The 121896-nt window shown below is 43.7% G+C and overlaps 1 protein-coding gene across 1 annotated transcript; it reads left to right on the top strand.

Annotated features, from left to right (window-relative positions):
- Window positions 1–7254: 7254 nt before the first annotated feature.
- Window positions 7255–66299, top strand: AP1S3 (adaptor related protein complex 1 subunit sigma 3). The gene is made up of 5 exons (XM_011285654.3): window positions 7255–7426; window positions 50385–50563; window positions 52751–52859; window positions 60389–60526; window positions 65942–66299. The coding sequence occupies exons 1-5, from the start codon at window positions 7424–7426 to the stop codon at window positions 65975–65977; spliced, it is 465 nt and encodes a 154-aa protein (XP_011283956.1). The 5' UTR covers window positions 7255–7423; the 3' UTR covers window positions 65978–66299.
- Window positions 66300–121896: the final 55597 nt, after the last annotated feature.

The following is a 121896-nucleotide window of genomic DNA, read 5'->3' as shown; positions in this document are numbered from 1 at the left end:
ACTTATGGATGGACCAAAAAGGCTTGGCACTCCAGAGCTTTCCCCAAAAGAGGGCGGGACCTACTCAAGGTATCTGCCGAGAAGAACACGGAGGAGTGACGATAAGCCTGCGGCATTTGACTTGGTGGCTTTCCTACCCTCTCAAGGCTCTGTCCCGACCCTGCCACATCTCTGGGTCTGGGGTTCGCACCCCTCTTTCCATAAATCCCCACTGCACGAAAACCACGCCGGAAATACGTTCATGTGGAGATGGAAACAATTTGACAGTTCCCATACTGCCTTTCCTGGTGATTCAGTAAGTGATAAAGCCCGTAACGTAAAGGAACTGCATCCTTGTGGAGTTTCTGCCTTAACAGCAACGTGTGGGCGTGTCTGTGCGCGTGCACACGTGTCCACGTGCGCGTCTGTGAATCAAGCGACACGCACACTCTGAATTTCTTGGCCAGATTACTAGCTTCTTCTCAAATCTCCAGAAGTACATTTGAAGTCCCCCCTGATTGAGCATGTTTGAACAGTTCCTTCGGACATCGTGCCCTTATGCCCTGTGCCCAAACACCTTCTCAGGTGAATCTCCTTCAAGCACAGCTGTGTTCCAGCCACACGCTAACCCTTTCCGCTACACTTCCCGCCCCCAACATCCTCACCCTGCCGGAAAAAAAACCCAATAGCACCTCACTGTGTCTAAAAGTAAAACAAGTTTTAACCGACGGGCACCGGTGCCCTTCAAAACTTGGTCCAAACCTCCATCAGCAGCTTTAAAACACCCACTATCCTAACTCATGCCACTTCTCGGCCACCCCGGGGACTGAGTGTGAACACTGACCCTGGGTGGGCCAATGCTGAGAGCACTGGAGGGTGAGGGGGATTTAGCAAAGGCAGAAGGACACGGCCAAGGAAGTAAGAGAGCAGAGCCGATGGTGTCCCGGAGGCCAAGTAAACAGAGTCCGGGAGGGGGTCATGAACAGTTTGATTCCACGTTGCTAATGGATGGACCTGAGTGAAGATCAGAGCTACCCCAGTGGGTTGGACACTCTGAGCTCACTGGCGATCTGGATCAAAGCCGCTAATGGAAGTCAGTTCAAAAGAATGTGGGATGAGTAGCTATGAAGACAGAGTAGGGGTGAACTGTTTGAGGCATGACTGCACAGAGGAGCAGAGACACAGGTGGAGGCTAGCAGGGCATGTGGGGCCAAAGGAAGTTTGGGCTTATTTTCAAAAGATGGAGTATATTACCGCATGTTTAAACATTGCGTGGGAGTGCGTCCGTGGAAAGGGGGGATGTGTGACACAGAAGAGGGTGGCCGTTGCAGAACCGCATCCTTGCTCTGTTGGGTGGGGGGGTGGGGACCTCGCGTCCCAGTGGACGCCCCCGGGGGCCAGCCAGCCAGGTAGTCACAGAGGGATGAGCAGGTGGCGGAGGTGGGGGCAGGCGGGAAGCCTGGGACATTTGGTGTTTGAAGGATGAGGAAGTTCTCTTTTGATTGCTTCCGTTTTCTCAGCACAGTAGGAGGCTGAGAGGGAGGCAGGAGGAGAGGGTGGAAAACATTCCTTCAGGAAAGGGCAGCCGGGTGACAGGGGAGCCTTCTCTGGACCCCAAAGGCCTATTTACATTTGTGAGCAAGAATCTGAGGTGAGACCAGCCAGCCAAGTTGCGAGTTTTCTCCAGCTAAATTCAGCTGGAACTTTGCTTACACTGAAATTTATTCTTCATTCAAGAGTTACACTGGGTATTTATTATTGCCAGGAGTGCATATCAGTGTAAATTGATACAATCTTTCTTGATGTATGTATATATACATCCTGCATGTGTGTGTGTGTGTGTGTGTGTGTGTATACATACTCTTTCAACCAGTAATTTGAATTTTATGGATTTATCCGGATGTGACCAGAAGCTTGGACCAAATTTGTATGTGCAAGATTTCCATTGTGATATAAAAACCAGAAACAATGTCAGTATTTAGTTGTAAGGACTTAGATTCCGAATATCAGTATGTATCAGTGATAAGGAAATAGAATATAACTAGTCCAAGAATGGACTCTTTATATGTCCTCTAAGTATCGTTGAAAAAGATTAAAAATTGGTTTTGAGAAATTCTCACAAAATAACACGAAGTAAAAAAAAAAAAACACCATCCTGGTAGGAGTCACAATATCATCTCTCACCTGAAATATTGCAAAGGCTCTTAAACAAGCCTCCCTGTGTCCTCTCTCATCTGCCTCCAGTGCTGTTCTCTACACCGTCACTGTAGCAAATGGGACTATTCATAAACATCTATTATTTTATTTTATTTTATTTTATTTTATTTTATTTTATTTTATTTTACTTTTGAGAGAGAGCGTGCACACGCATATGCATATGGGAGGGATAGAGGAAGACAGAGAAAGAATCTCAAGCAGCCTCCGCACCTAACACAGAGCCCGACGCGGGGCTCCCTCTTAAGACCATGAGATCGTGACCTCAGCCGAAATCAAGAGTCAGATGCTTAACCGACTGAGCCAGTCAGGTGCCCCCAAAACATCTTTAAAAGGCAATCTGGACAGTTCTCTGCTTGTAAGCCTTAAATGGTTTCTCATTTCTTGGTCTCATATTCTGAGCCCCTAAAGTGACCTCCAGGGCTCTATGTGATCTGCCCCTCCCCACACTCAAGCTTTCTTGCTCCAATATCATCCAGCTTCACCTGCTCCAGACCCCTTGGCCAGCCACATGCTATCCTATCTGCTTCAATTGCACTCCTAACCTCCCTCCAGGCTTCGGCCTGCTTAACTCCCATTCGGTCTTTAGGTTACACCTTACACCTCCTGGCCTCAGGAAAACCTTTATACCCCTAATCACCTTAATTACCCAAAACCCTGATAATCCAAACTAGCTCAGATAACTATAAAACCCAAGGTCAGTTTCAGGCTTGATTCAGGTCAGAAAAAGTCACCAGCACCTGGTTATCTCCCTACCTCTAGGCCCCATTTCCTTAGCGTTGCCTTCATGGAGAAGCTCAACCTTCATGGTGGCAAGATGGCTGTAGCTGGTCCAGCCTCCTCATTCACCTTCAAACCCAGTAGGAAAAGCTAATATACTGCTCCGAGAGGATTCCAAACAGTGTCCCAGAATTCAGTCTCATTGGCTTGGGTTACTTGATCCCAGGTATTTGCTTATATTAAAATTAAACATTGTCACTGTGACAATGTAATGCTCTGATTGGCTAGGACTAGGTCATGTGTCACCTCTAGGGCTACCAGCTCGTGTGTGTGGGAGTACAGAAGCAGAGGCATGGATCCAGAAGAGGCAAACAATATACGTCCGACAGGAATTTTTTTTACTACAGGTTTGCATAGCACCTTATCCTTTCCTTTCACAGGATTTGTGATAACGGTATATTTACTTATGGTATTATTTGTTCAGTATTTGTCTTTACTATGACCCTCTGCACTTGCTTTGAGAGGGACTGTGTCTCCTGTTCTAACTCTCTTATGCCTGGGAGCCAGCATAGTTCTTGGCACAGAGCAAATGCTCAATTAACATTTGTTTAATAACAATGTTACTAAACAACCCCCCAAACAGCAGACTATAAAACAGTATATATGCTAGGATTCCATTTTTCGTTTTAGCAACTACGCCTTTCCCCTCCTCTGTCTCTACAGATTGCAAACCTGAAATACACCAGATATAATAGGAGTTATTTCTTGATACAAGAATGGGATTTTAAAACAACGCTTTTCTTGATGTCCCTAATCTACAATGAACCTACATTATTTTTAGCTGAAAATTTTCCTGAAAATATTCTTTAGAAATACATTGGGTAAGGTTCTTCCTCTTGGAATAAAAAATGTCCTGTTTTGACAAGAAAAGGGATTTTCCAAAGAACATAAGGCCTTAAACCAACTGTTTCCCCATGACAAGGTGAATTCCTGTACACTGCAGAAGGGATTATTGGAGATGTTGATTACTTAGGACATTAATAGGAGGGCACTGGGGACCAACAGGGCCAGGCTCCAATCAAGTTTGTGTGCTGCAGTGGAATTATTACATAAGGTGGCTTTGAAGTTGGCCTGTCTTTTATTGCTTCCTTTATTTTTTAACCTTGTAGCTTGACCCCTCCCAGTTTCTGGAAAGTTAGTATTTTGGCTTATGGACTATCATGGTTTTACTTTTATTTTCATGTCCCTAATTTCTCCCCCTCCCCCACCTCCCTGGTTGGTGGTGGCTTTTACTGCTTTCTCTCCATCTTCTGTCACCCTGTAGTTCCGGAGCGATCTGAGAAGTGAAACTCATAAATCGAGTCGATCTCTTGCCAGGGCATTGTGTTGTGAATAAACGTGGACGTACAGAATTGCGTTCGCCTGCTCTCAACCTCATCCGAAACACGTTAGCGCACTGTGCACGCTGGTCTCTTTCTTAACAGTAAATTTCGAATCTAAAGACCCCATCTGGATTGCAGCAGGGGCCTCTTTCTACAGTGGAACGTCTTGAGCTACAGGCCTCTGGGTCGTCCTTGGGGTCAGTCTCATTGTTGGCAGACCTGATGTGGAGTTCGAAAGGGAGCAAAGATGGGATAGAGAAGCAAGACCCCCAAACACAAGTTATTCCTCAGGGGCGCCTGGATGGCTCAGTTGGTTGAGTGTCTGACTCTCGGCTTCGGCTCAGGTCGTGATCTCACGGTTCATGGGTTCCAGCCCCACGTAGGGTCTGTGATGGCAGCGCAGAGCCTGCTTGAGGTTCTCTCTCCCCCTCTTTCCGTCGCTCCCCCACTCGCATGCACTCTCTTTCTCTTTCTCAAAATAAATAAGTCAGCCTGAAAAGATGCAAGTTATTCCTCTGAGACACGTGGGCGTTCTGAATAAACATCGCTTACCACCCACTGCTGTGTCGCACTGTCATGTATGAGGCTTCGGGGGGAACCAGCTTGAGGCTTGGTGCCGTGAGACCAGCCTTAGCTCTCCCTCTTCTTTGCCGCCTGTGCCTGCTTCGGTCTCACCACCTCTGTGTTCAGGCTCTCATCTGGACAATGGGCACAGTACCCCCCAAGCCCAAGCAGCATCAGCGCCTGACATGGGGCTCGATCTCAGGAACTGTGAGATCATGACCTGAGCCAAAATCAAGAGGCAGACACTCAACCAACTGAGCCACCCAGGCGCCCCAGGATGAGTTTTGAAGTCAAACTCCCCTCATTTTCTAATCAAACGTTCCCTAACACAGGCTACTCTGCGAGGGAGCTTTCTCTCGCTCTAATCTTTTACCTCACCCTCTCGGCAGGAGCACGGGGATTTATCTTTCATGTACACCATTGATACTCCAGCTCTTTCTACTAGCAACAAAACCCTCAAAGCAGAGGGCGCTGGGTGCTTTTCATAGGCTCAGCAAGGCAAGTGGGGCAGGGCTGTGCGCCGCCCTGAAGTCAGTGGAAGGAAAAAGACCCGCAAAGGTTACGGTTGAACTGGGTGAAGTCGAAAGGCCAAAGACAGGCAGAAAGCACACCCCGGGGTGACAATCAGAAGTTCGAAAGCAGCTCTCCTGAATTCACAGTAAATCGTGGAGCATCTGTCAGAAGGCACACTCACCCCATTGGGATGGGGCATAAACTGTTACATATCCTCTTTCAGAATCCTCTGGAAGATGCCACAACACCAGGGAAGGAAGCCAACAGGAGGCGTGAAGTGTGACGGAGGTGAGCTTTCTGAGAACTTGGCGGTTGCCGTCTTGGGGGCTGTAAGCCCTGTACGTGATGCCCTAAAGCAGAGAAGGCCCACAGGCTTCTGGTTCCTGACATCTCTCTGACGTCCTATCACTTAAGTCCAGCCACCGAGGTCCCCTTTGGGGACTTTTGAAAAGGACAACTCTCTTCTTTTCCTTCTGAGCACTGGCTTTTCACCTCCAGGTCTTATGTCACTGCCTCAGGGGCATCCTTCACCTGCCCCCCCTAGGCTCAAGGTACGTAGCCTTCCCTGAGCCCATCCCAGCCACCTGCATCCACCTTCCTTAGAATCCTTTCACCCACTTAACACTCATCTTACTTTATAATTATTATCTTGAGTCATCATTATTTATTTACCAGTTTATTATCTGTTGTCCCACAAGAGACTATAAGCTTCCAAAGACTGGCTGGCTCAGTCAAAAGAGCAGGTGATTCTTGATCTTGAGGTCGTTGAGTACGAGCCCCACATTGGGTGTAGAATTTACTTAAATAAATAAAAATAAAAATAAAAAGCTTCATGAGTTCACGAGCCCCACATTGGGTGTAGAGATTCCTTACATAAATAAACATTAAAAAATAAAAGCTTCAGAAGAAAGACAGCTTGTTTCTTCTCAGCTGGCCCCCCATGCCCCTTCTGTAGGACCCGGCACAGAGTTAGCACTGATAAATGTGTCACCAGTGCATGGACGGATGGAGCATGCCTTCTAACCCATCTTCTCAGCCCACACCCCGTGGAAATTACACAGTAACTCCTAGGAAGGTCTTTCAGCAATTTTGGCCTCCAGGGAGCACCCGGGCAAAGGTTTTTAACCTTTCCGCACGGATCTCTTCAGGTATTTGATAAAACCAACAGCCTCTCCCAAAAGAACATAGACACACACTAAAAACTCTGCTTACAACGTGGGGGTCTGGAGACTCCTACCGCCCCAGGTAAAAACTCCAGGCTTAAGAAACATCAAGCGGAGAAGGGACGAGACTGGACATTCGACGCCACCAAGTCTTAGGAGAGACGTCCTAAAACCAGGCTTGTATAAAATGACCTATGTCCTTGCATTGCAGCATTAAAAAAATACACAAAGACGGGAAGAAATCGGGAATGGGTGGGGGGGGGGGGTGGTGGTGGCAAGGGATCGCTTCTAGTTCCGGCTCTGCCAGCCGCTCCCTCCCTTCTCGGTTTAGGACAAGCCAGCAGCGTCTGCCACGTTCCCTAAGTGCTGGGGGCAGATGCACATTTCTGGAATACAGGAATAACATATTCCCCGGGGCAGAATCAGGAAAGCAGCCCCCTCGGGGGTCCCTGCTCAGGGGTTCCCAGTGGCCCAGGGTGCAGAGGCGGGGGCAGGTGCTTCTGCACCTGCCGAAGCCTGCGCGCCGGGCTGGGAGGGCTGGGGGGGGGGGTGTGGGGAGGAGGGAGAGGAGGTGGAGGAGGTAGGGGAGGAAGTAGTGGAGAGACGGAAGGAGGGGAGGGAGAAAGCAGGGGAGGAGGGAGTGGAGGAGGGAGAGGGGAGGGGAGGAGGGAGAGGGGAGGGGCGGAGGGAGGGAGGGGAGCCGCGCGGGGAGGAGTCTGCAAACTTTCAGTTCGAGGGCATTGTGGGAAGCAGCCATGGTCTGAGGCGGGCGCCTCACCTGTCAGCCTCCGGCTCCTGCGCTCGCCTTGCGCCCTGGTGACCCCCGCTCCACGCTCGCCGCTCGCTCCTGGGCGGCCGGGGGGAGGGGGCGGCGGAGGCCCGGCCACCATGGTGAGTGACCCGGGGGCGCGCGCCGGCGGGAGGCACCTGCGGCGGCCGCCGAGGGGACCCCGGGGTCCCGGTCCGCCGCCCGACGGTGCGGACGCGCGGGCCACCGGGACGCCGGTCCGGGACCCTCGGGGCCACAGGCGCGCTCCTTCATTCATTGACTCGTTCGCTGAGCGCGGGGTCAGTGCCAGGCGCGCGCGGCCAGGTGCAGGGTGTCGCGGGGGACGCGGGGGACCTTCGCTGGCAGGGGGGTTACCTTCTGGGAGGAGGGTGTGGAGACGAGATGGGGAGCCGGGTGGCAGACCGGGGAAGTAAAGGTAACCGCCGCGAGTGAGTGCTCCCCAAGTCTCCAGTACCACCGGATGGCGGAGGGGAGAGGCCACTCGGGAGGAGATCGCGGAGAAGGCCCTTTGCGGGAGGTGACATCTCAGATGCCGGAGATCCCACAGGGGCCATGCAGGTGGTGGGAGCCGAGAGAGAGCAAAGAGGAGCGAGAAGAAATCCTTGCTTGTGGCAAAAAGAGAGAGAGAGGGGCCAGGTCCAGTTGAGGCGGGTCGTTAGAAGCCCAAGTTAAGGAGTTTGGGTTTTATTCTAACTTAGTTGAGCCCTGGGAGCCTTTTAGCGAGATTACTGGTCTCATCTCATCCTTTCTACACGCAAAAAAAAAAAAAAAAAAAAAAAAAAAAAATGCCTGTGGCTGTTGGCGGAGAGTCGCCTGAAGGACACGTGTTCGAGGAGGGGTTTCCATCAAAGTAGAAACAAGGAGACCAGTTCCAGCGCCCCAGGTGAGAGGTCGTGACCTGCCCTCGGGTGGAAGCAAGAGCTTCAGGCGCCTCTTCCGTTGCCTTCTGTCCAGGGCTAGCGTTTTGACAGTGAGGTGGCCTGAACTGTGCCAGTCGCACTTCCCCAGGTGAGCTCAGGTCCCACATTTAAGTAGGAACAGAAGCGACCCGCAGTCTGAGGGCTTGAGGGCCCGCTGCGGGCTGGGCAGGAGATAGTCAAGGACAGTGTGGAATGCTAAGCCCCTGGACACAAAGACCACAGATCCTGGCCCCAGGGAGAGGCCTGGCCGCACAGGCCGGAGATGCCTTTTGTTGTTTGTTGAGGATTCCTTGTAAATACAGCACGGTGTAAAAAGGAGGCTGTAAATAATGGAGCAGCTCTGTTCGTTTGCTCGGGTTTCCCAAGGAACAAGGTGACAGTGTGCGGAGCTCGCCAGCATCACTTGCCTGCTGGAGGGGTGGAAGTGGGAATGAACTGGGGCAGGGTCCTCACTCTAGACAGCACTTGCCGTGGAGTTTTGTTTTTTTTCTTGCTGGTATCGTATGATCAGGTAGTCAGAAATGTGTGCAGAAATGTGTGGCTTTACCACCAGGCCTCGCCCACCAGAAATGCTCATGTGATTGAGCACTTCGGATAGGCCCAGTGGGATGCTCAACCCTACCATGCACCATCTCGGGCAAATCCTGATGAAAGTGAGTGTTCTCTTTGCACTTTACCTGCTCCGACCTGTTTTTAGCAATGTGGCCCTGGACGGTCTCTTGACCTCTCTATGCCACTTGGCTTATTTGTAAAGTGAAGATTGTAAGTGTTCCCAACTTGTTAGAAGGGGTTCTTCACGTGCAGTCTGGGGACCCTAAGGAGTCCCTGAAACTTTTCAGAGATCCACAAGACCCGAGGAATTTCATAATAGTTTATAACAGCACCATGATGTTATGTGCCTTTTTCACATTCATTCCTATATGACCGTGGGTGGAGTTTGCTTGAGACTAACATGTCCCGGGATTATGTGACAGATTGAATACGGACACAGCTGGGAGAGTCCAGCTGTCTTCTACTGAGCCAGACATTGAGAAGATTCGGAAAAAATATAAAATAGGGGCACCTGGGTGGCTCTGTCACCTGGGCTCAGGTCATGATCTTAGGTTCGTGAGTCTGAGCCCCACATCAGGCTGTCAGCACAGAGCCCGCTCTGGATCCTCTGTCTCCCTTTCTTTGCCCACCCCCCCCCAACCATGCTCTCGCTCTCAAAAATAAAGAGAAAACGTTTAAATTTTACAAAAAGAAAAACTATAAGCATACAAAACCTACATAAATAAAAGGTCTTTGGAGCTACCTATTTTTTAAGAGTGTGAAGGAGTCACAGGCAGGTTCTGTGAGTCAGTGCAAGTGAATGCATTTAGGGCAGTAGCTTTGCCCCCATCCGAGCTCGGGGACTATAACGTCTCCTCCGATATTACTGCCATGTGCTGGGAAGAACCTTCTTGGTGAGGGCCACTTTGTGACCCTCTGTCTTTCTCCTGCTCCGTTCTTGACTCCTGCCAACTCTTCCCTTAGGCAACTGAAAGGTGCTTACGCTATCCTACTTGCTCCCTCCGCACAGGAGATGGTTCTTCATCCCTGTGCCCGTGGGCCAGGTTTCTAGCACAGGGATTCTATACCTCCTGAATCTGGGGACTGTTTTTTTATCCGAATTGTCTTATTTGAATCAACTTTGTACCTCTGCACCCTGTCTTTGTTTTAGAAACCTCTGCTCTGGGAAGCAATGAGAAGGTTATTGTGTTTCAGGGATCCCCGTGGCTTCTGAGCACAGTGTATTTAAACATCTTAGTGGGAAGCCTTTACTGTTGGATGGTTGACAATGTTGGTGGAGGAAGGAGGATTTTCTTTTATTTGTTTGTTTATTTATTTTTTCCCTGTAAGAAGATAGCAGTGAGGATTTAGAGGGTGAAGTTTGGGGGCGCCTGGGTGGCTCAGTCGGTTGAGCCTCCGACTTCAGCTCAGGTCACGATCTCGCGGTCCGTGGGTTTGAGCCCCACGTCTGGCTCTGGGCTGATGGCTCAGAGCCTGATGCCTGCTTCCGATTCTGTGTCTCCCTCTCTCTCTGCCCCTCCCCCGTTCTTGCTCTGTCTCTCTCTGTCTCAACAATAAATAAACGTAAAAAAAAAAAAAATTTAGAGGGTGAAGTTTGAAGGGCTGTGGGGACGCCTTTACTAAAAATGCAAGCGGACCTTGCTTTATGCAGTCCACATGCTTCGGATAAGTTGAAATGGCTTTTAAAACCACGTTGCAAACAAAATAGAGGAATTACCCATTGAAAGAAACTCCAGGGGTGACCCATTTTTGAAATATGAAGAATCATCTTCTTGCGATGCAAATGATCATAATGGACGCTGCTTATATCTAAAGTGAGGTCCGCTTACGCTAAAAACAAAAAGATCGAAGATTCTTTGGTGTGATTTTAAATCTTAGTTTAGAGAGAGACTTTCCTGAGCTGAACTGGGAAGCCAGTTCTTGATCAGCGTTGACGTCAGTCAGTTTGAAACAGCACGAGGGCACCTTCTCCTAAATCAAGTACATCCGAGTTCCCCGTGTTCGTCCTAATCTCACTGTATCGCCTGGAAACAGGAAGGATGAAGAGGGTTGCAGAGGGCTGAGGAGGGAGAAATCTAACTATGAACCTGTAGATCCTGCTACGATCCCGCCTCCCTCCCCAGTATATCAATTTAATCGTCCAAGGCTTAAGTGAACTGTAATAAGCACGTAGTTATTTAGGCAGTTTAAGTTCTAGTTCCAGGGTGAAGTAGTTTATTACAGCAAGGAGCACTTTCCTGCTCCAAAGCCTCCTGTGAGCTGCTGGGCAGCCATTAGTGTGGGGGGGGAGGGGGTTGGGAAGAAAGGAGGGAGGGCAACGTGGCCTCGGTGGTGGCCAGTTATCCCCAGAGGCGAGACCACAGACAGCCCTTCCCCCAGGTCTCCCAACAACACCAGTGAGACTTGTGTTTACCCGACCCCAGGATTGTGATTCCTGAGTTCCCATTCCTGGTTTCTGTGGCCAATAATGTCAACAGCTTATGATTTTTGTGTGACATTTTACAAACAGCTGGAAGGAAATGGTCAGCAGATTGTGTACTCGCCACAGGGTATTTTCGATGTGTGTCTGTTTGGGTCCCATGAGTGATTTCATTATTGACTAAGACGTAACAGATAAAGCGAAGCCTATCCCCCAACACAAAGGATGAAAACTCCTTGAAGAGCCCCCAGAGATAAGCATTTTGGGATCTCCCCATGACCCATTCCTTTGATGATATTTTGTTGTTACTATGGCCAGGCCAGAGGTTCTTGCAGTGATCGGAGACTTCACTGGGGTTACTTCTTCCCTGGGGCCTGCCCGTGCCTATCCTAGCCATTTACCTGGGAGAAACTCCCTTTGGACCATCTGGAGCCCCCAGATCCTGTGCTGTGAGAGAATGCACTGAGAAACCAGAAGCCAAGCCCCTCAGGCCTCCCAGGGCAGCTCTGACCTGTCTCGCCAGCACCCTGACCGGCCAGAGGAACTGTGCTGATTACGTGGCTGCTGATAGCAGGATAAATGGTGACTTTTAACAATGAAAAGGAAGCGCTACAAATCATTTAAGTTAGAAACGAAATGCCGTTGAATGTTATGAGGAAGCTGGCCTTCGAAAAAGCTCCGACCACGTCCCGAGCCCGGGAACTTTCCGACAGGTAGAAGTGAGTTCTGAAAAAGCTCTGACTAGTTTCTGCAAAGCGCCCGGGGGAAAATGATCAAGTGTCCGGGAGTCTGTCAGTGCGATGGGCCACTGACCTGCAGTACAAGAATAAGGGCACTCAGGATTTCCTATGTTCATGTCCTTGTCGGATCCTCTCTTAGTAGGGCTTCTGGGCTGGTGAGAAAGGATGGGTGTGAGGTGGGATTCGCTGCATACTTAAATGCTGCAGGAGGCTCCTGGCCGCCCTGGGTTATTAAAGAGGAGAAACTTACGGCCATGGTTTGCAAGCTGGGGCGCCTTGTACTTGGTCTTGTAGAGAGCGGATGTCAAGGGATAGTTGTGACTTGCACAGATCGTTTTAGATTTAAAACTTCTTTGCACTAAAACACGAATGGGGGTGCCTGGGTGGCTCATTGGTTAAGCGTCCGACTATTGATTTCGGGTCAGGTCACCCTCTCACGGTGTGTGGGATGGAGCAACCCATGTCGTGCTCCGTGCTGACAGCACGGACCTGCCTCGGATTCTCTCCTCTCTCTGCCTCTCCCCCACTTGTGCGCATGCGTGTGTACGTTATCTCTGTCAAGAATAAATAAACATTAAAAAAACTCACAAATGCGTTTGAGTCCACGCTGCAGAATTCATACACACTTTAAAGATAAAAAAGAAAACCTAAGAAGTAGCTTGTGTATGGCTAGTTGCTTAAGACTAGCACTCTACATCTCACAAGGCTACCTGCCTTTTTTGCTGTTTCGGTGATTTGGGTCAAAAAGGTTGAGATGGTGTTCGAAGACGGGGTCAGAAAAATTTTTCTGTAAAGGGCTGGATCATAAGTATTTTAGGCTCTGTGGGCCCTAAAGTCTCTGTCACTGTCACTTAACTCTTCTATTATAGAGTGAAAGCAGCCATGGACGAGATGCAAATGGGTGTGGCTATGTTTTAATAAAACTTTATTTATAAACACAGGGGGCGGGCCAGAATCGGGCTATCGGCTGTAGTTTGTTGACTTATGTTCTAAAGTAACTTCCATTCATTCACTATATATTTGACAAGTGTATTGGGCACGTGCCCCAGGACAGGCAGTGCACCAGGTAGGACTGGCTATATAATTTGTCACACGTAATACAAAATGAAAATGTAAGGTCCCTTGCTCAAAAAACTGTTGAGAATTTCAAGATGACTGCAGAGCATTAAACTAAGGACTTGCTCTAGGCAAGAACCCTGTGTCCACGGAAACCAGCCCTGGGTCTAGGCCTCAGGGCTTGTGTTAAATAAACCAGAAGCTCCTTGCTGTCCTGGAGCCCATGTTCTTGGTAGAAAGTTCTCGAAACTTTCTAAATATTTTGTACCAATGACACAGAAGAGGATATTATAAAGCATTCATAAATCATCCTCTCATTTTTTTTTACTTGATGGAAGTTGCAGGTGTTTCTGATGTGGGCAATGTGGGACCCTGTGGGCGCATGTGGAATTGGGGGCAGTCCTGGTGTAGGTGGCCACTTCAGGCCCTGCAGTTTCACCCCTTCTCAGCCTGAGGAGGTGGGTCCATTCATCGGGCCAACTCAGCTGGCCCTTGGTCACTTCCTGAAGCAGTTGTGACTGGACAGAGAGTTCAGGAACCATGTCCTTCTCCCATATCCCCTTGGGTACAGGATATCGAGGCTTCCCCAGACCGTTCCAGGTTTGCCCTAAAAGTCCAGGTGTGGTGTAGTTTGTCAGTGTAAATCCTGTACGTTAGTTCCCCATTTGTGGAAAATGAGACCGATACGCCCATGTATAAACTGGAGACTTCCAGGAGGATATGAAAGAAACAGTGATTATTCCTGGGAAGGGCTCTAAGCATCCAGTGTGATACATTTTCACTTCGTATTGTATGTTCTATTAGACACTTCAGTTCTCTCTGTTTGAATGCTAATTATCTTCTAAATTATATGAAAAATCACTTTTAAAAATTCTTCCTTTACATTAGTCCTCCAGCAAGACTCTTTGGTTTTTCCCTGTGTTTTGTAACTTTTTCTAAAAGAAACAGTGATTATTCCTGGGAAGGGCTCTAAGCATCCAGTGTGATACATTTTCACTTCGTATTGTATGTTCTATTAGACACTTCAGTTCTCTCTGTTTGAATGTTAATTATCTTCTAAATTATATGAAAAATCACTTTTAAAAATTCTCCATTTACATTAGTCCTCCAGCAAGACTCTGTTTGGTTTTTCCCTGTGTTTTGTAACTTTTTCTTAAAGTTTATTTATTTTGAGAGAGAGAGAGAGAGCACAAGCAGGTGAGGGGCAGAGAGGAGGGGAGACAGAATCCTAAGCAGTCTCCGTGCCTAATGGCACAGAGCCTGATGCGGGGCTTGAACTCATGAATAGTGAGATCATGACCTGAACTGGAGATCAAGAGTCAGACACTTAATTGACTGAGCCACCCAGGTGCCCTGCGTGTTTTGGAACTTCTTAAGGTTGGATGTGTCTGGAATTGGGATGTAGGCAGAAGTTTCCTGAAATCTCTCTCTCTCTCTCTCTCTCTCTCTCTCTCTCTCTCTCTCTCACACACACACACACACACACACAGGCTTGCTCTCTGACTTGAGCTCTTGGCCAGCCTTCTGAGACTCCTATTAGTACCTGTTTTCATATGAGAACTGAGAAAACCTGAGGGGAAAAATGTGAACCATCTTTCTCACTTCAGTAACTCTGAAAACTTTTGGTAACGACGTAGAATAATGTTTCTAGTCACTTCAGAGAGGACTGAACCATTCAAGTACAGAGATGGTTGGCAGATCACTTAGGGTTGGCCTTCCTGCATTCAGTAAAGAACTGAACATTCCAACAAGATTAAGAAGTCACGTCCCTGAAAAAGTCAGGAAGGCCCCATCAAATGTGGCATCAGATGACGACTGTCACTGATTTGTTCTGCCCCTGATTTCAGTGTCTGCTGCATATCCCCAGCTTCCCAAGCCTTCCTTAAAAAAAAAAAAAAAAAGGACAAAAAAAAAAAGGCAGCAACTTTTCGTTATATGGAGGTGAAGCTGTAAAAGGCTTGAAAAAAAGGTTTCTTTGAAGAGAAATGTCCGAATTTCATCAGGTGACAGAACGTGTTATTGGAAGACACATCTCTGTTGTGAAAACGTTCAGCTACTGGTTCCCTGTAGAAGTGACACGCGGGGCATTTTGCCCAGCTTCCCCCCACCCCCTAAAGCCTTCATGTGTTCATTTCCAGAGGCAGGTGTCAGATGTCAGTGCAATGTGTCCAGGAGGAGCACATGATGAGGCCGACAGCCCCAAGCCCTGCATGTGTGCCCTGTGACCTTGACCACTTGGTTTATCCCTTTCACACGCGGCCCACTTCCTCGGTTTACCTGCAGATTGGATGAGATAATCCAGTTCAAGCCCTTTGCATGCGGTCTGGCACCTGGAACACATTCCATAAACGTTAGCTAGGCTATTTTTAAGAGAAACAGGAAAAAACCCTAACAAAATGTTTAAAAAGGGTTATAAGTTGATTCCCGCCTCCCCCCCACCCCCCCAGGAAACTTATCTGAACCAATGAAATAGAGAAACAAAATATCATAGACTGTAAACACTGGGGAGATAGGAGAAGGTGAGGGTTTTTGTAGTATCATAGTGTTTTTCCAATGTGATTCAAAACCCAGTGTATTTGTAGGACATTTTTCTTTTATTTCCTAAACAAGTACTTTCAGTTTCTTACTAAGAAGCCGAAACCTCAATTCTAAGTGCACTGCACGTGCATCCAACCTTTTAAAGTTTATTCGGCCTCATGACTTTTATACTTTAAGGATTCAGATAATCTAGTCTATATCAACAGTCTTGGTAAAAAAATAAATAAATAAATAAATAAGTGGGAGAGGGAAGACTTGACTCTATAGCAAGCCAGGTCTTTCTCTCAGATTGAACCTGAGCTTTGAAAGAGGATGATGGATGTGCCATTGCCCACCTCCTAACAAATTTTGTTCGCCGGTGTAGACCTTGTTGTCAAGGTATAAAGGCGCGAGGGACAGATTTTTATTGAGTTCTGAGTAGTCTCCAGTGGGAGGAAAATGGACGTTCTTAATAAACATTGAAGTGGTCATTACCATCGAGGTTAGCATATTAAGCATAGCCTCTTAAACAAGTTCCTGATCACAAAAAAATTCACATTAAGAATGATTGAATGAGCATCACTATGAAATACGAATAGGGTCCCAAGTTATTCATGTTTCGTTGGACTTCACAGTCATACTGAATGTTGCCTGGAATTTCTACCCACTATTTCCAGTTATCTTTTTGGTCCTTAAATGATTTGAAACAGAACCAAAGGCCGGTCTGCCTCTCAAAAGACTCTAGAAGAAAATCTAATTGGAGTTATCGTTACTCTAAGACAAAAATGAAGCAATTAACAGGTATTGTTGGTATGTTCTAAATTGATTACTCTGCCCAGAGGAAGTAATGAATGGAGAAATCATACGTGAATCACTTCTCAGGCTTTTTTTTTTTTTTTTTCTCCTCACTTGTGAACCCTTGAGCTCTTTTAACTGGGTTGGTTATTAGAAAAGAAAACCTAGGGGCTCCTCAGTGGCTCAGTTGGTTGAGTGTCTGACTTTGGCTCAGGTCATGATCTCACAGTTCACAAGTTTGAGCCCCGCATCGGGCTCTGTGCTGACAGCTCAGAGCCTGGAGCCTCTTCGGATTCTGTGTCTCCCTCTCTCTCTGCCCCTCCCCTTCCCCCCGCCTCGCTTGTGCTCTGTCTCTCTGCCTCTCTCTCTCTCTCAAAAGTAAGTAAACATTAAAAAAATAAATACAAAAAAAGAAAAGAAAAACCCACAAGTGTAGATCTGTTTCTTGATTGCAAGATATGTGTGTTGTGGGGAAGAAATTTCTCACATGCACAGGAGTGGATGATTAAGCACTGAAGTATATTGTTCAGATTATATAATTGCTGCAGAAGCAGGACACGGTATGAGCTCATGGGAGAGATGGGCACTGGGCTGAGACCAGAAGGGCAGGACGATCCTGCCTGCAACTTTTCAGAAGAGCACGTACTGTAGATATGCTGGATGTGCATGTGAGTGGGAAGGGTTCGTAAGCAGACCGTAGAGACAGGCAGTTTGAGGGAAATGCAAGTCCTGGAGGAGAGCCTGGTTTCTCATCGACTCCACCTTCTCCAACTTTGCTCGTCCATCAGCCCCAGTGGGACAGGATTCATCCAGTATCATCTGGGAATGACACTTCTCCCAAGTGGATTTTCCAGAGAGCAAAATGGACAAACTTTTTTTTTTTTTTTTTTTTTTTAGTTTTAGAGTTCAAAAAGTGTTAATACCCTCCTCAAGCATTTGGGGAAGTTCACCAGAAGTAGTTTGAAGCAGCCTCACTTCCCTGCTTGGTTCTGGGGATGAGTTAGTTGCCTTCTAAGCAGCCAAAGTACAATGGTACAGAAATTGCAGGTGTATTTAGGATGCGTGTGTGTGCGTGTGTGTGTGCGTGCGCGTGTGTGTTTTATCTTCGAGTGGGTTAGTTCCTTTAAAATACTGGGGTGCCTGGGTGGCTCAGTCGGTTAAGCGTCTGACCGGCTCAGGGCATGATCTCTCGGTTTGTGAGTTCGAGCCCCGTGTTGGGCTCTTGTGCTGACAGCTTACAGCCTGGAGCCTGCTTCGGATTCTGTGTCCCCTTGTCTCTCGGCTCCTGCCCCATTCATACTCTGACTCTCTCTTTCTCAAAAATAAATAAACATTAACATACCAGCTGCTGTTCCTTCCCTCCACTACCCTGTATGTCTGCCCCCAAACTCTCTTCCTCCAATCACTTTCATGTATGTTTCAAGAAGGAAAGCTCATTTTTAAAAAAAGTTTGTTTATTTTGAGAGAGGGGAGGGGCGGAGGAGAGAATCCCAGGCAGGTTCTGCACTGTCAGCATAGAGCCCAACGTGGGGTTCTGTCCCATGAGCCAAATCATGAGATCATGACCTGAGCCGAAATCAAGAGTCGGTCGCTTAACTGACCAGGCCACCCAGGCACCCCCAAGACAAGGGAAGCTCATTATAATAGCAGCTTAAGACAGACATCACTAGGAAGACAGAAGAACATAGCACTGGTAGGGGTTGCCGCATTGGGAATGAGAGAACTCAGGGCCGTCACCCGGCTATACCAATGACTGTGACCTTCACTGCTCTCCTGCCTTCCTGGCTCTGTTCTTGCTGTCACGTGAAGCAAGCTTGGACCTGAGGCATGATCTTACAAACTCTTTCTGGCTCTCACAGTCTGTTACCTGCTGCAAGAAAATCCCATGTCTCTCTAAACCTAACGTACATGTTTTCTGAATGTGTCAGAACCAGAAGCAGGGCGGGGTGTGATGTTGAGTTGTTGATCCGTGTGTCTTTACGTTGCTGTTGATGCCTGACATGTCCTAGGTGCAACTTGCAGGTGCAGTTTCCATGTCTGCAGCTGGCCTGAAGGTCTGATGGCCATCCCAACACTGAGGGTACATAAGTAGATGGTGAGTCATTGCATTCCTCACACATCTGTCTGTTTACAGCGCGTAAACGTCACGAGTGCATCGTTAAGTGCACGATCGTAAGTGCAATTTTGGCTTCAGTCAGCATAAGTGTAAAAGAAGCACAGCGTTATTATTCTGCTTTAGGTACAAATTTACTGAATACCTACTGTGGTCTAACCCCGGAAATGGAGATTATTAAGCGCTATAAGGGAAACAGAACTGATGATGCTTCGGATCCCACGGGGAGGGAAACCTATAAATAGAGCAGTTTGTACTGCTAAACCGTGGGTTTCTTCAAAGAACGTTGAAAAATGAAGATGTGGTCAGGAGGCACTAGGGTTCAGAGGGAAGTATGAATCTGGAGAGAGGTTTTGAAAGGATGTTACAGATGTGCTTTGGTGATGAGTGTATTTCAGACACGGGGCTCGAAGGAGGAGCCAGCTGCTGAGGTGGGTCCCAGTAACACATGTTCTAGGGCCTGTAAGCAGATTGGCATGACTGCATGGGGGAATGGGTTGGAAAACACACACACACACACACACACACACACACACACACACCCCAAATACTTGGGAGCTAGATATCTCCCAAGAAAAAGTAGAGTACTTTGGTGCTTTGGTGGAGGGCATTGAAAAACAGGAGATTTTCTCTGTGCCATTCTGGAGGACAGTCCCGAAAGGTCTGTCTTTTCTGTTTTCTGTTCAGAACCATCATTTCACAGATGTGGAGTGTGAACAGTGGACAGGCACTGCTTGAGACAAACACCTAAATGAAATCTCCGTCCCTCTGTAGTATTTTTAGATGGTAGAGGGTAGCGTGTGCACATATAGGTGTAACTGATTTGAAGTTTTAAAGTGAAACAAAGTTTTTTGTTCATCTTGTTTGTATTGGTAACCACACCCATTTCTCGGAAGAATTTGAGCCTATCTTTGCCAATGATCATTTAAAAAAATTGTTTTAATATGAAATTTATTGTCAAATTGGTTTCCATACAACAATCAGTTTAAAAGAAAATTCAGGCAATAAATATTTATTGAGCAGCTGTTTGTCCATACCTATTAAAATTCAAGCCATTACACTTGCTCAAAAGTAAAAAAAAAATGTAATTTTATTTATTTTTATTTATTTTGAGAGAAAGAGGGGGAGAGAGAGAGTGAATAGGGGAGGGGCAGAGAGAGAGAGGGAGAGAGAGAATCCCAAGCAGGTTCTGCAAGGTCCACGCAGAGCCTGACATGAGGCTCAAACTCATGAAACCATGAGATCATGAGATCATGACCTGAGCCCAAGTTAAGAGCTGGATGCTTAACTGACTGAGCCACCCAGGTGCCCAGGCACATAAGGGACTGAAAGTGAAAACTTCAATTCTGGCTCCTTGTGTAAAGCTTTGGAAAGGACTTTTATTCTTTGTCAGTTGCAAGATAAGTAACTATTGGTCTGAGAAAAAAAGTTTTTTAAAGTGTCCTTCTTTAAAATAATGCGCTTGTCTGATTAAGTGATGTTTATCCATATTTATCAGTTTCAGGGTCAAAATGCTGATACTCTAAAGACCACGCAACTAAATCTTTCCAACACAGTAATGGTGAGACTTTTTTTTTTTAAATAAAACTACCCTTTCAATCCCATTTTCCTGAGCTCCTTCTTATAACCAGTGAGTATAATCATATTTTATCAGTAAGAGTTCAAAGAACAGAAAATTTAAGATCAATAGGTTTGCAATAATTATGATATTTTTAGCAAATATTTACAACGTGAATGTTTCTAAAATATACTTCCAATTTAGAATTATATTCTGTACTACAGTCTTGACTATGGAAGCTAAAAATTTTAGACCTTGAGCAAAAGTGACCAAAAAAAAGGTCTAAACTTCTTTTTTGTTAACTGTGAAATAAGATAGTCATAAACACAGTAGGATTTCCTTTTTCTTACAAAGCATCTTTTTTTTCTCCGCAGTTTTATTGAGATATAATTGACCAAAGCATCTTGGGATGGTATTTTTTTTGTAACATCATAGAAAGATTTATAATTAAATATCAGTTTTACTGAAAATGCACACAATTATTTATGGGAGCCAATGACTTTAGAGTTTATTCCATAGCTACATGTTGCTAAAACTGGGTTTGATTTCTGAATTTTAAAGTAACTATTTAAAATGTTGCACAAGAAAAAGAAATGAGAAAACAGACTGTACTTATCTTACATTGCCGGTTTCTCTATTGAGTGGTATAAGGAATGGTGATTTCCAGCAAAAGTGACCGCAAAACATCTATTGTATTCTCCCGTAATAAAACTTTATGCTACATGGGAAGTCTAATAAAAAAGAAACAGGTGTTCAAAATGGAAGATGTTAAGCCCATCTTCAGCCCTACCTGCACATGGCTGATTGCTATGACCCCAAAGTGGGCCAGCCCAGTGCAGGCTGTAGTCTGATGCTCCCTTTTGGGTAGGGAACTGAAGGCCACCAAGTAGAGAATAGAAGCACTTTGGCCAATGCATGTGCGTATCACCATCCACCCTTAATTACTCACGTCTTAAGAATAGAAGGAACCCGGAGAGGAATCATATAATGAGCTCTGAGCAGAGGTCAGGTTCACTATCAAGTAATTAGCACTATCAGCAATTAATATGGCGTTAAACTATTTGCCTGTGACTGAAACTTAAATTGGTAACAATTAAGTAATGTCACCTTAATGCATGTAGCCTGCACAAAATACCGTGCTGGTGGTTCTTAAAGTTTTCTGGGATAAAAATCCTTCTTAAAATCTGCTAAAATTTCTGGACCTGATTTCTAGAGTAATCGCTCATCTAAAAGTTTGCATCTAAAAGTTTGCATAGACTTTCAAGTCTACCAACACTCCTTTCCCTTTTAAATTACCCTTAGACCTTGGGGATTTATTATAAAGGTATAGAATCCTACCTGAATTCAATACCTAGCCCTGCCACCTATATTTTGAAGACTCCACGAAAGTCTTTGAAGTGTCAATAACTAATTTTTTTTTATTCAATATGATACGTCACCTAGGTATGTGGATTAAACAATACAATAGGACACACATATAAATGTGCCCCAAACCGTGTCTGCCATGCAATGGATTGTCTTTATTGATAAATAAATAAATTTGTCATGTGGCATAGTATGTTCATATGGGTTGGTCTGTTAATAGACTGGAGTCTTCCTGGAGAAAAGGGACCCTGAGAAGTTAGATGGTGATCAGAAAGTTTCTTGGGAGAGTGCAGGATCGGAGTAGCAAGATGGGGGGCCAGTGACAGTGTCTGTAGGGTGATCCCCCTCATAGCTGTCGTATCTACCTCCACTCTAGGTAAACAAGTGAACAGATGCTACTTGGAGAGGCCACACAGGTGCCTTTGTCCCTAGAGATGTGTTCACAGATTCTTCCAAATTGTCCTATTTTTTCAAGAACTCTGAGCAGACCACTGCTGCTAACACAGCTTTCTTCAGACCAGCTCCTGTAGAATAGGAGCTGGAGGCCCTTTCTGGTTGTCGTCCCAGCCGTGTCAACCTGTGAGCACACTGTGGCTGATTGAGCTGTGTCTTCTGTAGAGAGCTAATCTCACCACTATGGGCTATTTTTATTTTCATTGCCAGATTATGAGGGTTACCTGTAGTCTTTTGTGAACAGGCTGCAGTCTTGTGGACCAGAGTGTTATGTATCTGTTTAACAGAGATTCAAAAGCCTCATGTAGTATGTCCAGCAGTCTCACGGGCGCTGTGCACATTTGAAGACTGCCTTTGACTGGCGGATTGTGTGGGAAAGCCTCAGGCTTTAGAGTCGGACGTATCTGTGTGTTGGAATCCCTCTCTGCCATTTACTGGCCTTTGAGCTGAGTCCCTGACATAGGTATCATAGAACATCTATCCATGACCTCATATGAGTACTATCTGTTCCTTGCCGGTGGTTATCATGATTGTGATGGCTTGTGGCTACTCACATTTCCTGCTTCTCCTAGCAACGCTGTATGTTCATGGCCCGGAACCCTGGCTTTGCTCGAAAAGGACCATCTGATCTCTTGATTTGTTTTTGATGGGTTATCAGTTGAAGTAGTTTTTTTCCAAATGTATGGGGATGAAAAGAATAATCATCCACTCTCTGTCATAGAGGCTTATCACCACACACGTCACACTACGTTCCTAATTTAACCAATTAACCTGAGATGATAAAAGTTCACTCCGATAGTATTGTGTTCTGTGGAATGCAGAGCGATGTACCTATAAGATTGGTTTATGTGCTTGGATTTGCTGTGGAGTTAAAACCGTTTCAGATTTCTTAGGAACCTAGGACCCATTGCTTTAGGTTTTCTTACAAGGTTCACATGTTAAGTTGGTTTTACAAATCTGTGCATCATTTATTTTAGGTTAGTACCACAGTCCTTAGGAATCTGATGTCGGTTCATAAAGTTAGGGGGAAAGTGATTGTTATCTGACCCTTAAAGCAGAAGCTAAAGATCTGTTACTTTGGGTCTTTCTGGAGTTAATTAACCCAATCTCTCTGCTTTCCTTGGGTTGAATCCAGCATCAGCCCTGGACGGTTTTTCCCAGACTTACCTTCCCCAGACTCTCCCTCCCGAGGAATACGTGTCTTACACTGGAGCCCAGGACTAAAATTTACCATGCAAGGTGAATCCGAGACTGTCCTTAGTGTTATAGCAGAAGATACCCAAACATTTTCCAATGTGGTTTATAGAACATTTACAGAATCAATGGTATTGTTTCACTAACTCAGTCAATCCCACTGGTAAAATGGTTTAAAAGTCCAAGTCAAAAATTATATTGATGTTCATTTAAAATAAAATTGGGGGGGGGGCGCCTGGGTGGCTCAGTCTGTTGAGCGTCTGACTTCGGCTCAGGTCATGATCTCGCGATCTGTGAGTTCGAGCCCTGCGTCGGGCTGTGTGCTGACAGCTTAGAGCCTGGAGCCTGTTTCAGATTCTGTGTCTCCCTCTCTCTTTGACCTCCCCTGTTCATGCTCTGTCTCTCTCTCTCTCAAAAATAAACAAATGTTAAAAAAAATTAAAAACAAAAAAAAAAATAAAATTGGGTCTTTGTTATTACTGTCAGCCTGAAATATCTTGCACAGTCTTAGAATTCTTGCTATAGTTTTTAGTTTAATGTGCAAGCCTCATTTGGATTGAGGTACAGCTAGGAGTTGCTGTGTTTGAAGCCTGAGATTGTTTTGCAAACGGTGGATGTTCACATGATCAGTGAGAATTTTGTTCATGACGTTTGTTGGGGTCTTTGGAGAATCCGTCCTGGGCACCTGCCTCTGATTATTTTGGCCTAGGTTGGTGACCAGGGATGGTTTAAATGTGACTTTTCAAGTACATTTGGTTTCAGAATTTGGTAATGTCAGTCCCTAGGTTGTAGGCTGTGAACCAGACAGAATGAAAAACAAAAGCAGAGAAGGGCCATTTCCTATTGTTAACAGAGCAGAGTGTAAGATTCCAGCTATTACCAGCTGTACCCACCACAGCCTCTTATCTATGATTTTTCTCAAACTTAGCATAGCCTTCCTCCTAGCGAGAGTCACAGGGAGTCAGGGCATGGATTGCGGGGGCGGGGGGGGGGGGAGCGCACAGGAAACGCAGGCTACTTCCATATTCTGAAGCCACCGGCACATGAGAAGAAAGAGAGTGCCCGAACAAGGCTGTGAACATTGTGGCATCTTTTCAAGCCTTAGGCTTAGCCAGTTAGCACAGGCAGCATGCATAAAACACCGCGCACTTTCGTCTTGCCTTTTGCAAAATGTTTGAGGGATTCGTAAACAAAACAAAACAAAACAAAACAAAACAAAACAAAACAAAACAAAATATATTGATTCACTGTGTATGCCAGGAGCTTGGACTGGTAATGGGCACAAGCTTATGTCCGTATGAAGAACGTCTCTGCCTTTTGACCTCAGTGGGCCTTTTCTGTGACATCCTGAGTAGTATCCAATTTTGAGATCCTTTGTGGATGTGCGGCCTGCCCCTTCCTTCTGACCCCTTTCACTGAGATGGGTACCTCCGATTCTGAGGGTGACTTATGTGTCATTGCTGCCCCACTCATTGCCACTTAGGGTCCATGTGTTAGAAAATGGCTTACAGGAGGTCAGAATGGCATACATGAGGCGATGGTGGAAGAAAAGGACATTTTTTTCGTTGGCTTTTTTTTACTAGTTTTGATTCCAGTTTACTTGTTTTTGTGACTTTGTGGCACATTCCTGATTTCACTCCCCCTCCTTTCTCTGTTCTTTGAACAAGTAGACAGTAGTGGTCAAGCAAGGCTCCATGGAGACCCCCGGAAGCCTCCCACATCTCTTTCACCATAGCTGCTCAGATTTCTCTTTGACTCTTTGTGATGAACTTTTATTTCGATCTAGACACTCTGTGTTTTAAATAAAAGCACTCTTGAAAACCCCTTCTCTAAGGGCAAAGGATAGAAGAGAACTAAATTTTGTTGCACTTGCCTTTTACCAGGTCAACAATGGCTCACATACCTACATGCATAAATGGGGGAAGACTTTGGTCAGTGAATGGGAGACTTTTGTTTTTCTATAACATTTGATTTCCGAAAAGTGTGCAAATATGCTTTATGACTGCTGATCTGAGAATCACTCTCTGCATCTCATTGTTTTAAAGAATGTATGGGTATCATTGCCTTGTGTGATAGGTATCTAACGTCAGACTGTTGGGGTTGAAGGGAACTATGGAAATTATTTTAGGTCTAGCACCCCAGAGATACTGGTCAAGTTGCATAATCACATGGGACTAGTTCTTGGTTAAACCTGGGATTGTAACCACATTTTAAGCCGCTAGGCCATGCTGTTTTTCCTAAGGCTAATTATTTTACTGGCTCAAGAGTAAATAGGTAGAGAATAAGCAAGCCTTAAACTACTTACAGGGCACCTAAAAACTACCAAATCATGTATTCCAATGCTACAGCTTATGTCCAGGAGGCCCCAAAACATAAACACAACTCCCAAGTCCCAAATAACCATTGAATCAGAATGCTCCCACCATCTACAATTATATGTAGGTGGAATTGTTAAAAATGGAGCCCAAACAACTCAATGAAGAAATAGATAAAGGCCTTGAATAGACATGTCTCGAAAGATGACATCCACGTGACCAATATGCACATGAAAAAAAATACTCAGTGTCATGATTCACTTCACACCCATTAGATGGCAACTATTAAAAACAAACAAAATAACAAGTGTTGGTGAGGATGCAGAGGAATTAGAATTTTTGTGCAGTGACGGTGGGAATGGAAAACGGTACAGCTGCTTTGGAAAACCGCACGGTGGCTCTTCAAAAAATTAAACATAGAATTATCATATGACCTAGCAATCCCCTTCCTGGATATGTACCCCCGAAAAATCGAAAGCAGGGACTTGAAGGGATTTGTGCACCCATGTTTGTAACAACATCATTCACGAAAAAGTGGAAGCAACCCAAATGTCCATTGATGGGTGAATGGATAAAATGCACTGTATATAAATGCAATGGGAATATTATTGAGACTTAAAAAAAAAAAAGGCAATTCTGACACATGCTACAACATGGATGAGACTTGAAGACATTATACGAAGTGAAATAAGCCAGTCACGAAAGGAAAAATACTTCATAATTTCACTTATGTGACATCCCTAGAGTAGTCAGATTCGTAGAGACAGAAAGTAGAATGGTAGTTTCCAGGAGCTGGTGGGAGGGAGGAGAGGGAAAGTGTTGTTCAAGAGGTACGGAGTTTTACTCTGGGAAAACGAAAAGGTTCTGGAGGTGGGTAGTGGTGATGATGAATGCACAACATTATGGATGTATTTCATGCCGCTTGAACTGTACATTTAAAAATGGTTAAAATGGCAAATTTCAGGTTATGTATATTTGACTACAATAAAAAATTTTAGATAATTAGAAATGGAGCCCAGATTTAAGCCATAAGAAAAGGATAAGGTACTTCTGGAAAGAATATTGCAGTGAGTGGATCTGTAAGAGAGGAATCTTTAATGGTTTATTATAAATAATGGCTGTCTAATTTATTGGGCATTTTCTATTCATCACAAAGTATTTGTGGAGTGTTTTCTGCATAGTAGTTTTTTGGTAAGTGGAACAGCAGATCTTTGCATTTAGGTAAGTAGACATTACTTCATGGGCTATTTCTTTTTTTTTTTTAATGTTTATTTATTTTTGAGAGAGAGAGAGAGAGAGAGAGAGAGAGAGAGAGAGGGAACGAGAGGGGGAGGGATAGAGAGAGAGGGAGACACAGAATCCGAAGCAGGCTCTAGGCTCTGAGCTGTCAGCACAGAGCCCAACGCAGGGCTTGAACCATAAACCTTGAGATCATGACCTGAGCCTAAATCGGACACTCAACTGACTGAACCACACAGGCGCCCCTTTCATGTGCTATTTCAAGAAAGGAAATTACAATGCTTCCTTGGGCCAGCTGCAAACTTAAGAGTAGTATATTTCAAAAACTACGAAAGAGAGGAGTTGGGATGGGGTCAGGTATCATTTATTTTCCCTCTGTCATGTATAAGCCACGTAGTCTAAATTTTCACTGCCCCAGCTGCATTTCGCTTTGGTCAAAAGACAGCTGTGTACTGGAATTTAAAACACACACACACACACACACACACACACACACACACACACACAAAGCGGTGTTTGTGGTCACAGTCTCCAGGCCATGATCCTGAATCATCAGCTTATTAGTGATGCAACTTTGGGCAGTGGCCTCTCCTCTAGAATTGAGTTTCTATTAGACTATGTCCAATAGTCTATTCAGCTTTAGCATTTTGTGAACTCTGTGCGATTTTTTAGCGCATATACAAATTTTAAAACATCTTGCTCTTGACTCTTGATCCATCTAACTCTTTTCTCATTTCGCAATCAAGAAAGTTCTTGAAGATTGCTTTTGAGTTAAATGTAGGAAACCCAGGGGACTCAGGTAATAGCCCAGACCTGAGAAGAGGTATGGTCAAAGATGTAAAAGCATCTTGGTGTTAGGAGGATTCTCAGTGTTGTTAGAGAAACATTTTCGTGAAAACCCCTCTTAAGCCCCCTTGATGCTAGTGCTGATGGGATCCATTATTAACTCCCTCTCAAGTCCCATGGCGGGTGGGCCCTGCCACTTTTCTGCCATTCAGACGACACCTGGAAAATTCATAAGCAAAACATGAAGGGATGGATGGCGACAAAAGCTTGGCTCTCCATTCCGAAAATACTGGCTCGGAAATTGAAACAATTTTTTTTTTCCAGGGAAACGGAAAAATGAAATGGCTACCTCTAATGAATGGTTTTAAGAAAATTCTTTTATTTCCTCCTTAGCTAAATTTTCACATGTCCTTAGAGGCTTCCGTTGTGCTGGCTGTACAACATTCACACAATCTAGGTACATGATAGACAGCACGGCCCAGTGTACTTTTGTGTTGTCAAGATATTTCCTTTGGCTGTAACTTTTTTTCTGATAGTTGATCGTCTCATTTTCTGGGAAGGGTAACATTGAATGTCCTGGAAGAAGAGATACTTGGTTTCCAGTTGAAAAGTTAAATGTTAATCAACTAAATGTTACGTCCCCATGGCGATTACTCCATGATAGTCTCTCTCTCTTTCTCTCTTTTTTTTTAAACATTTCTTTATTTTTGAGAGACACAGAGAAACAGAGAATTGAGCAGGAGAGAGAGAGGGAGACACAGACTCTGAAGCAGGCTCCAGGCTCTGAGCTGTCAGCACAGAACCTGACGTGGAACTCGAACCCGCAAACTGTGAAATCATGACCTGAGCTGAGGTCGGATGCCCAACCGACTGAGCCACCCAGGTGCCTCTACTCCAAGATAGTCTTGTCGGTAAATGCGCTAAGGGAGATTTTGACTATATGTAATGGATTCTTCTTCTTTTTTTTTTAACTATAAAATTTATAGGAAGAAAAATTCATAGTGTTCTCATGTTACTTTCTCATCTGTTCTCCTAGGCTTATCCAAGAAGATTGGCACCAAATATACTTGTAGGCTGATTAGATCAACATCCCCTAGAAGAAATTAATTTATCTTCTCTCCCACAGGCACAATTCTGCCATTAAAATGTGAAGCAATGATTGATTTAGACATAATTATATAATAATAACCCATCAATATTATACTAACCATTAATCTTCTAAATCCTCACAGCTCTATTGTGAGTTAACCAAATAATTACATTTTACAAGCTACCTTTTCTCTTTTGTATTACGGAACTACTACTGAGTGAATTACTGCTTCATCACCTACCTACAAGAGCAGATCTGCCATAATCACTCATTCATTCAAAAAGTATTATTTGAGGGCCTACTATGTTCCAGCCACTGTTCTGGAAGCTTGGGATACATCAATAAACAAAAGACAACATGACTACCTCATTGGGCATATATTGTATAATATGTATTGAGTATAATAAAATAATAAAGTAAAATATTAAGTCACAAGTACTTTGAAAAATAATGGAGTAAGACTGGAAGATTAGGAGTATTGGGCCAGGCCAGTGATGGGGTAGTACGTTTCATGTAGAGTGGTCAGGGTGGCTTTACTGAGAAGTAGATTTTTGTACGGATTTGATGGAAGTGAGGGAGTGGCCCATGAAGATATGTGGGGGCAGAGTGTGCTGGGAGGGGGGTACAGCTAGTGCCCTGAGGTAGGGTGTGCCAGCGTGGCTAAGGATAGGGCGAGTTAGGGGACAAGTGGCTGGTGACGTCAGAGGTAGAGAGGGCCTCACTGAGTAGGGCCATGTAGGTCACAGTGAAAACTCGGCTGTTTCTCGGAGAGAACATGTTGAGCAAGGGAGCGGCCTGTCCTACGATTGTAGTCTGGGTGCTTTATTAAGAACAGATGGTAAGGGAGCAGTGGATAAAGTCATTGTTACCACCTGGCTAATGAAGTCTCTTAAAACTTCACCAGCCTGTTAACATTTATTGAAAAGAAAATGTTGAGTATTCTAAGGAAAGGCAGCTGTATGGTTTTCCAGTGCTAATATTAGCCTGGTGCATTCTGGTTGATTGACCATCAGAGTACGAAAACTGAGGGCTCGTTTTTGGTCTGCCTTTTAATGAAAAGCTGAGCTATTTAAAAGTGGAAATTATACATCATGCAACTTTGTAATGTAAATGTGATCGAAGAGTCCTTCCTTCTGCAGTGTTTCGCGGGGCCTATGGAATAACCAGAAGAAAAAACACGCCCCTCACTTCCATGTAGTATTAGATTAGATTCTCCATAATAGCCTAGATTTTCAAATGTATCCAAAGGGAGGGGGGGTGCACAGCAGGGGGAGCAGAGACTTCATCCCGTCCTGGGTATCCGGGGCCTTTGGGATGGTGTTGGCTCGAAGCTGCCAGTGAAGTCATCGCAGCAAGATAGGGGTCTCCGGATCCTTGGAGCTCATTTCTAACTATGTCACCTCCCTGTGTTCTGGGGTCTTGCCCTCTGAGAAGAATTTATATTAACGATTTTTTCACTTCTTAATGAGGGGAATGCTTACAAATACTGGGTGGGCTATTTCTTGACCTAAAGCCCGCGTCAGCAAAGCCGTATTTTCTTGGGCAGGTGTGTTGGGCAGGGGTGGGGATGTGTGTGGCAGAGTCCTTGCTCTGATGTCCCTGAATAACAGCTTTGCCTCCAGCTGCCCAGCACCCCAGGAAGCCCCTTCCCTTGTTAGAGTCGCTCCTGCATTCTGTGTTTCCCTAGCAATCTTCACTTCAATTTTTAAAACTTAAAAATTTGGAAAAAGCAGAAATACAAAGGGGGAAATGCGAGCAAAGCGTGCAATGTTGTTTATACAATTACTTTTTCATTCAAATATAAAAAAATACAGATGAACAATATCTGATATTATTGGCTCCCCCCCAAAAGCACAGTTACAGTCTCAATCACGTGTATATAAATGAATACACATATGTTCTAAATACTGAAAGTGTAAAGTCAACTTCCCTTTTTTTATTAAAATTTTTTTTAATGCTTTATTGATTTTTGAGAGAGACAGAGAGAGAGAGCAGAGTGCAAGCTGGGGAGGGCCAGAGAGAGAGGGAGACACTGAGTCTGAAGCAGGCTCCTGGCTCTGAACTGTGAGCACAGAGCCTGACACGGGGCTTGAACTCACGAACCGTGAGATCATGACCTGAGCTGAAGTCAGATGCTGAACCGACTAAAAGTCAACTTTCAAAAGTAAGATACGTAAAAGGGAGAATCTAAAATGATGTAAAACGATATGCAGCAAAAAGATACAAAACACGGGTAAATGATGTGATATAAAAATAATCAGCCAAGTGATATAAAATATCTAGGTAAAATGATATAAAATAATGCTTTGTTTATATCAGAAACTGAAATGTGACCGTGAATTTTACAAAGCGTGCATTTCACTTTACTGGGGTGATTACCAGGAGGGGTCATTTGGGTTTGGCACATTTAGTAATGAAAGCATGTGGTCATTTGGAACCTGTCTGGTTTCTTTTTAACTTGGCAAGCATGCCTGCTGGAGAGCCATGAAGTTTTTTTCTAGTGTTTGTAACCAAGTCTGTCTGTGTTTTTGTTTTTCTAGAAGTTAGTTTGACATTCTTTCTCTCTCTCCAGCCTTTACTTGGAACAGTACCAATTCTCCTGTAACATTTGTGATTCGGTCCTTGATCAATCATTGTTAGAAATGGAGGTTTCTGGTGTACTCAGACTAGGGAAGGCACAGAAGGTGCCTTCAGATTTAATCTCAGAATCATCATCATTTGCAAAGGTTCTGAAAAACATTATAACTAAATTATGTATGCTGCTTGGGCAAAAAGCATAAGGCAAAAGGGAGAAAAAAAAAACAACCTCAACTCATCCAAACTTGCAAGCAGCCTAGGTTAAGGATCAGCTGGCAAGATCAGACTACATTTTTTTAATGTTTTAATTTTTATTTTTTTATTGTTAAAGTTTTTATTTAAATTCTAGTTAACATAATATTAGTTTATATATTATTATTATATATTTATTATATTTATATAATATTTTATATTTATAAAATATATGTTTTATAAAATATATTTATATATAAATATATATTTATAAACTATATATATTATATATATATATTATAAACTATATATATTTATAGTTTGTATATTATATTATATATTTATTATATTTATATATTATTATTATATAATATTATTAACATAATATTAGTGTAATATTAGTTTTGGGAGTAGAATTTAGTGATTCATCACTTACATATAACACCCGGTGCTCATCATAGCAAGTACCCTCCTTAGTGCCGTCACCCATCTAGCCCATCCCCCCCCACCCCACCTCCCTCCAGCACTTCTCGGTTTGTTCTCTATCGTTCAGAGTCTCTCTTAGGGTTTGCCCCTCTCTCTCTTTTTTTCTTTTCCCTGTGTTCATCTGTTTTGTTTCTTAAATTCCACGAGTGAAATTGTATGGTGTTTGTCTTTCTCTGACTTATTTTGCTTAGCATAATACACTCCAGCTCCATCCACATTATGGCAAAAGGCAAGATTTCATTCTTTTTGATGGCTGAGTAATATTCCCAAGTAGAAGAAGGGAGCTGTAATTCTGACCTACAACAAGGCATTAGCATATGCTTGTTAAAGTAACTTACAATGGTGCCGGATACACACCTGAAGCTTCTCGTAGATCACTTACTTGGCAGAATAAACTTTGAGACCAAATGCTTTTGTCTTGACTTTAGCAATGTATGTTGGAAACGTAATGGTAGAGAACAAACCGTCCGGAAGCATTTCCGGAAATTGCACGTAAACACGTGTTAAAGCTGTAGTAGTCACAATTGCCTTCTTCCTAAGCCCGCTGACAGGTGTCCAAGGCTTCTGTTCAATGCTGGCCTTTTCTTTGCTGGGCCATTCAGAGGCAAGTCCTTTCAGTGGTGGTTTCTCCTTGACTGTTTACTCCTGGGTTCTTTTCACGTGACTTGCATTTGACGCGCGTTTCAAGCCTATATAATTTCAGAAGTTAGCGATTTCCAACTAACCAGCACCAGAGTGCCCATTCCTGCAGTGCTGCTGCAAAATTAAGTCTTCTAAGATGCAGTATTGAAGATGGACGTACAAACACAAGTTGCAGATTTTACCATTAATATCCTTACTTTAAAAAACCTCCGTTTGTTTCATTTGATCCAGAAGATCCTGGTCTTTTCTGTCATCCCATAGTTTGGAATCAGTGGGTGGGAAACTGGAAGAAAGGGAATTATGGCATTGGCAAAGCGGGCGTGTTCACTTGAGCGTGCATTGTGACGTTAATTAGTGCTTACACCTCCCAGTGGGCAGCTCAGATCCACAGCCGCTAATTTGGGGCACTTGGGACGTGTGCTCAGCCCCCACCTGACGGCTGTTCTGTCATGCTTGAGCCACGGATGGGACCTAAATTTAAGTGTGTGAACGTAGACATCGATTGGGAGGCTCTAACTTTCCCTGGCTCTCATTGCAATAGTTTTTAGCTGTCTTGTTTGTTGTTTTTATTTTCTTTAAATGTTTATTTATTTTGAGGGAGAGTGCACCTGCACATGCATGAGCGGGGGAGGGGCAGAGAGAGGGAGAGAATCCCAAGCAGCACGGAGCCCCGCTGGGGGCTTGGTCTCCTGAACCCAGAGATCATGGCCTGAGCCGAAATCAAGAGTCCAGATGCTGAACGACTGAGCCACCCAGGCGCCCCTGTTTTGTTCTTAAAGGCTGTTGTTCAGCCTACAGGAAAGGGAGATGCAGAATAGGCATTCTATTTGAACTTGAATAATGACAGCCTTGCCTCCCACGTTGCTTCTGTCCAGTCCTCCTTTCAAAGGCCAAGAAAATTATATCCGTTATTAAATACCTTTTGGAGCTTTCTGTCATCATGGCTCCTCTCTCTTGTTTTAGTTACGTCAACTTTCCCACATGGTTTCTGAATTCAGGCACACAATTTTCACCCCAGTGGTAATAAGTGACCTGCCACCCTGGGACTTGCAAGAGCAGTTTTCTTCACGTACACAATATGGCTGGACCCATCACCTTTACCCTCACGCTAGGTGCTGTGCTGTTAGGATAAAACCAAGTAATTGTCGCACGAAGCGAAAAGCACTTACATACGGAATTCTGAGAGGTGATATTTAGTGACACTAAAACGCATCGTGAAATTGGCGCATTATAAACCTGATGGCATCTAATTTTTGTATGCCATTTTGGCCCCTCTTGACTCATCTTGGAGGTAAATGAAAAAACCTACTGGCTGCATTTGACTTCGAATAAAGCTTTGGCGCTCTGAAAGAGGAAGGTCTCTACCTGAGTTTGTGATCTCTCTGAGGCTAGATCTTAGAGTTGGGGTGAGTTGTCCACACCGAGCACGAGTGATTTACAAGAAGAAAGAAGAAACTTGACGGCTGGTAGATGTATTGGTTCACAGTTGATATCATTGCAGTTTCAAGTTGCTTTAAGCAGGGTTCAGGCAGTCATAGAAGAACATTGCCTTCTAGTGACAAATGTGCTTCAGTATCATATTGACTTTAAAAGTGGTGAAGGCCAGCCCAGTGGGTGCCCACGGATGTGTACTTGCTGTCTTCAAGGAGGCGATGTTGTAGAACCATTTAAGGGGTGAACTCTAGAATCGAGCCAAGCTCTGGAGTCTTCTAGCTGATTGACCTGGAGCTAGGCACTTCACTTTTTGGGGGGCCCCAGTTCCCTTCTCAGCAAATGGGGGTAATAACAACATGCTGACGGGGATTAAATGAGGTGCTGCATGGAAAGTGCTTGGTGTGGTTACAACCACATGTTCCCACGTGTCAACCATCGTAAATAGGTTTCTGGTGTTAGCATGAGACTTGCTTGCTTGTCATTATTTGCACAAATAGAAAAAAATGAAGAAGAGTAGTAATTTTAGCTTTGCTGGAAACCAAAAGGGGTTGAATGCATCGAGTGCAAAGAGCTTTGGGAGGGGAGACAGGAGATCATTTTAACTCTGCTGCTCAGTAGCTACCCAACTGAGGGTCCAGCCCCCTAGCTCTCTGGGTCTGCATTTCCTCATCTTCAGAGGAGAAGGTTTGCCCCAGCCCAGCTCTGTTGTCCTTGCTAACGTCAGCATTTCGTGCGTCCAGGAATGAGCGATTATTTCATTTAAAATACCTCACTGTGGTAGACACTGAATAAATATTTGCAGAGTTGAGTGGAATCTGCCAACTTTATCTCTGGAACGTAGATGATGTGGTTTTAGGATAGGCATTATAATGGCGTAGAAAACAGCAGTCCTGCTTTTTGAGATTAAAAAAGAAGACATAAAATTCAAAGCCACAGAGAAGCTGCTGTAATCAAGTACCACAGACGGAGGGGCCTACACAAGAGAAATTTATCACCTCAAAGTTCTGGAGGCTAGAAGTCCGAAGATCAAGGTTTCCGCAGAGCTGGTTCCTTCTGGGGGCCCAGAGAGAATCTGTCCCACACTTCTCTCTTAGCTTCTGGGGGGTTGCTGGCCATCCTTGGCACTCTTGGTCTCTGCTGTATCACTCCCACCTCTGCCTCCATCCCCCCCTGGCATGCTCTTTGTGTGTGTGCCTGTGTCCAAATCCCAACCCCCCCCCCCGCCTTTTTTAGGATGGTGCCTATCATATTGGAGAAGAGGCTCACCCTCTTCAATACGACCTCATCTTAACTCGTTACATCTGCAGTGACCAAGATCACATTCTGAGCCACTGGGGGTCAGGACCTCAACATACGAATTTTGGGGTGATGCAGTCTACCCCCAATAGGTTACTTGTTCCATCTTCTAATGCTGCTCCCCAGCCAGCCATCCTTCCATCCTTCCCCCCAGTAAACACTACTGCTCAGTACAGGTGGGTGGATACCAGACAGTCTTATGAGGAATTTTCTTCACAGAAGGATCTTTAAAGTCCTGCATAAATGGTCCCCAGCTAGTTCTCAGCAGTGAATCCTTTAATTCGCGGCTGACTGGTGACTTTTGTTTCTATCGCATTCCTTTTGCCTTTTCTCTGGCTGTCCCTCTCATTCTGCTCTTCCTCTTTCCTCCTCATCCCGTTCGCCTTCTTCACCGAGCATGTCACTTGTCATAAGCAGACCATTCTGCCACCAGATGGTGTGCAAGGATTGTGAAAAGAATCAAAAGATGTTGGCCAACGTGGCCGCTTTTCAATATTTTGTTTCCAGGAAAAGGCTAGCACTGCCAGCCCCAAATGAGATTCTCAGATTGTGTAGATTTGACTTTCCATATAAATTTCATCTTCTTTTATTGTGGAGACAGAAACCAGAACTGGAAATCTTGCAGAAAAGAAGCCTGTATAATTTGATGAATTAAGTTCATAGGAGATTCTGATTCAGAATGGATTTGACAGTATGATTAGGCTGAGATGTGGGAGCAAGACTGTCGGGTCGGAGGGCCACCTCCTCAAACAGGTAGATTCAGAAATTGCAAGAAAAGGGAAATCGATTGAGGGCACACATGCTATAGAACGACATTCGTGACTTGAGCTGTCCCCTCTCCCCTCATTCAACAGTGTCACATGAGGCCCGCAGCCTGAATGCCATTCGAGACTGCAGCCACTCACAGTCTGCTTTGCTCAGCTTATATAGTGTTTTCTTAGAATTATTATTATTAATTGCCAATGTTAAAATAATCACAGTATTTTCCATAATACTGATTTCGGGCTTCTTTTGGAAAAGAGACAATCTGAAGGCCCAGTGAGACTGGCTCCTGGTTTTTCTTGGCAATACTTTCATATGGCTGAGTTATGCCTGTCCCTTTCGTCGGAATGTGTGATTTCCAGTTTCACTCTGTTTCCTCCACCCCCGCTTATGTTACCCTGAACCTTTACCTTTGTTTAAAATGTTACCTGCCTCTGCCCAGCCCTTGAAAGGTATTTGAATATGTGACCCTGCTCTCCTGTTCCCTAGGTGAAGACACGGGGCCTGGAGAGGGGAACTGATGGCTGACTCAGTGCCACATGGTTCCTGCTAACCCAGGCTGCCCCTGTGACTACCCGGCACAGAGGAGCCCTGCCTTTCAAACAAAGAGCTAGGAGAGAAGGCAAACACTAATAATTAAAACATGAATCACCAGGGGCCCCTGGGTGGCTCGGTCAGTTGAGCATCTGACTTTGGCTCAGGTCACGATCTCACAGTTCGTGGGTTCGAGGCCCGCGTCGGGCTCTGTGCTGACAGCTGGGACCCCGGAGCCTGCTTCGGATTCTGTGTCTCCCTCTCTCTCTGTCCCTCCCCTGCTCATGCTCTGTCTCTCAAAACATAAAATAAAAAATGTTAAAAAAGGTTTTTTTTTACAACAAGGGCTGCCATTACTTGGGTGTAGAAAAGGAAACTGGAGACACACACACACACACACACACACACACACACACACACACACAGAAATGGGGAACCCTAAAGTAAACACCTTACAAAGAACTTGGAGAGAATGGGTAGATACACGATCAGAAGACCATCAGTCTCCAGAAAGAAAGGAGCTCTGAAGGATTTACATGCAAGTTTGGGCTGTCTTTGGGGCAAACTCATGATTAAGCATTAGGCAGGTTAATTAAGGAGACTAGGTAGCAAGTCAGCTAGAAACTGGATGGTTTATCATGACGCCAGGAATCAGCAGAATGCCTTTGTGGGTGCCTGGCAGAGACTCTCCATATCAACGCAGGGACCAAGGAGGGAAAACAGACGGGGTGGCAGTGATTCTAAAGGAGGGAGCAGAGAATTTTTGGCCCCAGTGAAAACCAATGGCAGTATCAGAGGGTAGAGCTGACTCCTGGGTGATTTATTGGCAATAGCAAGACTTATTGACAGTTTACTCTGTGCTAGACTCTCCACTGGGGTTGATACGAGTGTTATCGTTGCAGCCCCCGGAGGCTCGGCCTGGTGATAAATGCCCTTAATCAAATTTGGGCTGGCCGAGCGGTAAATGCACAGCATACGTAGGATGTGATCCGCAACAGTGGCTGAGACACATGGTTTTGGTTGGATGACAGGTCACAAGTTTTATTTATTTATTTTTTAGATGTTTACTTATTTTTGAGAGAGGGAGAGGGAGAAGGGGAGGGGATGAGTGAGGGAGGGGCAGAGAGAGAGGGGGAGAGAGGATCTGAAGTGGGCTCTGTGCTGACAGCCAAGAGCCCCGTGCGGGGCTTGAACCCACGACCACGAGATCGTGACTTGAGCCAAAGTCAGACGCTCAATGACCAAGCCACCCAGGCGCCCCAACAAGTTTTAAAGAAGTAAAATTTTGGGGTGCCCAGGTAGCTCAGTCGGTTAAGTGATGCTTGATTTCAACTCAGGTCAAGATCTCGTGGTTTGTGAGATTGAACCCCATGTTGGGCTCCGTGATGAGAGCACGGAGCCTGCCTGGGATTCTCTCTCTCCCTCTCTCTCTGCTACTCCCCCACTTGCATGCATGCGGTCTCTCTTTCTCTCTCTCTAAATAAATAAATATACTTTAAAAAAAAGTACAGTTTTAATTTCTGGCATATAACAAATTGCCAAAGGGTCACTAAGCTGGAGGACTGACAGATTGTCAGTGAACCTTTATCCTGAAAGCACGATGTAGCTTTTGGGAAAGCGTAGTCTAGCAAATCTTATTGCCACTCAGGGTGTGCTGGTAAAATCTGTAAAAAGGGCACCTCACTAAAGAGCTAAGCAAATGACCTTTGTGGAGAGAGAGAGAAGATTGCTGGGCTTCTAGAAGAGGGAGCTGTGTGTGGCTGGAGCCCTTTTGAGGAGGGGAACGCATGGGGCTGGTAAAGAAACCGTGGATGTCCCGTCCCACCTTCCAGAAGCCCCTCTGATGCTTCAGAGGCGGCAGCTCTGAAGGAATGAGTGCCCAGACCCGTTGTGTGTAACGTGGTTGTAATTGATCTAGAACAGTAGCTGGATCTCTCTGTGGATGCTGTTAAGCTCTTTGGACCAGAGGACTACTAAACCAGTCGGGAAAAGCTGCCAGAAGATACAAATCCTAGACGCATGTATTTCATCTGGAGAAGAGTGATTCCAGTTGTAAACTTACAATGCCCCATGAAACCCCAGGCTTTTAAAAGGTCCGCTCGCGAAAACCATAACGTTCTCTAAGCCTTAAGAAAACTCAGTTCTCAGAATATTACTACAGGACTAGTTGCCATTTCTCAAAATCCAACAGTCCCACCGATAGGTATTGAGTCCCTGTTATGGGCACGGAATGGAACTGGACATAATTCGGGAAGAAACCTGCCAACTGATCTTTCCTCCTTGCTTTCTTACTGTGTCCAGTGGTTTGCTTTCTTTTTCTATTTGTTCTAAGGGCAGAGTCACACCCACGGCTGAGTGAGGCATTTCCCTCCATTTTACTTGCTGTTTTAGTTTGTCTGCATTAAGAAAAAAGAAGTTTGAGTTCACTCCTACTCCAAAGAGGGCATCTTCCTGTTGTCACAAGTGGACTTAGTTATTTGACCTTATGCTGCTCTTATCAAAAGTTGGCTTTCTCACTGTTTGCGATATCATGGTTGCTACACCCAGAGATCCACTCCAAATGGCTGCTTCTCATATTTGGGGAAAAGAAATTTTTTTTTAATTTTCATTTTTTAAAATAATTTTATTTATTTATTTTTTTAGATTTTTTTTCAACGTTTTTTATTTATTTTTGGGACAGAGAGAGACAGAGCATGAACGGGGGAGGGGCAGAGAGAGAGGGAGACACAGAATCGGAAACAGGCTCCAGGCTCTGAGCCATCAGCCCAGAGCCTGACGCAGGGCTCGAACTCCCGGACCGCGAGATCGTGACCTGGCTGAAGTCGGACGCTTAACCGACTGCGCCACCCAGGCACCCCTAAAATAATTTTATTTTTTAAAATTTATATCCAAATTAGTTAGCATCTATCTAGTGCAACAATGATTCCAGGAGTAGATTCCCCAGTGCCCCTTCCCCATTTAGCCCACCCCCCCTCCCACGACCCCTCCAGTAACCCTCAGTTTGTTCTCCATATGTATGAGTCTCTTCTGTTTTGTCCCCCCCGTTTTTATATTATTTTTGTTTGCCTTCCCTTATGTTCATCTGTTTTGTCTCTTAAAGTCCTCATAGGAGTGAAGTCATGTGATTTTTGTCTTTTTCTGACTGACTGATTTCACTTAGCATAATACCCTCCAGTTTCATCCGCGTAGTTGCAAATGGCAAGGTTTCATTCTTTTTGATTGCCGAGTAACACTCCATTGTATGTATATCCCACATCTTGATCCATTCATCCATCAATGGACATTTGGGCTCTTTCCATACTTTGGCTATTGTTGATAGTGCTGCTATAAACATGGGGGTGCATGTGTCCCTTCGAAACAGCACACCTGTCTCCCACGGATAAATGCCTAGTAGTGCAATTGCTGGGTCATAGGGTAGTTCTATTTTTAGTTTTTTGAGGAACCTCCATACTGTTTTCCAGAGCGGCTGCACCAGCTTGCATTCCCATGGGGAAAAAAAAATATTTGTATGTGAGTATTCTTTCTGGTACCTTGCATTCTCTAAGAGCTTAAAATATTAATGCTGAATAAAGGGCTATTTTTATGTTAACATTCCCTTACTGACTAGCCTCACATAAAAATATTTTTTCCTTATGTTTTTACCTTCAGTGGACAACCTTTTCACTAGGCTCAGTGTCTTTGTATTTGTCTCCTCCTCCATTTCCTCCTCCTCCTCCTCCTTCTCCTGTCCCTCTTTTAGCCACAACCAATAGCAAGAAATGTACTTTACACGACTACTCAGTATAAGTATACACAATAGGAACAAGTTTCTTGAACCACATACCTTTAAGATATGTGGTTGCTCTGCTATGTTCTGTCCTTTTTCATTAAAAATATGCTGATTGGGAACAAACAATCCCAAAGACCCCACAAGCAGCCACAAAAGACCCCAAATAGCCAAAGTAATGTCGAAAAGGAAACCAAAACTGGAATTATCACAGTCCTGGACCTTAACCAGTACTACAAAGCTGTAATCATCAAGACAGGATGGTATTGGCACAAAAACAGACACATAGGCCAGTGGAATAGAATAGAGAACCTGGAATTGGACCCACAAATGTATGGCCAACTAATCTTTGACAAAGCAGGACAGAGTATCCAGTGGAAAAAAAAGACAGTCTCTTTAGCAAATGGTGCTGGGAGAACTGGACAGCGACATGCAGAAGAATGAAACTGGACCACTTTCTTACACCAGACACAAAAATAAACTCAAAATTGATGAAAGACCTAAGTGTGAGACAGGAAACCATCAAAACCCAGAGGAGAAAACAGTCAACAAACAACCTCTTTGACCTCAGCTGCAGCAATTTCTTGCCTGACATGTCTCCTAAGGCAAGGGAAACAAAAGCAAAAATGAACTATTGGGACCTCATCAAGATCAAAAGCTTCTGTACAGCAAAGGAAACAAGCAACAAAAGTAAAAGGCAACCGATGGAATGGGAGAAGTTATTTGCAAATGACATCGTATAAAGGGTTAGTATCCAAAATCTATAAAGAACTTACCAAACTCAACACCTGAAAAACAAATAATCCAGTGAAGAAATGGGCAGAAGACATGAATAGACACTTCTCCAAAGCAGACATCCAGATGGTGAACAGACACATGAAAAGATGCTCAACATCACGCATCATCAGGGGAAATACAAATCAAAACCACAGTGAGATGCCACCTCACACTGGTCAGAGTGGCTAAAATGAACAACTTAGGAAACAACAGATGCTGGCGAGGATGTGGAGAAATGGGAACCCTCTTGCACTGTTGGTGGGAATGCAAACTGGTGCAGTCACTCTGGAAAACAGTCTGGAGGTTCCTTAAAAAAATTAAAAATAGGGGCGCCTGGGTGGCGCAGTCGGTTAGGCGTCCGACTTCAGCCAGGTCACGATCTTGCGGTCCGTGAGTTCGAGCCCCGCGTCGGGCTCTGGGCTGATGGCTCAGAGCCTGGAGCCTGTTTCCGATTCTGTGTCTCCCTCTCTCTCTGCCCCTCCCCCGTTCATGCTCTGTCTCTCTCTGTCCAAAAAATAAATAAACGTTGAAAAAAAAATTAAAAAAAAAAATTAAAAATAGATCTACCGTATGACCCAGCAATAGCACTACCAGGAATTTATCCGAAGGATACAGGAGTGCCGATTCATTGGGGGCACATGTACCCCAGTGTTTATAGCAGCACTTTCAACAATAGCCACAGTTTGGAAAGAGTCCAAATGTCCATCAACTGATGAATGGATAAAGAAGATGTGGTTTATATATACAATGGAATATTACTCGGCAATGAGAAAGAATGAAATCTGGGCATTTGCAACAGTGTGGATGGAACTGGAAGCTATTATGCTAAGTGAAATAAGTCAGTCAGAGAAAGACAGATATCATATGTTTTCACTCATATGTGGAATTTGAGAAACTTAACAGAAGACCATGGTGGAAGGGAAGGTGGCGGGGGGGAAGACTTCAAACAAAGATGGAGGCAAACCTTTGTATTAAGAGACTCTTAAATACAGAGAACAAACTGAGGGTTGATGAGGGAGGCGGGGGGAATGGGAAAATGGGTGATGGGCATTGAGGAGGACATTTGTTGGGGTGAGCACTGGGTGTTGTGCGTGAGGAATTATGGGAATATATTCCCAAAGCCAAGGGCACACTGTATACGCTGTATGTTAGCTAACTTGCCAATAATTATATTTAACATACATACATACATACATAAAACAAATGCTGATTGTGGTCCATTGAGTTTGTCAGCCTGTCGTAAAAGCAATACTCTCATTCGTGTGAGTAAAGCTTAACCTGTAGGTCCACTTTTGCTCCCTCTCCCTTTCTTCATTTCGTTGTCAGAATTAAATAGCATTGTTTTGAAATTAGAGAAAAATAGCTATCAGGGCCCCCCATGTCAGTATGGCAACAATGATCATTTCTCATATTCCTTCCCTACCATCCTTGTCCTTATGCTTGTATAGTTGTGTGGCCAGGACACCAGCTGTGAGCCCCACTTGTCTGATTACATAGTACTGCAGGGTCTCTTGAGTAGAGTACGGTCTCCTTGAGGTATAGTTGTATTTGTTGCAATCACCTTGACATTTACATGGTGTTCGGCCACCAGATAGAATGCTGACTGATTTTTATTGAATTTGCTAATATTCTTTTCATTATGCATTTTTTTTTCTAATTATAAAATCACGCGTATGAATTTGAGAAATTCCAGGCGAGTACAAAGTAGAAAACAGCATTTAGAATTCCACTCTTCCAGGATAAACACTATGAACCATTTAGTGTCTTTATATAATTTCTATGTGAGTATAGTTTGAGATTGTTGCTATAATATTTCATGTACTATCTTATATTCCTTTTTTAAGCTTGGCATTGTACTATAGACTCACTTACTGAAATCATTTAACAAATACCACTTAAAAATTTCTCTATTATTGCTAATTTAGGTAGTTTATAGTTGTATTTGTTTTGTATGTATGTGTGTGTTTCTATAAAGAACTACAGTAAGCATTAGGGCCTAAATACTTATCTGCATTTTAAGGCACATCCTTAATATAGATTTAAACAGTAGGCTTATTGGGCCAGAAGGTATGGGCACTTTCTGGACTCTTGACACTGACTGTTGAGTCCAGGTTGGGATTCCAGAGTGGACCACTGTGTTTTTAATTTTTTTTTGGTAATGTTTATTTACTTTTGAGAGAGAGAAAGGTGGTGGGGGGAGGGGGAGCGGCAGAGACAGGGAGACACAGAATCCAAAAGCAGGCTCCGGGCCCTGAGCTGTCAGCACAGAGCCCCACGCAGGGCTCGAACCCACGAACTGTGAGATCATGACCTGAGCTGAAGTTGGACACTTAACCGACTGAGCTACCCAGGTGCCCTGAGGATCACTGTTTTTTTTTTTTTTTTAAACATGAGAGGGAACTTGGAATTACTCAATATCTACGTGTAACGTGTCTCAGAAGGGAGGGCCAGTGTCAGAATGACGGATCCACACTCCTGAAGACATTGGTGAGGGTTGAAAGCCAGGGCAGAAGATGATGTCCTGTCCTCTGACCCAGGAAGAAAATAAGTTGGCAGGGGTGGGGGGTGACCGAGTTTGTGCATGTGAGTATACAGGTGTGTTGGGGGCGGGAGAGCTAAGGAAACCCTGCAGAATGATTTTTATCCTCTCGACTTTTATCTTCCCAGAGTCAGGGAGTAACGGTGGAAGTAGGGAATAGGAGGGGCATTACGGTCACTTGCAATAACCCCCTTGAGAAATGGAAGGGGGAGTTGCCTAGCAACCCTTTATATGAAGAGGTGGATGGAGAGTTTCCAAATAACACTGGGGAGTTCACTGAGCCGGACCTTCATACATCTAAAGTAGTACCAGTCTGCAAAGTCCTCTGATTTTTCTATGATCGGGAGTGCCTGATGCTTCAGCAGGGAAGCAGAGAGGAGAGTGGATGGGCTGATCTGGGCTAGGAGTTTGTAGAGTGGCTGCCGAAGTTGGGAATGAGGCTAAGGAGGCAAGGACTCTAGCAATAGTGTTGTTTAAGTGAGGCATCATGGGATACGGGGCACCAGAGGGCCTATCAAGTTGATGGAATGGGAGGAAAGGAGCCTATTCTGTGTATTTATATTTGCAGCTCAGATCCTGAAATACAGGCTAGCCTGGGGTAACGGTGTTGGAGGTAGGAAGAGGCTCCTGGAGACCTCTCTCCTTAGAAGCTAGTTTTGAGTCTACTCCATGGGTTCAGGTTAAGAGCAGGGAGATTTGAAGACATTAAGAACTAAAGCTGCTATCGGATGCTTTCGCCTTTTATCTTCGACTGGAAGGAAAATGCTAACAGTGGCTCAGAACAGCAGACTAAATAGTTCAGTGCTGGTCTGCTTGGCGCATCCTTAAAAGGCCAAATGGTGCCTCCCTGGACATACTTCAGAAATAAAATTAAGAAAGTGCCCAGAGCAGTGTGCATTCTGGGTCAAAGTGAGAAATTCGGGCTATCTTCCATCAGGTCGAGGATTATACTAGTGGACACTCTGAGGACCGGGCATTCTTGGATTAACCTGACATGTTTGGATTTAAAGGATCGTTTGGGACAGAACCAGACCCCTCAGAAGGGCTTCTGGGGTGGGGATGAGAGATCTTGGTGAAGCAAAACGGCCACCCGAGGCCAAAGTATTTGGGCCAAATGTAGGAAGTCAACGTTGCTCAACACACTTCATTGGATTGTGTGGTTGTTTCTGGAGTTGGCGTTTTCCGAAAGAGTATTATCGGTCTGCCTCTCCATTACTCTTTTTGTCTCGGCAATATTATGGAAGGGGAATGTCTGGGTATTGTATTCTGAAGTCAGATGAAGTTTGTTTATGACATTAACTGAAATGTAAGTTGGCTCTTTGTAAATATTGGAAAAAACCCTTCCAGCTGCTCTTTTTCCTGCTCTCAAGCTAATGCTAATCAATGAAGGTATTTGATTAACCTCTTGAAGCCTATTATTCAAATAGGCCTTGAATGACTAGACTGATAAATTGGACAAAATTAATTGCGGGAGGTGACGAACTCTTGTGCGTCACCACAGTTCATACAGCTCATTCTGCTGGTTCTCTCAAGCGAGACCGTTAACTCTGGGGTGTGATAGACACCAGACACCGCAACACAAGCCATGTTTCGTTTCAGAGCAGAACTTGAGAGGACTAAATCTCTCAACACTGCCTTATGCAGTGCAATTATGGGATAAACTGGAATCAATTTGTTGCTTCTTTTGAATTTGGAACGCATTTCTGTATTTTATACCGGCTTTATAGATGTGTGTATCACGTTCCTAATCATCCTTCTCTTTGAACTCATGGTTAGAGTAAGGAGTTGCTCTTTGTTCATTGTCCTACATCGGTGATCCATGTTTAAGAAGGCCGACAGGACGGGTGCCTGGGTGGCGCAGTCGGTTAAGCGTCCGACTTCAGCCAGGTCACGATCTCGCGGTCGGGAGTTCGAGCCCCGCGTCGGGCTCTGGGCTGATGGCTCAGAGCCTGGAGCCTGTTTCCGATTCTGTGTCTCCCTCTCCCTCTGCCTCTCCCTCGTTCACGCTCTGTCTCTCTCTGTCCCAAAAATAAATAAACGTTGAAAAAAAAATTAAAAAAAAAAAAAAAAAAGAAGGCCGACAGGGGCTCCTGGGTGGCATTCGACTCAAGTTATTTAATATTTATTTTTGAAGGAGAAAGAGACAGAGTGTGATCGGGGGAAGGACAGAGAGAGAGGGAGACAGGGAATCCAGAATCCGAAGCAGGCTCCGGACTCTGAGCTGTCAGCACAGAGCCCATCACGGGGCTTGAACTCACAAACTGTGAGATTATGATCTGAGCCAAAGTTGGATGCTCAACCGACTGAGCTACCTAGGCGCCCCACATCTGACTCTTGATTTCAGCTCAGGTCATGATCTCATAGTCATGAGATCGAGCCCTGAGTTGGGCTCTGCTGGGCATGGAGCCTGTTTGAGATTCTCTCTTTCTCTCTCTCCCTTTGCCCCTCCTCCGCTCGTATTCTCTCTCTCTCTGTCTCTCTCTCTCTTCCTCTCTCAAAGATAAAACAAAGGCAGGCACCCAATCTTGAGAGAATGTTGCAACGTAGAAGAACTAGAAGGGAATCCACAATTAAACTCAGACCTAGTTCCAGCCTCTCACTGGAACTTTGGACATAGATCTGAGTGCCCCCAGTTAAAAGTAACATTTAGCCTATGGAGAAATCTTGGAGGAATCACAAGAGTGATTTCGAGATCTGCAAATAGAACCAATATGAAGACAACATGAAACCAGACTTATTTCTTCTGGAAGGAAAAAGATTTATGGTAGACCAAAAGGCATCTTCAAATATGTGAAGGGTAATAACTCCTGGGATAGTGTGATATTGTGTTTTAATATACTCTCTGGATAAAAATCAGGGAAAATTGGTGTAAATGGTAACAAATGGGAGGAAAAGAATTTTCTGACGGGAAATGCAAAGTGAACACTAACGAAATGTGTGGATTTCATTTCTCTAGTGAAGGTCTGACCATTTTCTAGACATTGGATTGAATAGATTTTTCCATTGGTGGTGACCCACAGCTGAGTCTTGTTCTCAAGATGCTGAGGTTTTATGATTCTGTCACCATTCAACTTTGCCCTTTTAGAATGTCACTTTTACTATGATCTCTTCTTGGAAGTAAAAATATCTTTCTCAGGTTAATTCTTAGAAAACGGTAACGGTGTTCCATTATGGAGTTATTTATACCTGTGTTGATAGAAAAGGCTGTGTTTGGCGCGCCTGGGTGGCTCAGTCGGTTGAGCGTCCGACTTCGGCTCAGGTCATGATCTCACAGTCCGTGAGTTCGAGCCCCGTGTCGGGCTCTGTGCTGACAGCTCAGAGCTTGGAGCCTGCTTCAGATTCTGTGTCTCCCTCTCTCTGACCCTCCCCCATTCATGCTCTGTCTCTCTCTGTCTCAAAAATAAATAAACATTAAAAAAAAAATTAAAAAAAAAAAGAAAAGGCTTTGTTCTCAACAGATATTTAAAACTCCAGACTGAGGGTGACTTTTTTTTTTTTTTAATTCAAATCCAAGTTAGTTAACATATAGTGTAATAATGATTTCAGGAATAGAATTTAGTGACACGTCACTTACGTATAACACTCAGTGCTCATCCCAACAGGTGCCCTTCTTTTTTTTTTAATTTTTTTTTTTAACGTTTATTCATTTTTGAGACAGAGAGAGACAGAGGATGAATGGGGGAAGGTCAGAGAGAGAGGGAGACACAGAATCCGAAACAGGCTCCAGGCTCCGAGCTGTCAGCACAGAGCCCGACGCGGGGCTCGAATTCACGGACCGTGAGATCATGACCTGAGCCGAAGTCGGACACCCAACCGACCGAGCCACCCAGGCGCCCCACAAGTGCCCTTCTTAATGTACTTCGCCCGTTTAGCCCATCCTCCCACCCAACATCCTGAGGATGATTTTTCTTAAAGTTGCCAGATGAGGAGGGCTTTTACATTGGCTTTCTCCTCACTTGGGATGTCGTGGCCCTCAAGTCCTTGTTTTCAGAGATGTTTTCTTTGTAAGACAGAACATAACCTTATTAAGAAGACCTCAAATTCTATAGGCTGGGGGCAGGAGGAGCTCTGGGGAAAGAGCCTGGTTTCTTTTGGTCCTCAGATATCACCACCTAGTGAGTTTTTATGACGTATGCCCTGACATTCAGAGCCAAACCCCTCAATAAAAGAAGGTGAATATTTTATTTATAAAAATTCTTTAAAATTATAAGAATTTTGGTTTCTAGTATATATTGTTCTTCCCTCCCTGACACAATTAACCTCCACAATGAATTTTATCAAAAAAGGATAAAGCAAAAAACATGATAAATTATGATTCTAAACTTCTTCTCATACAGTACGTTGAGAAAACGCCATCTCCCATCAGATAAAGATTATATACCATGTGACAATTTCCAGAAGCATAGTGACTATACCTCCAAGGTAGCAAAGTAAATTTCTACACGTTATGGTGTTTTCCAGTTATTTAAAACTTTTAAAGTTCATTGAAATGTGGGCATTTATTTAAAATGCAGACTTTGAAACTTCACTGAAAATCAAGATTGGGTTGCTTCCTAACGTGGCCAACACACTAAACTGTTAACAGTCTATTGTGGTGACAAAGACAATTGTTACATGAGATGGTTGATGCTAAAGCTCTCAGCCAAGTTACCCACAAAGTGGAGTAAAGAGCTTATATGTAAGACTTAGTTTGAGGGGCACTTGGGTGGCTCAGTTGGTTGAGCATCTAACTCTTGATTTTGGCTCAGGTCATGATCTCTTGGTTCATGGGAATGAGCCCCCTGTTGGGTTCTGCACTGATAATGTGGAGCCTGCTTGGGATTCTCTCTCTCTCTCTCTCTCTCTCTCTCTCTCTCTCTCTCTCTCTCTCTCCCTCTGCCACTCACACTCTCTATGTCTCTCAAAATAAATAAATAAGCTTAAAAAAACCAAACAAACTTAGTTTGATCTTCAACAAAGGTGCCAAGAACACACAATGGGAAAAGGACAATCTCTCGATAAGTGATGCTGGGAAAACTGGTTACCCATGTGGAAAAGAATGAAATTGGACCTTATCTCACTCCATTTTAAAAAATCAACTCATGTTGTATGGAAAACAGTTTGACAGTAAATTATATTTAATATAAAAAAATCAACTCAAAATGGATGAAGACTTAAATGTTAAGATCTAAAACTGTAAAACTACTAGAAGAAAGCATAGAGAGAAAGCTTCATGACATCGGTCTGAGCAGTGATATTTTGGATATTGCCCCGAAAGCAAGGGCAACAAAAGCAAAAACAGACAAATGAGGTTACATTAAACTAAATAGCTTTTTCACCGCAAAGCAAACAATCAACAGAGTGAAGAGACAGCCGAGGACTGGAAGAAAATATTTGGAAACCATATATCTGTTAAGAGGTTAATATCCAAAAAATATAAGAAACTGAAGTCAATAGCAAGGAAATAAATATCCTGATTTAAAAATGGGCAAAGGACTTGAGCAGATACTTCTTCAAAGAAGAGACACAGATGGCTAACAGGTACATGAAAAGATGCTCAACATCATTAATCATCAGGGAAATACAAATCAAAACCACGAGAGGAGATCACTCCACACTGATTAGAATGACTGTTCTCAAGAAAACAAAAGATAACAGTGTTGGTGAAAATGTGGAGAAAAGGGAACCCTTATACACTGTTGGTGGGAATGCAAACTGGTGTAGCCATTATGGAAAACAGTATGGAGGTTCCTCAAAGAATTAAAAATAGAACTACTATATGATCCAGCAATCTCACTTCTGGGTATATTTCCAAAGGAAATTAAGTCAGTATCTTAAAGGGATACCTGCAGTCCAAGTTCATTGCAACATTATTCACAACAACCAAGATATGGAAGCAACCTAAGCGTCCATTGATAGATGAATGGATAAAGAAAATGTGGTATATATGTGTGTGTTTATGTGTGTTTGTGTGGGAGGGTGGGTAATAATAGAATATTTTCAGTTATAAAGAAAGAAAGAAATCCTGTCATTTGTGATATCTTGGATGAATCTTGCTCAATGAAATAAGCCAGGCATAGAAATAGAAATACTGCATGATCTCACTTACATGTGGAATCTAAAAAGTTAAACTCATAGAGGCATATAGACTAGAACAGTGGTCACCAGGGGTGGGGAAATGGGGGAAACGAGGAGATGCTGGTTGAAGAGTACAAAGTTGCAGCTGTAAGATGAGCAAGTCTAGAGATCTGCTCTTCATGATGACGACGATAGTTAATAATGCTGGTTGAATACTGGGAGTTTGCTAAGGGAGTAGATTTCAGGGTCTGCCGCCATACACACAAAATGGTAACCATGTGAGGAGGTGAAATGTTGATTAGCTGGACTATAGTAATCACTTCACTATAGACACAGATATAAAATCATGTTGTACACCTTAAATGTATACAATTTTTATTAAAAAAAAAAAGACAATGTTGTCTCTTTCTCACTCTTTATCCTCCTTCCCTTCTCTCCCCTTTTTTTTTTTCTCTACTATCATTACATTGCTGTCGTTGTGATGGGCAACCGGGGTGTAATTTTTAGAGCAAACTCTTCTGCCATTTTTTAACACTTTATTTTTGGCTTGGGAAGGAAGATTTTGTTGTTTTCTCAAAGGAGTTACATGCTTCCTCAGTATCTTTTTCTCTGTGTAATACATTTGTGACTCCAGAAGGGAGTACTTTTTACAAATCCTGTCTTTCCCCACGAATATAAATAAGCCATGTTTGTAATGTCCCCATTTCTTTATTCTTTAATGGGTTAAATGTAATTTGCAGATGAGATCGTTTTCACGCTGGGGAGAATTTTTTCATTTGTTCATAACTAGCATCCTTTGTAAGCCCTGCCATTTAATTTCCAGTGTCTATGTAGAATGACGTAGCTGATAAAGCTCTGTTTTTCTCTGTGCTTTATTTGTTCTAGATACATTTCATATTGCTTTTCAGTCGACAGGGGAAATTACGGCTGCAGAAATGGTACACGACTCTCCCTGACAAAGAGAGGAAAAAGATCACCCGGGAAATTGTCCAGATTGTTCTCTCTCGTGGTCAGAGGACAAGCAGTTTTGTTGACTGGAAGGAACTAAAACTTGTTTATAAAAGGTGTGAGTAACTTTATGAGAATTGTCTTTCTCATTATGGCTTTGGATTGTTTTAAATACCGGGCGTTTTCGATTGCAACACCAATTCCATCATTTACTGAAAGTTTTGGAGGCTGGAGCCCAAATATTTATACCCATAGACTAACAAAAAATAATTCTCATTTATTGAGAGGTTCTTCCTGTGCCCGGATGGCTTCTAGGTACTTAATCTACATGTGGCTAATATACAAGTGCCTTCAAGGAATAGCTTATGGGCACCTATTGTATTTCCAGCACTTCTAATGGCTGTGGGCGCAGTAACTACCCGGCAGGGCTCAGTGCCGCTCTCTTGGAGCTTACTCATTGGTCAGGTAAACAAAACCTCTGTTAATAACAGATGCTGCGGAAAAAAATGCAGGTTAACGTGACAGAGAGATGGACGGCTGTTATTATTACTCATATTTGCAGATGAGGAAACTGAAGCCACAGAGAATGCAAGTAATTAATTAGTCTTCAGCCACAGTAACTAAGTGGCAGTTGGTAGAGCCAGGCTTTATTTTTTTTTAAGTTTATTTATTTATTCTTTTGAGAGAGAGAGAGAGTGCACGAGTGGGCGAGCATAGGTGCATATGTGGGGGAAAGGCAGAGAGAGAGAGAGGGAGAGAGAGAATCCCAAGAAGGCTCTGCACTGTCAGCTCAGAGCCCCATGCGGGGCTCAAACTCACGAATCATGAGATCATGACGTGAACCAAAGTCGGGTGCTTAATCAGTTGAGCCACCCAGGTGCCCCCATATCTTTCTGGCTTTAAAGCCTATATATTCTCTCCTGATAGCACCTGCTTACCATAGCAAGACCATACTGGAAAGGGACCTCAGTTTATGGATGAGGAAACTGAAGCCCTAAGACGTAAAGCACTTTTGCCCATAAAGATCCAAATAACTGATGCCTAAGCCAGGGCCAGAACCCAGCTGACCCGACCCTACATCCAACATCCTACTGCCACTCCCAGAAGGAAAATGCACATTAGGAAGGTTCTTGCACAGGGTGTTTATAAAACCTGAAAGGAAAGGGCAGAGGCGACCTTGTGGACCATATTTAATGAAGTCAATTACCAGGAGGTGCCTGGGCAAAGCTTCTGCTGCTGAGTCCCAGGATTAAAGCTTTCAGTACTAGCATCCAGAGAGATGTCAGTGAAGGCCTCTTAAAATGAGCATCCCAGGGACAGTAAGGCAAAGTCCCAGGAAGCACTTGCCAACAGGAAGCTTGCCCTTACTCTCTGCCTGCTGGTTTTTTTTTAAAACTTTTAAGTTCATTTGTAATTTAAACCATTGTATAAAGAAAAGGCTTTAGCAGTTTTCTCAACAGATACTTGCAGCTCCTGGGTTTATGATGCTGAGCAAGGCAGACTGAGGACCTGCCTTTGGGAAGCCACTGACCTCGTGGGGCAGAGACAGGCCACTAAACGGGCGGTGCTCTGATGGGGGAGGCACAGGAGTGCATAGCAGGGCATCTGGTCCGGTCGGAGAGGTTGGAGATTTCCCAGAGGAAATGACATCCAAGTTCAGAGCTAAGGGAGATGTAGGCAGTTATCCACACAAACGGGATGGGGAAGAGTATTTTAGGCAGAAGAAAGAGTTGCAGAGGGTAGACTGGATAGACTAAAGGCGGGACACATACAGAAAGAGGGCCGCACAGTGTGAGGCGAGAGCCCTGGTCAGGGGGTTGAAGTTTAGAAAGGACAGTTCACAAGCGGGAGAGGGACGTGAGCATACCCCCATTCCAGTGGGCCAAGGTCTCTGTCCCCACTGGAGTGTTTCCTCGGGGTAAGATGGTGTTGAGAGTCTTTCATATAATTAACAGAAAGAACCCAATGGCCGCCATGTTTTTACATATTCTATTTCACATTTTGGGAACATATTGGATGTGGTGAATGATGATTTCCTTTTTTGATTTGGATGGTTGGGGGAGACTCGCTGAAGAAGAGGTAACTTTGTGTATTCACTGCGGAAAACACCAACTTCAGGTTATTTGATGTGTCATCATATTTTACTTTTCTTTCTTTCTTTCTTTCTTTCTTTCTTTCTTTCTTTCTTTCTTTCTTTCTTTCTTTCCTTCCTTCCTTCCTTCCTTCCTTCCTTCCTTCCTTCCTTCCTTCCTTCCTTCCTTCCTTCCTTCCTTCCTTCCTTCCTTTCTTTTTTTCTCTCCAAGGTATGCTAGTTTATATTTTTGCTGTGCAGTCGAAAATCAGGACAATGAGCTCTTGACGCTAGAGATTGTGCATCGTTACGTGGAGCTGCTGGACAAATACTTTGGAAACGTAAGTGTTGTTCTCGTCTATTCAGAATCAGTCCCTATTTCAGTTCTTCCACCAGTGCTCTCTTTCCTTGCATTGCTTCTCCCTCTCAAGTCTAAAGCATGAATTGCATGGGTACAGGGTCCAGAATGTGAGGCGTTCCCCCACTTCCCATGATTCTTTGTAAACAAAAGACGCACAGCTTTCAAGAGGCAGGCCGTGTCTCTGTCTTCAGACCACAACCGCACTAGAGACCCTGTTCAATGAACTGGAATTTAGTTGTGAAGGATTCCTCGATCTTTTCCTTCTCATTCTTCATTGACTGTCATCTCCCTTCTGTTTTGACTTTTCCATCCCCTCTCCAGCTTCTTTTACTACGTTCCAAGTGTTCTTTTATATTCTTTATATGTTAAAAAAATGCCAAACAAATCAACAAGAGAAAACCCAAATCCCTTTCCTTCCTATTGTTATTTAGTCTCCATGCATTTATTGCCAAGTAGGATTCCATACAAGGGGCAGCGTCCTCAGAACCCATGTGCTCTGGGGCCGCTTAGAGCTTGGGTTCCACCTTTCCTGCTCCACGGAGATCACGGAGTTACCACCGGCCCCTTCCTAATGGTCAACACCAGTGATGCTTCTTAAATCTTCACCTGCTCACCTCTCTGCAGTGCTGGATCCTTGCTCGTCACCACACCTCTTTATTTTGCCACAGCCCCGAGTTCTGATTTTCATCCCGTTTCTAAAGGCCCCTCCTTGGTTTCTGCCCCCAGCTCCCTTCCTCGCCCTGCCCTTTCTACCCTCCTTGCACGTCTGCCTGACTGTCGCTTCCAGAATCCATGACCATATGGCTCTCTTGCGCTCTGCTGAGGACGGTCTTCACTGGGCTTCCCACAGCCGTCTCAGTCTTTTGTTTTCTTCTTACAACCATCTCAGCCTCAACACGTCAAGAACTACAGTCACCGTCTGCAAACCTGTTCTGCCTTGTGATTGAGTCTATTGTGTCCCGGGATCCTCCAATGCTTCCTTCTTCTTTCTCCACGCTTTGCTAAAGGCGGCCTTTGTCTATTCCGATTGGACTACGGTCCATCTCTTTGCTCCCACTCCCACCCGGTATAGGTTTACTTGGGATGGCAGTTTTCCTTTTCATTGGGACCTCACCTCTGGCCCTTTCTGCCTCTGGGCTCATCTCTGCCTCCCTTTCCTGGCTTGTCAGTCACCATCTTCCTTGCAATGCACAGATCCAGGGTGACAGACGTCCTCAGTCACTTTCCATCGTCTATAATGAGTAACAGCCAAACATTGGAGCCTGGCACGTGAGCTTTCTAAACATCCATCCCAGGCCACTTCTCTGACCTTCTCGCTTTTCTCTTTTTATCCCTGACGTGCCCAGTGCCCCAGCAACATGGAACAGCCCGGTATTGCCCGTAACTTGTGCAGGCTTTGTGTGGCCCCCAAACAGCACGTCTCTCGAGATCATGACCTAGGACTTAGTCGTTTGATTTTTCAACACGTGCAAGCAACTCTGGGCCAGATTTTAGCAAATGTTCCAGAAACATGTCATCCAGTTCACAGTCTCAAGAAATAAGTCATTGGATTTGGAGTGTTTTCTCTCAGTAATGTTCTCTTCCCCATTCCCCTGCTCGCTGGTTTTTATTAAGCGTTGTTGGGAGAGTTTGCTTCCATAAGACATTTTGTTCTCTGTCCAATGGAATGAGTAGCGTTTGCGGTATTGGTTGGGGTTTTATCAGATTTCTTACAACGATTTTCACCAGCGTGAGCACTTGAAAGGTTTTTGAAAGAATTTTCTCTCCCTCCCTCCCTGTATCCTTTTGATTCTCCTTTATTCCCTTTATAAATGATGTTAGAAGATGACCTTCAATGTTGCTTCAGAGATTCAGGTTGTTGGTCAGTATACAGAGTAAGACAGGCAGACCATTTTTCCTTCTCTTCCTCTTAGGTTTTCTCTAAGTTTTTATTTATTTATTTATTTATTTATTTATTTATTTATTTATTTATTTTTCAATATATGAAATTTATTGTCAAATTGGTTTCCATACAACACCCAGGGCTCATCCCAACAGGTGCCCTCCTCAATACCCATCACCCACCCTCCTCTCCCTCCCACCCCCCATCAACCCTCAGTTTGTTCTCAGTTTTTTTTTAATTTTTTTATTTTATTTTATTTTTTTTTAATTTTTTTTTCAACGTTTATTTATTTTTGGGACAGAGAGAGACAGAGCATGAACGGGAGAGGGGCAGAGAGAGAGGGAGACACAGAATCGGAAACAGGCTCCAGGCTCTGAGCCATCAGCCCAGAGCCCGACGCGGGGCTCGAACTCACGGACCGCGAGATTGTGACCTGGCTGAAGTCGGATGCTTAACCGACTGCGCCACCCAGGCGCCCCCCTGTTCTCAGTTTTTAAGAGTCTCTTATGCTTTGGCTGTCTCCCTCTCTGACCTCTTTTTTTTTTTTTCCTTCCCCTCCCCCCATGGTTTTTCATTTTTTTTAAAGAGAGATTTGCAAACATATAATAGCATGTTTTCAAACTTGAGATTAGTTAAATTTATGCTTTCCATTATTCAAATGAAGCCTGACATTTTGAAATCCACTGCAGACCTGGCCTTTTGTAAAGGCCTGCAGGAGTTTTTGTGAGGCCCAGGCTTCCCTAGGACCTTCTGCCCCTAATTTCCGCACTCTGGTTTGAACTATATGTTTTCCTAGATTTACCCAACTGTGATAACGTGAATTGGGGTTAAATTTCGATCTTAGTCTTATCACGACACATTGCTTTCTTAAGACAATCTAAATCACCTTCACCAATGCTAAGCTCAGTTAAGATATAAGGAGAATCAGAATGAATTCCTATTTCTCTAACATTAATTTTTCATCCTATTGTGGCGTACCTTTAGAAGCTCTGTCTTTGCCACGGACCAAAATTTAATTCACTAAAAAATTCAATGAATCTTTTATTAAGCTAAGAGCAGCTAAGAGCAATTCAAGGCTATGTGCCCAGTAGGTGTTCAGTTCTTATTAATTAACTGTGATGAGCAAAGGCTACCAGTACTGATTCTCATTGACATCATCTCAGGAATAATCTATTTCTCTTTGGCACTCTTTTTTTCTTTGTTAATACTGAAGGTTTCCTTGAATTCTGCCCTTGATATTATCCAAGAGAAAACTTTGTACTGTGTTTCTGTTACAACAGTGGAAAATATTACCTTCCTATGGCAGATCAATCAAACTCTCTGGCTACTAACTTATGTGTTTTTTGAGCATTTTTCCATTCCAGGGAGACTTACACGGATTAACTAATCTTTCAATCTTCCGTAAACAGCATTAACCCCAATTTACAGAGGCTATGAAGAGATGCCCCAGAGTCTTAGAGTAGATAAAGGTCTGTTTGAGGATTTAGCCACCTGCCGTATTTTCCCATTACAGGCTGTGGTGTGAGTTTTTGCTGATGTGCTCAGAGGGTATGGGTGTTGCTATCCCAAAGAGGCTTGATCTTGATTTAGGAAGTTTTCTTCTAGGAGGAGGAAGGCTCTGAGTCCTGCTAGGTCCTGAGTAAGTGGTGCCCAGTCACCCACTAACCAGACCCGTGATTGGGCTTGTGATAGATCTCTAATTTCACAGATAAGAAAATAACACTCCAAAAGGTCAACAGAAATATTTACTTTGCTAATCTCATGGGGCTGTTGTGGGGATCAAAGAGACAGTGTGATCGACAATACTTTATAAACTGTCAATTGCTATGTCGTTGTACCTTAAACTGTAATTATTATTTTATATATGGTTTTATACGTTTGCTGTATGTAATTTAAACTTTCTGTACTTACTTTAGAACAGAATTCAGTAAGAGAAGGCTCTTCTTAGACTCTATCCAAAAATATTTAGTTAATGAAATGTCAGAAATACTCTTACGAAGTCATGTATTCTGCTCTAAGAGAAGACCCTCAAGCCAAATTAAAGCACAGGCTAAGAGATCAAGGGTGAAATTAAATTATCACTGTTTCTGCCTTCTTATAAGCTTTCTTCCAGAGTCTATATATACACAAGAAAATGTGAAAAAAAAAATTCAGATGCTCACGTGTTTATAAACACGGAAACCATTTATTTTTACATAATAGATGAAATACGGTAATTTAAGCATCGAGGGCACATTCCTGATGTACTGGGACAGTACCCTTAAGTGGAATCACCAGTATTTGAGTAATTGGGCAGTTAGCTGAAGAAACCTACATTTGATTGCTTCTCGGCCTTTTGGCTAAGATCAAGTGTAGAAACCTGCATTTGGTCTAGGGTGCTCCAGGAGGTGTTTCCTGTTTCTGCTCTCAGATACAGTAACCCCTTGGGGTTAGGCTCAAAGAATAACCATAGAAGTAGGATTTTGGAGTTGCTGTATACAAAATCGTTGCTCATATGTGACACTCCCTACAGTTCCGATAGAACTTGTACACCTGTTTCCTTATAACCTAGAGATAGTCACTGTACATCCAAGTTGCTGCTGTGTGTGTGTGTGTATGTGTGTGTGCATGTGTGCCTGCGCGTGTGTGTTCTCTATCGGACTTTGCGTGCCTGCGACTTTATTCCCTTCCCTTGAAACTAGATGCAGTCAATTAACTGCCCTATGGCTGTCTGCGAGTGGGGTTTGAGACGTTCCTGAAAAACTTGCATTAGTATCTGCCAGGTTCACCTTGCAGGATCCCAGCTGCTGGTATCTCCTAATGAGGCTCCCGTCTGTCTCCGATTCCTGTCTACGCCTGCCTTGAACTCTGAGGTTCCTCAGCTTTTGCTACTGTTGCTCCTGACTTCCTGCCTCTACTGACCTCTGGTAACTGCTTGCTCCTTGTGTCTTCTTTAACCAGACATACGCAGTTTTATTTCTAAATGGGATTGCATTACGCATGGTAGTCTGCAACTTGCTTTCTTTTCCTTCCCCTCTCCAAATGTACCTTGGAGTTCTTTCCCCATTTGTCCATGGAAATCTCTCTCATTCTTTCCAACTTCTACATGGAATTTCCACACCGTCACAACAGACAGAGAGGCGGATGGACTGTTGCGGGAGGGAGGAGGTAGAGATAGATGTATACACCCACTTGTTGTGGATTTACCCGCTTACTGCTGTTTTCTAGTGAATGAGGAGACCAGGACCTTTGCAGGTAGTTGGAAGAGTTTTTCTGAGCTGGCCATTTATGGTCGTGATATTTACCTAATGATTTACCTCGTAGAGTCTGCAACTTCATTGACCTAAGTCCTAAATACGTGAAGCAGTTTGCTAAAACGTTGACATCCGCTTCGTGTAACGTTATAGCCCTCAGTAGGATCAGAGAATCAGTGATCTGGGAACCCATTAATTCCCAGCCTCGTAGAAACAAGGCCTAAATAGTGACTGACTCATTTGTCCTACGGATATGTCCTGCATCCTATGATGTGCTGGATACCGGGGATATTAAGATGACTGAGGTCTGTGCCTGAGCTCACAGTGCTGGGGGAGAGATCGATAAGTAAGCATGTACTAGTGCCCACAGATGTAAGAGAGAACACAGAGCAAGTGGTGTGAAATCTGAGTGGGGGAAAAGAGGCTTTGGTGGAATCTCTGGACCCCTGACTTTTGAGTTTGGCCTTGGAAAAGTGAGCTTCATTTTGCCAGCAGCGTAAAGAAAAGGACATCTGGGGTGTATCCCAGGAATCGCTCGTATGTGCAAAGGTAAAGGCATAGAAGAACACAGTGGACCGTGGCTGTAGCACGGGGGTGATGCTGACACAGGAAGCTAGAGAGAGGGGGGCCCAGGCTAGGTGGTAAAGAGTCCCAAAAGGCATGTAGAGGAATTAAAACTTTGTTCTGGACATAAGACCTTACACAGGAGAGGAACGAGATCAGCACTTTAGCAGAGCGTTAGTCATTGTTGGCCTTGAGTGGGGACCGACACCACCTAACAGGTCACTGCAGTGGCCTCGGTGAGAGAGGTTGCAGGCCTGAGAGAAGGCGGCGAAAGGGTAGCAGACAGAAGAGGCGAAGGGGTGCCGTTTATTTACACGATGGAATCAACGGGAACTGATGACCAGACTGAGCGGCGTGAGACCCGAGGCAGGGGGAAAAGAATGACGAGGAGGGAGAAATCAGTGGCACCGTGGAGTGAATTCGGTCAAGCCCCAGATCGAATTTTCAGCTACTAAGCAACATGGTCTGCGGGGAAGAGAATATGCTTAACTTCAGTTTGGCAGATGGTGACTTGGACTGAGGAATGTCCAGGCAGACATGTCTCCTGAGCAGGTGAAGATATTGGACTCGCTCCAGAAGGAGATCAGGGCTACACATCCAGGTGATGGGACCCTGGAGGCGAGACACAGCCATAGAGAGTCTGTGAGGTTGTCTAGAGTATACGTATCGCAAAGAGAAGAAGCTCTCACGAAACACGCCAATGCTGAAGAAGAAGGTGGGTCACTAGAAGGTAAACGGCCTGAAGCAGCGATGTTGATTTTGCTGATGTCCCAAGCCCCCCTCCAGAAATACTTCTTCACCGAATGCAAAGTAGCGGGGGAGATAAACCATCCAGCGAGTCTGAGAAGGAATCACCAGAGATGTTGGGCAAGAACAGGCCTTGAATGGTATGGCCCAGGTCAGGGAGCAAGGGAGAGATTTTTCAAGAGGGACATGGTGGAGTGTATCCAGTGCTACTGAGAGGTAAAGGAGGCGGAGGGCAGAGGGCGAGAAACTTGCAGTTAGCAGCAACCTTCTAGAGGGTGTGGAATAGGAACGGGGATGTCGGGGAGTTGAGGAAAACGTGAGAAGGAAAACACCAGGAGAGTGCCAGCATGGCCAATCAGGGAACTGGAAACAAGCCCTATTGGGATCATGAGGGGCGGCTCTCTTGCCTCTGGCTTCACTCGAACCACTAAATCTATTAGGCTCTGCTTTGGTCTGTGACAGTGGTTCTCCCCCTGTGGTCCCCAGACCTCCATCATTAGCATCGCCTGGGAACCCCTCACACGTGCAGACTCTTGGGCCTTACCCAGACCCGCCGAATCCCAACGTTCAGGGTGGGGGCCCAGCAGGTGCCTTCCGTGTGGATTCAGTGCGCTCTGAAGTTTGAGAACCACTGGCTTGTGGCATAATTTTTGAGAGAAATTAGCACAGGTGAGCTGATTTGCCTCTGAGGAGTGAGCTGCTGATAGTCCTGTGGCTAGGAGCCCAGACTTTCGGACCAGAGAGCGGGAGGAAGGAGGCGAGGCCCTCGTGCCTGACATCACTGGGGACTCGGCAGGTGAAAATAGGAGCCATGCTGCCGGATCCCTCTCCCGAGTCTCAAATTTCTTGTTGTGACGTCAAAGAATATTATTTAAGGACATGGTCTGCTTAATAGAATGTGGTTTTACTTTGGCTAAAGCGCCTGGGATTCCCCACTTCTATTTTTCTGTCCTTAGAATACCATTTGATAGTTTTCCCTTTGGTGCGCCTCCTGGGTGTGGCTGTTGGAAAAGCTTGAGGCTGACACGTGTTTCCCCTGCTGCTCCTGCAAGTTCACCGACACGTTTGTTTTTGTCTGACCAGGTCTGCGAGCTGGATATTATCTTTAATTTCGAAAAGGCTTATTTTATCCTCGACGAGTTTATAATGGGTGGAGAAATTCAGGAAACGTCCAAGAAATCTGCTGTCAAAGCCATTGAAGATTCTGATATGTTACAGGAGGTCAGTACAACGGGGACAGATAACGATGGGGACGATGATGATTGTGTGCTGGCCGACACTTCTTGAGGCCTTGACGCTGTGCGGGGTGCGGTTTTTAAGCAACTTACCAGTGTTCGCTCTTAAGAGGCGAGTGAACGGAGACACAGAGAGGTTAAACAACCTGCCTGATGTCACACAGCTGGGAAGTGTGGAATAGAGAGTTGAACCCAGGAACTTGGGCTCCAGAGTCTTGGCTTTTCGTGTGTGGCTGAGCTCTTTAGTGAGGATACCTCAATTGTCAACAAGGAACCAAAAGCTGGGTGCCATTTTTTTTTCAGACATTTAACGAGAGGTATAAAAAGACTTTCATTAAAATATCTGTGCTCCCCTGGGAAAGGAGAATAGCAGTGCATTGTCACTCCGTTTGCCAGGGATATTAGTTTATTATCAAAGATGGCATTTATCATTGTAATTAAAATTCCTTACACCTCCTGGCGAGGCTGCACGTGTGCTCCTATTTGCATAAATAAATTGGGAATCCTGTGGTTTGCTTGCCAAGGTATAAATGGGCCCTGAAGCATCCATGTGGTCGTGCTCCTGACTCTGTGATATCTACATAAAATACAGTGGGTCTTTTATTTTATTTTTATTTTAGAGAGAGAGAGAGTGCCCACGAGTGAGGGAGAGGGGCAGAGGGGGGAAGAGAGAGAGAGAGAGAGAGAGAGAGAGAGCAAGGGAGAAGGGCACAGGGAGAGAGAGAGAGACTCTCAAGCAGGTTCTCTGCTCAGCACAGAGCCCGATGTGGGGCTCGATCCCACAACTCCGGGAAGGTGACCTGAGGCGAAATCAAGAGTCAGACACTCAACCGACTGAGCCACCCAGACGTCCCACGTGGGGCTGCTAGAAGCAGTGCAGATTTGCACCATACATCACACCTAATAAGGGAACTTACCTACATCGGCCCCTTGACTCGTCCCAAGGACACTGACGGGGAGCACGGCACCCCGCTGACCTTTGGCCTCCTAATGAGGTGATCCCACCAACCCCTGCACAGGCCACCTCTAGGCACTTCTTCCCACAGCGTCACTGGGTCTTTCCACCTGCCTGTCTCACAATGGCAGGTCATGAGATTCCAGAGGATTACATGCTCTCTTTTAAAAAATGGCGTTATATGGGGCGCCTGGGTGGCGCAGTCGGTTAAGCGTCCGACTTCAGCCAGATCACGATCTCGCGGTCCGTGAGTTCGAGCCCCGCGTCGGGCTCTGGGCTGACGGCTCAGAGCCTGGAGCCTGTTTCCGATTCTGTGTCTCCCTCTCTCTCTGCCCCTCCCCCGTTCATGCTCTGCCTCTCTCTGTCCCAAAAATAAATAAACGTTGAAAAAAAAATTTTTTTTTAATGGCGTTATGGGGCGCCTGGGTGGCGCAGTCGTTAAGCGTCCGACTTCAGCCAGGTCACGATCTCGCGGTCCGTGAGTTCGAGCCCCGCGTCGGGCTCTGGGCTGATGGCTCAGAGCCTGGAGCCTGTTTCCGAGTCTGTGTCTCCCTCTCTCTCTGGCCCTCCCCCGTTCATGCTCTGTCTCTCTCTGTCCCAAAAATAAATAAACGTTGAAAAAAAATTTTTTTTAAAAGTAAAAAATGGCGTTAAAGCCATTCTTCCTGCTGTTCAAGAAATAAGAGACTGGGTTAATAAAACAGCATCAGGGATGGTCTCCCAGTAACTTTTCTGGCACCTCGCTGAGCTGATGACTTATTCCAGCCCATCCGGGGGGAAGCAGAGCTCAGGTGAATGGACTCTGAGGAAGACACTTGTTGTAGTGGGTGCCCGGAAGCATCCGCGTGTGCCTTTGAGGAGACTGGTGCATCTCCCTCTGGAGGTGTCCTCACCGCAAGAAATGCATTTAAACCTTCTGATGTTTGCTTGGCTCTCTCCAAACGCCAAAGGAAGGGAATTTTACAAGGTGCTTGAGAAATCAGGGGTTTGGAAATTCCACAGGACAACCTTTCTTAAAATATGCCAAGGGTTATTTATAACCCTATCCTCAGGGCCCTTACTGTGGAGTCTACTTACGGGAGAAAGAGACTTTTTAGCGGGGTCTCGGGCACTAACGGTAATTGCAGCTTTCTGAACTGGGGCCAGGACACAATCTGGGTTATTTTGAATTCCTGCTCTGGAAGAAATACAGGGTTTTAAAGAGCTGGGAGTGCATCTGATGCTGCTAGTTCCACAGAAATCTGGGAAGCAGGTATTTCAAGAAAGAGCCCTTCCACAATTAAATGCTAACTGGTAGTTCGCGTTCTTGCTGATCGAGCGGAAGGTCTTGATGGGCAGGGCTCACGGGCCCCTCCGTTTAGCCTCTGTGTCCCCATGGTGACCAGGCAATGTCATGACTGCCCTCTAAATCTCTCTGGGTAAACTAACAGCACCTGCCAAATAGAGACAACGTTATCAGCATTCTCTTGGGCTCCGGGTACTTCAGCTAAGTCAGTGAACGTTTGGGGAGCTGGCTGAAAAATGGGCTGTGTATATCTGGTCAGAAAAGTGTAGAATGACTAGGCACAAGCCATGTAATTACATAAAGAAAAAAAATACTGCTTCCTTTTTTTCCCTGCCCTTTGGACCTAAGCACATATTTTAGCTACTAAAGGTTAAGGGAGGCCTTTGTCACATTGCTTTCGCTTTTAGCCCCTAGAACTTTCCCTGACCCCTAATTAATAAAGGTTTCTTAGAATAAAAAGGCCATCCTCGCACATTTAGTAAGAAGACACAGAGTCTTAAATTTGCAAATGCTCAAAGATCATTCTGAGTGTCCTGGGGCTCGGTGTTAGTGATATGGATTAAAAAAGAACAGATTAGGGGACCTGGGTGGCTCAGTCAGTTAATGTCCAACTTCGGCTTGGGTCACGATCTCACGGTTCGTGAGTTCGAGCCTCGAGTCGGGCTGTGTGCTGACAGCTCAGAGCCCGGAGCCCACTTCGGATTCTGTGTCTCTCTCTCTCTCTCTCTCTCTGCCCCTCCTCTGCTCATTCTCTGTTTCTCCCTCTCTCAAAAATAAATAAACATTAAAAAAAATTTTTTTTAATAAAAAAATGCAAAGAACAGTTTAATTGGTTGAGGGTGACTTTTGGAGGTATCTTATTTTGTGGGTGACAACCCGTGGACAGTGGCTTGAAGTGATAAGAAAACAAACTGAAAGAGGAAGGTAGTTAGCTTATTACCTGCAGGGGTTGCAATTCCTGGCATCACCAGTGGGGGCGACGGACAGAAGAGGTTTCCCCACAAAATGAGGAGCCCGAGTCAAAATGGTGTCTCATTGGCTCAAGCAGGAGAATACCTTGCCTGTGTATGCGTGGAGGCATGAGAATGGCATAGGTGCATCCCCACATTGTCACCCTGAAAAGCACAACCCACATTGGGGTACCTCGGTGGCTCAGTCAGTTAAGTGTCCTACTTCCGATCTTGGCTCAGGTCATGATCCCAGGATCCTTGGGCTCCACACCTAGCATGAAGCCTGCTTGGGATCCTCTCTCCCTCTCTGCCCCTCCCCTGCGCACTCTCTCTCTCTCTAAAACAACAACGACGAAAACAAAACCCACAACCCATGTTAACTGCTAAGCAAAGCCATAAAGCAGTAAAAACTTACAGTATGTACAGTGCGAAATCCACAAGAAACTCGGTGGTGCAAGAAGGGGTCCTGAGGGACAGATCCTGGTCCTCTTGTGAAACACAGAGCTCTTTAAGGTTGTGCCAGCCTTGAGTGTCTATTCCAACCTTGAAAGCAGGAAGCTCAAGAAAATACCAACCTTGTACGCTATTGATTCATGTAACTTGAGTAACAGCATGGCCCAGAAAGGGCAGTCAGTGTTGTCTGTAGCCGACTGAGGTAGCCAGTGGTGGGAGGTGGTGCCAATAACTAGAAGCCGGCAAAGTGACAATTCCAGAGGCTTTTGCTGGCCCAAGCCCCTTCCGAGGCTGCAGGCTCATGTGGTGGAATTTATAAAGGTAAGATATCGTAGCCGCAAAGCGCATGTAGCCATACAGTGAATACATTATAGAAGCATGTCAGACACTTAATGAATGAAAACCTTAGGCTATGGTTCTGGATTTTGGGATACTTGTCCTTTAAAAACGCATAATCTGTTACTGCCTTCCTCATTCTAAATTAACTTCATACCCAATTTTGTATTTGCAACCTTGTATTCCTTTTCAAATGGTGTAAACTCTAGGTGCTAAAAAACAGGCGTGGGCCCCTGGCCAGTGTGATAGCCCTGCTAAGTGTGAAGACACCGGCAGCAATTGTAAGAGGAGATGCAGACAGGGCAGAGGGCTGGGGGTGTGGGCTTCTCTTGGCCAGTGCTCATCTGGAGGCGTAAGAGCTTTATAAGAAAGTGTGGGTGACCGAGCGCAAGTGTTTCAGCATAGGAGCCCTGGAATTCTAAACAGAGCTGGTGAAAACCCATTGGAACGCCTGATTTCTAACCTTGGTTCCCTCTGAGTGATATTGCTTAGCCATGGCCTTGGCGTTTGTCCCATGCGGATCAATTGTCTTCCCGGCCAGGTGCAAGTGAATTATGCACCCTGAGGTTCAAGGTTAAGCACAGTTTGCTCACTACTGATGGAGCTGACTGGGGCTTACACGAAAGAGGCAGGGGCGTTTCCCCAAGGCTGCCCCCTTGAACTTTTGTATTGATTTGACACAGGAGCCACTGTGTTACACAAATATATAAGTCTACAATAGAAGAGAATGCAAGAGACAACCCATTTATCTTGCATGGTAAAGGGCTTGCCCATCACGGTATATTTCAACTCTACCTGTAATTGTGAATCTGGCTGAACGTTTCTTAAAAAGTACTGGCAAAAAATTATGGCCTTCTGGCCTGTTAACAAACTTGCTAACTGGTGAGGAGGATGAAGGAAGTTCGCATACGTTGGAGGAAAGCCTTTTCAAAATACATGGAAGAAATCCTTAAGAATCCTAGTTTGTGTGTGCTTTTTATATCTTGCCAACAAGCGTAGAAAGATGCTTTGCACAGTATCTGTAGCAATTCTGACGTTACAGAGATACAGTCGAGATTTCTCTACTACGTGTGCCTGGAGGTGGGTGCTCATGATCATTTAGGCACGTTTACCCGAAGTCAACAGTGGCATATTGGCAGCTGTTGCTTTAGAATTTCTCTTATCGGACATTCTTTTTGGGATCAAGCATAGCTTTTTCCGTGGAAAGTTATTAAGTTCCAGCCACATGGATGTGTATGCACGTTACGCTCAAACTTTGAACCGCTGTTCTTGATCAGAATGCAAAGATTGATGTCCATCCCCGTTTAGATAACTTCTGTTCAATAACCACAAACAATAAGGAAGTAAAAGAATGACAAAGGTTTCACATTCTGCTAAAGGCTGTCGAAGGGGCTCTTGTTCTAATTTCTCGTTCTCTTTCAGACGATGGAAGAATATATGAGCAAGCCTACATTTTAACCGCGCGTCTACTTGAAGACTCCCGAGTCCCCCACACTGTGAGCCTGTAAATTAGCAGAACCTGCCGTCCAGTTCCTTGACGAGCTTCTGGCAGCATGCCAAAAATAACCTAAAAGGGATCCTTCGTTAACTAGCAATTAAGTTGTTTCACATAACATATTTATCGTTATTACATATCTGTATTATGCTGTACGTAACTACTTACTGTGGCTCTGGATGTTCAAGCAACTGCTTTATGACTCAGTAGACTGGGTATGTGTCTACAGGGCTTTAATTCCATGTGATATTTTTAAGCTAATTTAAGTAAAGGTGTTGCAATATGTTTATTGTTGCATTCCATTCTCTACTGACAGCTGAATAATAACCCATGGTTTTGAACATGAAATACATGTTGTATTATGAGTAATTCTTTTCTAAATGTTCAACTTTTTAAATTGTATAATAATTCAAAATTATGTTAATAGTTCAGAGTTCATACATAATGCTAGACATTGTTTTTTTTTTTTTTTTGGATACACTTAGTAAAATGTAAATTTCAGTCCAGATACAATGTATCTGATTTTAATGTCCTGCATTCTTTATTTTTTCAGGGTTGGAATTAAGGAAAATAACCAAAGATAGTAAGGGACGTAAGTGGTTTTGATATCATGGAAGCTGCTATCTAGTCGAGATTTTCATTTTACCTTTTAATTGAATATAAAGGGCATTCCATTATAAGGTTATATTTTCCTATAAACTCTCTGTATTTATTAAAGATTTCAGACTGCTGGAGATACAGTGTCTATGACTTCCCTTATTATAACAATAGTATAATAAAGATGAATAACAGTAGCAGTAATTATAATAACTACTACTATTTTAATAAGTTTTAAGGTTCCAAGCACTTAGCTGCTTGAGAGATTTTGCTTCAAACATGTTTTAATGTGTATCTACTGTGTTTGACGACTGATTGTTTATTAGACTTACTTATTATAACAGCATATATAGTAGATGCCCTTCCTCCTTTTTTACTTCCTCATGCCCCGAATTAAATATTTGCTGCTGATCATTATTATTCTCAATATATTGCATTCCTGATTTGCCGGAATGAAAGTTCTCTGTAACCAGATAGTAAACGTGATCAGACATTACAGGGAAATAGCTCGTAACACTCTGTGTTGATGCCCCACCTCTGATGTCCTACGTGTGCATTTTCCATGTTCATTTTGAGTCTGGTATCATTGGGTTGGCGTGGTTAGGGATCCCTCATGGCTTTTCCTAAGAGAGCAGTGTGCTGGCTGTTGTATTCTTTCCCTAGAAGATCCTATATGGTGGACCTTTAGAGAACATGAAGGAAAAATGACCTCTCTGATTCGTCTTGCCAGATATATTTAAGGAAAAATAAGACACGAACAGAAGAAAAGCTTGGCCAATTCCTCAATAGAGCCGTTACTAAAAAGAAGGAACTCAGATTAGTATACGAAGGAATTATTGGGCTTTTAATATCTATTTACTCAGGCTAATCCTGTGATTACAATGATGGCTTGGATTGAAGTTTAACTGCCATTTTTGATCACTCTGTTTATTTGATGTCTTCCGATTTGTGTTGTCAATATGGTGGAACTCTTTTATTTTTAAAAAGGTTTGTGGGGCCCCTGGGTGGCTCAGTTGGTGACACGTCCGACTTCGGCTCAGGTCATGATCTCACGGTTTGTGAGTTCAAGCCCTTCATTGGGCTCTTGTGCTGACAGCTCGGAGCCTGGAGCCTCCTTCTGATTCTGTGTCTCCCTCTCTTTTTCTGCCCCTCCCCAGCTTATGCTCTCTCTCTCTCTCTCTCAAAAATAAACATTAAAAAAAAAATAATAAAAAGTTCTGCAAAGGTAGACTTTACGTAAGTCATTGTGTTTTCCTGGTTCTTTTGAAGTTTTCGGCCATTTTTGGGTGAAGGTATTTATTCATGTATTCTTTCAAACGGGCTAATCCACGTTAGACATTATCAAGCTGTATACTGGGCTTTCAGACTCCGTGTCGGTGTCTCACATAGAAAACGAGCATAATGATGGAGCACACCGGGTGAATATGAGGTATTTGGGGGGACATTTTATGTGGGTCTCGGTGAAAGCAATCGTTATATTTTCTTTATATTATACAATTATACTAGAACTACCAAGTGAAAGATAATAAATACTAAATTTGTATAAAACTTCCAAATAAAATGTTTTTACGTTTTTTAACGAGGAATTTGAGTGTGTTTTTTTTACGAATAGAATTGGGTTTTGATCAAATTTTATGCTAGAAGTTTCTACTCATAATTCCTGGTGATCGTCCCTTCAGTGTGATCTCTGGTTTCTTGGCACTTACCGTCAGGAAGCAGCTTCGCAAGCAGGTGAGAGCAAATGGAGAGAAGTGTCTGAACTGCTTTGCTTCGACTCACTTCTCATCATTCACCCACATTTTGGTAATCTGATCTCTTGGCGTGTAGTCAATGACGCATTCTATAAGTCTAGTAATTTCTTTCATGAGCAAACGTTAAGTTGGGACAAAGTAAGGGAATTTTTAATTCACTCAAACTTTTTCTTTTTTTTTTGCCAAATCAAGTCTCCTAAAGTAATGAAAATCCTTTTCATCAAACACACAGATGTTGTTCTACTAGGCCTAATCAGACCTCCTTAAGATTCACATTGTAACACCTAGGAAACATCACCGAGGAACTGTGTTTACTTTTCTGAGATTGAATCAATGAACTTCGTTGGTAAATGTTACCGTATTCTTTCACATGGTCTCCGGAATTTTGGATGAAGTCCAGTCAGATGCTCTGGGAAGTAAGTAACACAAGCCAATGACTGTTTTTCAGCAATTAGCAAAGTGTGGGCCATTGAAAATCTTTCTCTCCTTCCAAAAAATGGGGGGGGGGGTGCTTAAATTACTATTGAAGTAAAATAAGGGTTATCTCACATTTAAAATCAAGCAAACTCATAATTCCTTTTCTTCAGCATAAATGTCTTATTTACTTCCAAATATTATCGAGTAAATCACGCTGGCCTCTTTCTACTAAGTATTCCTTTTACACACAAGATTAACATTTTAAACGTGCAAATTACCAAGTAAGAAGCAGCATTCCAAGTTAGAACAGTACCAGGTGTAGCTCAGAAAGTCAGTTGGAAGTCAATGCTAAGAATAAAAAAAGCTCACAAACTCACATAGTGCAGAATCGCTCATTTTACCAGCCTCCGTGGAAACTCTCAACACCTTCCAAAGGAAAGACGAACGTGCTTTTTGAATAATACTATGAGTGCATGGATAAGAGGCCGTGTCAAACACATGGAAATCATTCTAATCTGAAAGATGGTTAGGCTCCAATTTTAATAAATTTTTTTTCATTATGGTGGGAAAATATCTATAAAATTTAAGACGATATAAATGTGAAGGATAAATAACTAGTGTACTTGCAGGGGTTTGTGATCCGAAAATGAAGTTTGAAAACAAATTTAGGTCATTAGCAGTTTTGAGAATGGTATAAAACTAAATTGAAAAATGAAAGTATGATGATACAACTTTGCAAGTTAATGCAGTCAGAATTGGAAGTATTGGAACCTTAGTTTTCATTAAATAAAATAATCAAACTTCTAAAAGCATCTTAAAATATAATTACTTTTACTTATGTATGAGTAAATATATTTTGGAGAAACTGTCCAATGAATTGATTAAATTATGGTTTTCTGGGTTTAGAAATAGGCATCTTTTTATTTCTGGAAACAAGTTTTTAAGGATACCTTATCAGGAATCGCACTGTGGCTAATTGTAGCAATTTCATTACTATGTATTCATCCAAAGGGTACAAAATTACTAATTTGATGGGCTACACGCACCCCAATGTTTGTAGCAGCACTATCTACAATAGCCTAAGTATGGAAAGAGCCCAAATGTCCATCAACAGATGAATGGATAAAGAAGGTTTTATATTATATATATAATATACAAAGTTGAAAAAATATCTCATGGAATATTATTCAGCCATAAAATAATGAAATCTTGCCATTATGCTGAGTGAAATAAGTCAGAGAAAGACAATTAACACATGATCGCGCTCATACATGGAACTTAAGAAACAAAACAAATGAGCAAAGGAAAAAAGAGAGACAACTCAAGAAATAGACTCTTAACTGTAGAGAACAAATTAATAGTTACCAGAGGGGAGGTGGGGGGTGAAGGGTTAAATGGGTGATGGGGATTAAGGAGGGCACTTGTGATGAGCCCTGGATATTGTATGTAAATGTTGAATCGCTAAAGTCTACACCTGAAACTAATATTACACTGCGTGTTAACGAATTGGAATTTAAATAAAAACTGAAAAAAAAAAAAGCCAAAACTGACACAATGGATGGATGAATGAATAAACCAAAGCATATTATAAGAAGAATGAATAAAATCAATTATGTTCTACTTGGAATACCTAATCTCATATGAAAATAGTAACAGTTGTAAAGAAAGCAATTTTCACGTTCTTTCTGTAGTCATTGGAAACTTTACTTCAAATATAATAAGGGCATAGAACCTATTAAGTTGGAAGAAAATTTAAATCTTTAGCCTACACACCCTCCAGAATGATAAATCGTAAATGAGACTAAGTCATTAGTTTAGAACGTGCTACATGTGTGGACACTTCTTCCAGCCTTCTGCCTTCTGTCAGTGTGTTCTATATTCAAAATTGTAGGAGCCAAAATATATAATTGCTAAATTTCCCTGAAGTTGTTTTTCTGAGAAAGCCATCCAAATACTATTCAAATATAATTTCGACTCTTGGGAGCTTTTGAACCGGTGGGAAATAATGGCTTGATTTTTAAAAATCTCTCTCTATATAGATTTTCAGCCATCAGTCTCTGACCAAACAAGTCGATCACTACTCGCTGACTGGGACCACAACTCTCTGATGGGATTGTTTGAGCCACAAGACTGTCCTCATTTGTGGTCAGAGCATCAGAATGGACTAGAAACCGGGAACCTTTATGCTGGTCCCGGATGTACCGCTGAAAAGGCCCACAACCTTGCCCTTTGGAATGGATGGAAAGTTAAGAGTCAGATGGGATTTTGGAAGTGAGCTAGTCTGCACTGCTCATTATACGAAGAAGACGAGAGTAGTCAGTGCATTAACATTTATGCTTTGATCAAGTCTCAGAGCTAATGGTTTGTTTAATTAAACCTTGTCTTGATCAAAGGTGTTACCTGATGAAAGTATTTGATGAGCTTGTTTTCCTGGTATGAACTACAAGCCTAATGACATTTAAACATGTTTTTCACCCTTTTAAATGATACAAATGAAGTACATTGCGGGCACTTTAAATAAGGGATGCCATTATAAGAGTAGAAAAAAAAGGTGGTGTTGTAACAGGTAAAGGGTGAATTGCCAAATTAGCGTTGTCGAGTTTTAGAGGTGGGAGATCTTACATGTTTCAGAGGGAAGGGAGAACAGAGGAGGAATAGTTTTGTTTTTGTTTTTTGTTTGTTTGTTTGTTTTCTCCTGGTCTTGAATCAGAGGGACTGATGATCTGGAAAAATCCCTGAATTCAGTGACTGTTTCCTGCATGTAACGAAGGTTTGTCGTTTCAACACTGTTTGTACCTAACTGTGAAAAAAGACCTTTCTTTGCGTTTGGTTGTGACTGTGAGGCCCCAGTGCTGGATGAAACCAAACGCGCTTGAAAATGAGGCAGATCCCAGCTGTTCATTTACCAAATCATTTCCTGTTTCCTCCTGGGCACAAGGCTAGGCTTCATTCCCCAGCCTCTCTTGAAGTGTGGTTTACCCGTGGCGAAATCGCGGCCGGTGGAATGCGGGTTGAAATAACACAGGCCCCACCGCAGGTCTGGCTCATCAAACATTCCCCCACAGGACCCTCCATTTTCCGTCTTTCCCTGTTTCCACCTGAAGGAAAACACGACAGCATCCAGACAAGGCAGAGCCATGAGACGGCAGGAACCTGGAAAAGGTGGTCAGGAAAGCCAACCGGGGAAGAACGGCCACGCTGGACCTTTACCTGCGACAGAAACAAACAACTGCGTTAAGCCGCGGAACGCCTGAGGTTTGTTTCAGCAAGGAGCCCACCCCGAAGCAGGAAACAATCCTGGGCTCCCATCAGGAGGATCAAGATATGTGTAAACGTTTCTTTTCAGGTAGTGGAAAAACGTAGCCCCCTTTAGGGCTAATACAAGCAACTAATTATCTGGAAGAGGGTGCCACCATTACACCTGCCCCCGTCACTGAGTTACAGATTCGCCTACCCAGGGGACATGTTCTTTTTGACCCCTGTACTAAATTTTCCCTGTGCTTCTGCGGTGGCTGATGCAGCTTCTTAGTCTGACTTTTGAGACCTTTCATGATCTGACCGCTTCTGGATTTTTAAGACTCATATTCCATACTCTGATAACACAGGTCAGTGTGTTACTCTCTCTCTTCTTTGCTGAGGCTTGTTCCATTTATTTCTTCACCTGAAGCGTTATTTGCGCCAATTGTATCCCGATTCTTTAACACACAACCCAAGGTGTCCCTTTCTTTATGGCTCTCGCCTCCTTCCACCCTTCCTCCCCTTCTCTGCAATCCCTTTGCATTACATAGGTTCCCACGGGGCACTTGCCGCTTTAATATTCTATTGTAAATATTTAAATACATGTCTTATCTCTTGCTGAAAAATGCTTGAGAGCAGGATATGGGTGTGTGTGTGTGTGTGTGTGTGTGAGAAAAAGAGAGGGAGAAAGATCACTTTTTTGGCTCTCCTAAAGGGCCCGTCAGGGTATTGCATACATGAACACAATTACTGACATCTACTGGATCAGGCTATGAAAACCTCCCCTTTAAAAAGGTACATTTCCTGGGGCGCCTGAGTGGCTCAGTCGGTTAAGCAGCTGATTCTTGATTGTGGCTCAGGTCATGATCTCACAGTTCGCGAGTTCAAGCCCCAGGTCGTGCCCTGCACGCTGACCTGAAGGAGCCTGCTTGGGATTCTCTGTCTCCCTCTCTCCGTGCCTCCCCCACTCACACTCTCTCTGTCTCTTTCAAAATAAATAAAAAGGTACATTTTCCTTAACACTCCCTGACTGGAATGTTTTTGAAGAACCATAAGAAGTTTATGAGGCCAACGAGCAGTCTGCCCATTTCTAGAGTATATCCCCTCAATAGTTTATTTTTGGCCAAGAGGGTATGTACTATCTTGTATTGTCTTAAGTTCTGAAATAACATTAAAATCTTCTACTTCTTTTTAAAAAAATTTTTTAAATCTTTTTATTTTTGAGAGAGAGACAGCATGAATGGGGCAGGGGTAGAGAGAGAGGGAGACACAGAATCCGAAGCAGGCTCCAGGCTCTGAGCTGTCAGCACAGAGCCCGACGCAAGGCTCGAACCCATGAGCCACGAGATCATGCCCTGGGTCGAAGTCCGATGCTTTAACTGACTAATCCACCCAGGCGCCCCTTAAACGTTCTATGTCTGATGTATGACTGGATCCCAAAACTTCAGGCGGCACTGCTCCAGGTGACTCTTTCAATCTCACCTACTGCTGGGTCCCCAGTGCCCTTAGTGGTGCCCGACAGAGACTAAAATATCAATACATGTTTGCTGACTGGAAGCTTAGTGATAAAAGACTCCATGCAACATGGCAACGAATTGGCCGCGGCTGTTTCTGTGATAGCAGCAAAGTGATTAAAATTAAAACTGAGCACTTAGCGTTGGTGCCATATGGATCTGTTTTGTTTCTTGTGAAAGAAGAAACAAGAGAACTAGTGGGCTGGGACCGGGCCAGCCTTCACTCAATATACCACTTCCGTGAGGGGCACACAAAGCTTTTATGTTGGGGCCACTCATCTGGTGGCAAACCTGTCGTCAACTCTTCACCGGGGTGATGAAAGAGAGCCACAAGGTTTGCTGATGTGGTTGTGCACAGAGGAATAACTTCTTGAAAGACAGACAAATTTACTTCTACCCAAAGATGAGTACTTTCAATATGTTTATTTTATTTTATTTATTTATTTTATTTTATTTCATTTCATTTCACTTCATTTCACTTCATTTTATTTCACTTCACTTCACTTCACTTTATTTTATTTCATTTCATTTCACTTCATTTCACTTCATTTTATTTCACTTCACTTCACTTCACTTTATTTTATTTCATTTCATTTCACTTCACTTCACTTTATTATTTTATTTTATTTTATTTTTTTATTTCATTTCATTTCATTTCACTTCACTTCACTTTATTTTATTTCATTTCATTTCACTTCACTTCATGTTATGTTATTTTATTTTATTTTATGTTATTTTATTTTATTTTAAGTTAACTATTTTGAGAGTGTGAACAGGGGAGCAGAGAGAGAGGGAGACAGAGAATCCCAAGCAGACCTCATGCGATCAGTGCAGGGCCCAACATGGGGCTTGATCTCATGAACCGTGAGATCGTGACCTGAGCCGAAATCAAGTGTCTGACATATTAACTGATGGAGCCACCCAGGCACCCCAGTACTTTTTATATTTTTAACTGGGTCATGTGGATGATGACCCTGCTACATGATTATGCCAGGGCGTGGCTTTTTGTTAGAATGGAAGTTCCCTTTTCGATAATGTTTCCTGCCTCATGAAGTAGAAGGCAGTGATGTTCTCGTCCCTCTTGGTCTCTTCACGTCCTTCCTCTGCCCTCTGCTATGAAAATGAGTTGGCCTGCTTTTTGGATCCTCTGTAAGATCTGCACGAATTCAAGCTCTATGAAAAGAAAGCTATGAAGGCACATTTATAAACAGAAGTGAAAGAACACCTTTTACAGACGCTTACTGTAGCAGAAAGTGGTATTTGCCATAGGAATGATTGACTACCAATTACGTTTCACAGCAAACCTAGCGAAGATAGTATTCACAAGGGACAAGAAAAGCAGTTTCTATTTTAACAAGATCTTTTAAGTTTAGGACAGATGAGGAAGCATGGGGGAACAGAGAGCGGGAGAAGAGAAAATGATTATTTTCTGCTGGCCAATGTAAAGATTCCTTATTTATTGAACTCATTTCACACTCCTGTTTATAGATGGAAAAGTAGTAAAACAGGAATTTAGAATGCACCGCCATTGTACAGGAGGTCTGAGAGCCAAATTGGATAATTTTTCATTAGTGCCATGACATAAAAAGGTTGGGAAACTCTGTCATAAACTACTTGGTAACAATCAGCCTTACAAACTTTCCCTTACGGAGAGGACTTAGGAAAGGAACCTTCGCAGTACGATGGTCCAGAAACCCCAAGGCACCTTGCAAATCCTGTCTCCAATGCGTGTGTTGAACCCTTGACCCGAAATATCCTACCTTTCTCTTTCCTGCTCTGAGAGTGCCCTGCTCCCCGTTGACCTGGCAATTCTTGGTCACCAGCCAGTCCCCAGTTCAGGTGGCAGACCCTGTGAGACTGTGTCCATTACCCCCTTTCCCCAGGATCGATGGATTATGTGGGATGCTACAGAGCTGAGAACGTTGTGGCTTATCCGTATGTGAACACACACTGACAGCACGGGGCCCCTTCTGCGAGACTGTGAGCTTGTCGGGGCAGAGGCTCTGAGATTCACGCTGCTATCTCGATAGCTGCTTGACGTTGGTTACATAAATAAACATGTCACACTTTTCATACTCAGGTGGAAGGAAGAAGGTGGAAACCTTGGCCCACCCACCACATCCCCCCCGACACAGCTCCTGGAGACTCAAGGTCCCACTGTTCCTTTTTATTCCTTGATATTATGGATGAGATCATTTTAGGAGGTATAACTTTTTCTCTGATCATAATGTGTACAGGAAAGGTTTAACTCAACAGGCCTGGGGTGCTCAACCCTTCACATTCTAAATAAAAACCTGCCTCCAGAATGGGCTGGCTCTTGGGGAATAAACTTGGACTCTTTGGAATGTTCTGCCTGATAAGAGCGTTTTTTTGCACGTCTGAGAACTTGAACCATGCTCTACCAGTGTGGCCAGGTTGGTTTATCCTGACAGAGTGATTTATGGTGAACACTTGTTTTTGCTCTGGGTTAAGGGCTGGAGCGTGAGTACGTGGGATCAGTCGCATGGGCCTTGCATACCAGCAGGACTGGTTCTCAATAAAACTGGCCACCACGACTTTGGGAGCTTCCCTGATTGGTACCCTTGTCACATCGTTGCTGGAGGACTGAGTGTGTCCCCGTGTGACACCACCGAGAGGGACACTGAGAAGCTTGCCCCTGGTTCCTCCTGGACTTGACCCCATGTGCCTTGTCCCTTGGCTGATTCTATGCTACGACCTTTGACCGCAATAAGCCGTAACAGCGTGCGAGCCCTGTGAGTCCTAGGAAATCATCGTGGGGACTCCCAGCATGCCACCCATTCAGATGCCATCATCCGGGAGGATGATAGGTGAAAATAAATAATTACGGGGGCACCTGGGTGGCTCAGCTGGTGAAGAGTCCGACTTCGGCTCAGGTCATAATCTCACAGTTCAAGAGTTTGAGCCCGCGTGTCGGGCTCTGTGCTGACAGCTCGGAGCCTGGAGCCTGCTCTGGATTCTGTCTCTGATTCCTCTGTCTCTGGCTCACCCCCACTCATGCTCTCTCTCTCTCTCTCTCAAGAAAACAAATAAAGAGATAAATAAGTAAATAAATTAACAAGCAAATAAATAAGGAGACCAGAAAGGAGGACAGTCCGGAAGATGTTTGGGAGGCCAAAGGCAATGGGTTCTGTGACAAGTGGGTCTTTCCACTTTACTGGGAGGGATTACGTGCCTAGAGCCAGTGTGGACATGGCCGCGGTAAAGACTCTCCGCTGTGTGTCTTTTTTTTTTTTATTAAAAAAAATTTTTTTTAATGTTTATTTTTGAGACAGAGAGAGACAGATCATGAATGAGGAGAGTCAGAGAGAGAGGGAGACACAGAATCCGAAACAGGCTCCTGGCTCTGAGCAGTCAGCACAGAGCCCGACGCGGGGCTTGAACTCACGGACCGTGAGATCATGACCTGAGCCGAAGTCGGACGCTCAACTGACTGAGCCACCCAGGCGTCCCAACGCTGTGTGTCTTTTGACACAAAAGGTATCTCTATGTTCCCACGGGAAGGAAATGAAGCGAACAAACGGTACATATCCACAACTGGCAACTCTCCCGATTTGGGGGGTCTAAGTCCGCCCAGGGCAGCTTGTCCATCTAGCACTGGTCCATCCAGGGGGTGGGAAGGGCAGACAGACGTGCATGGGAGTTGAGGGCACAGGTGGCCAGTGCTCTAAGACCAGGGAAATGTCATTTCACAGTCGTTTTTATCAACCCTTGAAATTAGCACCCAGAATCCCTGAGTTGATTAACAAGGTGGGTTTTGCACCCGGAGTCTCAGAGCTCCTCCCCCGATGCTGTTGCTCGCCTGTTGTGTGACTTTGGCAGGTAACTTCTGCCTGCCTCAGTTTCTTCATCCGTGCTCAGGACAGGGTCAGGAACCTAGGAAATGTTCATTACATGGTAACCGCGGTCTCTGGCTTCTCTTCTGGATCTCTCTGAGAAGCAGCAGAAGAGCTCTCCTAATGGTATTGTTGGGAAGAGGCTTTGTGGTTGTTTAAGAGAGCTTTCTGGGGCGGGACTGGAATCGAGTCAGCATTTTGTGAGTTGATTACAGAGATTGCACTTGAATACCATTTCTTCCTTCCTTCCTTCCTTCCTTCCTTCCTTCCTTCCTTCCTTCCTTCCTTCCTTCCTTTTTTGGAGAAAGAGGGAGCAAATAAGTGAGGTGCAGAGAGAGATGGAGAGGGAGACGGGGGGGTGGAGAGAGAAGTGGGGCTCAAGCTCTCCCAACTGGGGGCTCCAACTCACGAGCTGTGAGATCATGACCTGATCATGATCTGAGTCGGTCAGATGCTTAACTGACTGAGCCACCCAGGAGCCTCGGAAGAGGATTTCTTTATGACAAATAGGTTGGGATGTGTTCCCCTGGTGACCCTTCCTCCTCCCCTCTCCCCTAAGGCTCCTTTCCTGACGCCCCCCCAGCAGCAGTGATGGGACCTTGGGCATGCAGCTGGCCAGGACGAATTTCTTGCTTCACCAGACAAAGCAAGTAGGAGGCTAATATCACCCCGGAGGCCAAGAGGGCAAACTGACAAAATAAGAACTTTAATCATGGGGCGCCTGGGTGGCTCAGTCGGTTGAGCGTCCGACTTTGGCTCAGGTCATGATCTCGCGGTCCGTGAGTTCGAGCCCCGCGTCGGGCTCTGTGCCGACAGCTCGGAGCCTGGAGCCTGCTTCCGATTCTGTGTCTCCCTCTCTCTGCCCCTAACCCACTTGCATTCTGTCTCTGTCTCTCTCAAAAATAAATAAACGTTAAAAAAAAAAAAAGAAGAACTTTAATCACAAACAGGTTTAAAATAGTCTCTTTCTTTGACATATCCAGGATAATCCCCAAATGATAAAGCTTATTTTCTGCACACATTTGAAAGGCCACAGGCCAACGTTTTCCGGAGCATAGTACCCTCAGCGTGCTGAGGGTCTGATGTGACACGATACCTTAGGTGACCTGGCGAGGCTGTCCCTCCACAGGACAGGAAAACAAAACGAAACAAAAGGCATAATGAGGCATTTTAATTCTCTAGGATTATGGGCTCCATTTCCAAACCTCTTCAAAGTTTCAGTAAGATTGGCATGTTTAAAGAAGTGAATAAGAATTCCTAGCAAATCCTGCACACAAATTCAAGTTATATTTGGCGGAAAAAGAAAAACCAAACATAATACCCAATATTGGATGACACAGGTTACCAGCATAGACCGCTACAAAAGAGGTTGTTAGTGTGTATAAATAACACCGTAATGATCGTATCCCTTGACCCGGGGGCTCTGAGAATCGAATGCAGAGTTTGGCACGTGGTCCGCAGGCCAAATCCAGCCTGCGACCCGTTTGGGTATGGCCAGCAACGTAGTGATGGTCTGTAGGGTTTTAAAGAGATTTCAAGGGGAAAGAGAAGAAAGGGAAGGAGAAGGAGCTGGAGGAAGAGGAGACAGACCGCGTGGCTCACAAAGCCCATTTTTACCACCTGGCCCTTCGCACAGCCACCTTACCTTAGAAATAACCCCAAACGTGGAAAACCTACACGAACGAGGGTGATCTCTGCGGTGGTTTTACGGTAGTTCAAAAGACCGGGAACAATCTCCGTGCCCGGGGATAGAAGAAAAGTTCTAGTAGGTACTTCGCGTAAAAGGATATTTTTCCACTACTAAAGTGATGCCTCTCCAGGGCCACGGGTCTGTGATTATGTATTTGGCCCCTTTTGATGAAGGCTTTATGGACTTCCGGGCTCACAGATGCCTTTCTCACTCCTAAACGCTCAGGGCAGATATTTTACAAGATGCACATTTTAAAACTTTGTGATGTTCTGCCTTGAGTAGGGAGGTCATGGCTTAAGAAGTCGACCCTGACTGGGGCTCCTGGGTGGCTCAGTTAAGCATCTGACTTCAGCTCGGGTCATGATCTCAGGGTTCGTAGGTTCTGCCCCGCATTGGGTCTTTGCTGTGCTGACAGCTCGGAGCCTGGAACCTACTTCAGGTTCTCTGTCTCCCTCTCTCTCTGTCCCGTCCCCCACTCGTGCTCTGTCTCTCTCTCTCTCTCTCTCAAAAAGATAAATAAACATTAAAAAAAAATAAAAGTGGGGCGCCTGGGTGGCGCAGTCGGTTAAGCGTCCGACTTCAGCTCAGGTCACGATCTCGCGGTCCATGAGTTCGAGCCCCGTGTCGGGCTCTGGGCTGATGGCTCGGAGCCTGGAGCCTGTTTCCGATTCTGTGTCTCCCTCTCTCTCTGCCCCTCCCCCGTTCATGCTCTGTCTCTCTCTGTCCCAAAAAATAAATAAACGTTGGAAAAAAAAAATTAAAAAAAAATAAAAGAAAGAAGTAGACCCTGATGGCTCTTGATACCCAGACTGTTAGGACCCTTTGTAGTAGGGAGATGATGCCCAAGGTCACTTGGGAACATGTTCTAGCTCAGGCCACTCTTTTCTCCTCACTTACGGAAGCTTTTTTTTTTTTCCTGGCAGCTCCCAGGGCCCCTTCCTCTATATTCTGCAGACTATGGGGTGGGTGGTGGGATTCTCATACTCTTTAATTGATTTATATGTCCTTCTGAAGGACATATATAATATATATATATACAATTATAATATATACATAGATAAATATATAATTATAATATATACATAGATAAATATATAATTACAATACATACATAGATAAATATATAATTATAATATACACATAATAAATATATTTATAATTATATATATAATTATATATATATTATAATATATATAATTACATGGAACTTTTCTGGTTATTTCTCTAAGAATCTGGCTTCAGAGCCTTGGCCAGGAAGAGAATCAGGGTCACATTTTTGTTGAAAGACATCAGATATCATTTACATTGTTTGCTCTTTTCAGAGAGAGAGACAGTGTTGATTGTGTCTGTCTTTCTAATGAAGATTTGAGAGGAATTCCCGAGCCCAGGCTCTGCCCGGGCCATTTCTTTGTGATTGAACAAAGCACAGCTGAGCTCCAGGTCAGACCCATGTCCTGCGTTGCCCTTAATCCCGCTGTGGGTCCCTGGTGCCCGTAAGATAACGTTCAAGCTCCCCGGTGTGGGGCTGGGTGTTACCGCAGTCCCTCCAGCCTCACCGAGTGCTCTACCCCTCATTCGCCTGTGCCCCCAACGTGTGATGCACTCTCGCTCTCTTCTGCAATCTTGCATGTTCAGAAGCTACAACTTCTGTGTCCCCTCCGCAGAGTCCTTCACAGATCACTCCGGTTAGGTGGCAACCTGTCTCCCCCACCCTCGTCACGTTGCTCCCATGGTCCCGTTTTGTTTTCTTTAAAAAAATTTTTTTTTCAACGTTTTTTTATTTTATTTTTGGGACAGAGAGAGACAGAGCATGAACGGGGGAGGGGCAGAGAGAGAGGGAGACACAGAATCAGAAACAGGCTCCAGGCTCTGAGTCATCAGCCGAGAGCCTGACGCGGGGCTCAAACTCACAGACCGCGAGATCGTGACCTGGCTGAAGTCGGACGCTTAACCGACTGCGCCACCCAGGCGCCCCCCGTTTTGTTTTCTTGACAACACTTGCATGCTTTGCAATTATCCCAGTGCTTTGTTCGGTTGTTTGCCTATTTATCTACCTGTGTTTGTAGGTATTCATGCATTTACTTTCCCCCTCTTCTCCATCACAAGAACGTATGCTTTTTGAGGGCAGGGACTCGTGTTCCCAGCCCCTAGAGCACATCTTCGAAGAGAGCTTGGCACGCAGTGGGTTCCCTAAATTTCCATCTTCCATCGTGTGCCAGAGGACATCTTCTCATCTGTCGGGTCACCCTCGTGGACCTTCCAAGGTCGAGGAGGGTGCCTCGTCCTCTGCATTCTGCCAACACCATTGGCACGGTCAAGATACGCATCAGATCCCCCGCTACAGTCTGAGGAGCCCGGGAAGGCAAAGATTGGCTCTTTGTGCCCATAGCTCACAGTCTGGCATCAAACAGGGCCAGGTTTTTATTTTGTGACTGGGCCGTGAATAAATCCATAGCAGTTTCCCGATGCTGAGTTGACTTGAGTCTACAATTTCTTGGTTCCCTTTTCTTGAAAAGAAATTAAAAAAATTAAAAAAAAAACACACCTTGCTATATCTGTTATCCTCATATCGTGCTGTATTTATTTATTTTTATTTTATTTTATTTTTTTTAAATTTTTTTTCAACGTTTATTTTTGGGACAGAGAGAGACAGAGCATGAACGGGGGAGGGGCAGAGAGAGAGGGAGACACAGAAACGGAAACAGGCTCCAGGCTCTGAGCCGTCAGCGCAGAGCCTGACGCGGGGCTCGAACTCACGGAGCGCGAGATCGTGACCTGGCTGAAGTCGGACGCTTAACCGACTGTGCCACCCAGGCGCCCCTCGTGCTGTATTTATTAACCTACCATTATTTTCACTCACGTTTAAAAATATGTGCCTCCGTGGAGAATGCTAGCTTGGTTTATATTTGGCTTAGCCTTTGTCTACCTCTGCCTCTCCTCATTTGACAGACAACCAAAAACTCTAGAAGTTATGTGGAGGCATAATACTTCCGGTGATTATTTCGCCATGTTCCCCTCTTTCTCCCATTTACAGTGACGTAGAAAATAGAGTCCGTGGAGCAGCTTCGTAGAGTTCATTTCATGGTTCCATGCGACGAGACTGTATTCGGGCCGGGTACCTCCCACACAAAGAAAGAGGAATCAATCACAATCAGGGCTGCATAGTGGTGGCACACGTTGTCCAAGTGTTTCAGATCCCGGAAATATGGGAAGACTGTCCGCTGATTCATTTCTTTGTTCGTCCTTTCGCCTCTTAGTAGCGCCTCACCTGAATACGTAACGAACTTGGAGCGAATTATGTTCGTGGACAAGAATCAAGGAGCTTGAAACAGAGCAACTAGCTTGGGCTAGGAGAGATCCATGGGGGACCCAGTTCAGATCAGAACTGGTCCCAAGGAAACAACCACAGAGCATTCATTCTTCCCTCACTTGCCTGACGGCTGGTAGGGCACAACCGGAAGAACAAAGCCAGCTCAGGTGAGAGGTTCAGCAGAACCGGGCTCAGCAGCCACTCTGGGAGCCTCTAAGTTTCTGGCCGCTTTTAAAGCTGAAATGCCAGGGCCTGAGATCCAAATGAACACTGGCCTCACGCGGAAGAGATGTGCGCTTAGTCCAATCTGCTGCCACTGCTCGCACCCACATGGGAATCCTCTCTCTTCCGGAACGCCCCTCTGGAATGCCACATTTTCAGCCACTTGATAACTGAATGAATACGGAGCTCCCACCACGTGAAAGCTGTTTGTGTTCTTACTTGCTGAGTAGGTATTGTTCCAATTTTGCCGCTAAGGAAACTGAGGCACAGAAAGTGATCGACTTGAGCCTGGCACCTCGGTATTAGGAGGAAGAACTGGGACTTCCGGCCAAATCTTCTGACTTCGAATCACTGGCCAGCAATCTGATACCTGGAAGTTTTGGGATGTCAGGTCTGGTGACTGTAGAAGAGGGTTGGCTTCGGTGTAAACCATCTAGGTGAAAATAAGGCATGCCGATTTGATGAGACTGGTTTTCTTGTGGGAGTTATAAAGTGAGTTCGAAGGCAACTTCAAAAGAGCCGTTCATTCAGAAAGAAAAAGAGTGAGAGAGGAAGGAACAGAAAGAAAAGTGATAGAACCGAAAGGAAAAGGAGAGGAGGGAAAATGATTGGCCGCTCATCCAAGAGCACACCGTACCGATGGGCAACACAGGAAACCAGCCTGGGGAAAGACAGAACCCAACAGGAAGAAGCGGCCTCTCAGAAGCACCCCCACTACCCAGACTGTGCCCGGGGCCACGTGTGGCAGAGTAGGAATTGCCCACAAAGAAATGGAGAGAACTTTGGAGAAGGGGAACGAATCCTGGGCATGCAAGGGCAAGGGACGGAAGGGCTCCAGCGAGATGTTCAAGACTGCCTCAAAGGAATGAATGGGGAAAAAACATCCCGAGCATTTAACTGCAAATATTCTCAGGAAGAAAAATGTCATGAGTTACCCTTTTATCTATGGATTAAATTTGGAAACACCAAGCACAAGGACTACAGACTTACAGTTGATGGGATTTTGAATACGATCATCTCGTAACCCCTTGTCTGTATTATAAATCAATTTAAAATAAATTTATTTTCAGCAAGTGACTTTCCCAGTTAGGTAACGAATTGCAGAGTTAGAATTGGACTCCGCATCTCCAGATTCCTACTTTAGTGCTGGGGTTAGGCTAGAGTTTCTTGTTCAATGTCATATTCAAGGCTGTTGAGTTGGAGCTGGTTTGAATCCCAGCTCCGCCACTTACTCTCAATGGGACCTTGGATTTTGCCCAACTTCTCAATTCTTTTCATCAGTAAAACTAGGGGGCAGTGGGGGCAAATCCCCTCCCCTTTGTTAAGATTCTTGTGGGAGTTACATTAAATAAATCTTGTAAAAGCTTGGTTCAATGCCTGACAATTAGAAAGCGCTCAATTACGGGTGCCTGGGTGGCTCAGTTGGTTAGTGAGTGATCTCTGTGATCTTGCGGTTTGTGAGTTCAAGCCCCGTGTCGGGCTCTGTGCTGACACCTCAGAGCCTGGAGCCCGCTTCGGATTTTGTGTCTCCCTCTCTCTCTGCGCCTCCTCTGCTCGTGCTCTGTCTCTCTCTCTCTCACTATCTCAAAACTAAATAAACGTTAACAAAAATTAGAAAGTGCTCAATTAATGTTAGTTGAACCCAGTTATGGGGACTTGAATGAGCGGGATTGATCTGTTGCAGCGACATCGTCCTGAGATATCCATTCCGCAGTCAAAAAATAAATTGATTCGTGATACTGGTGAGTGGGTGGATGATAAATGTGTTAAGGAACTTGCCAAAGAAACAGCTGAGTGAAAGACCAAATTCCTGGCTTATGATGGTTTAAAAAATGGCCAAGAATATGTTCCAAACAGAAGAATGGAACTTCGAACGTAGGAGGAGGACAAGAGAGGAATGGGGCTGTGTTTTTTTCAGGTGCTTCAGCGTTCTGGATGTTCTTGGAGATATCCAGGTGCTACACAGGGCTCCTCTGTGAACTTGTGACCTAGAAGTGGGAGCAATCACGACAGGCTCCAGCTGAGCCTGTACCACACGGGGAAATGAGCTCTTCACCCTTGGAGCCCATCTCTGGTTCCTCTCTGCACCATCCTGCTTGGAGCCCCGCCCCCAGCCCTCTTTATGGGCCTCTACACGTTCGCTGCTCCAAAAGACGTAGCTGCTTTGCACCTGCCTTGACCCATTTCTGTCCATCGACAAATCCATGCGAACCTCCTAATCGTCTGATCTGTCCTTGCCTCTGAAAGACCTTGCCGTTGGTCCAAATAGAAAATGCCAAGTCAGGGCCACCTGGGTGGCTCAGTTGGTTAAGCATCCGACTCTTGATTTCAGCTCAGGTCATGATCTCAGTTTGTGGGTTCAAGCCCCACTTGCTGGCAGGACAGCGTGGAGCCTGCTTGGGATTTTCTCTCTCTCTCTCTCTGAAAATAAATAAACATTAAAAAAAAAAGAAAATGCCAAGTCAAAGATAGGGCATGGGCCACAGTTTCATGGTCACGAAGCTTGCTGTGAGGCAAGACCGAGCTGCCCCCCATCTCTGATGCCCTGTATTCAACACTCCTCCATTCTCCTTCTTCTGTTAACTTTGGGGCTCTTAGAGGTGGGGGTTCCACCTCTGACCTCTGACCTCAGACTCCCTGGTTGCATTCCCCTCCCAGTTCCATGTGGCCCCAGTACCTGCTCTGGTATTTGGCCTCTTGGAATTAGCCTCAGAATCCGCTCCTCGGAAGTGCCTGCCCCTCCCTCGTCACACCCACTTCCCTCCAGAGAGTGAGTGGGTTAATGGTTATTTCTACCAGGGGTCCTTGGGAGAGGACTGCTTTTATCCCAGTGCTTCCCAGGGTGTGATACATCCAAGTCATTGCAAAAGATATTCAAGAATATAAGGTCTTGTGCTGAAAGCTGCTTTAAAAGTCACAGTACAAGGCTCCTGGTGGTTCAGTCGGTTAAGCATCCGACTTCAGCTCAGGTCATGGTCTCATGGTTTGTGAGTTCGAGCCCGGTGTCAGGCTTTGTGCTGACAGCTCAGAGCCTGGAGCCGGCTTTGGATTCTGTGACTCCCTCGCTCTCTTCCCTTCCCCAACTTGTGCTTTGTCTGTCTGTCTCTCTCTCAAAAATAAAGATTAAAAAAAATTGTTTTTTAAAGTCATAGTGCATCTTATTCTATTGTAGGCTCTGGAAACCCCAATCGTGAAGAGGCTTTTTTTTTTTTAAGTTTATTCATTTATTTTGGGAGAGAGGGAGAGAGAGAATCCCAAGCAGGCTCCGAGGTGTCAGCACAGAGCCTGACGTGGGGCCCCCATCTCACAAATTGTGAGATCGTGACCTGAGCCGAAATCAAGAGTTGGACCCTTATCCGACTGAAACACCTGGGCGCCTGGTGAAGAGACCTTTTAACTTGGTGTTTTATAGCAGTATTTGAATATAGGAACATTTTCCCAGAAAGTACTTACCAACAACCCGGAGAACTAGTTTCCTGGAGAATTCTGCCTGCACTTCCTGTAACGGTGGCACTCCGAGGGGAGAATGTTGCCCCAAGGAAGGAGCTCACCCTTATAGTTTTCTCCGTTAGTCTCACAGCAACCCTGCAGGGTGGATGTTATTGTCCTCGTTTTATTTTACTATTTTGTAAGAACTTATTTTATTAGAGCATTTTCAGGATTACAACAAAATCTATGGTGTTTTCCACATACTCCCTACCCTGACGCAGGTATAGCCTTCCCCTCTAAATTAGGAACATCACTCACCAGAATGGTACGTTCTTTTTTTTTTTTTTTTTAATCAAGGAGAAACCTATATTAATACATCATAACCACCCCAAGTCCATGGTTCACCTTAGGCTTCGCCCTTGGTGTTGTACACTCCGTGAGTTTGGACAAATTTATAATGAGACGTATCCATCATGATAACATATAGAATATCCTCATTGCCCTGAAAATTCTGCCCCGTGCTCTGCCTATTCGTTTCTCCCCCACCTCAACCCTAGCAACCGCTGATCTTTTACCGTCCCCATAGTTTCGCCTTTTCCAGAATGTTGTATGGTTGGAATCACGCAGTACGTAGCTCACATTGGCTTCTCTCACTTAGTAACGTGCATTCAAGATTCCTCCGTGACTTCGTGACTCGACAGCTCATTTATTTTTAGTACTGGATAATCGTCTGTTGTCTGTATATACAGTTTGTGTACCCCTTCGATTACTGAAGGACGGAATACTTAACTTTTTTTAAAATAATTTTTTTAATGTCTACTTCTTTTTGAGAGAGGGAGAGAGACAGAGCACGAGCAGGGAAGGGGCAGGACAGAAAGAGGGAGACACGGAATCTGACGCAGGCTCCAGGTTCTGAGCCGTCAGCACAGAGCCCGACGCGGAGCTTGAACCCACAAACCACGAGATCGTGACCTGAGCCGAAGCTGGACGCTTAACCCACTGAGCCACCCAGGCGCCCCAGTATGCTTACTTTTTAAAGCAATTGCCAGACTGTCTTCCAAAGTGGTTGTACAACTTTGGATCCCCCATCGGTGATGAATGAGAGTTGTTGGTTCACATTCTCACCAGCATTTGGTGCTGTTAGTGATTACTTCCATTTTATTTACTTATTTTTTAAAATCACTTTCCTGAGGTAGGATGGACCTATGAAAAGCTGTGTACATTTCATGCATACAACTGAATGAGTTTGTAGGTAAGTATACACCCATGAAGCCATCACCGCAATCTATGCCAGAAACATCTCCATCACCTCCCAACGTTGCTTCACATTCTATTTATTATTACTATTTATTTATAGTATGAGATAAGAACACAGCATACAATCTACCCTCTTGGCAAAAATTTTTTTTTTAACATTTATTTATTTTTGAGACAGAGAGAGACAGAGCGTGAACGGGGGAGGGTCAGAGAGAGGGAGACACAGAATCTGAAACAAGCTCCAGGCTCTGAGCTGTCAGCACAGAGCCCGACACGGGGCTCGAACTCACGGACCACGAGATCATGACCCGAGTTGAAGTCAGCCGCTTAACCGACTGAGCCACCCAGGCGCCCCACTCTTGGCAAATTTTTAAGTAGACAACACAGTATTGTGTTTTTTTAAATTTTATTTTTCATTTTTAAAAAATTTACATCCAACTTAGTTAGCACCTAGTTCAACAGTGATTTCAGGAGTAGATTCCTTAGTGCCCCTTCCCCAATTAGCCCATCCCCCCTCCCACAGCCCCTCCAGTACCCCTCTGTTTGTTCTTCATATTTATGAGTCTCTTCTGTTTTGTCCCCCTCCCTGTTTTTATATTATTTTTCTTTCCCTTCCCTTATGTTCATCTGTTTTGTCTCTTAAAGTCCTCGTATGAGTGAAATCATATGATTTTTGTCTTTGACTGACTAATTCCACTTAGCATAATACCTTCCACTTCCATCCATGTAGTTGCAAATGGCAAGATTTCATTCTTTTTGATTGCCAAGCAATATTCCATTGTGTGTGTGTGTGTGTGTGTGTGTGTGTGTGTGTGTGTACCACATGTTCTTTATCTGTTCATCCATCGATGGACATTTGGGCTCTTTCCATACTTTGGCTACTGTTGATAGTGCTGCTATAAACATGGGGGTGCATGTGTCCCTTCGAAACAGCACACCTGTATCCCTTGGATAAACTCCTAGCAGTGCAATTGCTGGGGCGTAGGGTAGCTCTATTTTTAGTTTTTTGAGGAACCTCCATGCTGTTTTCCAGAGTGGCTGCACCAGCTTGCATTCCCAAGTATTCTTAACCATAATCACTATGCTGTGCGGTAGAGCTCTAGGACTTACTCATCGTGGGCAGTTGGAACTTTGTACCTAATACCTCCCCATTTTCCTCTCCCCCCAGGCTCTAACCACCACCATTTTACTCTCTGCTCCTATGAGTCTGACTCTTTTAGATGCCTCATACAAGTGGTGCCATGTAAGACTTGTCCTTCTATGTCTGGCTTATTTCACAAAGCATAGTGTCCTCCGCATTCATCCGTGTGGTTGCAAATGGGAGGATGCCTTTCTTTCTCTGAGGCTGAACAATATTCCACGGTACGTATGCACCACATTTTCTTTACCCATTCATCCAGTGGGGAGCATTTAGGTGATTTCCATGTCTCTGCTGTTGTAAATAATGTTGCAGTGGACACGGGAGTGCAGCTGTGTCTTTGAGAGCCTAATTTAAGTTCCTTTGGATGTATAGTTGGGAATTGGAGAGGTGAGGTTTTACGGAGCTCATGTTTAATGTTCCCGCTGGCAATCAGGGGTGAGGAGCACACCATCTTATGTCGAATCTGCCGGTGCCACGAGAGTGGCAGAAGAGGGGTAGTGTCACCTCCCTGGACACGTGTCTGGGGCAGCAGGCGGAGTCGTTAGTCCAGCTTGCAGAACCTGCCTCTAGAGCTTATCTCCCTCTCTTTCGTTGACCCACCTCCATCCGGTCCATCTGTAAGACATGTTGCGTTATCTCCGAAAAGATTTTTAAAAACCTTGCTTCGCTACCCCAGATCAAGCCACCGGAATTTAGGGTCAGGAGATCGTAAAGGCTCCTTTAGCCAATCCCTTCCACTCTTGCTTCACTACAGTCTACCCTGCAGTCGCGAGTGATCTTTTTCAAACAATAATCACATCGTGGCACTTCTCTCAAAAGCCTCCGAAAGCCGCCCATTACGTCTTCTATCAAATCTGTGTGAATCTGGCCCCTGCCAGCATCTCTGTCTTCAGGTTGCTCTCTGTCTTTTCGCCGTGGCCACGTGGGACTTCACTCCCAGTTTGTGAGCCCAGCCAAGGTCAGCGGAGCCACCTAGGCAAACCCCCAGATGGGTGGGCAAGCACTAGCCCAGTGCTGTGTTCCGGGTGACTGTTCGTGATTCGTTACAGGCACTGTTTGGCAAGAAAGCCAGTTGTCTGGCTTCCTCACTTTGCTCATTTATATTTGGATGCCTGCTGCTTTGAGTGGCTGTTCTTGTCTATGGGATCACTTTCTATTTCTTTATTTTTTTATGATTTTATTTTTTATTAAAACAAATTTTATTTTGTGGTGGTTCACTGGGTTGGGCATCCAACTTCGGCTCGGGTCATGATCTCGCGGTTCGTGAGTTTGAGCCCCACATCGGGCTCTGTGCTGACAGCTCGGAGCCTGGAGCCTGCTTCGGATTCTGTGTCTCTCTCTCTGACCTTCCCCCGTTCACGCTCTGTTTCTCTCTGTCTCAAAAACAAACATTACAAAAAATTTAAAAAAATAATAAATTTTATTTTGTGGTGTTTCAGCGGGTTGGGCATCCAACTTCGGCTCAGGTCATGATCTCATTGTGGGTTCGAGTCCCGCTTCTAGCTCTGCACTGATAGCTCAGAGCCTGGACCCTGTTTCAGATTCTGTGTTTCCCTCTCTCTCTGCTCCTCCCCCACTTGTGCTCTCTCTCTCTCTCTCTCTCTCAAAAATAAATAAATAAACATTTAAAAAATTAAAATAAGGGTGCCTGGGTGGCTCAGTCAGTTAACTGTCCTACTTCACTCAGGTCATGATCTCTTGGTCTGTGCGTTCGAGCCCCGCGTTCGGCTCTGTGCTGACAGCTCGGAGCCTGGAGTCTGCTTTGGATTCTGTATCTCCCTCTGTCTCTTTCTCTCTCTGCCCCTCCCCTGCTCATGTTCTGTCTGTCTCTCTCTCAAAAGTAAATAATTAAAAAAATTTTTTAAACAACAAAAAAAATTAAAATAAATTTTATTTTAGGCATATGATCACTGTATTCCTATTTCTTCATTTTCTTTGCTTTAGTTTCTGTTAGCAGTTATCACTACCTCAATCAAGACTTCGTATCTGTCTCCCTATTTATTGTAGGTCTCTCTCAATACGCTATGGGAGGGCAGGAGTTTTGTCTTGTTCATCACTGTCTCCCCAGGATCTAGAACAATGCTTGTGCAGATGGGGCGCTCATTAAAGATTTGTGGAATAAAAGCTGATATTAAAGTCTTTATCTCAGCGTATATGTCACCCTTAGAGGCCTCCTCTTATCCCCGCCTGCCCCCATTCAGTGCTGACTACTCAGGTTTGGTACTTTCCTCCTCTCTACTACTTTCTTATCTTAGCGGTTTCATTTTGCTCGCTTATTCATCTGTATTTCTCTCTAGACTCTAAGTTCCTGAACACCAGGGTCTCTGTGTTGGTCATCTTATTCTTAGAGCTTAGTATAAAGGCACACTCCATGGCGAGGGTCACTAAATACTTTCTTTTTTAAATTTTTTATTTATTTTTATTTTTTTTAATGTTTTATTTATTTTTGAGAGAGAGAGACAGAGTGCCAGCGGGGGAGGGGCAGAGGGAGAGGGAGACACGGAATCGGAAGCAGGCTCCCGGCTTCGAGGGGACGGTACAGAGCCCGTCGCGGGGCTCGAACTCACGAACCGTGAGATCATGACCTGAGCTGAAGCCGATGCTTAACTGACTGAGCCACCCAGGCGCCCCGGTCACGAAATATTTTCTGAAGGTGTAAGCATATATTCAGCACATACTCAGCCCATTCGGGGATGAATGACTTTGGCTATTGTGTTAAGAGAGGAAGCAAATAGAATAAAAATACCCCCAAAGAAGAACAGGATGTTTTTATGGCCACTTGTTTTATTTGTACAGGATCTGTACTTTATGAAAATTTAAAAATTTTACTTGTAGTTGGCTGAACCGTCTACCCACAGATAATTTAAAGCTGCCCCTGGAGAGGGAATGACGCAGAAAAATAAGAATAACTGGGGTTGACGTGTGAATTACACCCCTGGAAGGCAACAGCAGCCTGTATATCAGTTACATCAGGCATCAGCCTCCTCTTAGTGACTGTATTTATGATGTGGACTTATTCGGAAGGCTAAATATAGCGGCGACAGCCCCAGGCAGTTTATAGGAGCCTTGGCCAAAAGTTTATCTCATGTTTTCCATCAAGCTCCCACTTGAGCTCGTCCCTCTTGTATTGGCTTTTTATCTGGTTTTATCTGGATAAACCAGGAGCAAGGAACATTTTATTCAAGATACCCTATTTAAGGTTAAAAAGCACCCCTGCCTGTGACATATTCAAAGCAGGGTTTGATTTTTGTTTCTTGTCGCTCTTTCTTTTCTTTTTACGCTTTCACTTCTTCCTCCCTTCCTTCCTCCCTTCCTTCCTTCCTTCTTTCTTTCTTTTTCCTTTTTAGGCTTTGTCAGCTCACCTACTGTCTGCTGGAGTGTAATCCGCAGAGATGTTGATCATCTTGACGCTCCACAGAATAACACACTAGTCTATGACGTTGATGGCATCGTGTTGATTGGACTTAGGGAAGCCACCAACCTCTTTAGGTGCCTTACTCAGACACAAGTGAGCCAGGGGATGGGAAAGATTCCTGTGTCTGGTATCAATTACTGTGTCTTTAGACAAGACGGAGGGTTGAAAAGGCTAAAAGGGAATTCCGATGAATTGCAGAGGCACTAGCTGCAGGAAGCAGTTCTCACTCTCAGAGAACGAAGGAGAGACATTGGAGTTATCAGAATCTAGAGTATTGGAGAAGGAACCTTCCAGAGCGGGGCCTGGTCCTCTGAGGAGTTTCAGAAGAAACTCCTTGGAAGGAGGCCCTGCAGAGTCACTGACATTCAGACCTCTGATGAGACAAGAACGAGAGAGAGAACAGTAGGAACTATGTTGGATGAATTGTGTGGCCAGAAAATGAAAATTCGTTCGAGGCTGTAGGAACGTCAGTTTCTTCTTAACGTCTTGGTTAACTTATTTGACTTGATCTATTTTAGGAATGGGCTGAGGAAGCAAACGTGTGAGATGGGATCACGTTCAATAAGATTTGGGATATATTGCATGCAGGTACCTCTGACTTTTACTATTCACTTTAAGATCAGTATTAGCAGAGATGGAAGGCATACAGAAAACCAGTAGGAAGTCCACAGAACTATAGTGGCTGAATCCCGGAGCTGAGAAACTCCTGGGAAGCTCAGGGAAGCATGAGTCAGAGAGAATGTAGTTCGAATCTCAGCTTTATTGCAAATTGTAAAATCACTCAGGTTATTTCACCTTGGGTTTCTTTTTATAACTGGGATTATAATTATACCATTGTACCTTGACTTCTATAGAGTTAAAATCAAAGTGTCATTATGCCTCCTACATTATTACATACTTCCTTTTAGGCCTTCTCCTCCCCGCCCCCCCCCACCTCCCGCCGCCCCCAGTTAAGGCTCTGTACTTATTTTTTTTTTTCAACGTTTATTTATTTTTGGGACAGAGAGAGACAGAGCATGAATGGGGGAGGGGCAGAGAGAGAGGGAGACACAGAATCGGAAACAGGCTCCAGGCTCCGAGCCATCAGCCCAGAGCCCGACGCGGGGCTCGAACTCACGGACCGCGAGATCGTGACCTGGCTGAAGTCGGACGCTTAACCGACTGCGCCACCCAGGCGCCCCAAGGCTCTGTACTTAATAACCATAAACCATTTGTGTATTCTGATCTCCAACGATTATTTATGATGCTCCTTTTCTTCTCCAATAGAAGCCTGGAGTTTGGATCTACTAGGAACTGCTTCACTTTCTTGATGTACCCCCCAAATTGGGAGATTCAAGGCTGAACATAGAAAGAGAGGGCTACCAGGCAGGGGTCCTCCAAGTGTGAAATAGACAGAGTCCCACTGAGAGTGATGGTAACAACTAGCACAGAAAGGCTGCCCTGGGGACAAGGGAGAAAGGCAGAGAGTTTTGAAATAGGATGAAGATATAGTATTCAGAGGATGCAGATTCACATAAACTTTAGAAAAGAAAGTCAGAGAATAAGAATTTGTCATGGTGCCTCTAGGTATCTCCCAAAGGATTGGGGTTCCAATCGAAGAGACCACAATGTGATCCTTCTAGAGAAGGGAAGGGCCATGCAACAGCTGTCCAAAGTCCGTTTATTGAACGTTATCCCATCTTCCATATTTACTTCCTTCACTCTTCTCCAGTATTCATCGGGCATCTACTTCTCAAGCAATTTGCTTTCCTTAGCAGACTTGCGTCATAGGAAGGAAGCGCCCTCTGCTAGTGTCAAGTTCATAGGCCAGGTCCTTCTCACTACAATTTAGTGAATTTCTCATTTGTTTCCTATTACACACCTGTGTGCACGTTGGTGATGATGTCACGCTGAGGCAGTAAAAAAAAGCAAGACAGTGATAAAGTAAGTTGATCTTCCTCAAGAGCCACAAAACAAATCGTAAGAGAGGATGGAAAGTTACTATATCAAAAAATGTTCAAAGAGTAATAATGCTTATGCAATAAAAATTTGAGGAGGGGTGCCTGGGTGGCTCAGTCGGTTAAGCGTCCGACTTCAGCCAGGTCACGATCTCGCGGTCCGTGAGTTCGAGCCCCGTGTCAGGCTCTGGGCTGATGGCTAAGAGCCTGGAGCCTGTTTCCGATTCTGTGTCTCCCTCTCTCTCTGCCCCTCCCCCGTTCATGCTCTGTCTCTCTCTGTCTCAAAAATAAATAAAGGTTAAAAAAAATAATTCGAGGAACTAAGAGATCGGTGGATACGGCAGTGGCCAGACATATGACTTGAATGGAAACATCACAGGAAAACCAAGAAATCCATTGGTGGGAGTGAACATTTTGGGTTAGGGAGAGATCCAGTCTCCTTGGAGAGAAGGTACTGCCCAGGGGATAAAGCCATGAGACAAGCCCGGATGGGAAACACTAGGACAAACACCTTGGAAGCGGAACTATTACATAGCCAGAACGTTTCTAAGAGAGTATCTGTTTGACTATTTGCGCAGGGATGTCAGAGCGTTGTTGGATTGTGACCCAAAGGTCACCTGACACACTTGAAGCTTTGAGTAAGTGTCAGGGTGAGTGGCGGCATGGCCCCACGCGTAAGCTGGTAAAGTCCTTGGAAATCTTGCCGTGAAAAGGCAAACTGAAAGTGATCACTGTTACTGTGTTGTAAAGAAATCGTTGTCAACTGCATGTTTGGTCTCCCCCAAATCATATGTTGATACGTGATGGTATTTAGACATGGAGCCATTGGAGGTCAGTTAGGCTCAGATAAGGTCATGATGGTGGAGCCCTCATGATGGGATTAGTGTCCTTTAAGGAGGGAAAGAGACCAAGGGGCGCCTGGGTGGCTCAGTCAGTTGAGTGTCGGACATCGGCTCAGGTCGTGATCTCATAGCTTGGGAGTTTGAGCCCCACATCGGGCTCTGGGCTGACAGCTCAGAGCCTGGAGCCTGCTTCGGATTCTGTGTCTCCCTCTGTCTGTGGCCCTCCCCTGCTTGTGCTCTGTCTCTCTCTCTCTCTCTCTCTCTCTCAAAAGTAAATAAGCATTTAAAAAAAAGAGAAGAAGAAGAAGAGAAAGAGACCAGAGCTTGCTCTCTACCTTGTGAAGACACAACAAGGAAGCAGCCATATGCAAACCAGGAAGAAGGTCTTCACTAGACGAGAAATCTGCCGGCACCTTGATCTTGGACTTCCCAGCCTCTAGAACTGCGAGACAGAAAACGTTTGTTGTTTCGAATACGGTATTTGCTAGAGCAGCCAGAACTAAGACACACCTCGGTACAAAACACTGTATGCCTTCAGCATTTTCCGAAGGAAAAGAACTCACAACACAGACTGGGTCTTGCTTGACAAGGAGAGACATGCCTTTTGCCAGTTTTTCAGTCAACGTGACATTGAAATTGTGGAACGTTCACAGTTTAAACTGTCTTTGGGTTGAAATCATCATCGCCGGGCGTGGGGAGGAGGAAGCTGTTATGACCCACGGGGGACTCTGGAGGGCATCTGGGTCATTCTACCCGGGACGTTACTGTTCGTTTCCTACTCTTCTGAAAGAAGCAGAAGCTTGGCGTCAGGTGCTGGTGAGTCATCTCTCCTCACAGGGGCTCTGACTGGGATTTGCAGGCTGCCTTTGCCGCAGCCACTGTTAGTCATTCACAAAAAAAAAAAAAAAAAAAAAAAAAAAAAAAAAAAAAAAAGCATATTGGAAAAGTTGAAGGGAAATGCTTGGGTGAACAAGTGATTAAATTTCTACTTTCATGGCAGTGACTCTGCTTGCTTGCTCACAAAAGCAGCTTCATCCAGTACCGGGCGCCCTGAGGGCACCCAGTAAATACTTGTTGATTGACTGACAAAAGGATCTTCTGGGTCCTGGTAAATGGGGGTGCTGAGCTGAATTGCCAGATATGATGACGTGGTTGGTACACAGAAGTTTGTGCCTATTCGCTTCTCCGTGGAACGTCAGCTCGGATTGATCAGATTTACATAAAGAGGTTAGTAACCCTGCTGGCCCCGCTATCAAGAACTTCCTGAAAGTAGGGGCGCCTGGGTGGCGCAGTCGGTTAAGCGTCCGACTTCAGCCAGGTCACGATCTCGCGGTCCGTGAGTTCGAGCCCCGCGTCGGGCTCTGGGCTGATGGCTCGGAGCCTGGAGCCTGTTTCTAATTCTGTGTCTCTCTCTCTCTCTTGGCCCCTCCCCTGTTCATGCTCTGTCTCTCTCTGTCCCAAAAATAAATAAAAAACGTTGAAAAAAAATTAAAAAAAAAAAAAAAAAGAACTTCCTGAAAGGAAAATGGATCGGGCCCTTTCTGGAGATTCATCTACAAGGGGATTTATACAGGTGGGATTCCCATACAGGCAGAAGGAAGGTTGAATTGTGCTCTAAGTATTATGCTTTGTTTTGCTCTAGGAGGCACCGCCCCTCCTCCCCTCCAAATCTTTCAACCAACTTCAGAACCTGCGAGCGAAAAGAATAAAAATCTCTCCTTCCTTGCCAGGAATGTAGAGGAACAATCAAGAACGAAGGAAAAGAAAGAGGGCTAGTCCTGGATTCCTTCAGCCCGAGGCAGGAAATGCCATTATTGCTTAACTGATAGAGAATGTGACAGCCATTCAGAGAGCGAATCTGAATTAGCCAACAATGTCTAATAGCCAACAGTGTCTAAGAACTATGGCCCGTGCCTTTTTGTTTCTTCCCTCTCTTAGGTGACCTCCATGGCTTTCTGCATCGTCTGCGTGTCGGTGACCCTTGCGTTCCCCTCCTCTAGCCCTAAGCTCCAACCTCACAGGTGCAACTTTGTGCTTCACAGGAAAGTCTTCATAGGAAAGTCTGAAAGGTAGTTCAGACGTCACAGTCACGCTGGAGCTTGTGACTTTCCCCTCCAAATTTGCACCTCCCTTCCCTCCCTGGGGAGGGACCACCCTTTGCGGTCCTCTGAGCCAAAACGTCTAGGAGTCATCCTTGGTTCCTCTGTTTCTCTCATTCTCTACGCCCAATGCATGAGCAAGACTTTTCATTTCTATCCCTTCTCTCTCCGCCCAATGTCAACACCCTACCATAAACCACGGTTATTTCTGTATTGATAGAAGTCACTCTGACCTAGTCTCTGTTCTTTCACTCTTGACTCCTATTATCTATTCTCCAAACAGAAGTTAATGGGAAAAATTAAAAATATTAATCAGATCCTTTTGATTCTGGTCCTTGCTTTAAAAAGTCCGCTGGCTTCCTGTTCCCCTTCAAATGACACTCAGACCTCCCGCCGGGCACAGGGTCTTACCTGATCTGCTTTCTCTCATTCCACTCTCATCTCCTTGCTCTGGCCTCTCTTGGTTCCTCCCACATGCATCGTGCCCTCCCTCAAGATCTGTGCACTTGCCTCTTCACAGAGCTCTCTTGTCCACACTTGAGATCTCAGCGCTAAGGCTCCTCGCCCCAGAAGCCATTTTTGAAAATGCTTTTGTAAGTGGTATCCCTTGATCACTCCCATTCCCTATGCATCACATCACTGTTTAATTCCTTTGTAATGTTAATCACACACCCTAATTATCCAGCATATTTATTTACTGGTTCATTGAATTTCCACCATCATCCTGCCTCTTTGTAAGTAGGTTGTAAGCTCTATGGGAGCAAGGACTTTTGTCCTTACGAGATACAGGATGGGACAGTGGTTAAACTCGCACAGTCTAGAGATAGATTTCTTTTCTTTTCTTTCTTTTCTTTTCTTTTCTTTTCTTTTCTTTTCTTTCTTTCTGTCTTTCTTTCTTTCTTTCTTTCTTTCTTTCTTTCTTTCTTTCTTTTTTGCAAGAGAGAGAGAAAGCATGATGGGGGGAGAGAGAGAGAGAAAGAGAGAGAGAGAATCCCAAGCAGGGATGACTGTGAACTCAAGACCTGAGCCACAATCAAGAGTCAGATGCTTAACTGACTGAGCCACCAGGCGCTCCAGATTTCTTTTTTTTAGTGTATTTTCCCCAGTTTTATTGAAAAATACTTGACATGGATCTGTGTATACTGAATTAAAAGCCCACTGGGAAATTGTCTAACCTCTCTTTCCTCCTAGGTAAAATAATAGCAATAAAAGGACCTACCTCACGAAATTGTTGGGAAGAGGCCACTATCCACACAGCACTGCGGACACAATGGTAGGTACTCAGCAACTGTTAGCTGTCACTACGGTTAACTCCAAACCTGCCTAACCTGTATTGGTTGAATGGCCAATACATTAATTTTACGTATTCAAGGACCCCTTCTGCCATGTCACAGATCAGATTTTAGAACATTCATTGAAGGCGGCCTGCTGGAAGCCGAGCTGTCCCAGCCTGAGTGGCAGGGCCCGGGCTGTGGACGGATTGGTGACTGCAGGGCGGCCTGCCGACCTCGAAGCTTCTGGTCCTCCCGCTTTTAGGTAATTTGGCCTTAATAAGAGTACCTGGGGTATTGTCTGTTGGGGAATTGCTCTCGGCAGGCCCCCTGGGAAAAGAACCATTAGGGAAGAAAATAAGGCTCGGTGAGAAATTGTGCGGCCTTACGTTTAGCCCTTGCCATCCCCTATGGAGACCCCTCTACTTACAGGAAGGATAGCCTCATGCATTTGCCAGCAAAGGAGGCTGACAAAGGAGAGACGTATGGATTTGAAAGCCTCACTCCGGCAACTAAGGAGTGTATCTCTGGGCCCAGGTGACTTCAACCCCTAAGCCCCCCTGGCCCCCCGGAGGCATTCCAGATGATGACTGAACCTAGTCGGTTAAGGTACAGAATGGTTCCTTGGTCCCTAGGTGCATTGTGTCTCTGAGAATGTATGAGGCATGGGTTTCTAAGGCCCTTTCGGGCCCCTTCCTGGCACCTCGGACCAAGGCAAAGACATTGTTCTTCTGGCCTCAGGTGGTCAGGAGGTCATGTCCCTGTACTGTTCCACTTGAGGTGTTGAGAAATGGGGGGCCTTTCACGAGAACAGCAAGGCAAATGCTTTGTAGATTATAGCTAAACGCAGATGCATAATGGAATCATGTAAGAAATTAATCTATAATCAAAGGGTATGCGGGAAAGTTAGGGGAAGATCGCCGTGTTATTTCTTAAAGGTTGTTTACACACAGCAACATTTTCAAAATTAGGTAACGTTAGAAAAACATAGATGACGTGTGCTACAAGGAAACCACTAGCACATCTAATGCCACATTTACTGCAATAAATCGGCCAGTTCAACACACTGCGGTTGTCTGTGTCCATTTTTATTTTAGTTTTAGTTTTTTATTTTCTAGTTTTTTTTATTTTTGTTTTGTTTTCTTTTCACCGACACTGTTCTTCCTTGGGGAACCCCTGGACCTCCCGGAGCTGGACTCTGGCTGGGGCCCCTGCCTGGGGACTGAGGGATAAGTTCAGAAACTGGCTGGGTGAGCAGCCGCTGTGCTAAGAGGAGGGCGACAGCAGGTTGAAATGGGAAGTGATAGTCATAGAAGCCGGAGTTTATTTAGCACTTACTCTGCGCTAAGCACAGTGACCCATTTTTCCTTTTTTTCCCTCTCCAAAAATTTTTTTTTAATTTTTTTTTTCAACGTTTATTTATTTTTGGGACAGAGAGAGACAGAGCATGAACGGGGGAGGGGCAGAGAGAGAGGGAGACACAGAATCGGAAACAGGCTCCAGGCTCTGAGCCATCAACCCAGAGCCCGACGCGGGGCTCGAACTCACGGACCGCGAGATCGTGACCTGGCTGAAGTCGGACGCTTAACCGACTGCGCCACCCAGGCGCCCCTCTCCAAAATTTTTGATGCATTACTATGAAGTTATCTTATGAGGCACTTCGTGTGGTTCTTCGTTATACCAGAAGGTTCTTCCTCCTCTTACAGAGACTGGGTACCGTCCACTCCCCTGGACAATTACCCTTCCCATCCCCTCCCCTCATGCCTAGTTACAACGTCCTCTTCTTCAGCTCTCAACTATAATGCCACTTGCGTAGAGAAGCCTTCTCCGAGCCTGATAGAATGTTCCAGATCTCCCTGCAGCATCTCATCATACCACCTACCTTTCCTTTCTTGCGGGTACCGTTGCTTACATTAACTTCCATGCTTATTTTGGGGTGCCTGGGTGGCTCAGTCAATCCGAGTGTCCGAGTCTTGATTTCAGCTCAGGTCGCGATCTCACGGTTCATGAGTTGGAGCCCCGCTTCAGGCTCTGTGCTGACAGCATGAAGCCTCCTTTGTATTCTGTTTCCCTCTCTCTCTCTCTGCTTCTCCCCTTCTCTCTCTCAATAAATAAATAAATAAATAATAAATAAATAATTTTTTTAAGTGTACCTCATTATTTAGTTAATCTGCCTTCCCGACTAGATTCTATAGTTGTGGGGGCCAGGTCTCTGTCTTGTTTTTCTCACCATGGAATCCCCAGAGTCCAGCAACATTCCTTTCTGATGGTTGGTATGTCAGAAATATTTGCTGGATAAGTAAGTGAGCATCAGTACAGCAGCCGGATGAGGGGCCCCTCAAACCCAACTGTCACTCTCCTTTCAAGATGGCAACATGCAAAAACCGTTTCAGTTGAATTGAAGTTTTGTGCTTAGCACTTTCCATGCTTCTCACTTTCTTCCCACCTGAATGTAACCTGAGATAATGATGAAAAATGAAAAACAAAATTTGTCTTGAACTCTAGAAGAAAGAGAAGTCACTAAAAGAAGGAAACGGAAGACGGCTGTGGTACATGAAAGATAAAACCAGGATACTTTCAGGGCACTTGGGAGGCTCAGTGGGTGAGGCGTCAGACTCTTGATTTCGGCTCAGGTCCTGATCTCACGTGAGATTTGGCTTCCCATCAGGTTCTGCACTGTCAGTGTGGAGCCTGCTTGGGATTCTCTCTCTCCCAATTTCTCTGCCCCCTCCTCCACTCACACTCTTTTTCTCTCTCTCTCTCAAAATAAATAAACATTAAAAATAAAACAGAATACTTTGAATTTTTTTTAATGTTTATTTTTTATTTTTTGAGAGACAGAGAGACAGAGCACGAGCAGGGCAGGGGAAGAGGGGGAGGGGGGGGAGACACAGAATGTGAAGCAGGCTCCAGGCTCTGAGTTGTCAGCACAGAGCCTGACAAGGGGCTTGAGCTCAGGAACCGTGAGATCACGACCTGAGCCGAAGTTGGACGCTTAACCGACTGAGCCACCCAGGCGCCCGAGGATACTTTATAGCATCTTTCAACTTCTTATTCTATTGAGAATATTTCAGAAAAAAAAATTATACGTAATTGTGTTTTCCTCTTTGAAGCTAAACGGTCTCATCTGACTTCTGTACAGTTATCACTACATTCATTACAACCCCTCTAGAAGGAAAGCTTGATTTTTCTTTTAATTTTTAAGTAGCAGTAGAAAGAACTTCTGCTGATATCATCAAATTTATAAATGAAAAAACAGCACCGATCTGATTAACATTATTTCTTAAGAGTCTGGCTCAACAAAAACCCAAGGAAATTCAAGACAAAAAGAATCATCAAGTAGAAGTCTGCTTAATTATCTCTTGGTAGCACAGGGCATTCAGCACTTTATTATTCTCATTAAAATAAGAATGACTAATTCAGCATGACCCATACAAATTGTTTACAACTTTCGATTATTCAGGTCGATAATTTCCATTGGGGTTTATTATGAAACTAGACGGAAGCCTGACGGAATCCAGAAAAAAGAACACAAAATAGTATAGCGATGATAGTATCTTCAGATATGCAAAGAGCAGGGTAATGACAAAAAGAAGCTATTGTTTGACGGTTTATAAAACAGTGCAACGCTCCTGAGGGGAGAGATCAGAGCACTGAGATGGCTCTTCTAGGAGTTCAGAAGGAAACGTGACAGGTTTGAACTCAAAGACCATTCATAAGACATTTATCAAGTCGGACTGTGAAGACACCTATTTCAAATTTAAAGACAAATCTCTTGTCTGGAATTTGATGTTTTTTCTTGCCTTTAACAAATAAATATTCAAGCAGGGGTAAGATTTTTCAGGGGTGTGTATGAAAGGTATATTTTCCATTTGGGATGAGGTGGAGGCACCATGAACTGAAGTTACATCATTGATGAAGTTACCGGAGATCTCTCAACATGAACTGGAGCCCCAAGGTGATGTTTACATAAGAATGTTCTTTTTGAAACAGAGTTCAACCTACAACCTATGGACTTCTGTGAATGGAGGGAAACCGCGGAAGAGAGTAACAGACAGGAACAAAATAAAACAAATGAAATGTGAACTACTGTGGAATATGTGGTCACCCATCTTTTAAAAAAAAATTTTTTTTTAACGTTTATTTATTTTTGAGACAGAGACAGAGCATGAACGGGGGAGGGGCAGAGAGAGAGGGAGACACAGAATCGGAAACAGGCTCCAGGCTCCGAGCCATCAGCCCAGAGCCTGACGCGGGGCTCGAACTCACGGACCGTGAGATCGTGACCTGGCTGAAGTCGGACGCTTAATCGACTGCGCCACCCAGGCGCCCCACCCATCTTTTAAGTTTATTTTAAAATTTGTTGGTTTTTTTTTTAATTTTTATTCCTTAAATTTGAATTTGTACCAGCAAGTTTAGGAACTTTCTCTTTCTTCTACAGAAGTTTTATCTTTTTGAAATCTATATAATGGGGTCAATTTTGAAAAACTGTGTTTTCCTATTTTTCTAGAACACTATCCATTTATCCAGGGTTTCAGGCGTATTTGTATAGAGGCCTGCAAAGTAGACTTATCTAAAAAAGAAAAATTCTTCTCTTTCAATGTCATTAATTTTGTATGTTTGTGCTTTCTTTGCTCAAATTAGTTAGCTAGTGCTTTATTTTGTTGTTTAAAAATATTCATATCTTGTTTTACTAATTAGATCCGCTATTTTCCTGTTGTCTTTCTCATGAATTTGTTTTTATATTGCTTATTTATTTCCTTTTGTTATATTTTGGTTTACTTTGTTATTGTACTGATGGATGTTTTGTTTGGCTTTTATGAAACCAAAATTGGAAATTTAGATTATCTTTTATTCCATTCAATGTATTGATAAAGCATTTAAGGCTATGAATTTTCCCTTATAATCAGCTTTAGATATATCCCATAGATTCTGAATTGTAGTGTTTCAATCATCATAAAGATTAAAAAGGAACAGTGAGTCTTTTTTGGGCTTCCTTTGCTTATGGCTCTGGCTATATATCAAAAGCATTTGAGCCCTCAATTTTGCCATCATAATCCTTTAAAAGTATGGCTTTTAGTGTTGGTTTTGGTATACAGACTCTAGAAATCATAATACATTTTAGATATTAGGCCCATTTGGTCATGCCTTTCAGAGTAATTAATAAATATCTGAGTTAAAAATAATTTTTAGAAATTCTGTTATATTGGTTGTATGTTTATTTCCTTCTACTTGATAGCTATTTGATAGAAGCGTTTTTCAGTTTAAAGGTTTTCAAAACAAACTTTTGATTTTGAAATAATTTTATGTTCACACAACAGTTGAAAAGATACCATGGGGTTCCCATATACTCTTTAGTAAGTTTCTCCTATGGTTAATAGCTTATATTATCATGATAACATCTAAGAGCCAACATTGGTACATTACTTTGAACTGTACTCTAGACTTTATTTGGATTTCTTCAGTTTTTCCATTAATGTTCTCTTTCTCTTCCAAGAATCGATCCAGAGTATCACATTGCATTATATTATGTCTTCTTAGTCTCCTTTAACCTGTCATAGGTTCCACAGTAATTTTTAAATTTCCAGGGTGGGGAGGGACATTTAGCTTTTTAAAAAAATATTTTATTAATAATTACTGACTTTGTTGCATTGTCATCAATTTTTTAATTTTTAATTTTATATACCTTACTTTACTTTCCTTTTGACTTAATATTTGATCATGTTTGTAAGAATTCTATGTGTGCTCGAGAAGAAAGTGTATTCTCTATTATCAGGGTCAAAGTTCAGCATAGATCCATAAGATCTGTCTCGTGCTGGGAGTGGTCTGTTAAAGTCTCTTGTTTTTAATAGGTTTCCACTTATTTCTCTTTTTGGGGGGTTTTGCTTTATAAAGGTAGTTTCTGATTCCTTTGGTGCACTAATATTCATAACTGTTTGAACTTTATTGTGAATTTTAACACAATACTTAACATGTTACCTTTGCTACCTTTAATGTCTTTTGACTTGGACTCTTTTTATTTGATATATCAGAGTCTGAAAGCTTGCTTTCTTATTATTTCCATTTTCCTGGTTTATCTTTGCCCATCACTTCATTTAAGCGTTTATGAATCACTTTATTTTAGTTGTGTCTCTTGAATACAGCATAAAGTTACATCTTGCTTTGTGAACATAATTGACTTTTTTGTTTTTGTTTTTGTTTTGTTTTGTTTTGTTTTTAATATGTGATGAAGCCCATTCATATTAATTGGCATGATTTCTGTGTTTGGTCTTTTTCAAATTATTTTATAAGTATTATGTATACTATATATTTTTTATGTGTTTTTTTTCTCTATATGATGTTCTGTCTTTCCTTTTTAAAAAATTTACTTTTATATTTAGGAAGTTTTTATTTTTTTCTAGTAGTTACTTTTTCTGCTTTTTCTAGTAGTTATTTTTGTACTTTTGGGGGGATGGTATCTTTTTTAGTTCCTTTTAAAAATGTCTCTAGCCCATGTTTCCTTGTTTAATCTTTATTATCTGGTTTGTGAGTTGTTTTGTTTTTTTTTAAATATGTCTCTTGGCATAAGGATTATTTTACATTATCATTTTATTTTATTTTTTTAATTTCTTTTTTAATGTTTATTTTTGAGAGACAGAGCAGAGAGATGGAGGGGCAGAGAGAGAGGGAGACACAGAATCTGAAGCAGGCTCCAGGCTCCAAGCTGTCAGCACAGAGCCCAGTGTGGGACTTGAACTCACAAACTGTGAGATCATGACTTGAGCTGAAGTCAGTTGCTTAACCAACTGAACCACCCAGGCGCCCCTGGTTTGTGAGTTTTTAATGCTTTCCTATGACGCCCACCAATTGTCTATTCACCAATCAGTGAACTTGCTCTGCTTTCCTCTTCCTAGTCCTCTCGTTTTCATTGCATCATTTATACCTTGTCAGAATGGACAACACTGAAATATCATTCTTCCATCTTTTAGTCCCAAATCTACAACTATATATTAAATGCTCACCATCTATTCTATTTCCACTGCTTCCTTAATCCTCTTGGTTGGGCGAAGCTCCTCTTCCAGGAGATCCTCAGGAAAGGCACCTGTATATTGCACCCCGAGTTCTGACACATTCAAAACTGTTTTCTAGATCCTTGACATACAAAGGACCTCTTGACTGAGTATAAATTCCTCACTTCCCACCTTTTTTCCATGAAAGTAGTACATGTGGAGGGGCACCTGAGTGGCTGTCAACTAGTGTTATGCCCAGAATTCGTGATCCCCAAAGACCGCCAGGGAGCCGAGTCCGATGCAAAAAGCAAAGAGCCTTTATTCGAGCTAGCTCGAGCTCAGTCTCCTACCTGCACCGACACAGCAGTGAGATACCGGAGAGAGAGAGCGAGTTTCAAAAGCACAAAGGTTTTATAGGGATCATGGTCTTAGCCGATTGGCTGGGGAAGGGTCGTGGCCTCAGCCGATTGGCTGGGGAAGGATAGAACAATGGCTGCCAAGGTGTGGTCCCAGATCAGCAATTATCAGCGTCACCTGGAACTTGTTAAAAATGCAAATGTTGGGCCTGGTGATCACAGACCTACTGAATCAAAAACTCCGGGGGTGGGGCTCAGCAATCTGTGTTTGAACAAGTCTTCCAGGAGATTCTGATGCAACTGAAGTTTAAGAACCACTGTGTCTGAGGATCTCTAACATGTTTGGCCTCAGTGTATACAGAACGTTTCTCACTGGGCACCTATTAACCATTGGCTGTCAGCCTTGCTGTGCTATATAAATACCTAGCACCAAACACCATCCCCAGAGACTCTGATGAATTGGTTTGGGGAGGGGTAAAATGCTCCCCGGTCATTCTAAGCCCGGACAGGGTTGAGGGCTCCTGCCTCTGGCCCCTACCTGAGAGAAGCCCTCCCTCTTCTACTCACACTTTCCACGCCTCTCACACTCCCCTTCCTCCCACCTCAGACTTCGGAAGAATGCATCAATCGGTAGCCTGCTTTCTTAGAAAACATAAGTTACTCAAGGGGAGGAGGTGTGGTCTGAGGTTTGAGCAAGAGCTTCTTTCTGCGGCCATGTTGGGGACATAGTCACTAGTCAGCCGGCCTAGGTCTGCTTTTTCACTAGAGAGTCTGCCGGAGGTAAGGGGGTAACCAAAACCATTTGTGTCATCTATGCATATTCTCCAGGCTGGCAAGAAAGTCCCAGGTGAATACGTAACTTCAGTTACGCTGGCTTAGGTACTTGTTAAATATTAGTTCTCTTACGTTACCTTTATCTTAAGTTATCTTTGGAGAACTTTAGATGTCCGAAACTATCTTCAGATAACTGAATCACACAACCCTCTAGGTGTGTATAATTATTTGCACTTTCTGATGGAGCTCAGAATATTATATGTCACACATTCACACAGCTGAAAAGTGACCAACCTGGGACGTAAGCTCTAGGTCAGATGGTACCCAAACCTACACGCGTTGTGCTGTGAGGGGTTATCGAGTGTAGTGGTTGGGGTCACGGACTATGATGCCAGGCTGCCTGGGTTCAGATCCTGACTCTTTTTCCTCATCTGTCAAATGAGGGTGACTACAGCTTCTGCCTCATGGAGATGCTGTGAGAGGGGGTCTCCAAGTACATGTCAAGCATTTGGAACATTTGTCTCCGTGAACTAGTTCAAGTTCCTCTCTGATATTAATTTCCATCAAAATTTTCCATCTATCCACAAAGATAATTTCCATCTATCCACAAATCCACCCATCTATTTATCAGCCTATCTATATAATGATTATTCCATTTCATGCAATACCCAAATACACCACAGATCGAAGAATACCCGTGCTGTACAAATTCTTACTTTTCATTCAAAACTGAGCTCTGAGGGCGATTCGTGTGAAACTTTTCTCAGGCCCTTCAGGCTGGATTAGGTGACCCTCTCATACTCAGCCCCTCAGCCCAACGCTTGAAGCCTCCCAGAAAACCTCGTCCCAAATTAGTTTCAGGCTTTGTCTCTCACCATGGCCCATCACAAGTTCATAGGCAGAACTGCATAATAGTCAAGAGAGAGGGCTCTGATATCTGCATGCTGGGACTGAAATCCCGCTTCTACTATTGTTATTTGTGTGACCTTGGCCAAATTTCCTAACTCTAAGCCAATTTTTTGTGCGTAATACGGAGATTTTAATATATCGCCCACCTCCTGATAAAATCAGGGGTCATGATAAAACAAGGCAATCCACTTTGTAAATTGTCCCACTTACTAAGCACTTTTCATTTATTAAATATTGTCATTAGTGTGTAATAGTGTGTCCCATGCTGAACTTTGTTTAGTTTTTCTAAACTCTGATTGACATTGGAAGAATCTGAGGAACAAGAACTTTCATCATGTTAAAAGTTCAATCAAGGGGCGCCAGGGTGGCTCAGCCAGTTAGGCGTCCAACTTTGGCTCAGGTCATGATCTCACGGTCTGGGAGTTTGAGTCCTGAGTTGGGCTCGGTGCTGACAGCTCAGAGCCTGGAGCTGGCTTCGGATTCTGTGTCTCCCTCTCTCTCTACCCCTCCCCTGCTCACACACACACACACACACACACACACTCTCTCTCTCTGTCTCTCAAAAATAAATAAAACATTAAAAAAAATAAAAAAAGAAAAGAAAAGTTTAATCAAAAGAAAAGTACACAGAAAGAAGGAAGTCAAGATGTGTTTGGTGATCTAGGGAAGGCAGTGGAAATCAAACCTGAGAAAACGTACCAAGAATGAATTAGGGCTTAGAAAGAAAGTGATTTGTGAAGCTTATTATAGTAGTGGAGAAAATTTTAGTCTGGCCAGAGGTGACATTTGAATCAACACCGGAATAGTATAAATGAGAACTTTACATCATGAGCTATTGCAAGGTATCCTTAGAAGAGGCTTTGGATTAGATTATACTGACTTTTATTTTAAAGGACTAAAAGAAACCATTAAAATTTGTATTTTATTTTATGTCATAAACCAGATTAGAGATATTACATATTGCATATATTTTATTTTTCAACTTAAAAACAAGCCGTAGGTAATTCACATATCCTGATGAATTTTCTTTCTCTTTATATCTAGCATTTATAAAATAATGTAGTTAGATGGGAGGATCTCTAAGGCAGACTATAATCTTTAAGATTACCTCTATCACTGACATTCTGTGATATTCAACAAAATTGTTTTCCTAAGAAGATTTCTATGGTAGAGAAGGGACAGTAATATAGCAACAACCTTCCTTTTTTTTTTTAAATTTTTTTTTCAACGTTTATTTATTTTTGGGACAGAGAGAGACAGCGCATGAACGGGGGAGGGGCAGAGAGAGAGGGAGACACAGAGTCGGAAACAGGCTCCAGGCTCTGAGCCATTAGCCCAGAGCCCGACGCGGGGCTCGAACTCACGGACCGCGAGATCGTGACCTGGCTGAAGTCGGACGCTTAACCGACTGCGCCACCCAGGCGCCCCAACAACAGCCTTCCTTTAGTGAGCTTTCTTCAGTGGGATGCCATTTAGAGTTTAATGGGATTAATTTGGCCGACAGGTTCCATTTTAAAAGAAATTTCTGTTCTTGTGCCAGCCAGCCTGGGTTTCGACAGGCAAAAAGCTCCGATCCTGCCAATTTCATCCAGGAGTATGGCCCTTTAAGCCATGCCTCTGGCTGGAAGCCACTGGCAGACATTGGTTGCTTGACAAAATAGTTGGATGAAGTATTCCGGGGCTCTCAAAAAAGACCAAATCCTCCTGGCCCCCCAGGCTCTCCGGCCCAGTCTCCGGGACCTTCTTCCCGATCTGTGCTAAGAGGACAATCAGATTCAGAGGGAACAGTATTCCACTACCCCAGGCCCCATACGCAACTGAAGATGAATTTCATACTAGGGAGGTTCATTCCAAAAGGCAGAGCAAACCCTTTCTATGCGGGAAGCAGCCTTGGCAGCCATGTAATTTCCCTCTCCCCTTCCGGCCTTCCCGTCTATGTGCCTTCAGGCTCACGCAGATAGAACTTTCTGTTAGCGACACGGGTATTTTCAACAGCAACGGCTCCTTTACCTTCCTCTGGTGCTATCAGGGCCATTTCGTGTTAAACTCCAGCTCCTTTTCATGCATTTTGCACAAGAGGGATGGTCTTAACGACTGAGGGCAGGGCAGCTATAAATAATTAGGGCCAACCCAGCAGAAGCTGAACCCACCGGGATTCCAAATAGATCTTCCCCTTGCCCAAGAAAGTATCACCAATTAGCTAGATTCCATTTTTATCTTTCCTCTAAAGCTCTGGGTGAAGAAGGGCGTATGAGAATAGACCAGGTATTGATCCCCGGAACACATTTCTGCGACCGCCGTGTTTTCGCACATTGGGTTTAATTGATTTGAGAGGACTTGCCCTGGAGCAGAGGCACAATGATGCCATCAAGCTGCCAGTGGGCTCGCTGCCCAGCCCCTGGAAGCTGTTATTTGCCGCAGTAAAGGCTTATACTTTAGACTCGGACGTGACTCAGTCCAGGCCCCACTTGGTACCGTATGTATATCGGTTCCACGGGCAAGTTAATTTCTCTCTATAGTAGTCTTCCCCTCTCTACAACTAGGGTAATAAAATGTCTCCTTCCTAGAGTCGTAGTAAGGATGAGACAAATTAATTGAAAATAATTTAAGTGCTCAAACCTCACCAGTTACTGAGTTATTTGCAATATCTTCTTTACTTTTATTTTATTTTTTTTAATGTTTATTTTGTTTTTCAGAGAGAGAGAGAGAGAGAGAGAGAGAGAGAGAGAGAGAGAGAGCATGAGTGGGGGAGGGGCAGAGAGAGAGGGAGACGCAGAATCTGAAGCAGGTTCCAGGCTCTGAGCTGTCTGCACAGAGCCCGACACGGGGCTTGAACCCATGAATCGCGAGATCGTGACCTGAGCCAAAGTTGGATGCTTAACCGACTAAGCCACCCAGGTGCTCCTCTTCTTACTTTTATATTCTTTATCCTTGAACCCAGGCTTCTTGGCTCCAAGTTAAAGGTCTTAAAGCCTGAATCAGATTGAAGGCAGGGGGAAGGGAAAGACAAGGCTAGCTTTCAGAGACTTTGCAATGAAAAACTTGTCAGGACACAGGAAATACTTTTCTGGGAGATGAGAGTGAACCCAAAGATAATTAATAGGTTTAAAACTTCAGAGCCAAAGAAGATAGCAGTATCAAGGAATGGGAACTTAGGAGAGGAAAATGTTTTAAGACCGAAGATAAGGAGTTTAACTGCTGATACAGAGACACTGAGACCGTGGTGGAGCGTCCAGAAAAGCTGTCCAGCAGGCAAATGCAAACATTGGGAAAATAAATTTTTTGTTACTTCTAGAAATTATCTTAAATGTCTGAGTATGACTTTGAGGACTTTATTTTGAAGATTTAGCTCTAGATTTTAAAAGTGTTTATTCAGGGGCCCCTGGGTGGCTCAGTCAGTTGAGCGGCCGACTTTGGCTCAGGTCACGATCTCGCGGTCCGTGAGTTCGAGCCCCGCGTCGGGCTCTGTGCTGACAGCTCAGAGCCTGGAACCTGTTTCAGAGTCTGTGTCTCCCTCTCTCTGACCCTCCCCCATTCATGCTCTCTCTCTGTCTCAAAAATAAATAAACGTTAAAAAAATAAATAAATAAAAATTAAAAAAATAAAAATATTTATTCATTTTTAAGAGAGAGAGAGAGCTAGTCAGGGAGGGGCAGAGAGAGAGGGGGACAGAGGATTCCAAGTGGGCTCCATATGCGGGGCTTGACCTCGCGAACCGTGAGATCATGACCTGAGCCGACGTCGGATGCTTAACTGACTGAGCTACCCAGGCACCCCTCACTCTCGATTTTTAGTAGTGTGTAATGTCCTTTTCCTGTTCATCATTTGAAGTCATTTTTAACGTCATTTTTAAATTATACTTTTCTTTTTGGAAGAGTTTTACATTATAATTTGGGGGACAGGGTTTAATTGTTTCTCCTTAAGAATTTTGCCCTTTAGTGAATATGTTTTGGTCTTTATTTTAACTAAACGTTATCACAGTCAATGCACAAAGTACATTTCCTGGAACCCAGGAATTCTAACCACACTAGAGAAAGTTCATGGATTAGCAAGAAGCCCATTAGGAAAATATCTCCCTTTTAAGAGACGTTCTGAGAATAATCCTATTAAGCTAGAAGCTTGCTAAGCTTATCAACTCCAGACACATTTCTCTACAAAGGGGAGGAAAAATCCAAATAGAATTTAATGTGACAAGTAAATGTTGATAGAAAATAGATATTTAACCTCAGAAAATAATAATCACGTTATATCCAAATGTCGGTTTCACACCAGGAAAAATGGATGACCTTTTAAGATCTCAGCTTGAGAACATGAAAATGTTAAAATGACACATTTTTCACTTTAGGTGAAAAACAAAGAAATCAGTCTGTCTTTAAAGAGTTGGATTGGTGTGATTCCTTAGTCATTTGTATTTTTTTTTAAGAGGAAAAATGTCTTTTATATATTTTTTTATTATTTTACCAATTCTGATGCTTTTCATTATTTCCTGAAGATTTGGTTTTCCATAGGACGTCATTCCCCTTCAGCCTGAAGAACTTCCCTTACCATTTTTGGCAGTGCAGGTCTGTCGGTTGTGAAATCTTAATATTTTCTTATCTGAAAATGTCTTTATTTGACCTTGATTTTTGAAGGATATTTTTGCTGGAGATAAAATTTTACATTGATTATTATTAAAAAAACATATTTCAGTGCTTTAAAGATCATCCTTTCTTTTTTATTTTGTTCAATTTATTTGTAAAAATTTTAAGTTTATTTTGAGAGAGAGAGAGGGAGAGAGATGGAACAGGCGGGGGAGGGGCAGAGAGGAGAGACGGAATCCCAGGCAGGCTCCATACCATCAGCACAGAGCCTGATGTGGAGCTCAAACCTACAAACCATGAGATCATGACCCAAGCCGAGCCCAAGATTTGGATGCTTAACCGACTGCGCCACACAGGCACCCAAAAATCGTCATTTCTGATGAGAAGTCAACGATCATTTGAGTCTTGTTCCGTTGTGTGCAATGTGTTATTTTCCTTTTTCTGTTGGTAAGACATTTTTCTTTACCTTCGATTTTCACCAAATTGACTGCGATGTGTCATCGTATAGGTCTCGTCATATTAACACCTGCTTGTTGCTCACTGTAAATTTATGTCCTTCCTTAAATTTGTAAACATTTCAGCCATCACTTCCTAAGAAAATTTTTTCTATCCCATACTTTCTCTCCTCCTATACTGGAACTCAGATGACACATATAGACTTTTTGATATTATCCCACTGGTGTTCCTTTCTTAAATTTCAATCTTCTTTTCTACTCTTTTTTTAGATTGGATTACTTCTGTTGATATATTTTCAAGTTAGCTGGTTTTTCCTCCGTCGTCTCCGCTCTGATGCTAAGCCCATCCAGTAACATTTTTATTTCAGACATAGCATTGGCTAGGTGTAGAAATTACATTTGATTCCTTTTTATAGCTTCTATTTTTCTGTTGAGACGCCGTAATTTTCACACACTGTGAGAATGTTGTCCTTTACATCCTTGGGCATCACTGTAACAGCTGGTTGAAAATCTTAGCCTGCGAATTGCCCAACACCTCTGTCATCTCAGAATTGGTCTGCACGGATTGTCTTTTCTCTGGAGGATGGTCCGTGTTTTCTTAGTTGCATGTTGAACAATTTTGTATTGTATCCTCAACATTGCAGAAAATGTTATAGAAATTCTTGGTTCCATTGTGTCCCTTTGAAAAATATAGATTTTAAAAACCATCAGGCTGATTGATAACTTGACTGAGCTGAAATGGAAGACTTTTGTTTCCTCTGTAGTAGGCAGTAGCTGAGACATCAATTCACTTCTTTTGCCCTTGTGACTGCCTTCCATCAGAAAGTTATAAAAACTGGAATTTTACCCAGTGCCTCTCTGTTTTAATAAATATTGTCTCCACTCCATTTTCTGCCTGCTTTTGTTCACTCTCTAGTACCTTTAGTTGGTTGTTTTTCTATCTTGTCCAGAGTTTATAGTTGTGATTTACTGGAGGGTTGGTCTGATAGGAACCACTCAACCTTAGCAGAAGTTGAAGTACACCATTTCTTTCCTTACTCTCTTGAAAATGGAATGGCTATTTCCACTAATTCATTGTCTTGAGCACTCTTGATTTTTTTCCATTGCCTTCCTGAAAATAGAGCGTGGTCTTGCATAAGAGGATAAAATGTTTGAGCAGATGGCAAGAAAATATCTATTCTTTTAGTCTCTGTTCTCTCCATATCATTAAGCCACAGGGATTTGGCCTATGCCTCTGGGTGAGTAACACTCCAGAAGGGAATGCATTGAGAATATTAGGTAAATAGAAGTAAAACGTAGTGCAAGTCTGAATTGCAGAGATTTGAAATCTGTTGCTTTTCTTTATGCTGGGAAGGCTAATATTACGTCTTTGACTAGAAAACCACAGGCGATGAGTATAAGAAAATGGGTTTATAAAAAATTAAATACAATATACTAGTCACTATTATCTTGTATAGCATTTCGCAAATTTCGTTTCGAGGAACACATACCCCAAGATATTTTTTTTTTTTTTAGGAAGGGCTATGTAGTTGAATACATTTGAAAAAACTATTTGGGGGAATAGAAATGTGGTTTTATTACCACCCACAAATTATAGATTTACCAAGATGGAGAGCACAATAAAAGTCCTCTTAGCACTGGTTAACTAAGCTGAACATGATTGGTTTATTCTTGGATGATTCAGAAAGAACCGATCTTTCCTTGTCTTGTTTTTCCATTCTCTATTCTCTGCCTAGGTAATTTCATCCATTTCCATGGCTTTAAATGCCATCTATGAGCTGATTACTACCAAATTTATCTTCTCTGAGTACATTCAAAGAGCCTGACTGGCAGTTCTTTTTTGAATTTTCATAACACTTCAATCCAGAAATTTTAATTCTACCCCTCATCTCCAAATATGCTCCTACCCAGTCTTTCCCATGTCAACAAATGGCATCTCCATTTACTTATGTTGGGAAGTCTAGAGTCATCATTGATTCCTTTCTTACATCCAACTCATTAGTGAGTGTGTTCTGTTTGGTGTTGATTTTCCTCCAAAATATATTTTTAACTCATCTGCTAGTCTACGACATTACTATCAGTTATAAATATGGAGAGAAAAATGTTTCTCATATTATTTCCTGAAGAACTAAAGCCCTGTGAATGATTCTCATGCCTAAGATTTACTGTTTCATATTTTTTCACTTCTGCATTATTACCTGGATTATTAGTGAAGAGTAGGAAGATATTAGTAGGATTATTAGTGAAGAGTAGGAAGCATAAAATCCCCTGTGGTTATTTAGATCAGGGGTCAGAAAGCTATGATTCTGCACCATTTTCAACCTGCCATATGTTTTTGAAAATAAAGTTTTATTGGAACACAGATGAGCCCATTCCTGCAAATACTGTCCATGGTTGTTTTCATGTTACAACAGCAGAGGTGACTAGTTGTGACAGAGGCTGTATGACCCCCTAAACCGAAAATATTTACTATCTGATTTCTCTCGGAAAAGGCCAATTTGCCAATGCCTGATTTAAATAAATGCCATGATACTTTGAAGAGAGTGAATATTTAGTAAAAACAACAACAACAACAACAACAACAAAAATTAGTGAATCTTTAGGTCATTATAATTTTCTTTTCTGTACCAGACAAGGCTAATCTCTCAGGAGATGTCAAAACATGAAGATAATAAATGGAAAATGAAAATCTGGGCTATTTGAGTTTCTACCTGTGAAAGGTAACTTGTATATCCTGCCAATACCTTTAGGTGATGATGGTTGGTGAAGGATTTTAAAAACCATGAACATACTCAATGTTTGATGTTGCATATTGAAGCCAACTTTTCTCTCCTTTTCCAATTATACTCAAAACCTTATATAAAAATAATTGATGGTAGAAAGTGTGTGGGACGTGGATCAAAAGTGCTACCCACCAAATTCAAACATATCCTTTATAGCTAATGATCATGATCACATTGAACTTTCTGACACTCCATTTTTTCATCAGTTAGATGAGACTAAAAACCAGTCATAGGTTATACGAAAAGGTTCTTGGCAAGAAGATATATTTTTAGAATCTTATACAGTTTTTCCCTGCTAGTATGATTTCTCCTAGCCTCTCCCAATTCCTCAGCCACACAGATCACCTCAATATTCCTCTTCAGTGGACCTATTCTCGGATATTTTGCTTCACTGGTGTGCTGAATATTCTCTGCTGGACTCCCAGACTCCTACAAAGTTACTCTCATCTGGGAGTGAATGCTGACATCAATGCTCTGCAGTAGAAAACTCCTGGCTTGTCATTTTGCTGATGTCACTCTTCAATATTGCCCCTTTCATTTCTAGCAGAAATTCTCAGTTTCTGTATAGTTTCAGCAATTAGCGTCTTTCCTCATTTGTGACCAGCACCTTCCTTTAGGGCACTGCCTGGGGAAAACAAAACGTGATGGAAAGATAAAGACTTTCCCAGGCAAACAAGAGTAAGGGAGTCCATCACTAGACCTAACTTATAAGAAATGCCAAAGGGAGTTCTTCAAGCTAAAATTAAAGGATGTTAATTAATAATGAGAAAACATGAAAGTATCAAACTCACTAGTAAAAGTAAGTACACAGTCAAATTCAGTTTTCTAATGCTGTAATGGTGATAATATGCCATTTGTGATAATATGAATGAACCTGGAGGATATTATGGTAAGTGAAATGATCCAGACAGAGAAAAATGGTGTACTATAAACTCCTAGAAGAAAACTTAGGGAAAAAGCGCCTTGACAGAGGTCTTTGCAATGATTTGTTTTCATATGATCCTAAAGGTACAGCCAACAAAATAAAAAATAAGCTAGTCTGAATTCACCTAACTAAAACCTTCTGCACAGAAAAGAAAACAATCAACAAAATTTAAAGGCAACGGACAGAATGGGAGAAAATATTTGCAAACCATCCATCTGTTCAGGGGTTAGTATCCAAAATATATAAGGACCTCAAACAACTCAATAACAAACCCCCAACTAATCCCATTAAAAATGATCAAACTGAATAGACATTTATCTGAAGAAGACATACAAATGGCCAACAGGTACACAATAAAGTGCCCAACATCACTAATCGTCAGGGAAATGCCAACCAAAACCACAATGAGCTATCACCTCACACCTGTTAGGCTGCCATTATTAAAAAGACGAGAGATAACAAGTGTTGGTGAGGATGTGGAGAAAAGTGAATTCTTGATCACTGTTGGTGAGAATGTAGATTGGTGCAGCCATAATGGAAACCAGAATGGATGGTCCTTAAAAGATTAAAAATAGAATAACTATATGATCCAGGAATCCACCTCTGAGTACCATAATTCTACCATAATTGATGGGACCTTTATGTTCATTTCAGCATCATTCACATAGCCAAGATATGGAAAGAACCAAAGTGTCTCTTGACAGATCAATGAATAAATAAAAATATGATATATAGCTATAGATATAGATATAGATAATGGAATGTTATTCAGCCAGAAAAAGGAAGCAAATCCTGCCATTTGTGATAATATGAATGTGAACCTGGAGGACATTATAAGTGAAATGATCCAGACAGAGAAAAACAATATGATTTCCAATATGATTTCACTCATACGTGGAATCTTAAAAAAATAAGATTAAGCTCATAAAGCACTAGAATGATGGTTTTCGGGGGTGAGGGAAGGGAAATGGGGAAATATTGGTCAAAGGGTCCTGACTTTCAGTTATAAAATGAGTTAATTCTGGAGCTATAATGCACAACATGATGACTATAGTTAATAATATCGTATTGTGTATTAGAAATTTGCTAAGGGAGTAGATATTAAGCATTTGCATCACACACACACGGTAACTGGGGTGATGGGTGTGTTAATTATCCTGGATATGGTTATCAATACACAATGTATACATGTATCAACTCCTCAAGTTGCACCCTTTAAATATGCACAATTTTGTCAATTATGTCTCAATGAAGCTAGAATAAAAGAAAATACATTCTCATTGTCTTCCTGGTCTTATTTTGTTTTAAAAAGACATATTTATTTATTATGAATATGAATCCAAGTGTTTGGATGGACATAAAAGGACCAAATGCAATAGAAATTTAAGATGATTTTTCCCTATAACAAGAACAACTTGGTGCTTTGTACTTCATTGGATACATTATCAAACATTTTCTAGACCCTGAGGTTGTACATTTTATTATGTGGCTGCCGCAGAGCTGCCCTGATTGGGTTTTCCAGATAGTGAATTTAACTCCTTTCTAATACATATGAATCTATATGCCCCACAGGGAGAGAGCATAAATTATATCCTTGTGTTGATGAGTTTCCTGTTATTTGAATAATTCCACGATCAATGCAGATGTTTACTTGGAAGAAGGTAGAAGAAAATCAAAGCCTCTTGGCTTTTGGGAGTGGACTTCATAATAAGGTTAAGATCCAAAGTTATGAGATCAAGAAATATATTTTATGTTGGAAAATGAATATACTGGCAATAAAAATAGTCTTCAGTAAGTTTACTTCTCAACTTTCAAACAAACTGTGTGTCAGATTGGCTGAGTGTGATGCTGAAACTCACACAGCTAAATACACCGTCTTATGACTCACTTCCTCTAGTTAGCCCCTGAGTCATAACTCATCTGTTTCATCACATCTACGCAAAAGGTCTCGAGATGAACCCAAAGTACCTTATGTTCTTTTTAACGAGGTGGGGGAGGTATCTAAGTACATTCCCAATTTTTTTCCCAAATATGTAGTAAGTGACTTTGATGGGTAGCCACATGAGATATCAGTAAACATTGGCTAGATAGCTCATGCTCTTTTCTCATTTTCCTTTTTTGTAAACTTTTTCTCCTCCAAACTTTCTCTAGCCTTTACATCACCCCTTCAGCCTCTAACACCATCCAAGTAAACCAACTTTGTTGGTTGGAAATGATTTGAAATTTGTTCATGCCTGAGATCAAGTTGGAAAACTGAGTCAAAAATCCCCTCCCTTTCAATGGCTGCTTTCTTTTTAGCTACCTGACAATTATCCCACCCACTCCTTAGGCTTATTTTTTGTACCAAAACAATAATTTGCCCCTCTGTCGTCACCTAACACACTTCTACCAGCCAGAAGGGTTAGTTGCTGAGATGGGATGATGGAGCCATTCCTGAGAGCATGTAGTGGATGGATCCAAACACCAAGGTCAGAGAGGGAGACTACTTGAATTTGTTCTTGTACTGTAATCAGGATAATAAAGAAATCCGTTTGACATGTGTGCATAGACTTTATTACTCTGGTCCATCTTTATGTACTGGACAGAAGGAAAACTTACAGAAATTCTGAATAACCAGGAAAAAGCAGCAAAAAAATGTGTGCTGGATTTTATGGAACTGGGGGGCCTCAAAAGATGCGAACAATAGATTTGAACATATTTTGTAACAGTATTTGTGCTTGTTTGTAATGAACAAAAAAGTCTGCCTTCTTAATTAGGGTGAATGTAACCTGGAGGTAAGAAATTTTCCTCTGGGAAAGGAAATGACTTGGGTCCGTATACCTTAGAACTTGGCTTATTCCAAGAGTGTATACAAAGTCATTTGGAAGAATACATCTCCTTCTTTAGGAAAGTCATGACATTACTTAGTGATCATATAAAATCTGCAAATGAGGGGCACCTGGATGGCTCAGTCGGTTCAGCGTCCGCCTTCAGCTCAGGTCACGATCCCGCGGTCCGTGAGTTTGAGCCCCACGTCGGGCTCTGGGCTGATGGCTCAGAGCCTGGAGCCTGCTTCCGATTCTGTGTCTCCCTCTCTCTCTGCCCCTCCCCCGTTCATGCTCTGTCTCTCTCTGTCTCAAAAATAAATAAACGTTAAAAAATTTTTTTTAAATCTGCAAATGACAATCAGAAGCCTTTCCAAGGGAAGATCAGGGTAAGCCATCTTTCTCCTTAAGTACATTCTACAAATGTGTGTTTTTGTTCCAGCAATATTAAAAAAAAATATTTCAGAGAAAGAAAGAGTGGGAGAGAGGGGCAAAGAAAGAGAGAGAGAGAGAGAGAGAGAGAGAATCCCAAGCAGGTTCCATGCTCAGTGTGGAGGTGGACATAAGCCTCGATCCCATGACGCTGGGATCATGACCTGAGCTGAAACCAAGAGTTGGATGCTCAACTGACTGAATCACCCAGGTGCCCCTCCAGCAACATTTTTAGCAGCACTGTATTATACAATCACAAATGTGTTATTAAAAAATTTGTTAGGAGGGTAGAGCTCATGTTAAGGGCTCTTACCTAGCTCCCCCCCCCCCACCCCCAATAACAACAAAGAAGAAACTTTGGTTTTTGGAAACTTTTGGAGGTGAGGGGTATGTTCATTACTGTGATTGCAGTGATGGTTTTATGGGTACATGCATATGTCCAGACTTATCAAATTGTATACATTAAACATGTGCAGTTTCTTGTATATTAATTAGTCTTCAGAAAAGCGGTTTGAAAAAAAAAAGAGTAACATGTTAACAGGGACAGCTATGCCGAGAGCATGTTAGACAAAGCAAGACTGTACCTAGGAGGTAATTATGGGGGGCTATAACATATGTTGTCCCACCAATTAAGGACACAGATCCCCTGCCCCTCACCCCCACCTGATCCCAAGTATTGCTCCCCTGGAAGCGAGAATCTAAGCGTGCCTTAATGTTGATGTAGGTACGTAAGATGTTAGGTGATCTATTGCCTGTATCGGGAGTAATACAGGAGTATACACAGTAGATCTATTGCCTGAATTGGGAGTCTGTAGTCCCAAGCACAGGTGGCAAAATAGTTCTTGGCTTCCCTCTCAGAACTGACCTTGGATGCTGCTGTGTTAAAGCAAATTCGTCTCCTGGCCTTCTGCAGGCCCAGAAGAGTGTTATACCATACACCTTAGCAGACAGCTTCTATTATCTTGGGGTGTGTGTGTGTGTGTGTGTGTGTGTGTATGTATTTTGACTCTGCAAAATGAATTATTTGTTTTTCTTTTCTGGGGAAAACCAATCTGTCAGCTTCTCCGGGGTTATCTCAATATTGATGAGAAAAGTAGGTTTTTAAAATTTTTTTTATTTCAAAACCCCAGGGGCCAGATCACAGCGTTCCCTAGACTGAGTCATAAAAAAAGCTAAATGCATTACCTGTTCCTTGATGAAAAGCATGGGTGTGAGATCTCCTTGAAGTTCATATGATTCACAGGAAATAAATGAAAAGGACAACCTTATAGAATAGCATCGATTCAATTTATCTTTCCCCCTGGTAATTACAAGGCCTCATTTTCATTTGGGTTCAGCATGTTTAATCAAGAAAGATCAGTTTCTGTGGAGAATCATCTCACTTGCATAGATGAACTAATAACTGTTGCCAACGACAAATATCTTTTAGCTGTGAAAATTATACTTTTACTAATCTCTAGAAACATGCCATACTCCCCAAAGTATTCGGTGTCGCAAAGTGCTGGTGAGATGGGAAGCCTTGATGGATGTTCATCCTTATTTTAGAGACCGAGAGCCTGAGGAAAAGAAATGTTGGAAAATTGTATCCAGCAGTGACATATTGGGGAAGGACCAAGATATAATGGCTGCGAATTCCATTGACTCCTATCCAGGCCTTTAAAAAGATACATTTCAGTTGATACATTCCTATGACCTCATGCTGGTTTCCACCAATTGCTTCCTCTTGCCAAGATGGCAAGATGCCAAGACTGGGTTCTTCTTTTGGGTAGCGGGAAGTAGAATGATAGACTTCCAGGACTAGACAGGGGGGAAATAGAGGTGGAGACCGGGGTACAAGATTTTTGTATTACGTTTTACAGACTAATTCTTGGATGATATTAAATATTTGAAAAGGAAAACAAATGGGGACTTTGAGCTAGGTCATGTTTCCTTAAATGTGTTTTTCTCTGGAATGGATTAGGGAGGAGGGTGCTTTCTCAGGTAGGAAAGCTGAAAGCATCGGTGAGCATTTCAACGATAGCAACGATCCGGGCTCTTTCCATTGTTCTACTTTGTCAGCCACAGAGTGCCCGTCATTCGTCTTTATACTTGCCCCTCCATGGTCCCAAGATGGCCTCACATCCAGTTTCAAAGCAGAAAAAATAGGGTAGGGCTGATGCCAGGAGCATGTAGCTTGCACAAGTCCTGGAGTTTCCCAGTCCCACTAGTAAACGTCCCTGTGACTTATTCAAATTGGGGCACAGTGCCATGTTGCTAGTAGCTCTGTGGAGCCTACGAACATGGGTATTTAGCTTCTCTGGCATCTACAGTGAAACACAAAAAGGGAGAAAGGGGCTAGAGCCGGCTGCTGAGTAAGCCAACCAACAGAGTATGTCACGGCATGTCACAGCTTCACAGGGCTTGCCCTGGATGACAAAAAGGAACTGAAAAATGAGTCCTGGCAAAAGAAATTGAGGCAACGACTGTCTTAGAGTAGTAATTTCCAAGTTTTCAGGATCACTTAAGACTTGTTGAAAGCAGATGTCTAGGCCCCGGTCTCTATATTCTGATTCAGTAGGTTGGGGATAAGACTTAGATATTTACCTTTTCATTAATCTTCTCAGATGATGCAAGAAGTCTATGGATCACACATTCGGAAACAATGGTTTTGAGACACAGGCCAAAGTTGGTGCAGTGGTTCTGAAACTGGCTGAATGTTAGAATCATTGGAAGCTTTTTAAAAATATCAAAACAGGGGCACCTGGGTGGCGCAGTCGGTTAAGCGTCCGACTTCAGCCAGGTCACGATCTCGCGGTCCGTGAGTCCGAGCCCCGCATCGGGCTCTGGGCTGATGGCTCGGAGCCTGGAGCCTGTTTCCGATTCTGTGTCTCCCTCTCTCTCTGCCCCTCCCCC

This window comes from Felis catus, chromosome C1 (assembly GCF_018350175.1).
Source record: "Felis catus isolate Fca126 chromosome C1, F.catus_Fca126_mat1.0, whole genome shotgun sequence".
NCBI lineage: Eukaryota > Metazoa > Chordata > Mammalia > Carnivora > Felidae > Felis > Felis catus.
This window is presented reverse-complemented; position numbering and strand designations above follow the sequence as displayed.

Coding starts and splice junctions, on each gene's coding strand:
- AP1S3 (XM_011285654.3), top strand. Junction 50,564..52,750: donor CTAAAACTTGTTTATAAAAG/GTGTGAGTAACT, acceptor TTTCTCTCCAAG/GTATGCTAGTTTATATTTTT. Junction 52,860..60,388: donor TGGACAAATACTTTGGAAAC/GTAAGTGTTGTT, acceptor TTGTCTGACCAG/GTCTGCGAGCTGGATATTAT.